The sequence below is a fragment of the Hypomesus nipponensis genome, chromosome 18, assembly GCF_054491055.1.
Source record: "Hypomesus nipponensis isolate SF chromosome 18, ASM5449105v1, whole genome shotgun sequence".
NCBI lineage: Eukaryota > Metazoa > Chordata > Actinopteri > Osmeriformes > Osmeridae > Hypomesus > Hypomesus nipponensis.
Window position 1 is genome coordinate 15,727,803 of NC_140378.1, and position 142,746 is coordinate 15,870,548.

A 142,746-nucleotide genomic window follows, 5' to 3' on the forward strand; every position below is an offset into this window, starting at 1 on the left:
CAGGCAGGCAGACCGGCAGGCACCCAGGCAGACAGGCAAGCAGGCAGGCAGGCAGGCAGGCAGGCAGGCAGGCAGGCAGGCAGGCAGGCAGGCAGGCAGGCAAGCAGGCAGGCAGGAAAGCAGGCAGGCAAGCAGGCAGGCAAGCAGGCAGGCAAGCAGACAGGCACTCATGTGGAAGCTATTTAGCGAGCCAAGCACCCAAGCAATTACATATTAAACCACTTTAAAAGGTATAGCAGCAAAAAGGCCACTTTTACTGTTGTCAAGATGCTCTAAGGCAGAAGGATGAAGGTAGAAGCCTGATTGGGTGACTCAAAAGTCTCCGTGACCAATAACAGAGTAAGTCAGCCAGTCAGATTATTGTAAATGTGCCGAAGTGTGTGTGTATATGTGTGTGTGAGAGGGTGTGTTTGTGTGTGAGAGAGAAAGAAAGAGAGAGAGGGTGAGAGAGAAAGAGAGAGAGAAAGACAGAAAATATGAGAGTGAGATAGCTAGCTGTGCGGCGGTGGCTAATGCAGGAATAAATAACTCATGCAGGAGGTTTTAATCAGTCAGTCTGGTGGTGGGGATGATGGGGATGAAGGGGATGAGGTCTGGCAGGTCCTGTATGGAACGTACAGGCCTGACCTGTTTCACCAGACAGCTGGCTGCCACAGGACCTTCACACCTTCACAAAACTGGATCACTTTCCTGTAAGGTCATGCTAATGCGTTTGAAAGAAAAAAAAGAAGAAAGATTGAGGAAGAAAGATGAGAGAGATAGTATGTGTGTGTGTGTGCATGCGTGTGTGTGTGTGTGTGTGTGCAGACCTTGTACATGCCTGGACCATACTCTCCATCCTTCATGTGTACCACACAGAGAACAGCTTACTGTGTGATCCTATGATATGCTGGAGGTGCCAAATGCAAATGACTTTAATGGAGTCACTGACACGATACAGTCATCCAACACACACACACACACACACACACATGCTTGACTACATGTTCGAAGCCTGCTCCAAGTTCCACACTGTTACAGAAGTGTGTTTACAGCTAGCTTGGCTCATCTCCATAACCCAATCTGCCTCCCATCTGGACCAACTCATTTTAATTAAGCCAGTAATTACAAGAAAAAATTCAGAGGCCTAATCATTTAAATTTAGTAATTTCAGTTTGTTCTTGACGTCAGATGACAATGCCCAGTGCTTCTTCACTCAGGTGAGCACCCACAAACAAATTCCACCCCCCACACGCACATAAACACGCACACACATACACACTCACAAAAACAAGTCCACATACACACAAACAGTTCACCCACATAAACACACTTAGCAAGAACTTGCACACACACACATCTCACTGACACACACACGCACACACACATCTCACAGACACAGACACACACACACACGTCACTGACACAGACACAGACACACATCTCACAGACACAGACACACACACATCTCTCTGACACACACACGTCACTGACAGTCCTCCACCTCAGTCTGCAGCTTGCAGCATCCTCCGACAGGCAGCCCCTCCCCTGCCGTCTCCTACGCCTCGCTGCCTCCCGCCCTGCCAGATGTGAGCTGAGACAACTGAGGAAGGACAGGAACACTCCTGGAGAGGCAGAGAGACAGAGAGGCAGGAGAGAGAGGCATGAGAGAGAGGCAGTCAGGAGACAGTACAAGTGGTGGGCCTAGCTGAACTGGTAGAGCATGGCTCCAACACCGCTAGGGTCACGGTTTGACACCCCTTGGGTCATCCACAACCGCAGGTGTATCCATACTCTGGCTCAGCGTTGCTTCATATTTAAACCTGTCAGACGAGAGCCTCAGATTAGAATCCAGACACAGGCCTTAATCTGTGAGAGAGGTTGGATACAGGGCAGAGGGTCTGCTGGTTCTATGTTCCACCTTTCTACTCTGTGTTTATCAGCTCTCCCTCTAAAGGATTAAAATGCATGAGAAGTCCTTGCTTGCTCCAGAGTTATCTGAACAAGCCCTTCAGAATCTCTCCATCCTGGAATATAGTAGATATGGATTCTTTTTGGAGTGGATAAGGAGGATCTGGAGTTGCCACATGGATTTTACCCAGACAATCCACATCTTTGCATGCGACAGAATCTTTCAACCATTCCAAACCCACCCCATGAAAACACAATTAACATTCACAGGCAGTAGCTATGTATTTTTGGTATGCTCCACACATGCTAGTAACATGCCATTCACATACAGTTTGTAGTGTTGGCGGCCTTGCTCTCCTTCATACCTATCAATAGGTTTCCTGTGTGCAACTCGGTACGTGTGCAGCGGTGAAGCACACACGGTCACTCTGAGAAGAGCCCAAGCTCACTAAAACGTCACGGAGAGAGACCGATCTCTCGGAGGAGAAATCGATTGCCAGTAGAGTGAGTGAAAACCAGGTTGTCTCACCTGGCATTCCCCCCCCCCCCCCCCATCACACGCAACAACACACACACAGTCACGCACCTTGGAACAGGCCCTGCCAGTCTACCCCCGCCCCCCTCTCCCCCCTCCCACCCCAACCTACCCCCTTATCAGTGGCATGCAGGCCCTCTGCTTGGCTAAGCGCTGGCAGTTCAAATTGGGGGTAATGTCTCTCCCTTTGTGAAAGGGGGGCGATCACATCGCACGGATAAAGAGATTATGGAAATCCAGTAGTGGGTTCGAAAACAGCTCCTAGGGAGCAGAGAGGAGAGATGACACACTGTCACACACACACGCGCGCACACACACACATCGATTCCATGAACTGAAGAGGACAGATGACAAACTGCCACACACACTCATAAGAAGACAAGAGATATTGAGTGTTGTATTACAGCTGACACCACAGACCACTCAAACAATGCAGAAACCTGAGCAACTAACTTTCCTCAAGCTAAGGTTTCAGAGCCAGAAAACAGGCTTGATGAAGAAAGATGTCTCTTGTCATTCTCCCAGGAGTGGTACAATAATATCTATGTATTATATATGATAATATCATACAGGGCTAAATCCATTATTGATGGTGAGTGTATTCAAATGAAGGTTGATTCAGCTTAGTCTGTATTCATGAGCAATCTGGGTCATTATCCAATAATTCACACCCAGATCTTGGACAGGCGAGGATGACGATGGCGATGATGAAGATGATGAATCCCATTTCTTCCCAATTAGCTGTGGTTCTGGCCCATGGGTCGGGAACAGGAGATTAGCGGGAATGTAATTTCAGAGGGCAAGCCAGTGTGTCTGCGCTTGACACCAGTGCCTGCATGTGTGTGTGTGTGTGTGTGTGTGAGAGAGACACAGAGAGAGAGAGAAATAGAGACTGTGCTTGTATGTGTGTTTCTGTTGATAAGTGTGTGTGTGGGACAGTGGAACCGCCATGTGTGTGTGGAGTAGACCTCCACTGGAAGGTACAGCCTTTAGACTAGTCTGATAATAAGGCCATTACTCAGAGGTGTGCAGAGAGGAGAGAGCTGTTCAGGTCTCTGGATCACCTTCATAAGGACAAGGAGAGTCAGGTGACTGCTTCCTCCCTGCAGCACAGCCTGGGTCTGTACTGAGGACCTGTCTGTCTGTGCCTGGGTCTGTACTGAGGACCTGTCTGTCTGTGCCTGGGTCTGTACTGAGGACCTGTCTGTCTGTGACTTGGTCTGTACTGAGGACCTGTCTGTCTGTGACTTGGTCTGTACTGAGGACCTGTCTGTCTGTGCCTGGGTCTGTACTGAGGACCTGTCTGTCTGTGCCTGGGTCTGTACTGAGGACCTGTCTGTCTGTGCCTGGGTCTGTACTGAGGACCTGTCTGTCTGTGACTTGGTCTGTACTGAGGACGACTGTGTCTATGTAGAAATAATACATAACATCTTTGTAGGTACATTACCAGCACACATATATTAGAGAACCAAATACAGATATGCTCATTCATCTAATTCAGCGTATTAATCCTTTAAGGGTGAAGAGCAGTTTTACATTAGCACAAAAATGACAAATGAAGCATAGGAAGTATGTGTGTGCATGTGTGCGCGCTTGTGTGTGTGAGTCCGTGTGAGAAGGAGAGAGAGAAAGAGAGAGAGAGAAGCCGTGGAAATGGGGGCTGGAGAGACAGAAAGAGAGAGAGAGAGACACAACGCAAGCATGCAAGAGAGAGAGAGACGCCTGCTTGGCAGACATGTAAAAGCCTGACCTATTCAGAGGGATCATTTGCACAGATCTGTCATGTCTTGATGGAACACTAAGAACATTCATTTAAGACCTTTCGTCTTTTCTGTGTGGTTAAAGAGAGAGAGAGAGAGAGAGAGAGAGAGAGAGAGAGAAAAGCGAGACGGGAGAAAAGAGAGCGAGAGAAAGAGAGAGAGAGGGAGACAGGGGATCCACCATAGCAGGGGATTAGGAGACGAGAGGCTTTGATGCTTTCAATTATTACTGAGAGTTTATGAAGAGAAGGGCGGGTGGTGGAAGGATGGAGGGATGCACAGGAGGGAGGAAGGAGGAGGGGGGGGCATCAAAGAAAGCAGGCGATTAGCGCCCTTCTCAATCTGCGGTAGGCGGCAGGATAATCAGGAAGGTGTCACCCTGACATCATGTTCACTGTCCAATCCCTGACCGGGTGTGTCAGGCTGGAGGCTGGGTTTTAATAAACCAGGATATGACATCAGCTTTGTCCCCTTACAGAAGGACAAGGGGTTAATACCAGAACTTGGTGGAACTACTATTTTAAGCCCTTACAAGACTTAAAAAATGTCCATGAACTTGCCTGCCTTTGCCTTGAACCTTTCAGATTTGTATTTTTGAAGAAGGAATAAGCCACTGTGCCATTCAGGAATAATCACGTAAATGAAATGACTGAAAAATGATGTCTTAGCTCTCTCCCTCTCCAACACCCCACCTATCATACATCTTCCTTTCTCCTTTTTCTTCAGGAGGCTCAATAACATCTCACGCTATCCATTTTCCATTACCATTTTCATTTCACATCATCTTTACCAGGAAAACAGATGACATCCAAACTCCATCCTCCAGGGGAACTCAAGCTTTATATCCTAACCATCCCACTCTCTCCAGCCCTCCATCCTCCAGGACATTCACAGACATTTTTCCAGGAGCTTGAGAGACATTTTAAGCTTCCCCCTTCTGAGAGAATAAAGGGTTCATAAAGGCTCCACTCAATTCAACTGAGGAACACACCATCAACCCTGCAGTCAGTCTCCCAGTTTTTATTTATGACTCAACATGAACTTTATTTGGCTCCTCCCCTTTGCGCTTGTACGCTGCTGTATTGTCCACTAGCCACCTACCCTTCCTCATTCCCTCCTCCCCTCCATGTCTTCCTTCTCTCCGCTCTGTTTACTTCCTGTGTTTTCCCTCTTGCTTCCTGTTCCTTCTCCTCCACATACTGGATCATGCCCTGATAATCATTGTCAGTGTTTTTGATGTAATCTAAGTCAATATGATCAAGAAGTCTGCATGCTATAATAAATCTTTAACTGAGGGAGAATTGTAATGATTTATTCATCCGTACTGTTAAAAGCCCTTCATTGATGAATGAGAGTGATCTGATGCACAGACTCAGAAGACCTGGTTATCAGAGCATACACACGCTCGATGATATTCATCACCTTGGTGTACAAGGCCATACAGAGCAGCAGTTAGTCTCCTTCTGGTTTGTGGTCCACAGCAAATAACTTTGGCAAGGACATCTAAATAATATTCCACCTTTTTATTTATTTTTACCTTAAAATATCCTCTGTGTATCTGAAGTCATTTCCTTTCCAGACTGCTCCAACAAAACAACCTCTACTTTAACTTCAACACAGGACTGAACCTTTTAGTCATGAATGAATCATGAAGTGACCATGTGACCTACTCTTACGGCTATGAATCATGCAGAGCCTCTCCTTGTTTCCACGTGGTCGCTAGGCCCTGAAAAGCCCAATGTGATTGGCTACTGTACTCACTGCCGTTGTTCTACTACTGTAGCCACCTCTGAATATTACATGAGGAGGTATGGATGGTGACTCACTGGCTGTCAGTCCAGATCATAGATGATTGACCTTTTTAAAAAGGTCCGTAGGTTCATCCTTGCTCATCAATTACTGATCAGCTGCTTATCATTGTTTCATCATTTCTGGGCCATCATTCAAAACAGACCACAGCAGCAATCTACTCTGTTGGCCATTTCAAGGGGAAGGCTATATGAATGAACATTAAGCCTCACTTATGAAGTCTTGGATATTACTTTAAAGTTGTAGTTTGTCAAAGGAACCCGCTCTACCCTCACTCTGTAGGGTGCTGGTGGTAATTAAATCTGAGGTGTGTGTGTATTTGTTTGTGTGTGTGTGTTTGTGTGTATGTGTGTGTGAGTGTGTGCGAGTGTACTGTATGTGCATGTGGTCCCAGTTACTGATTAGTCTGTTCCCTCTTAGCTCTGTGGTTGGTAGATATCTCATTAGCTTGGTGGCAGCAAGCCCGTCAGTCTGCAGGGGTTCCTATGGGTTCTCCAGGGTTCTCCAGTGTTCGGCTGTGCCACCTGTACTTCCATTGATACTCTGTTCAAATGGACTAGGATGAGGAGGCTGGAACGGTCTCCCTCCTCTGGGTCCTGGCTCAGCGGTTCCACCGTGACAGAACTGGGAGAACGATAAGGATTCCTGAAGGCTGCAGAATTCCTTTAACAGCACCAGAGCCTGGATACAGTGTTCCTTCATCTGTGTCCAACAGGGGGGAGGGAGAGGGAGAGAGGGAGAGAGGGAGAGAGGGAGAGAGGGAGAGAGGGAGAGAGGGAGAGAGGGAGAGAGGGAGAGAGGGAGAGAGGGAGAGAGAGAAGGAGAGGGAAAGAGGGATAAGGAGGGGGAAAGAAAGAAAGAAAAATCCAGGAAGGGAGGGGGCAATAGAGAGAGGTAGCTTGAAAGGCCTCCCTGAAGACAATCTCTCTGCCAATGTTTTGGAGGTTAAGGCTGTTCTGCCAATAATAGAACTACTCAGTTTATTTACTGGCATTCAAAGCCTGAGAGCTTCTCTCCAACATGAATATCAACACACAAATCTACACTAGGTTCAGTTAACAAGAAGAAGGTCACACACATGCATGAGCAGCCAACACAAGCGGCAATTATTTCATCTTCCATGATACTTGTATAATACTTACTGTATAATACTTACTGTATAATACTTACTGTATAATACTTACTGTATAATACTTACTGTATAATACTTACTTGTATAATACTTACTGTATAATACTTACTTGTATAATACTTACTTGTATAATACTTACTGTATAATACTTACTGTATAATACTTACTGTATAATACTTACTTGTATAATACTTACTGTATAATACTTACTGTATAATACTTACTTCCACATGCAGAACCGCTGATCAGGGAACACTCTTGAATGGGGGGGAGGAAGTGTCCCTGGCTGAGATCAGATGGGGGTCGCCCTAAAGCACAGTGTCATCTGGACACTAGTGGTTAAGGACACCTGGGCTAGGAGGGCTGGATCCAGGACCACATGCTGTACAGAACTCTTAATAAGAGGCATGCTCAAGCCAGGCCTGCAGCATCATCATTTACTGCCCATTTCTCCAGTAATAACCTCATCCGGTCAATAAGATGAAATGCTGATTAAATTTGCTTCCTTTATTCAAATTGATTGAGAATACTTCATGGGTGATCCCTTTTTAAAAGGCTATTACCTAATGGGCTGCTGTAGCCCTGTCCATAGGAGCAACATGACTGTGCAGAGCTGTGAACACATGTCTTTATTTGGAAGAGAGTGAAAGAGGCAGCCACCCAGTGTATCCAATGCTCTGCTGTTTTCCTGCTCAGCTGGGCCGGTCCTCATTAATCACTTAGTCAATAGAGGACAGACACACACACAGCGACTGAAACCTGAACCAGATCAATAAAATGCAAAGTATTCCAAGTGGTCTGCCCATATAGGTTGGGTGTGAGTGTGTGTGTGTGTTTGGTTAGAACTGTTTGTTGATAAGTGTGTTTTTGCGTTGTGTACATGCACGCGCGTGTCTGAGCGCCGAAGAGTCTGATTGGGGGAGGCATCTTTTTAATTCCTCTGAGTGCCCTGGGAGGGTTGCCTCGTGGCCGAGGATTGGGATTAAATTATCACGTTATTAGATTCTTTCAGCGGCGGCGACAGAAAGATGCATTCTAGAACGCCCCCGCCACCCCGCCCCCTGCCCCCCTCCATGACAGCTAGCTGGGGCCTTAGACTCTCACTTGGCTAAGTGGAACAGACAACAGAGCAGGGGGCCATTCTTCTACTGTGACCCCCAGGAACCTAGCCTCCCCCACCACTCTCCCCCCCCCCCAGCCCCGCCACAGAGCCCTGCTCACGAAGCCTGGCCCAGGTGCCCAGGACTGGAGGAAGGGAGGGAGGGACAGAGAGAGAGAGAGAGAGAGAGAGAGAGAGAGAGAGAGAGAGAGAGAGAGAGGAGGGAGGGAGAGAGACAGAGAGAGACAGAGAAGGAGGGAGGGAGAGAGAGACAGAGAGAGAGAGAGAGAGAGGGAGGGAGGGAGGGAGGGAGGGAGGGAGGGAGGGAGGGAGGGAGGGAGGGAGGGAGGGAGGGAGGGAGGGAGAGAGGTAGGGAGGGAGAGAGAGAGAGAGAGGGAGAGAAGGGGGGAGGTAGGGAGGGAGAGAAGGAGAGAGGGAGGGAGGAAGAGAGGGAGAGAGGGAGGTAGGAAGAGAGGGAGAGAGGGAGAGAAGGGGGGAGGTAGGGAGGGAGAGAGGGAGAGAAGGAGGGAGGAAGAAAGGGAGAGAGGGAGGTAGGAAGAGAGGGAGAGAGGGAGGGAGGGGTAGAGACAATTTCTCTTGTCCTGTCTAACAGATTATACAGCAGATAGATGATTTGGTCTCAGTAATTGTGCGGAGCCGCTCTGATGCATTATGAATGAGACAGACAGGTCCAGGTTAAACTCACCCAGGTGTCCTAGTAGAACACAAGTCAGGTGACTGGACTGCACACTCCTCTCTCTCTCGTGCCTGAGCCTACTATTCAAGGATCTTTAAAAACAGATTGAACCTGTACTTACTTCTTTAATAAGAGCTCATTCTTATTCACAACACTGGCCTGTCAAAATGATTGAACACTCTTTCCTCTGCATCTAATGTTTCCTTCACAGATTGGCATGCTACCTAATTGTCGTAAGTGGACGATTCTTCCAGTGCGTAGGCCTGTTTGTTCTCTCTCTCTCGTTAGCGGACCCTAGTTTCTCAGTCGTGCTCTTCCGGGTGTTTCTCCTAATCTACAGAGATCTGTTTCCAGCTTGTTGTTGTTTTTCTATCATTAAGCTTTCTGTCTCCTGGGCTCTGTGACACGGACAGGGGGCCTCTTACCCAGTGTGACATGGATTGAAATAACACCATTGATATCCTGGGATTAGACCAACCCCAACCACCCAGAAACCACCGAGGTGCTGTTTATGGAATGGAAGAAGATCCTCTTGGGATTGGTCTAAACCTTGCAGCGGCAGGCTGGACCAGAGAGACCAGGCGGGTTCACTGTGATTCACTGTGAGCAATGCTGTTGTATGGGGATGGATATGACCCTCCTGGTGTTTACTGCATCAGACAGCGCTATTCCCAAACTCTCGTCTGGAGCTTCTCTTTCAACTGGAGAAGTTACAGAGTGTGGCTCCTCTCTCGCACAAAACCCCAGCGTTGCTGTAGGTGAGTGTCTGCGTCACGGTGTGTGTGCGCGCATGTGTGAGATGAGACGGGCAAGTGTGTGCTTGTGTGTGCAGCTATTTGGTGTTTTTGCAGCCACACATTTCAGCTCCCACCAGGATTGAGAGTACTCTCTTAATGAGCCTACTACCCCCCCCCCCTGCCTCCTCACCCCCCCAGTGTAGGCATTACTTATTTATACCCCTCCCCCCCCAACACCCCCCCCCCCGAGGCATCTGCTTTCTGCTGCCTGTTTCCCCTCTTTCTCTCTAATCCCTCTCTCTTGTCTGGGGGAAGCTCCAGGAGCTGCTCTTCCGCTCTTGTTTCTTCTCTCTCTTTCTACCCCAGTCTCTTTTTTCTGTCTCCCCCCCCCTCCACACTCTCTCTCTGTTTATCCCTCCTCTGAAGTTGCACCTTCTCGCACATCAATATTCATGAATGTGTTCCTCTTCCTCTCATCCAAACATCCATCTGGGGAGCCAGAGAGCAGCTGAAAGGGTGTCTCTGACTCGGAGACATGCTGCTCATGGTCTATTTCGGCTGGAGCTGTCTGGCCACACCTAACCCAGGAGTCATACAAGGAGGGCCGATGGACACCAACATAGGTTAAGCCTGGTTTGAAGTCTAACATGCTGGTCTACGGAGATTCCCCTCTGAAAGACGCCTTGGTCTGGGCCTCGTTCTTGTACGTCTCTGTCTGTGTGTGCTGTGCGTGCGCTGGTGGATTTCTGGGACTGATAGTGGCCCAGCTTGGTTCCTGACAGTGAGATCATTCAGAACTAGGTCTGTCCCATCGACATCTCGGTTGTGGGTTAAGTTTGGATAGATGAGGCAGGCGTCACCTAGACGATAGTGAGAGCGCACAGGACTGGCGCAGACACATGTTCTGGAATGACAGGACAGAGGACAGAGAACTAATACTTTACATATAAATAGCTATTCAAACAATGCTCCTAATTAATTTTTGGAGGGAACATCTGTGTGCGCATGTGGGTCTAATGATCTGGTTGCCAGGTTTGTTTACATTCCAACGTGTTATGTTTAACAACTTTGATCCATGGCCCTAATTAGTAACTATGGCGGTTTCTGAAACACACCACTGCATACAGTATGTCTAACCCAGGTGCACACCCATACCCACACACACATACAGCTCTAATAAATCTAAATATGGAAATCACATCTCTCTGATCTGAAAACAATAGCTGGAGGTGTTGATGGATTTAAACCTGGATGGGAGGAAGAGAAGAAAGGCATAATCTGGGCATAAACGGGACTGCACCTGACTACATCAAGTCTCTCCTGCAACCTTACGCCCCCACCCGTCACCTACGGTCTTCTTCAGACAACCGCCTGGTGGTCCCACCGCTCAAGAGCGCCCAGTCCCAACACAAGCGCTTCTCCTGCCTGGCCCCCCAATGGTGGAACCAGCTCCCCACCTCCATCAGGGACACTGACTGTCTCCCCACCTTCAAGAAAAGGCTCAAGACACACTTGTTCCGGGAGTACAACGGCACTTAGGAATGCCAGGCTGGACCTGATGTTAGTTTCCTCCAGGATCACAATGACTCTTATTGAGTGACTTGTTGCTCTTGTAGGTTAGTTATAACAAAGTTAACTCTTGTACTCGCTGTGAAATATTTTACTGTTGATTGTTCTTCTACAGGTACAGTCTTGCACTTTTTGTGGTTCATGTAGTTTTAATTTGTAACTTGTATAACTGCATGCTCTTATGGGTCTTCCCTTTAGGCACTTTAGTTTTTTCACAATGTATGCTTCATGTTTTGGCTGCTTGCAAAATTTGGGACTACCTCGTTGTTATGACCAGTGACCTATGCTCTTTTGTAAAGCTCTCTCTTAGAAGTCGCTTTGGATTTATGCATTTAGCATCTGCTAAATGCATAAATGTAAATAATCTCTGCTCTTCATGATGATAATCTCAGAGATTGGGGAGATTAACTAATCCTCAAAATAGATGCATACATTTGGAGGCTATGCTGAAATGGATCCCGTTTGATTACTCCAAACATGCGCTCAAAGCACGACATAGCTGACACCAATATGGTCACGTGACTTGTGAAGGAGGAAAGGATATAATTGTGGAGCCTTTGAACAGAGCCAAGGGCATGGATACAGTAACAGTGATGCAACTTCCCGACTAATTGGATTCAGGTTACATTCTCCTTCCTGTCAGTGTCAGCCCTTACAAGAAAGGAAGAGACCATGTTTTTCATACCTACTCCATTTTAGGGCATCATAACTACTGTATTTAACACCTGTGTGTGTTTATTTGAATTCAAACACAGAATATGACGAAAATGACGAAACAAAAAGGCCTCACAAGAGGAGTTACAGCATCATCCACATAGTTTAATTAGCAAAACAAAACACCATGCTTGTCGTTTCCACATTAAGTTAGAATCCATTCTGTCCACCTCCCTCCGACTGAGTAAAAAAAAGTGCAAATATATACAAAACACTTCATTGCAGCCAGCTTTTATAGGACTCTTCACTACCACTCCTTTAAAACAGAAAAGAAAATGTCAAAACCAAAAAACAATAATTTAAAAAGAAAACATTTTAAACAAATAATTATACAAAATATATTTATATATTTATATTGAATTAAGGACTTGGCAGAGCATCCATCAGTCAGTCAGTCAGTCAGTCACAGAGCTACTATCTCTCCCGACAACAAAGTTAACAATAAAATCCATATATCTTTGAAGCTGTAAACAAGTTTGTTACGTTTAAAATTGATTAAAACATTTGGGATAAAACAGACAAAAAAGACCAACAAATAAATTAGAATCAATTTATCTGAGACAAATGTTTTATAACTAGAACACTGACTGAAATGTAGTATATGGATCTCTAAAACGGACGGTTTGTTCTTCTACAGTATCTACTTTAGAAACACCACGAGTAAAGCACTCTCTCTCCTTGCCTCTTTTTTAATGCTCTTTGCTGTTTGTACAACAATATAAAACCAGACACGGGGTCTGAAGTGGCTCTGAATCCTACCACTGTTTTTCCCTCCCTCCCTCCCTCCCTCCCCCCCCCCCCCTCCTTTTCTATCCTCCTTTTCTCCACCTCCAGTCCTCCTCTACTCCCACCACCTTCCTTTCCTCTCTTAAGTCCCCTGTCCTGTCCTGTCTCTTCACTAGTTTACAAGTCACACACGGCAGTATAAGCAACTGGACTTTGGGTATGAGTCTGACCCCCCCCCCCCCCCCTCCCCCCCACAGGATCCCTGACACCTGGCTCCCTGCTGGCTGATTCAGCCCCCAGAGCTGAAGGCAGAGCAGTGTCTCGCTCTGGATTCCAAGCCTCCACGGACACGCTGCTGCCGTATCTCAACCTTAGGAAGTGAGCGGCTCCCTTAGTTCAGATTTATGACAAGTGTTAATTTTGGAGAGTGGTGTTGTCAGGGCGGAGATGTTAGTAGAACACCTGTAGGACTGCTGACCGTGCAGTGCAGGCCAGCCTCGCAGGCAGTTACATCTGAGTCAGGCCTTTACACCCTACGGATACACGCACACACTCGCTCGCAACTAACACGCACACACCTCCGATTCCCCCCTGATGCTCAAACCAAACTCCTTCCTCCTCCTTGTGGCTGCCCCCCCCACACACACACACACACACAGCTTCATTAGAACACCTCCACTCCTCAGGGTTTTGAGGTTCCAAGGCCAAACATGAAATGGATTGGCCGCTTAATCTAAAGCGTGGCTCTTCCACACAAAAAGAAACTTTCCCCCTTTCCCGCCCACTGCCCCCTCCTTCTGCTGTTGATTGGTTATGTGCTGGGTAGAGTTGAGATGTGAAAAGTGTCTCCATAGCTCCTAACCAGCTGACCATGCCCCTGTTCCATCTACTTCCTGTACATCTGAACGGACACTGGTCACAGTCAGCCAAGCTAGCACCTCCAGGGTTAACGACCGCTGCATTCACTCACAAGCAGTCAACTGGGTTTGGGTCTGATCTTTCAGAAGTTAGAAGAAAGAAAAAATGACAAAAAAAAAGAACAAGTGATAGAAAGACAGTGAGAACATTTCCCCTTCAACCTGGCTCTGCCTGCTGCTCTCATGTTACTTTAAACTGACGATCACAAGGCAATGGAATGGTCTAAAAGCACACAATCACGATGGTGTGACGGTGACAGACATCTGTCACAGAGAAGCACTTGAGGAAGAGTTGCAACAACGAGTGACCTCCCTTTTTGTTTGGTCATGGATGAACCATATCCATGTCTCTATAAGGTTAATCAAATCAACGGTTCCTTGTCCATCTCGCCTACTGTGTCTAGAACCAACTCCTGTTTCCTCATTCGCTCATTACTAAGGTAACGACTGAGCCTCCGGAGCTGTCATTGTTGCAACTGCTCCTCCAGCACCTCTGTGGTCTCTGAAGGCGCTGTGTGTCCAGCTGGGCTCCAGAGGAGCTGGACGCGTCTGGACACGTCTGGCTGCCACTGCTCCAGACCTGGGTCACCACCCAGCCCCCCGGTCAGAGAAGCTGGACCACTTCTGCCAGCCCGCAGAGTGGATGTTCCGGAACACATCCACTCTAGTCATGGTTTCATGGCCCAGAGCACAATAACGTTAAAATAAGGCGAGTGAGCAATGACATTCAGTCCCATAACGCTGTATAAGACGTGAGTGTACATTCTTGTGAGCAATGAAAATAAATATGAAATCAATAAATATAATTAGCACCTGATATCCCCATCTTAATCACAGGAGAGGGCTACTAGCTAGTATATGGAAAACACTGACCCAGGTGATAAACCCATCCCTAAGAACCAGGGCAGAGTAAAAGGATGCAATTGACCTTGGATGCAATTGTTGTTAGACCTAGTCCACTTTAGTATAGTCTGTTTCTCCTCCCAGCAAAGTATTTGTGTGTGTTTGTGTGTGTGTGTGGGGATAGGAAAGCATGTGTTTGTAAATGTAACGTACATGTGTGTATATCATCATACAAGCCTGCACAACAACATAGGCTACTGTCGTGGAAAGACGGACAAATCTAAACACATACACTGGTATTTCCTGACAACTTTTCTCTTTTTCTCCCCAGTCTCCACCCCTCCCCTCTTCCCCGTTATCCAGCCCCCTTTCCTCCCCGCTCCATCCCTCCTCTTCCTCAGAAGGACCTTTAGGCGACCAGGATGATGGATGAAGGTTGTCCTGTCTGCTGAATCAGTATTCACCACCATAACCTCCCCTCCTCTGTCGTCCCCTCCCCTCCTCTACCCAGACGGTGTGTACTAACGACCATGAGGTGACAGTGGGCCGGCAGGGCTTACGTGGCCACGCCCACTCCGACAGGTCACATGTCCAGGTGTCACTTCCGATCAGAATGAGACACAACAAACGCAGGTGCCGTGCTTCCTGTCACGCAGACCTGATGTCCCTGCTCACAGCCCTCCCTGCTCACAGCCCTCCCTGCTCACAGCCCTCCCTGCCCACAGCCCTCCCTGCTCACAGCCCTCCCTGCTCACAGCCCTACCTCCCCACAGCCCTCCCTGCTCACAGCCCTCCCTGCCCACAGCCCTCCCTGCTCACAGCCCTCCCTGCCCACAGCCCTCCCTGCTCACAGCCCTCCCTGCTCACAGACGTCCCTGCTCACAGACGTCCCTGCTCATAGCGGTGGCTAGGACCAAACTGGGACCTGACTCGGTTCAGCTTAGCTGGTTTTGGTGGGATGTATAAAATGGCTTGTAGTGTTAGATTTGGACTTATTGCTCTCCGCTAGGTCACATTGAGGATGTTTGATAAGGGTTGAAAACGATGCTTGTTGTTTCCACGACAGCAGCCACAGTGAATTACGGTTGGGTTCTGATTCCTTCCTGTACAGGTTGACGGACAGACGGACTGACAAGTAGAGAGACAGACTGACGAGGAGAAACACAGAAGGACAGAGAGACAGAAGGACAGAGAGACAGAAGGACAGAGAGACAGAAGGACAGAGAGACAGAAGGACAGAGAGACAGAAGGACAGAGAGACAGAAGGACAGAGAGACAGAAGGACAGAGAGACAGAAGGACAGAGAGACAGAAGGACAGAGAGACAGAAGGACAGAGAGACAGAAGGACAGAGAGACAGAGGGGGTATAGACAGTTTGATGTATATAAGTACTCTCTCTTCTCTTTCTAGACCACCATTCTTTTGGCCCCAAATTCAATAGAAAAACAAAGAAAAAAAAAACGAAACAAAGAAAAAAGGCGCTTTTGTAGTTATGGCATTTGAGAGTGCAGGGAGAAGGGTGAAGCTGCACTCTTTCTAAGCTCAGTCCCAACACTCCCCTGTGTCTCGTGGCAAAGGTCAGCTGTTCTGGTTTGTCTGTCCTTCCAGGGTTGGTCACTTGTCAGTTGGCTGCCTCCTCCTAATCCTTATTGTCCTTGTCTCCTTGTCACTCCAGACTCAACAACCTCACACAACCTCCCCAGACACAAAGTTCCTAAACAGGAAGTCAGGCCTGTTTCCTGCTGTGTCTGGCTTCACAATGGAACCAGACACATTAGTTTACCAGATAAAATCCATAACGGTCCATGTCCACAAACTTGTTATATTATCTTTTTTTTTCCTTTTTTTTTTTTTTACGTATGATTTTTTCTTGTCTTATTTTACTTTTTACAATGACATTAATCCCAGCCCCCAAAGCTACTCAGTCCATGGCACTAGCTTGGCAATTCAGCACAGTTTCCAAGGCAACGTGTCATGTGCCTGTATTGGAATGTATCTCATATTTTGTTCCACAGTCGATCGTGTCCGGTACATCAGGCAGTTAGAGAGTCTGACCCCTCTGGCAGGTCAGGGGTCAGGGGTCAGGACACACAGGTCGTGGTCTGTAGGCATTGGGCTCAGTGTGCTGTGGTTCTGTGTTGTGATTGTCCAGTGTCTCCATGTCTCCAGGCCCTTCATGGGGTCTTCCTAGCACAAGCTGCGGATGCTCTAACACAGGTACCTTCACCAGGTCACCAACCGACCCCCCTCAGCCCTCCCTCGCCCCCTCCCCCGTTCTGCTGCCCCCCCCCCCAGCTCCCTCCCCCCACCCCCGCCCTGGTCTGCTGCCCCCCCCCCAGCCCAGCCCCACCCCCTGCCATCCAGCCTCAGCTGCTGCCAGACATCAGGTTGATGGCTTGTTCCAGTTTGTGTCTCAACTTGTGTTTACGGCAGTAACCATCCCTGTCCAGAGCTGTCAGGATCTGGAGAGAGAAAGATGGAAAGAGAGAGAGCGAGGGACAGAGGGAGAGAGATAGAGAGAGAGGGAGATAGAGAGAGAGGGATAGAGTTTTATCCTTCCACAGCGTAAACACAATTTCATCGTCACGCAGTTATTGTGTTCTTGACTTTCAACTGACTCTCCAATTAGAGGCAGTCAGGATGTCCCTGAGTGGCCCCTACGACCCCCGCCAATACCCCCAGGCTCTCACCTCCTCCTTGTACTTGTTGATGTAGAAGTAGAGTTCACTGAGCGCGCTCAGAGTGTTGAACTCGGTGCCATGGAGACGAGACTGCTCCACCAGGTAGGCATCCATGTCTTGGTCACTGATACTGGGCATCTTACTGATGTCACGGTAGTACCTGGGGATGGACGACAACATCATGTAAACAACAACAGCAATAAACAGACTGCGGACGAACAGCTGTGCAATTGGCGTTCGCCCTCACATCTCCACCCAGCTCTAATAGGAATGTCTTTGGACTTATCTGAAGGAGTGTTAGATTTGTCTGCCCTCACCTCTCCACCCAGCTCTTGTAGTTGGGGATGTCCTTGGCGTAGAGGAGCTTGTTGGAGGGCGAGTCCTTCCCCAGGCGGTGCTCCGAGGTGGAGCAGGAGTCCATGAAGGTCTGGGCCACCACCGACAGGCAGGCGTCCGTGATGCTGCTCTTGTGGATGTCGAACACAAACTGGGGGTTCTTGATCACGTTCACCCAGAACCTCAGAGGGAGGCTGGGGGGAGGGAGGGAGGGAGGAGGAGGAGAGAGACAGAGAGACGTTAGAAAGTGAGACCGAGCGTATCTTAAGCTGGTTTTGTGTTGAGACCTTCAGCACCTCCACGGTCTCTCCCCATGTCTCCTGCACTTCTCCGCTCGGCGCCCCCGGCAGTGCAGGCGGTCTTACCAGGGAGTCAGATGGCTGAGCGGTGAGGGAGTCGGGCTAGTAATCAGAAGGTTGCGGGATAGATTCCCCGCCGTGCCAAATGACGTTGTGTCCTTGGGGAAGGCACTTCACCCTACTTGCCTCGGGGGGGAATGTCCCTGCACTTACTGTAAGTAGCTCTGGATAAGAATGTCTGCTAAATGTCTAAATGTAAATGTACCAGTTGCTCTTCCAGGTGTGTCGCACGTCCGGGTCGGTGATCTGCCGGCGGTCAGCCTGCTCGTCCAGGAAGTCGAACATGTATTTGATGGCGAGGGGCAGGGCGCTGCCGCGGTGGGCTGTGCTGAACACCGTCTCAAACAGGTCGTCCACAAACTTCTGCAGCGTCCCCTGGTGGATGGGATGAACAAGGAAGTGTTTCAATCACATGATCTCCGTCTGAGAACGTCTCATGTTCTACCACAGAACTGTGGATAAACCACAGGGGTTTGAACAGCGGTCTCAATAAACATCTGCATGTGTTACAACAGCTACAACCTTCTGCATGGACGGGAATGCTACCTTTGTTGCTAGGAGACGGGTGAGGTAAATTTCGGAGACCATCTTGCTGCCGCGGTCCCCTTCGCGCTGGTCGGCGTGTTCATGGTTCTTGACCAGGTGCCACAGCTTGGTCCCTGTCTCCTGGTCAGGCGTGATCATCGGAGCGCGAGAACGCAAGCTGTCTGGACTGCTGGACGTCCTCAGCAGAGACTCTGGAAGGGCGACACACACAGTCAGTCACACACACACACACAGTCAGTCACACATACACACACGTGTCAGCATGCACACCTACAAGCTGAAAGCCAGACATGCCACACAAACACACACGCACCGTATCTGCTGAGCGAGCGTGTGAAGGTGAAGGAGTTGGCGATGTTGTAGGCTGACACCTGCTTCTGGACCAGGGCCACCAAGGAGCCGTCTGTCACCTGAGGAACAGCAGCATGAACCACATCAACCACACCGTCATCTCCAAACCACATCAATACCTGTATGAACCACATTGCTATCTAGATGAACCCTATCAGTATCAATATGAACCACATCAATACCCATATTAACCACATCATTACCCATTCGAATCACGTCATTATCTATAATATCAATGAGCCATTTCAAAATGTGTGCACTCGTTTGTGTGTGTGTGTGTACTGACCTGGTAGTGAGCCAGTGTGTTGAGGCGTTTCCAGTCGCTCTCTATCTTGGTGGTCACGTCCTCATCCTGCAGGATGATCCTGGTTAGTCGACCCTGACGCCACTCTGGGGGGGCGGGACACAAACAGAGAAGGTGATTGGTTACAACAATCAAAGGAGGTCGAAACAGCTGCAAGGTCAGTGTGTGCGTGTGTTTGAGCACGTCCGTGTGCCTGTGCCTGTGTACACGTGACAGAGAGCCTTTGGGTGTCAGCGTGCGCGTGTGTGTGTTTCAGTCTGGGTTGCTGGTGTGTGTCTTCATTCATGCGTGTCAGCGTGTGTGTGTTTCAGTCTGGGTTGCTGGTGTGTCTGACTTCATTCATGCGAGCGCGAGTTCTCACCCAGATCCATGTCGTCGGCCTGCTGTCTCTGGGAGAAGGGGATGCCCTTGTACACAGCATCCAGCAGCTTGTCCTTCACCTGGGTCACCGTGTCACAGTTCAGCACCTTGACAGGGACCTCTGTCCCAGCCTCGCCCTCTGGGGGGATGCACATCAGGGTCTGGAGGGAGCACACACACACACACACACACACTTTCAGTTAGATGTTGGTGTAATGTATTTGTGTCTTCTGCTGTTGAGACCATGACCGGTACTGCAGGGGGTCTGACAACAGTAGCTACAGGTCATGTATTCACCAGGGGAACTGTGAGTGCTTCTGTCTACAGTAAATCTGCTATGTCCTCAGGTGTTAGTTGTGAATCAATCACTTTTAAACTGTGTTTTATTGATAAACCTCCCCAGAGATATGAACGGGCTCGTCGATAATGAAGATTTCATCTGTTTGGAGACAATCAGAGAGAATGGGGGCGATCAGCGTGAGTTATAGTCCAGACGATGGTCAATAGAGAACTGACAGAGAGCATTGATTAAAGCACAAACTGGGATTTATATGACACAGCCAACGAAGAAGGGGGGGGAGGGGGGGGAGGATGTCTCTGCTTAACAGTTTTGGTGTGCTTCTCATCTCTGTCTCTCTTACAGCTCTGTCAGTCACCATGGAGACATCCCCAGCCTCTGATTGGCTCACAGTGGTGGGATTCCAGTCTCTGATTGGCTCACAGCCGTGACATTACAGTCTTTGAGAGGCTCACAATGGAGAGATGCCAGCTTTTGATTGGGTCAAAGTTATTTATTACCAGCCTTTGATTGGGTTACAGTGAAGTGGTACAAGAGTTCAGTTGCAACAGAAGATCTAAGTTAAATATTCTGGTGAAACATTCAGAAACATATTTCTGTAATGTTTAAAGTTTTGAAAGACTCATAGACGAATAACCTTTGATCTTGCTAACATGAATCAATGTGGATGTGGATGAAAGTACCTCCCTGCACTGCCTGTAATACTTAATGAAGTACTTATCATATTAATAACCAGTTTGATCAAATATAATGATTCTTCCCAGGGTAACCGCGGTGACCAGTCATCAGTGAAGGTCGGGGTTGATGGCTGTAGAGGTCGTCTCTAATGGGCAAAGGTACTGGGCATGCTCCATAGCGCCTGTGGTGCCGCGCTGTGTATCTCCGTGGGGAAAACGCTGGCATGTGCCAGGCGTGTAAATCAGGTGATTACCACGGTGAGCAGCTGGCAGCCTCTGCCCATCTGTGGGGCTGTGGGCATGGCAACACACCTCGCCTAACCCCACACGCACCCTCCTCCGCCTGCCATCCTCCTGATTCATCCGTGGTCATGGTAACACACCTGGCCCGTGCCAAGCATCTGTAGGCATGGATACACACCCTGCCAGGAAACAGACTCGTACACAACACTCACGCCCTGTGGCCATCACACCGAGTCGTGAGGAACATGCCTCAGCGCTCCACCAGGCTGGTTATCTCTACTGTACTCAGACCAACCAGAGAGAGGGACACACACACACTGACCAACCAGAGAGAGGGACACACACACACTGACCAACCAGAGAGAGGGACACACACACACTGACCAACCAGAGAGAGGGACACACACACACTGACCAACCAGAGAGAGGGACACACGCACACACACACATCATCCTGGTCACAAAGGGGTCCCGGTGACGAGGGTGACAAATGAGGCGTGTTAACATGCTTAGATGGGCACGATTGATACGAATTCTGATCAAGCGTATCGTCATGGCGACTCGACGACCACCTCAGTCATCCATACTATTTCTATTGATTATATAATAGATGTACTGGATACAGTGCTGTATAGATGTCTCTTATAGTCCTTTACTGAGGCGGCTCTCTCTGTGTGTGTATGCGTGAGTGTCAGCAGCCCCTAAGGGAGTATCTGTCCCCTAGACTACTTCCTGTGACATCTACCTTTCTGTCTATCGACCCCTCTGAGAGAGGGGCACATTCCAGCTGCCAGAGAAGCTGTCACTGCTGAGGAACAGCCTCGCTCTCCCCTCAGCCAATGGGAAGTCACAACTGTGCGCCGTAGCCAGAGGCTGTTTGGCGAATGGTGAACTGGCCCTGTACTCTGGGTCCTGTGGCAGGAGGTGGCTTGCCGTGTGGGAGATAGAGGAAGGCTCTTATCTGGCTGGTCAGACTGGATCGGTCCCCTCCCTTGCATGGAAGCCCATCGTGTCTGGACCATCGTGTCTGGACATGGCCACTGCAGTGTTCTACAGCTCTCCAACATTTACTAGTGAGGAATAGCTAGCGAGATGGCATACTGCTGACTCCTGGAATAAAGTTGTGTGTGTGTGGTTGTGTGTGTGTGTGTGGGGTTATGTGTGTGTGTGTGTGACTTAACGTGTGTGTGTGCCTACCAATGCATCTTACCCAGTCAGCTGTTTCGCCATATAAATAATGAACATGAGGTAATATTTGCAGTATTCCTGTGCTGTTGCTCTGGTGCCTCGTACGATACAGTGTGAGGCATCAGGGTTTTATGTGGAAGTCAATGGGCTTCGGTGACGCCGGGTAAATCATTAATAGTTTAAGTGTAGTCCTTCCTGGCAGGACTGTCGGCTTGGCAACTGCGGTTGGGTGGCTGGCTGGCTGGCGGGAGAGAGGCTGCGAGTGGGAGGGGCGTGGTTTATGGGGGGGACCATCAATCGTGTGATTGGTTTGACTGATTAGTCGCCCACGGCAGGTCAGACTGTGATTGACTGCTGAGTGGGTCTGTTCCAGCAGCTCCGCCCCCGCCATCTTTCCACTGGCTAAGCTGGAAACCCTCCCAGCCAATGGGATGAGGCGAGAGCCCCCTCAAACCCTGGTTTGTTTACGTAGGGGATGAGGTTCCCTGTTGATGTGCGAAGCAGACTGTGTGTGTGGGAATGTGTTGTGTGTCTGTGTATGTGTGTCTCACCAAGGTCTTGTAGTCGATCTGCTGTCTGATGAGCTTGTCCTCGCTGAGGGAGTAACGGGCCTCTCCGGTGATGGCGTCTATAGGACCCTTCTCCATCTGCTGCTTGATGGCACAGTACAGCATGAAGAGAGGCTCTCCTGCGCACTCCTGCAGACAAGAACGGAGAGAGAGAGAGAGAGAGAGAGAGAGAGAGAGAGAGAGTAAGAGAGATAGAGAGACAGAGAGAGAGACAGAGAGAGAGACAAAGAGAGAGAGTAAGAGAGAGAGAGACAGAGAGAGGGAGAGAGAGAGAGAGAGAGAGAGAGAGAGAGAGAGAGAGAGAGAGAGAGAGAGAGAGAGAGAGAGAGAGAGAGAGAGAGAGAGAGAGAAAGAGGGAAGGAGAAACAGGGAGACAGAGATAAAGACAGAATAAGTGAATAAGAGAATAATGAAGAGTGGAGTAATCACTTCTCAACATGGTGGTGAAGAGGGAAGGTGGAAGTCGCCAATTACCTCCTTGGACACACACACACACACACACACACTCTCTTAGAGTCCCTTGCAAGGACTAACTAGGCAGACAGAGAGCACTGTTATTTAGTCCTTAGGCCTGATTAGTGTGACGTCCATAATTACAGGGTGGTATCCTGGGTCTCTGGCTGGCTGCCTAGGCACACTGAGGGCCATTCACTGCCACCAGCATGCCAGCAATCACGGGGACCACACAGTCCTCCACTGGCAACCCCCTCTCAGCACCCTGCTCCACACACTGACGTAGGACGCCCTTAACGCACGTCGCATGGACATTAACGGCCACGAACGCGTCCTGTCAGATGTTGACCGGCCGATCGGCAGACTTGTGGGGCGACAGCACCCCGCAGCGTGGAAACAGGTGCTGGGCGTCACGAGCGGCCGCTCCTGCGGTAATGACACATGACGGGGACAGCGTTCCAGTGGGCGGCGGCTCTCTGAGGCTCTGTGACACCATGTGCTGTGGAGACGCCAACACCATCTCCTGCTCCACTTGGCTAATCACTATCATTAGTGTCATACAGTGCTGAGGCTGGAGGTGCGGTTCTGGGGGCAGGGAGTCCCGGCCAATAAGAGTGGGGGACTTGGAGAGGTGTGTGTGTGTGTGTGTGTGTGTGTGTGTGTGTGTGTGTGTGCGTGTGTGTGTGTGTGTGTGTGTGTGTGTGTGCGCGTGTGTGTGTGTGTGTGTGTGTGTGTGTGTGTGTGTGTGTGCGTGCGTGTGTGTGTGTGTGTGCGTGTGCGTGTGTGTGTGTGTGTGTGCGTGTGTGTGTGTGTGTGTGTGCGTGTGTGTGTGTGTGTGTGTGTGTGTGTGCGTGTGTGTGTGCGTGTGTGTGCATGTGCGTGTGAGAGAAGGTGTGTGGTCTGTACCCAACATGAAGGGACTAGGCAGGGTGGACTGTTTGTGTGGGTGTGTGGGATCCCATCTTTCAGGTGGTCTATAGGAGCCAATATGGCCGCTTCCTGTTCCATACTGTGCCTATTATGCTGCTGTGTTACTCTGCAGCGTGCGTGCGTGCTTGTGTGTGTGTGTGTGTAAGTGCAGGGCAGAGAGAGTGTAAGTCAGTAGCAGAACATCAGGTCCATTGTGCAAGGAGGGCTAACTGCCTGCTGGAATGTGCTGTTGGAGGGAGGCCAGAAGTGTTTAAGTTACATCAGTGCAGATGTTAGAGATCTTAGAGCAATCCACCAGCCATCCACCAGCCCTCTCCCGGCCTGCACCCCTGCCTCCCTCCTCCTCCTCCCCCTGACCTCTCTCATACCACCAGCCTCCTTCCTCAAGCCTGCCTCCCTCCTCACTAATTGTCTCTCTCCTCGCCACTGCCTCTCTCACACCCCTGGCCTGCCTCCTTACCCCTGCCTGCCTCCTTACCCCTGCCTTCCTCCACACTCCTGCCTCCCCACCCCTGCCTTCCTCCTCACCCCTGCCTGCCTCCCCACCCCTGCCTTCCTCTTCACCCCTGCCTGCCTCCCCACCCCCGCCTCCCTCCACACCCCTGCCTCCCCACCCCTGCCTTCCTCCTCACCCCTGCCTCCCCACCCCTGCCTCCCCACCCCTGCCTTCCTCCTCACCCCTGCCTCCCCATCCCTGCCTCCCCACCCCTGCCTCCCCACCCCTGCCTCCCTCCACACCCTGGCCTCCCACAGTCAGCACTCTGATCTGAATTCAGAATGACTAGAGTGACTGCAGTGAGATGTCATAGTCATCCATTCATGTGAGGATGAACCGCAAGTGTCTCTGGCAGGCCAGATGAGGGATAATGTTCTCATGGAGGGCTATAGTGTCTCATAAGGGACATTTAGAATCCCTTGTTCAAGGTGTTTGCCTCTGACAAATCCTCTTGGTAAGGCAAAATAAATTCCATTTAGAAGATTTAGTCTAAAAGTTCCCTGTCTGGAAGGACTTAAGGAATTAAATGTTTGTGGAGATTTAGTTTTTTACCTTGAGTCTCTCCTTGTACAATATTAATCTCCATGGAGCCGAATACATGGAGGTACTGGTGTGTGTGTACCGGTGTATTGGTGTGTGTGCGTATGTGCGTATGTGTGTGTGTGCGTGTGTGTGCACGTGTCCAGATGGCGTCCTTACCTTGAGGAACCTGTGAAGTAGGAAAGTGAACCAATTGGTCAGCATCTTCTCTGCAACGGACTCAGTCCTGCAGGAGAGATGAGAACACATACCGATCAGCCTCACACACACACACACACACACACAGCAGCGACACAGGTCAGGAGCAGGGGTCGAGGACGGTCCGCAGGAGCACAGATCCTTCCTACGGTTAGGGTCAGGACTTTGAAAAGTTCAGACTAAGGTCATTCCAGGCTTTCTGGAGCTCATATGAACAGTGGTTGGTGATCTGGAAGGTTCAGGTTAAAGGTACCAAAACTGCTCAGTGGGCATCTCTCCCTTATTCTGATAAGTACTTCAGAGGGGTCAGAGGTCAGGGGGGTCAACGCACCTTCTGAGGAGCAGTTTGGGATGGTTCCTGTTCTCCAGGTTCTTCTCTATGAGGTCGGCCAGCAGCTGTTTGAGGACCACGGTGGCATACTCCATGCGGCCCTGCAGCGCCGCCATGAGGAGGGAGGCCACGTTGCCACGGTCCCGCATGGAGAAGGAGCGCTGGGCCTCCAGGGTGTGGATGAAGGTGAGCAGGAACATCTTGTTGTGGAGCAGCTGGCTGAACAGACGCAGAGCCTTCTCCACGTTGGCTGGAGACTGGATGGGACGTGTGTGTGGGCATGTGTGTGAGTGGCAACGTGTGTGTGTGTGTGTGGGAGAGAGGTGAGGTGTGTGTGTGTGTGTGTGTGCAAGAGAGGTGAGATGTGCGTGTGTGTGTGTGGGAGAGAGGTGAGATGTGTGTATGTATGTGTGAGAGATGAATGGCGAGGTGTGTTTTGAGGACAGACAGCAGAGAGAGAAGAGAGAGAGAGAGAGAGAGAGAGAGAGAGAGAGAAGTGTTAGTCTCAGTAAGGCAGCATTAATAAAACCTTGGAGGAGGCCCTTCCTCCCGGGCAGCTGTCTGTCTTCCCAGTGTTTCAGCAGTCCAGGTCTCCAGACAACCAGACCACTGTCTCCTGAGAGGCCACTACAGCCACGGGCTTTCATTAAAAAGAGAAGGAGAAGGACTGACAGAGAGGGAGAAGGACTGAGAGAGAGGGAGAAGGACTGAGAGAGAGGGAGAAGGACTGAGAGAGAGGGAGAAGGACTGAGAGAGAGGGAGGACTGAGGGAGGAAGACAGAGAGCTAGGAAAACAGAATTCTGCGAAGCCTCATACTGAGGTAAAAGAGGGGAGGGATCTATCGTTGCTTCTTTTTGGCAGCGAAACAGTATTAAAGAGGTGAACTTAAGATACCTCTGTAGAGCTAGAGGTACCAAACCAGACCACTGACACATCAAGTATGCAGAGACAGAGAAGAACAGATCTAGTATTAAAAACAGTAGAAGAAGGAAGGAAGAAGCAGCTGATCTAGTATAGAAAACGGGGGGAGAGGGTGGAGCAGATCTAGCACATCTTACGTCTAGCTCTTTGAGGACGGGGTGCTCCTCGATCCCGGGGAACATGACCCTCATGGTGTAGGTACGGTACTCCAGGAAGGGGATCTTCACCCCGTCCATGTCATTGGTCAGCTCCTGGATGTCTGTCTGCAGCTCAGCGAACGCTGCAGGACACACGGGGGGTCAGGGGTCAACTGAGGCCTGGGTTTGAGTGGAGGCATGTGTGGTAGAGGTGTGTGTGGTGGAGGTGTGTGTGGTGGAGGTGTGTGTGGTGGAGGTGTGTGTGGTGGAGGTGTGTGGTGGAGGTGTGTGTGGTAGAGGTGTGTGTGGTGGAGGTGTGTGGTGGAGGTGTGTGGTGGAGGTGTGTGTGGTGGAGGTGTGTGTGGTGGAGGTGTGTGGTGGAGGTGTGTGGTGGAGGTGTGTATGGTGGAGGAGTGGTAGAGATCTGTGTGGTGGAGGTGTGTGGTGGAGGTGTGTGGTGGAGGAGTGTGGTGGAGGTGTGTGGTGGAGGAGTGTGGTGGAGGTGTGTGGTAGAGGTGTGTGTGGTGGAGGTGTGTGGTGGAGGTGTGTGGTGGAGGAGTGTGGTGGAGGTGTGTGGTGGAGGAGTGTGGTGGAGGTGTGTGGTAGAGGTGTGTGTGGTGGAGGAGTGTGTGGTGGAGGTGTGTGGTGGAGGTGTGCGGTAGAGGTGTGTGGTGGAGGTGTGTGTGGTGGAGGTGTGTGGTGGAGGTGTGTGGTAGAGGTGTGTGTGGTGGAGGTGTGTGGTGGAGGAGTGTGGTGGAGGTGTGTGGTGGAGGTGTGTGGTAGAGGTGTGTGTGGTGGAGGAGTGTGTGGTGGAGGAGTGTGGTGGAGGTGTGTGGTAGAGGTGTGTGTGGTGGAGGAGTGTGTGGTGGAGGAGTGTGGTGGAGGTGTGTGGTAGAGGTGTGTGTGGTGGAGGAGAGTGTGGTGGAGGTGTGTGGTGGAGGTGTGTGGTAGAGGTGTGTGTGGTGGAGGAGAGTGTGGTGGAGGTGTGTGGCAGAGGCGTGTGGTGGAGGTGTGTGGTGCTAGCAGGACCAGGGGGACACCTACCCTCCTTACACTCCAGAGCCACCCGGGACTCCAGGTTGTCCATCTGCAGCTGCAGCCTCTTGAGGGTGCGGTCGGCGTCGCGGGTCTTCCTCTTGTAGGCGATCAGCACGGCGATGATGGCGATGAGGAGCACGCCGCCGCCGGCGCCGATGCCGATGATGGCGGGCAGCGTCAGGACGCTGTCTGAGTAGATGTGGAGCGTCCCCGGGGAGAACTCCATCCCCCCCACCATGATCTGTAGGACACACACGCATCCCCCACACATATACCACACACACATATACCACACACACGTACCACACACACATATACCACACACACACACATATACCACACACACATATACCACACACACACATATACCACACACATACAACACACAGCAATCAGATTTATGTGTTCATCTGACTCTTAATAAACCATGGCTTTCCATGGTTTCCAGTAGGCACCGTTCAGTAAGTAATTCTGTAGCCCCCAGGTCCAGTAGCTACCTAGCAACACGTCCCAGGTCGAGTGCCTCTGAGCAGGGTTGCATGTGGGCAGCTCTCCTCCCCCTCCTCTCTCACTGCACGATAATGAGCTTAGACCTCCTACCACCCTGCAAACCAGCACCACCTTTAACCTGTCCGCCCTCCATCACTCCCTCTGTCCACTACCTCATCTCCACCCCTCTCCCTCTCCTTACCCTTTCAGTCCTACTACCCCTCCGCCTCTCCCTTCTTCACCCCTCCGTCCCCCGACCCCATGCCTCCATCTTTCCACTACCCCTGCCTCGCTCCCTCTATCCCCCATCCCCTGCCTGGGTGTGAATTATTGAGTGGTGGATGGAGAGAGAGATTGAAAGAGTCATTAACACTTTGCTCTCTCCATGTCTCCACCCCCCCCTCGTTCCGCCCATCTTTTCTCCTTCCCTAGCTAACTAGCTACCTCCCAAACCCTGGTCACCGTTCAACACAGATATGGGTGGGCAGGTGAGTATGATGTCATTGACATTACAGAATTGACTTTACCAGAACTCGTTGCTCTCCGGTCAGCTCGGGCGAATCACAGAGCAGCTGGGACTCGGACACGGTTAACAGGCAGGGCGTCTCTCCAATCATCACGCTGTAGTTGAGGCGGCTGTTGCCGGGGGCGGGAGGAATGAGATTCTTGCCCTGGTGACAAAAGAGGTTCTCTGCACTTAGACAACAACGATATTCAGCTGCCTGGAGCATAAACAACCCTGACTGCAACACTTTGCAGTTCTACTGAGGAAAATCAGATCACACACAGAGACAAAGACAAACACACACAGGCCCTCATACACACACACACACACACACACACACACACACACACACACAGACACAAACAAAAACACAAACAAGACACACAGTTTTAGCGCACTCCTTTCCTCAGGGCCAGGTGGTCTCCTGTGTGTCAGAAGCTTCCATCTGAACCCCAGGCACATCATTTACCATTCTTACCAGGCAGGGTTCCAAGTCCCCCACTTGTGTGCCAGATCCAGGCATTTACCGTTAGACCAAAAGGTCACCCCCTAGTTTGAGCTCCTTTACCATCTCCTCTACATAGATCAAAAGTGAGTTCACGCTTTCACCGTTAGACCAAGAAAACACCAGACATCCGCTCACAACTGCGCCCCCGCCCCAAAGGGAGGTTCAGAGGAGGGAGCTCTCCTCACCTTCAGGATGATGGGCGAGCCGGGCTTCACCTCCAGGATGCCCGCGTTCCCCAGTGGGTCGAAGGTGGGGTTGGGGTAGTAGGTGAAGGGTGTGCCGTTAAGGATGAGGAGGCTGGACACGTGATCCAGGATGAGGCCAAACTCATCCGGGTGGAGCCCGCCCTCCGGGGCTGAGTGGGGCCGGGTGTACATGATGCCGGGGGCCAGGCAGGTCATGACCTGGTCACTCACCACCGTGCACACCTGGGGAGGGGATGACGAGGGCTTAGCCTGGCACTCTGGGAAGCACTCTGGGAAGCACTCTGGAAAGCAGGGTTCCTGCGTTCCACTCTGAATCACTATCACAGCTGGCTTCGGTATGTTACTTTTGTGACCCGTGTTGTGTCTTTCAAGAGTGTGTTTGTGACTGTAGGTGTGTGAGTGCACGCGTGTGTGTGCAATGTGCGTGTGAGGGTATTGATCTGTGTGTGTGTGCTGCTCACATTAACGGTCTCCACTCCTCCGTACTTGGACCGGACTTTGGGCTCCTGGATGGTGAGCAGGTTGGTTCCCGTGACGGTGATCAACGTGCTGCCACTGTGGGGGAGAGAGGACGACACGAGAGAGTGGATGAGAGCAGAGGAGAGGAGGAGTGGAGTGGAGGAGAAGAGAGGAGGGCACAGCAGAGGAGAGGAGGAGTGGAGTGGAGGAGAAGAGAGGAGGGCACAGCAGAGGAGAGGAGGAGTGGAGTGGAGGAGAAGAGAGGAGGGCACAGCAGAGGAGAGGAGGAGTGGAGTGGAGGAGAAGAGAGGAGGGCACAGCAGAGGAGAGGAGGAGTGGAGTGGAGGAGAAGAGAGGAGGGCACAGCAGAGGAGAGGAGGAGTGGAGTGGAGGAGAAGAGAGGAGGGCACAGCAGAGGAGAGGAGGAGAGCAGAGCAGAGGGTGAAAGCTAAACTCACTTGACGATGCTCCAGTTGGGTTCAATGCTGAGGATGGTGGGGTCCTCGGTGTAGATGTAGCGTATTTCGGTGCTGGTCACCTCCGCCTTGTCAATCAGCAGACGGATGGAGGCGGGGCCAGAGCCCGACTGGGACGCAGGCGTCACACACACTATCTCCCTGTTGGTCCTCCTGAGCAGGGAACACACACAGGGATCGGGGTGTTGTGTGGCTGCCTGTGATGTGTTTATGTACTGCCTGTTAACTGACTGCCTGTAGACTGACTGCCTGTAGACTGACTGACTGCTGACTGACTGCCTGCTGACTGACTGCCTGCTGACTGACTGCCTGCCTGTAGACTGACTGCCTGTAGACTGACTGCCTGTAGACTGCCTGTCTGTAGACTGCCTGTCTGTAGACTGCCTGTCTGTAGACCGACTGCGTGTAGACTGACTGCCTGCTGACTGACTGCCTGCAGACTGACTGCCTATAGACTGACTGCCTGTAGACTGCCTGTCTGTAGACTGACTGCCTGTCTGTAGACTGACTGCCTGTCTGTAGACTGACTGCCTGTAGACTGACTGTAGACTGACTGCCTGTAGACTGACTGCCTGTAGACTGCCTGTAGACTGACTGCCTGTAGACTGCCTGTCTGTAGACTGACTGCCTGCTGACTGCCTGTCAGTAGACGGACTGTCTGTAGACTGCCTGTCTGTAGACTGACTGCCTGCTGACTGACTGTCTGTAGACTGCCTGTCTGTAGACTGACTGCCTGTAGACTTACTTGACAAACAGACACTCCTCCTGGGCGATAAAGACTCTGACATTGCTCCCAGCCTCCAGGTGGATGCCAGACACCGTCAGTCTGGTCCCCCCTGACACGGGTCCCCTCTCTGGGCGCACGTGGGTCAGAGTGGGGGTCTGGAGGAAGACAGACAAGACACACACACAGAGTTAACACAGACACACAGTATTACTGCAATACACACAGACACACACAGTGTTAACATGTACACAGACTATATTTGTGTGGGGTTTAGAGACACACGCCACACACACTCAAACTATTACGGTGCACTAATGTCCTATTGAAAAATCTACATTTTAATGAATATCTGAAACAAGAACGCCTGATTCTCATTATTCTGCTGGTAATTGCTGTGCTCTGACTCTGGTAGAACTGTGTGTGAGTGTAGGTGTGTGTGTATGTGTGTGTGTGTGTGTTAAGCTCAGTGACAGTGAGTGGAGTTAGCGTGCTTCATCCCAGCAGTGATTAGCAGGCAGGGTAATTGTCCTGTCTCTGTCCTCCACAAGAACCCAAATCCAGGCTATTGATTGGTCGTTTAAGGCGACCAGTCAGCGCTCCTCATCTGGGCGTCCCGTTGACGAGCGGACGAGATAACGGCCAGACAGAGCCAATGTGCTGCTGTCGCCCGGGTGCCGGGAAGGCTGCTTCATTACTGCACGTCAACATTGGCTAGAACATTGGCTAAACTTTCCACCTCTGTATCAAAGTGTGTCTCTGTCAGATCTGCCTTCCAGGAGACACATACATTGCCACTATTCAACTTAGACGGGTTCTACATACCAGGCTTTCTTAATAAGGGGCCAGTTTAATGTAGTCAATGTCATGTTCAAAGTCATCTGAAATGTCCGTTGTGTTAAAAGGCCCACGCACCACGAAGGAGTAGGTCTGTGAGGACTGGGTGCGATACTCTGCACTGCACACCCCGATACACAGCTCCACAAAGCCCCCAGGGGAGTGAGGCAGCAGGGCCTCAGCCATGTCACACACGATCCTGCAGGGAGCACACACAGACAGTCCATCATCAACATCACATCTGAAACCTTACATTTTATAGTTTGCTGTTTCTTTCTGGTTAAAGAATGACGACTGAATGATGAATGTAAATACATGTAAACACACTTAGGTCATAAAAAAGGTAGTATACATAAATATACCAGAACAGATTATACAAATGAACGTGTAGTATAAATACTTATGGAGAGAAATGTGTATATATATATATATATATAGAAGGTATAAATATCCAGCGATATCATTGGTGTATAAAGGACTGTCTGGTACCTCTCAGCGCTGATGTAGTCAGCAGGGACGGGGATGCAGCGGACCCCGGCCACCTGGACGTGAGTGATCTCCCTCACCTGCAGCCCCAGGTTCTCCCCCTCAATGGTGACCAGCGTGCCCCCCTCCCTGGGCCCTGTCAGGGGACGGATCTACACACACACACACACACACACACGGGAGCACACGCACACATAGGTGCGCACGTGCACACATACATACATATACACACACACACACACACAAAGGTCGGGGTTAGGGAGAGCCAATCAATCAACGTGATTCAATCAGTCAGGGCCTGTCAAGGTTGAGTCCCAGAGTGCATTACAGAGCATTGCACTGGGAGCAGGCAGGGGCAAGGGTTGGAGAGAGGGACTGGAGACTGGGAGGGGCCAGAAGCTTTTCTCATCACACGGACTGTCCCTCACAACACTTCCATTCACATTATTCGAGCAGGCTGCAGCGTGTGGTCGGGGTGAGGGTTACCTTGGTGATGCGGGGGTGGCTGCAGCGCAGGTTGTGCCTCCCGTGGTGCATCCAGTTCTGCTCGGCCGCAGGGCAGTGCTGCCTCAGGAGACACTTCCTGCTGTCTAGACACCAGCCACACTCAAACTCTGCACTGGCCTTCAGACACTGGCCACAGCTAGACCTCTGGGCCTCACACTTATACAGCAGGGCTGAGGAGACAGAGAGAGACAGAGAGAGACAGAGTAGAGAGACCGAGAGTAGAGAGAGAGTGAGACAGAGAGAGACAGAGAGAGACAGAGAGAGACAGAGAGAGACAGAGTAGAGAGAGAGTGAGACAGAGCGTAGAGAGAGACAGAGAGAGAGTAGAGAGAGACAAGAGAGTAGAGAGAGAGAAACCGAGAGTAGAGAGAGAGAGACAGACAGACAGACAGTAGAGAGGAAGAAAGACAGAGATAGAGTAGAGAGATGTAGAAAGAAAGAGGTAGAAAAGATAGTAAGTTACTGGACGGGCCCTGGGGTTACATAAGACAGAAAGGGAGTCTTAGAGATTAAGGCCGAATCCCAATACTCCTCCTTACCCCTTCCCCTTACCCCTTCCCCTTCGTTTTGCGCGTTCCCGTGAGAGCTAGTGGTGTCCCAATACTCTTTTTGAGCTAGGGGAAGGGCTAAGACTAAGGGGTATACACCCCTTAAAACCAAGTGAGGTCGGGAGCTTACTTGAAACCGAGGGCTATGTGAAAACTGCACGACCGGCAACAATGGCGGCCAGATCATCCAGAGAGTCCGCTAAATATAATATTTTCGGCTTAATTAATTGATAAAAAAATTGTGACAGTCTTGTTTAGTGTTATATACAGTCATGAACATATATATTTGCAACCATTTTCCTAATTGAAACGTTTCTAAAAATCGCTAGTTTGGTACGTTAATGTTACAGTGCGGAATTGCACAACAGTCCCGCATTTCTTTGACTAGCATGTCTACAGTTTAAAGTAAACTCCATTAGCAGCGAATTTCGTTTAAATCAGTGCATAACACTACTTGCTTTGGAGATATCGATACGTGCTAGATGACGTACCTGTAACCAAGTGGTGTCCCATTTCCTAGGGCTATGTAGCCCTTACCCCTTACTTTCGAGGGCCAAGGGGAAGGGGTAAGTTAAGGGGTAAGGGGGAGTATTGGGATTCGGCCTAAAGCTTGTTTGAGTGAGTGTCCTGGTTATGTGTGGTGTTGTAAGTAATACATGTAAACCTATGGGGTCGCCCACACAACCCCCCCTTCAAATAAGCAGCTTCATTTGACATGTCTAAGAGGGTGACGATGACTGACACATTTTTTGTATGTGGTGATGAGATGCTTCTCCAGGGTGGGGAGTGATACACACCTTTCATGTTGGGAGGCTTGTCTATGAAGAAGTCTCCATCCCACACTATAGAGAAGTCCACAGGCAGGTCCCCTGACTCGTCGCCCTCGTACCAGTACTGTGACACACACACACACACACACACACACAAAGATAAGCAAGGAAGCCAATTTCAGGCGAGAGAGGAGAGAAGACAAGACAGGAGAAAAAAGTACACAGAAGGAGAGAGAGGGGAAGGGGGGGGACAGGAGGAGAGAGATGAGCAAGGGGGGGGGAACAGGAGGAGAGAGATGAGGAAGGGGGGGGGGCAGGAGGAGAGAGATGAGGAAGGGGGGGGGAGGCAGGAGGAGAGACATGAGGAAGGGGGGGGCAGGAGGAGAGAGATGAGGAAGGGGGGGGAGACAGGAGGAGAGACATGAGGAAGGGGGGAAGACAGGAGGGGGGGTGATGGTGTTTTTACAGGCGGTGTTTAAATTAGCAGAGTAACACAGAGAGCACTTAGTGTTCAGCCCACAGAGAATACTGCTGATCACACACATCGATCCCTCGCCAGAAACTGCTCGCAGTTCACTCCACTGTCAGAAGGAGGATGAAGCCCAGGCAACCTGTGGGAGTGTGTGTGTGTGTGTGTGTGGACGTGTGTTTGTGTTTTCAAGCATGGCTTGCCTAGTCTGTGACTGTTTTCCCAGTCTGAGTCGTCAATCTCAGTCAGTCAACCATATCGCCAAAACAGATATGCTTTCATCATACTTCACGCATCCATATTCCAGACAAGTTTGTTCCATACAGAGGGAACGTCAGAGGAGGTTGTTGACGGCATGGTACAACAGAGCCACACCAGCAGTAACAGCACCTTCACAGGCTGCAGCGTGGGAGAGCCACCAGAGCCAGCAGCCATCCAGAGCCAAGCTGACTGGAACTGAAGACCTGTATTGACTAATGCCAGTGAAATGACAGAAGACTTATGTTGTGTTGCGGTTTGTGTGTGCGTGTTTGTGTGTGTGACTGATAGAGAACTAATGATGGGGGTTAAAGGTGAGTGTAGACAGTTTGTGTGTGTGTGTGTGTGTGTGTGTAGAGAGACTTGAGAACTAATGCAGAAGGTTAAAGGAGATTGGAGACAGTATGTGTGTGAGACTGATTGAGAACTAATGCTGGAGGTCAAGGGTGAGAGTAGACGGTGCGTGTGTCCTGAGTCCTGGAGTCTGTCCACCCATCCATAGCAGCGTGTGTAAACACTCCTGAGCTCCCCACCATCACCTCCGGACCCCCCCAGCCAGGGGGCACGCTAACTGCAAAATCATCTGGGGTGTGCGTGTGTGTGTCTGTGTGTGTATTCCTGCACGTGTGTGTGTACATGTATTCCTGCGTGTGTGTGTGTGTGTGTGAGTATTTCTGTGTGTGTACTTGTGTGCACATGCTTATATCAGCATGTGTGTGTGTGTGAGTGCACATGCTCATATCAGCATGTGTGTGTGTGTGAGTGCACATGCTCATATCTGCATGTGTGTGTGTGTGCGTGTGTGTTAAACCCTTGAGCAGCTGCTGTGGGACATAACTGGGAGGCAGCGAGGCAGAGCGAGAAGGAGTGTGTGGGTGCTGAAAGGCTCAACTGAAGACCGGTGAACCTGTTGACACAAGGCACCACATGCTTCTACATCTCTATAGGGACCTGCATGCTGTGTGTGTGTGCGTGCGTGTGTGCGTGTCTCAATAACAGAGGTAGATCATGGATCAGCAGGTCTGTGGTTAGGGTCACTGGACGGCTGCGTCCATATCCCATCTCCTCAGAGCTCAGCTCAACCAGAGAGAGTCCGTCTACAACCCAGAAGCTTCTTTGGTCTTCAGACAGCTGATGAGCTACACCATGACACAGAGATCCTATACCACCACCCCTAATCAAAGCAGTCAGCGTGTAAATAAGCAGTGTTCAAAGCCTTGATACACACCCTCCCCCACTCCTTTACTCATCCCTACTGCACACCCACACACACACACACACACACACACACACACACTCCTATCTAGATATGGTTGTGGCCCCCCTCCCCCTCCCCAAGGCCCAGTGATGGGCTCCACAGAAGAGCCATGCACAGCGGATGTATTTTAGGTACTAATGTCTTTTCTCTGCCTCTCCATCTTCTCAAGAGAAAGCTGGGCAGCTTTAAGGAGATTAGTTTGTGTATGTGTGTCATAGTGTGAGCACACACGTGTGTGTGTGCTCATATGAAGTGTGTAAAAGGGTAGAACAAGCTTTTTGTGTCAAACCGAACAATGAAGCTCATCTCAGATGCAACTGAATTGATTTTCCCCTTCTCCCCTCTTCCTCCTCTTCCCCCCTTCCCCCCTTCCTCCTCCTCATCACGTCTTCCTCTCCTCAGGAGCAGGTGACTGAGTTCTGATCAGAGACAGGCTGGCCTCGTTCTGTCAGCTAACCGCTAACCGCCAACATAATCCCACTGTCTAAAAAACCCCAAATCCATTACTACATCCTGAATGAAAAATAACATTGTACACACACACACACAAACACACACCGCGCGGAGGACGTCATGCGGTGATGCCTGCTAGCAGACGGCTAGACGCTGCGGCCGTGATTTAGCGTTGGGCCTCCTTCTGTGGCCGTATTAATGGTGCTAAACAGACAGCCGCTCTCTGGACACATGAGAGCTGTTGCTTTTAATCATTAGGACTGTGGAGGAGACGAGGATGAGAGATGGAGCCTGCAAACGCACCACGGGTCAGGGGCTTGTGCATCACTATATATTAATACTCTGACCGGAGGCTTCTCTATGTTTAGTTGACTAAAAGCAACATACTCATCGACTAAATGCGGAGAGCTTCCTGGACCAAAGCAGACCTCGGCCTGGCCAGGAGACATGCCCTAGCCAGTGTAAATGATCATGACACCGTTAATGTGTGTGTGCAGAGATGTGCATGTGTATAGGTGTGTGTGTGTGTGTGTATCTATATAGACTGGAGGCAGATGGGAGTGTGGAGCCACCAGTATTTAAGCAGGCTGAGCGTACGTGGTCAATGTCTCTCTGTGACAGAGTGGAAATCAATTCACCTTAATGACAGCCTTTTTACTGCTCATTTAATTAACATTCTGCATTCCAACCACTTCAGCAGAATTCCGGCAGGAAAAAGAGAGTTTCTCCCTCTCTAATACTCAGTCATTACCGCAGAGACGGTATTAAGCAACATAAATGATACTTTCGCAAAACGGCTGCGTCGGTTTAGCAGCCCTGTGATGATGTCACCACGGGGGAAAACGTGAGTGCAGTGGGCCGTCACCAGCGACGCCGCTAAGGGAACAGACACAGCGATGCTGTAATCTGGAATATTCCTGTGAGCAATAACGGTGGGGTCGAAGGTGACCACATAAACACAACCTCCTGGCTGAGGGTGAAATGATGTCACCCAGATCTGCATGGAACACTATTAAATGCTTGGGGTGCATTTGATTTGGTTCACTTTGACCAGTGCTATAAAAGAGGACTGCTCCCCAAAGTACAGCCTCTGGTAAATGAAACGCACCTGATGCCTTGACCTGTGTCGCCGACCCGGCTATGACGTCAGGTCTGGGACTCAGAGTCTCAGAGACAGAACAGGACAGCATGTGACTTAGTAGAACTCAAGACACAGAGAGAGGCTCAGGGGGAACTAATGCTTTGATTACTCCATTAAGATTGCACCAGCTGAGCCTCATCCTCTCTGATTATTGGAGCTGAGAGATGCACACACACACACACACACACAGATAAAGACACAAATGCACGTAAATATACACAGAAATGGATTGACACACACAAGTAACTCAAACATTGAAATGGATTGAGAGAGAGAGAGAGAGAGAGAGAGAGAGAGAGAGAGAGAGAGAGAGAGAGAGAGAGAGTGAGAGAGAGAGAAACACCAAGCAGGATACTCATCATTCAGCCTATTGACTGGTCACCTTATTTATTAGATCAGAGAACACCTGCTACTGACAGACACACACAGAAACACACACACACATCCATGTAAACCCACACACAAACACACACACTGATGTAAACCAACACACAAACCCACACACCCATGTAAACCCACACACACACCATTTTTATTTTATTTTTTTACTTGCCTGCTGCAACGTCTCAATTTCCCCTTGCGGATTACAAAAGTAAGTACAAGAAGTGAGTGAAGCAGATAACTAACCTCCCTCAGCTGGTTGGATGCCTCCTCTGAACTTAAACCTGATCTGTCGCGCAAACAAATAACCACCAAACAAACACCTACTACTCATTCGCTGACATTTAACACACACTCATTTCCTGGTGATTCCTCGTCACAATTCATTATCTCCACTCAGACATTATTTCCATTCACTACTATTGTGGGGTGTTGTGCATATACATGGTGCCCATGCCAAATGCTGCTGCTGTAGCTCTGTGTTTGACTGGCCTTCTAGGGCAGAGTGACACAGCCTTTCCTGTGCCAAAAGTCAGGCTGACAGGTGTGGAGGTTTGGATTAAAGAGTAGGCCTACCCTAACCCTAACCCTAACCCACTCATGTTGACCACACCTCACCTAACCCCCAACCGTAACCCACCACAGTAGGATGGACAGTCAATGCCTCTCTGTAAGGTAGGCTGTGCACAAGACGCCCCAGTGTAGTGCACGAGGCTTCCATTCTGCCTGAACGAGCAGTGCACAGCAAGCTATTAGACACACACGCACACACACGCTCTGGCGTGCGCACACACACCGGAATGTTCCTGCTGGGCTCTCTGATTGGCCACTTGTAGAGCATAATGGAGTAATGAGTCCATGCGGGCTCTAAGTGTTTTTATTCAGGGCCCAGCCACTGGGCCGCTCCGCCGTAATGCCAGGCTTTGTCACGCCACTCTCTATTGAGAGGCTGGGGCAGAACTTCGGCTTTGTCTGAAAAGCCGGTCCTGTACGTTACCCCGGCAACGCTGCCCAGGTCTGTCGCCGAGGGGTCAGTGGCGCTTAGCAACACTTGCGTTCGCGGACTATTTTGGAGAAAGTTCTCTCCCGTCTTGCAGGAAAACGATGGAAGTCTCAGTGTGTGTGTTCTGATTAGGAGGTGAGTGTGTGCGCCACAAGTTAGGAGTGAGTTGTGTGTGTGAGTGCGTCATGTATAACCTAAAGCCTGCTGTCAAGATAAAAATGCATAAAACGCACAAAAACCTTTAGACTAGCACAGCAAATGCTTATTGAGTTTCAACTCCAAATGCTTGATTTATCATTTCTTTGAAAGGTTACGTGTGTGTGTTTTTTGTGCACGTGAGTGATGAGTGTGTGTCTGTGTGTGTGTCTGTGTGAGAGACAGCCTAAGTATGAGTGTGTGTGCGTGTGTGTGTTGATTTATGAGGCCCATGGCAGCACATTGCTGATGTGTGCAGTACAAATCAAGACTGTGGACGGAGAGAGAGAGAGGCAGGAAGCACAGCACCTTCCTACTGCGCCCCGGCCAATCACAGCCAGCGAGGACGTCACCTGGTTACTGAAAAGACCAACAGGCTGACACGGATCAGTCTGAATGATGTGTCTAATCTCAATACAGAACGTCTCTGACAGAATATGTCGTCAAAGGTGAGCTGAATTTGCCCCTGGGCTTGATTATTAGGGATTGGTTTAGTCGGTAGTGTGTGAGAAAGGGGCGGGATTGGAGGAGGGGGGGGGGGCGAAGAAGGAAGGAGACAAAGAGAGGTGAGGGGTGAGGAGACAAAGAGAGGTGAGGGGTGAGGAGACAAAGAGAGGTGAGGGGTGAGGAGGGAAGGAGGGGTGAGAGGGAGGAGAGTGGGAGGGCACGGTTAGGAGTCACAGGTAATCACTCCACTAATTAAGCTCCACATCCCTCAATCCAGAGACAGGGCAGAGGAGATGGAGAGATAGAGAAGGGGCAGGGGGCGGACATGGAGATGGAGCGATAGAGAGAGAAGGGGGAAGGGAAGAGGAGGGATGCATAGATTGGGAGGGGGGAGGGGAGAAGATGGAGAGATACATAGATTGAGAGAGGGGGAAGGGGAATGAGATGAGACGGAGGGAATAAAGAGTGAGGGGGGGAGGTATGACTTTCCTGGATGGGGGAGGGGAGGAAGAGAAAGTAGATAGAGTGTAAGAGAGAGAGAGAGAGAGAGAGAGAGAGAGAGAGAGAGAGAGAGAGAGAGAGAGAGAGAGAGAGAGATTCCTTATAGAGGTCCTGACCCTTGAACCCCAAGCCCTACTGCCCCCCATGTCAATCGGGGTTCATATGGGGGGATGGGGGTGGGCATGTGTGTGTGTAGAAGGAGAGAAGGGGTGGGGGGTGACAGAGACAGGGAGAGTGATGTGGGAGAGTAAGTGAGTGAAAGCAGATGGAAGGACAACAGTTGCTCCTCCAGGTGGGGTGTGTGTTTGTGTGTTTGTCGGGGGGGGGGGGGGGCTGTCTAGGAGCCTTCAGACAGCTGATTGCCAGGAGGAGTGTGGCAGACAGGGAGAGGACGACAATAAATCGTGTGGTGGGCAGTGGGACTTGGGTGTGTGTCTCTGTGTGTGTGTGAGTGGGTGGGGGGGCGGTGGACGTGATGCTCATTATTAAATTGCCACGGGACATCAATAGTCCTGTCGAAGGACGTGCTCCCACAGCCTGACCCCCGGCCTGCAGGGGTCAGAGGTCAGGTGGAGACACACTCCCTGACAGAGACAGGTCGGCCCCCTACGTCTGAAACATCCGTCTGTCTCAGAAACACACACAGCAGTACACACACCAATCTCACACACACATACACACACATAAACGCTGCAAATTACTCACATACACTCACCCAAACATACAAACACACTTGTGCATAAACCCTACAAATCCCCCCCCCCCTCAGTGCCCTGTCCTTGGGTCACATGGCCAGCTCCAGCCATATGAACCACCACATCATGGAGACGATCTGCTAATTATTTGACAAGATTCCCCGGGGTTACCGTGGCAACCAGATGGGTGACAGAAGGCTGCCGTCTGTAATATCACTATGAGAGAGGGGGGGGGGGAGGGAGACAAAGGGGCAGCAAGGGGGAGAGAGAGAGAGACAGAGAGAGAGAGAGATATTGAGTTCGGGAGGAGGCGCCACAGAGAGAGAACGAGCGAGGGAGCGAGGGAGCGAGCGAGGAGACTCTCAATGTCAGCTCACTGACATGTCACATTTTTCATTGGGATTGAGAAAATAAGTTTTTAATGTTTAAAGGAATTGATGTGTGTGCTGATGCTGCAGATAACATTTCTCTCCTCCAGACTCCACAAAGTCACCTTGATAGCCGCCTCTGCATATCCTCTCCACACAAAGGAAGAGAAAGAGGGCGTGTGTGTGAAAGAGAGAAAGCCAGACAACAGACAGACAGACAGACGAGTGTGACGTCATGGTGTTACTCAGCTCACCGAGGTGTTCTGACACTGGATGCAGGAGCTGTTGAATCGCACGGCAGGAATACGCTGGCTCTTGCCCTGGATGTTGAACACACACTCATAGTTCTTCTGGCCAGACTGGGGCTGAGGAAGGTTCCGGGCACGCAGTGTGATTGGTCGAACAACCCCCGCCGGGACCAGGATGTCGCTGGTAGGCAGGATCTGGGGACAGCCCTGAGAACACACACACAGAAACACACACACACACACAGAAACACACACACACACAGAAACACACACACACAGATTAACGAGTTATTAAAACCCACCCAGCAAGGACAAAGCCCAAATGTCTGGGAGCTGACAAAGCAAACAATAAGTCTAAAAATGAATAAACATGAATAAAACTGTAAATTAGGAATAAAAATAAACATGAAAGGGTTTCATTATTTATTGAAACACTTGGACTCTAAAAGACAAAAAGATGCTAAAAGCTGAAGGACACGCTGAGAGGAGAGACAGTGGAGATTCATGCTGAGAGCAGCAGGGTGGTGCGGAGGTGGAGAAATAATATTATCCTCTACTCTGGTCCCCACTACTCTGGTCTCCACTACTCTGGTCTCCACTACTCTGGTCTCCACTACTCTGGTCCCCACTACTCTGGTCTCCACTACTCTGGTCCCCACTACTCTGGTCTCCACTACTCTGGTCTCCACTACTCTGGTCTCCACTACTCTGGTCCCCACTACTCTGGTCTCCACTACTCTGGTCTCCACTACTCTGGTCTCCACTACTCTGGTCTCCACTACTGTCTGGTCCCCACTACTCTGGTCTCCACTACTCTGGTCCCCACTACTCTGGTCCCCACTACTCTGGTCTCCACTACTCTGGTTTCCACTACTCTGGTCTCCACTACTCTGGTCTCCACTACTGTCTGGTCTCCACTACTCTGGTCTCCACTACTCTGGTCTCCACTACTGTCTGTTCTCCACTACTCTGGTCTCCACTACTCTGGTCTCCACTACTCTGGTCTCCACTACTGTCTGGTCTCCACTACTGTCTGGTCTCCACTACTCTGGTCTCCACTACTCTGGTCTCTACTACTCTAGTCTCTACTACTCTAGTCTCCACTACTCTGGTCTCCACTACTCTGGTCTCCACTACTCTGGTCTCCACTACTCTGGTCTCCACTACTGTCTGTTCTCCACTACTCTGGACTGACTACTGTCTGTTCCCCACTACTCTGGTGTGACTACTGTCTGGTCTCCACTATTCTGGTCTCTATTACTCTGGTCTCCACTACTCTGGTTTGATTACTGTCTGGTCTCCACTACTCTGGTCTCCACTACTCTGGTCTCCACTACTCTGGTCTCCACTACTCTGGTCTCCACTACTCTGGTCTCCACTACTCTGGTCTGATTACTGGCTGGTCTCCACAGCAGAACTCATTGGAACGAAGGCAGGAAAATTGAGCTTGTTAATAAACACAGTCACTTATTAGTGGTTCTGTCTTGGGCTGAAGAAGACGTATTGATCCCAGATTACTGTCCAGAACCATGGCAGAGCTAGGAGTCCATTAACTGGATGTGGAACTGATGCGATGACCGGCAGACAGGAGAAAGACCGTATCAAATGGTGCTAAACTTCTCTCTACCCAACAACTGTTTATAATGCAGTGTTGGTGTTGGTACAGCAGCTGCAAGGGTTCTATCAGCAGTTCTCACAGAGCTGAATGGCTGCAGGCCATCTAGTCTAATATGACGTCCATTAAGCACTGAACAATAATCAAGAAGCTGGTAGCAGTGATTTACCAGGCTGGAGGGCATACATCACTGCTGGTGCTACCTGCCTGTCCCAACACACACACACACACACACACACACAAAAGCATGCATGCACAAACACGCACGCACAGTAGTAGGCAGGCACACACACATTTACAGGCAGGGGCAGGCACAACACTCACACCCCCCCCCCCCACACACACACACACCCACTGCCACACACACACACCCACTGCCACACACACACCCACTGCCACACACACACACCCCCACACACACACCCACTGCCACACAGCACTGGGGTAGGGGGATGCTGCTCCTGGATCTTCACAGTCATACATCTTCACAGTGGCAGGCCCATTTGTGAAGGTTTGTACACAGACGCTTCAATAGCTCCCATTTTCATATGCTGTGTATGAAAAGAAAGATTTACTTCCAGCACAGAGGGGTGACACAGGTGGTGGAGAGTGTGTGTGCGTGCGTTTAGGTGTGTTTATTTGCAATTGTGCAACGGGTGTATGTTCCTGACAGAGAGCAAGTGAATTTGTGTGTGTGTGTTTTTGTGGTTGTGAAAGAGATATGTGTTTGAGTGTGTGTGTGTGTTCATACTGGAATATGAATACAATTTATCAGCACGATTGAATAATCTCCGGAACAGAAGGCCTGTTAGCCTCCCTGCAGTGATGAATGACTTTGCACAGTTCTCATCGCTGGCCTGGCAACAGGCACCAGGGTCTCCAACTACACTCACTGATATCCCATAATAATGCCCCACTGCAGCACACTGTAAGCACCGCACCTGCTTCACAAGTAAGACACCAGTGAAGTTTTGCTCATCAAACCCTAACTGACCATAACCTTAACCGGAAACTTAAGCTAACCTTTATCAGTGGCACTGACGGTTGGTTTAAGTGTTAAACATCTCCCTTTACTGTAACAAAAGAGAGGGAGAATCACCGAGCTGCACAGGCACAGGAGAAAGTTTGAGGTACAAAAAGTAAAGCGGGATCAAAATCATTCCCTGGCAACAGCCATCTATAAATACAATTGGACTAGCAATCTTGACTCGCTCGGTTGTAATAGCTCCACCACACTGTGCCATGAGGAGAGCTAAGTAATTGTGCGCGCGTGTGTGTTTGTGTACGTGTGTGTGTGTGTTTGTGTACGTGTGTGTGTGTTTGTGTACGTGTGTGTGTGTGTTTGTGTACGTGTGTGTGTATATCAATGAGAGCTATGGAACAGCTTCATGACCAGACAAAGAGCGAGAGAGATCCGTATCCTGAAATAAGCCACTCACATCAGACCCAGTGCATCTGTTGCTAGGGAGAATGGAAGGATTATTGTTGCATGTTGGACAATAAAGACCCCATTCTTATTTACAAAGATGGGCTGTGTGTGTGTGTGTGTGTGTGTGTGACTGTGTGTTGAATTCACTGTATCTTGATAGAGTGCTGATTGGAGTGAGCTGGGAGGATGCTAGAAGCAGGGGTATATGTCCTCCATATGCATCTCTCATCATTGGCTTGAGGTAACCTTTCCTCGAAGGTAATTGGATAGGTCAAAACATGTGCTCCTCTGCAGAGCTGAGAAGAACCACGGCATTCAATGACCAGAAATCAGGTTTCTCCAAGGAGGATTTAAAAATTAATATTTATAACATGATCATTTCAAAAGACCAAGCCACCTCATACACAGACATACAGACACACACACACACACACCACAGTATTTTTTAGGTAAGGACCATGATGAAGCCCTAATGGGTTTTTTACCTTGTTCAATTATTGAAGTGGGCACATTCTAAAAGCACCAAACTAGCAGCTCGTCTCTCTGAGTACTTCTACAGCTCTGGTGAAAACACACCTCCACACGCTCCAAATATGGGCCATTCTGAGCTAAGAGATGGACTAATGCCTAACCACACACACACACACTACACACAAATGCACGCACGCACACAAGCATACACACACACACACACACACACTACACACACATGCACGCACGCACACAGGCACACACACACACAGCCATATGAGTCACATAATATAGAGGGAGAAACTGAGCCCTGTGTGGCAGAGTAACTGAATAGCCTGAGTGGCAGCTGAACTCTCTTCTCCTCCCTCTCTCCATGTTTCTCCTTCTCACACACCAGCAGAAAGAGGCTGCAGCATGCTTCAATGCTCCCCCCGTTCCCCCCCCCCATGCTTAGTCACTGTTCCTTCTCCTCCTCCATCTCTCCTTTCTTCTCCCTCCTAATCCCATTGCCGGTCTCCCTTCTCTCTAATCCATGAGACAGGTTCGTCTCCTCCGCCTGCAGTGAGAAACACCTCCAGATCTTCGGAGAGCTGCTCCACTTAACGGCAGCTAGCTGTGGTCTGACGTATTCCCTGACATCCAGCTCCATGTTTGGTAAAGCTAGATAGCTGAGAGCGTTATTAGACCATTAGTAAACCAGGAAATTCTTGCAAACAGTCATAGGGGACCAGAGAGGGGCTTATAGGGGACCAGACAGGGGCCTTTAGGGGACCAGAGAGGGGCCTGTCTGGTAACAACCTGGGGGGGGGGGGTTTGAAGCCAGAGGGACTTCCACCACTGCGTTCCCAGGGGAACTGATGGCATCTTACTGTTTGTCGTTTAAAGTGTTGTTAACGTACAAACAAGATAGCTTATCAATCCTGCTGCCTGTGAAGACAGGGAGGAGGAAGGGGACTGGGGGGATATGAGTGTGTGCGTGTGTGTTGGTGGTGTGCGTGTGAATTGGGCCTTGGTCTGTGCAAGGCCTCTGGTTACACAGTGAGTAATGGCCCACTCGGTTTTCAGAGGCCGAAGGGATGGGAGAGGGGGGGGGGCAGGAGGGTGAGGCAGGGGAGAAGAGGGGGGGGGGCACTCCGCTGGGCCCAGCAGGGTAATGGGCTTCTGGTGACAGATGCACACTGTGCCACTTCCTGTCTCTCTAGGATCCTGATCCTGCGATTCGCCGACCACCGCTGGGCAGCGAGTCTGCGGCCCGACTTCCTACGGGGCTAATGCCTCCTCTGTCACTCACACCACCATTAATTACCGGCCGTCGCTCGCTAATGAAGAGCCGTCCCACCGCTGTGAGCTGCCGAGAGGAACGCAGAGGGGGGGGGGGGCGCTGTTTGATCTCACACGGGCCTCTGGGAAATGGCCAATGAGAGAATAAACTGTCTTTGAGCTCTTATATGTGCCTGTGTGTGTGTGTGTGTGTGTGTGTTGACAATGACCTGCCTACACAGCTCAATGTGCAAGACCCCATTTTTGGAGTGTTGTTTTGAATCCAGATCATATTTCAAACTATCATAACATCCTCTTCCTAAATCCCTCCAAACAAAAACATTCTTCTCCTTTCTCAGGAGCGGGCAGTCAGTGTGTGAGAGTGTGTGCATGTGTTGTCTGTGCGTGTGTATATGAGAGTCTGTGTGTGTGTGTGTGTGCAGGTCCCCGGGGGGAGTCTAGTTTCCGTGGTAATGGCAGTGACGAGGGAGTATCTAACTAGCTAACTAGTTGACACACACTCTGCGTCAGGACCCATAACCAGAACATCAGTCACTGCTCTCTGCTCCAGGACCACCGCTGCCATCCTGCACACCTCCAAGACACAACTCTCCACCGACATCTCCAATAAACTCGACTGTACAACGCTGTTTACCAGAAAGCCACCAAGCTTATCCACGGTGTCTTCCAATCCCATTTTTGCAAAAATCAAATCAAATGTATTTGTATAGCCCTTTTTACAAGCAATGTAAGAGGGCTTCACATACGCCCATAGAACTGCCCCTCAGCCAACCTAAACCCTCAAGGAAGACAAGCACACTACTCCTCCAGTACAGGAAATGTCAACTTTCTCTTAAAAATGGAATATTTCAGAGTGTTGGGTGTCTTTCTTTCTGTTTGTACTAGTTGCATTCTTCCAGGTTGTGTGTGTGTCTGGTTGTGTGTGTCTGTGCTTGGTGGAGTGTGTCTGCGGTTGGTTGTGTGTGTCTGTCTGGTTGTGTGTGTGTGTGCTTGGTGGAGTGTGTCTGGTGCTGCACAGTCTGGGCATGGCGGGGCCGGGTGTGGAGCTGCAGACCTGGTCTCTGTCAGTCTGGATGGAGCTCAGCTGGTGCTGTGATCCTCTCATATCTCTGCCTCGCACACACACTTCTGGGCTGGGGCTGGGGCGAGGGAGAGATGGATGGAAGTGTGCACGCGGGGGTCTGTGTGCGAGTGTGTTCTGGATTATAGACCAGGACCAGGAGCTGCCATGTCCTAGGAGAGGCCTGAGGGGAGGCGCTCAAAACCCTCTATCTCCCTCCCTCGCTTGGCACACACACACACACACACACACACACACAGCTATAGCTGCCTGCATGGTTGCGTCTGGGTGTTTTTGGAGAGCGAGTCCTTGTTGTTTTTCTGAAGCACCTCTCTCACCCAGAGCCAACTCACACTGGAGCACCCGACTGAAGATGAGACACACTCCACTGAACACTTTACAGGCTACACACCCTAGAACACACACACACACACACTGGCACGCCCATCCGTACGCACAGGTTAGAGCCCCCACACAACCACATCTAACAGATGTCTGCTCACTGGTATCAGCTCTGATGTCTGAGAAAGTCCGTTAGCCCGTCTAACTTGAATCGCTCCTTCTCTTCTGCCTCTCTCTTTCTCTGAGTCCCTCTGTCATCTCCCTCTCGTTTCTCATCTTGCTCGCCCTCTGCCGCTCCTCTCTCTTTCCCCCCACCACACTCCTTCACTCCTCCCTTCCCCTCCAGTATCAACATGAGTATGACTCACTCCTTTTCGCTGAGTAATTCCTTTTTGGGGGGGGGGAAGAGAGAGAGATAAGGAGATCGTCAGGCCTGGTGCCGGGAGCAGGGAGGGAGGGAGGGGGAGGAGATGGGAGGAGGAGGAGGGAGGGAGGGAGGGGGTAACGGGCTCCCCCCCTCTGGCAGGGTCTGATAGGCTCCGATAAGGCATCTCTTTGATGTTCAGTTAAGTGTAAAATTAAAATGTGCCAAAAGCCGAGGGGTGCGTGCGTCCTCCCCCTCAGTTACAAAAGGGGCTCCTCTCTCTTCCCCGCTCCTCCTCTCCTCCTCCTCCTACCCCTCCATCCCTTCCCTTTCCCTTCAGTCATCCCTGCGTCTTTCACCGAGTGGAGGTGTCGGGGCAGGCAGCTGGAGGCTCAGCCCTGATTAGGCTGCTATTACCTGTTAGCCTATCACGTTTGTCCTTCACTGTGATCTGTCCGATAACTATCATCCTCGTCCATGGACCCATCATCCTCTATTCCTCCATGACTTCCTGGGAGAACCACAGACTAGAGCATATTGAGAGATCCCTCAGTTCCTCCGACAGAGTTAGCAGACTGGACCAGTGAGTGCAAAGCTGTATGGATGTAAGATGACATCCATACATCCAACAAAGCAGCGTCCTAGGATAGGAGCATATCACGTCTTCTTCCATTGTGTGTGTAACAGTAGAAGCAGGTTAGGAGCTGTGAGTAACACCCTGCACTATCCTGCCTGCCTCCTGGCTCCTCACACACCCTGCTCTGGAGCTTACTCAACTGTGTAATCAATGTGTTAGAGAGAGAGAGACAGAGAGAGAAAGAGAGAGAGAGAGAGAGAGAGAGAGAGAGAGAGAGAGAGAGAGAGAGAGAGAGGGCGGAAGGATTGATGCAAACTCCATTATGAGATTCTGTCTTTTGTGGGAGAAAATGACTTTTCTGTCAGCTGCTGTCACTAAGCCATCATTTAGAGAGAGCAGAGGGATGGACTCACTGCTCGGTGTCCCTCACACAGACAAGGACGCACACTGATGAAGACTCTCATAAAAAAACAACTAAATACAGCATGGAAACACAACACATCACAATGCAACATCACACCGAGAACACCGGGAACCCCATAGCCTGCTGTTAGTGCTACAGCTTGTCAGCAGAGAGGGTGTGAGTGTGTGTGTGTGTGTGTGTGTGAGGGGGAATAAGAGAGGAGAGAGAGAGAGTGAGGAAGAAAGTGCCTGTGTGTGTATTTGCACGTGTGTGTGCAGGTGTGTCTGTATATATGGGCGTGTGCCTGTGTGTGTGTCTGTATATATGGGTGTGTGCCTGTGTGTGTGTCTGTATATATGGGTGTGTGCCTGTGTGTGTGTCTGTATATATGGGTGTGTGCCTGTGTGTGTGTCTGTATATATGGGTGTGTGCCTGTGTGTGTGTCTGTATATATGGGTGTGTGCCTGTGTGTGTGTCTGTATATGTGTGCCTGTGTGCGTGTCTGTATGTATGTGTGTGTGTGTATATGTATGTGTGTGTGTGTATATGTATGTGTGTGTGTGTATATGTATGTGTGTGTGTGTATATGTATGTGTGTGTGTGTGTGGCGCCTCACCTCCATGCCGCTGACCCTGCCCTCCTGGAAGGAGCACTCTGCCAGGTTGTTGGTGCAGATGTGTCTGTATTTACACCAGTTACAGGGGAACGGGCTGCTCACACACGACGTGCACCTGGGACCACAAGCACAAAGACAACAGCAACACCGTCAACAGTCAAGACCATCTCCAAACACAATCAGACCGTAAAGAGGTGGTGTCTATATCGGATTCCAACCAGAAACCAGATCAGAATCAAAAACACACTGCTGGCCATCTATGCACTAGCTGCTGTGAGGAAGCTAGTGATGTCATACATTGGTTCAAATGTAAAACGCCAGGAGAGATGGTCATTAGACAGACTTGTTATTATATTTGCCATGAATGTTTGCACAAACAAGGAATTTACTTTGGCAGGAAGGTGCATACATTAAACATATAGGAATCTTGAAACTTAAATATGTAAACAATCATGGCCAATAAAATCCCTTCTTCTTCTTCTTCTTCTTGTTATGGTGTTGTCCGTAGCGGCCAGCTGTGAGGAGAGCTCTCTGAGCACAGGGCACACTGGGCTGAAACACCTACTTCAGATGTCTGCTGTAATTAAGGTGTGCTTCATTTAGCTTGCATTGCATAAAGAGTGTTTAACTCCAGGACTATTTAAATGTCTCTGTTGTGGCTCGGAAGTCAAATCAAGAGCACTTTAGTATTTCAAATATTTGAACTACGCATTGAGACCAAGGTTGGTTTTGGGAGTTCTTATGCTAGACACTCTGCCAAGGGATTGTGTGTAGGCGTGTTTCTATTTGTGTGTATCTTGCCCTGTGTGTGTGTGTGTGTGTTCAATCTCATTCTAACCCCTGTCCTCTCTCTGCCCCCTTCTCTGCACCTCATCATCTCATTCTAACCCGCATTCTCCTCCTCCTGCTCTCCTCTCATTCTGACCCCCTCCACAGCAGTCTCATTCTGCCCCTCACTGCGTCCTTCTCTCTCTCTCTCTTCATTCTGACCCTCACTGCGTCCTTCTCTCTCTTACCTCATTCTGACCCTCACTGCGTCCTTCTCTCTCTCTCTTCATTCTGACCCTCACTGCTTCCTTCTCTCTCTCTCTCTTCATTCTGACCCTCACTGCGTCCTTCTCTCTCTTACCTCATTCTGACCCTCACTGCGTCCTTCTCTCTCTCTCTCTTCATTCTGACCCTCACTGCGTCCTTCTCTCTCTCTCTCTCTCCTCATTCTGAACCTCACTGCGTCCTTCTCTCTCTCTTTATTCTGACCCTCACTGCGTCCTTCTCTCTCTCTCTCCTCATTCTGACCCTCACTGCGTCCTTCTCTCTCTCTCTCCTCATTCTGACCCTCACTGCGTCCCTCTCTCTCTTACCTCATTCTGACCCTCACTGCGTCCTTCTCTCTCTCTCTCTTCATTCTGACCCTCACTGCGTCCTTCTCTCTCTCTCTCTCTCTCTCTCATTCTGAACCTCACTGCGTCCTTCTCTCTCTCTTCATTCTGACCCTCACTGCGTCCTTCTCTCTCTCTCTCCTCATTCTGACCCTCACTGCGTCCTTCTCTCTCTCTCTCCTCATTCTGACCCTCACTGCGTCCCTCTCTCTCTCCTCTCATTCTGACCCTCACTGCGTCCTTCTCTCTCTCCTCATTCTGACCCTCACTGCGTCCTTCTCTCTCTCCTCAATCTGACCCTCACTGCGTCCTTCTCTCTCTTCTCATTCTGACCCTCACTGCGTCCTTCTCTCTCTCCTCAATCTGACCCTCACTGCGTCCTTCTCTCTCTCCTCATTCTGACCCTCATTGCGTCCTTCTCTCTCTCCTCAATCTGACCCTCACTGCGTCCTTCTCTCTCTTCTCATTCTGACCCTCACTGCGTCCTTCTCTCTCTCTCCTCTCATTCTGACCCTCACTGCGTCCTTCTCTCTCTCTCCTCATTCTGACCCTCACTGCGTCCTTCTCTCTCTCTTCATTCTGACCCTCACTGCGTCCTTCTCTCTCTCTTCATTCTGACCCTCACTGCGTCCTTCTCTCTCTCTCTCTCTCCTCATTCTGACCCTCACTGCGTCCTTCTCTCTCTCTTCATTCTGACCCTCACTGCGTCCTTCTCTCTCTCTCTCTCTCCTCATTCTGACCCTCACTGCGTCCTTCTCTCTCTCCATTCTGACCCTCACTGCGTCCTTCTCTCTCTCTTCATTCTGACACAGCCCTCGTCCTCCAACCCTGTGGAGTATTCAAAGCAGAGAAAAGAGGAGATAGAGAGAAAAAACAGAGAAAGAAAAGAAAGAGAAAGAGGGGGAAGAGAGGGAGAGATAAGTGGGAAAAACGGGAGGGGAGGGGGGTTGCTGGCCTGCAGCATGGACACAGCCCTACCCATACTGATCACACTCTTCTCCCCAAGGTTTATAGTGTGAGAGAGAGAGAGACAGAGGAAGGGAGAGAAGGAGAGAGAGAGAGACAGAGAGACAGAGGAAGGGAGAGAGGGAGAGAGAGAGAGACAGAGAGACAGAGGAAGGGAGAGAGGGAGAGAGAGAGAGACAGAGAGAGAGACAGAGGAAGGGAGAGAGGGAGAGAGAGAGGGAGAGAGAGAGAGACAGAAACAGAGACAGAGAGACAGAGAGAGAGAGAGAGATGAGGACTGGGGGAGGAAAGAGACAGGAAGGTAACTAGATGTACCTCATCAGAATAATGAGTCAGTCTGCCTGATGACTTGTTCATGGGCAGCAGGAGCGTGTTCGGTCGTGTGTGTGTTTAGGGGGGGTCAAAGAATTAAGACCAGCTATCAGCTTTGAACCTATCAGCTGCTAACATCTACAGTAACAAGTTGCTTTCCTGAGAGAGAGAGAGAGAGAGAGAGAGAGAGAGAGAGAGAGACAGAGAGAGAGAGAGAGAGAGAGAGACAGAGACAGACAGAGAGAGACAGAGAGAGAGGGAGAGAGAGAGAGAAAGAAAGAAAGAGTAAAAGCAAGAGAGAAAGAGACATACAGACACAGTTTGCAAGTCTGCCTTCTACATACTGGCATCCAGGGATGCTAGAGTGAGTGTGTGTGTCTGTGTGTGTCTGTGTGTGTCTGTGTGTGTCTGCGTGTGTGTGTGTGTGTGAGGGGCTCCTAGATTCAATATGCTGTGTCAGGACTGGAAACCTCATCAATTCACTCTGGGCTCATTTCACTGAAACACCCAGCTAGAGCCAAACCAGAACCACACACACACACACACACACACAAACAGACAGACAGACACACACACACACACACACATAACAGAAAATTAATCTACCACAGTCCAACACTACTGGAAGGTAAGCCAGTATTGGTTGGGCTGTGCTGTAGATCGACAAACTTTGTGTGTGTGTGTGTGTGTGTTTATGTTTGTGCGTTTGTGCATGTGTGTGCGAGTGTATGAAGAATATTGACTGACAGGTAAATGACAGAGACAGGAGGGCATTAAGGAAGCCTGAGAGAGAGAGGGAGAGAGAGAGAGAGAGAGGGGGGGGGGGGGGAGCGCAGTGCTAAAAGCCGCCCCACAGACATCCTCATGTTTGTCCTTTCCCTCCTACACAGGCTCCTTACTGAAGAAAAGACAATTACCAGCTATAATCAGCACTCCTGCTTGCTTCAACATTCACATAAAACAGCTAGCATCTGCTAGCTTTAACTTCAATCCATTAGTGTATTCAGAGCTAGCCGCGGCTAGCCTCGACACTAGCATTAGGCTAGGGTATAATCAACTAGCTGCAGCACTGAGGGAGAGCCCTTTCACAGGTACTTGTTATCAGAGTGGAGAGGTGGAGGCAGAGAGAAGGTAGAACGAGAGAGACAGGGAAACATAAAAATGGCCTGAAGAAAAGAGAGGGGATGGAAAGACAATAATACTGAAAGGCAAGTGTGGGGGATACGGCTGTAGAACGGGGGAGAGAAGGGAGAGAGAAGGGGGTGCTCAGGGGGGAGCGAAAGGGGAGAGAGTGAGATCTGGCCCAGGCTTCAGGCAGGCTGCCGCCGTGATGGCAAGCGCTAGCTATGCTCTACCCCGGGGTTGCCATGGCAACTGGCGAGTCCCCCCCACCACCACCACCCCCCCCCCCCCCCACTCGGATTATGTTGCCCCGCTTCCTCCCACCAGAGGATTGATTGTTGTGTGTGTGTGTGTGTGTGTGTGTTTGTGTGTGTGTTTGTGTGTGTTTGTGTGTGAGAGTGAGCACAGGCTGCCAGTTGACTAGGCTGCCAGACTATTCTCCCACATAACAAGCGTACTCATTTAAGCCCCATGCAGAACAACTTCTCTTCAGCTTGTTATTCACTGATGGAGACTTTGAGACTGGGAGAGTCAGACCTTTGTAACCTGCTACATGTAAGCTACACAGTAATCTGTTCATTTGACCTGGAATAGAAATGTATTTTCCACTCCAATCCACTCTGGTATACAGGTACTCGTTAGGTAGGTTGGTAGATATGAAGGTAGGTAGGTAGGTTGGTATGAAGGAAGATCAGTATGTTGGTGGGTGGGTGGGTGGGTAGATAGGTAGGAAGGAAGGTAGGGTACTTACGATTGGAGAACACTGCAGTTGTAATAGATGAAGTCAGTGGTGATAAACTTGTGTCCCGTCTCCTTGGACTTCAGTGATAGCTTCACAATGCGCTTGTCACCTGGGAAAAAAAAACAGTCAGGCAAGGCAGTAATTTAATTAAGAGTCCCGTCCATTCATCCCTCTATTCTTCTCTTTATTCATCCCTCCCTTCTCCTCCTCCAGGTGGATAATTGTCTTCCCAGGTCTGATTCAGAAATGTGTTGGTAAGAGCTTTTGATTGCTCTGGCCTTTCATTCAGCTAGCCCATTACAGGAGAAGAGCACTCACACCCCCTCCTAAAACACACAACCTCTACAATAGATGGATCCCCCCACCCACCCACCCTGCTTCCTATCCCTTTTTCCCCAATATCTGCCTCTCCGGTTAACTCTCTTTCTCTCTCTTCCCTCTCTCATGAAGACACCACGTATCAGCAGGGTGTATTACCCCGGTGTGTTCTCCTCTGGGATAATCGCCCCGGTGTTAACGTTAGCCTGGCTAGTGGACGGAGCAGAGGACGGCTCTATAATTGACGTTAATGGAAAATAATGTGATGCTGCTTTCTCCAGGCTGCTGCACCAGCTACCGGCAGCCCGGTGTTTTGTTCTACTTGTCTAACTAAAACATGAGCGTGGACCACACTGGTACACGCTCCAGGAAGACCTCTGGGCCTCAGTGCCCGCTCACATGCAACAGCAACACCATATGTGGTAAGAGGAAGGTATGGGCTTACAAAACAATGTCAAAGGGAAGACACAGTCTCAATGTCAATGCTGTCCTCACCGTAGGTGTGTGTGTGTGGGGGCAGGTCTCGGAGGGAGGGGGACATACAGAGCACCTGTCCTGCTGACAGCACCTCCCCAGGAGTGTCACTTAGCTCCTCAAACACACAGGTCACCCCTCCAGACAGGTCTGGAACATTCACCACCTTCACACTCAACTAGAGAGCGGAAGAGAGAGAGAGAGCGAGCGAGAGAGCGGAAGACAGAGAGGGCAAGAGAGAAGTGAGAGAATGTCATGTTAATGTAATTCATCTTCAGTCAGGTTAAGTTTGACATGCACCACATGTCTCCAGTCTCTGAACTTCTCAAGGTGTATAGCTACTGGGTTGACCTGGTTTTGTTACCGTAGTGACCGGATCCTGTTACCATGGTGACCAGGTTTAGTTACCGTGTTGACTGGGTGCAGTGTGTGTTGTGCAGTTACCTGTGTGGGGTTGGAGGTCACCGACATGTTGTTAGGGGTTACGCTCATGTCAACACATTGCTCCAACTCCACGTTGAAATGCTGAGGCTCCGCCCACTTCTCACAAGCTTCCTGTCTGGAGCACCTGGAACAGGAAACAGGAAGTGGATTAGGATGGGAGAGAAGATGACTCAGAGGTAATCACATTACAATAACACCATACCACACATATGGTGAGGACATGATGACACAAAGATACCAGGTTTGATATCTGGCAGATTCCTGTTTGAGGTTGTTGTGTGCTGCCTAAAGGTATATGAAACAGTGTGTGTGTGTGTGTGTATAGGTCCGTGTTTCTGTGTGTGTTTATGTGTCTGTTCTGTCTGTGGACAGCTGGTGAACACACCTAACAGCAGCACCACTGCTAGACATGTCTCTGTGGGTCAACAGTTGGACAGGTTGGAGGCTAACAGCTGTAGAGGTATACTGCACAGTATTCTATTTTCAGAACATCTCCTTCTTTTGTAAGCATCTATTTTATAAACCTTCAAAATGTGAAATATTGGAATTTATTATGATCTTCTTTGGAACATCTATAGTTCCTGTGATTAATTCAACAAAAACTAGAATTAGAACTGAGAGATTCACAGGCCTGTTTTCAGACCAGACGCACAACACCATTAATGATTTGTTTACTTGTAATTACAGCCATATGTCTGGGGAGAGAGCGGGACAGAGCGGGAGAGAGAGAGAGCGAGATAGAGAGAGAGGAGAGAAGAGAAGAGAAGAGGAGAGAGAAGAGGAGAGAGAGGAGAGAAGAGGAGAGAGAAAGAAGAGGAGAGAGAGCAAGATAGAGAGAGAAGAGGAGAGAAAGAGCGAGAAAGGGTGGGATTAAAAATGTAGGGACTGCTGTCTGTGCTGTACTCTGATGGGCTCAGTAAAGAGAGAGGTGAGGAAAGGAAAGAAGGAAGGGAGAGAGAGAGAGAGAGAGAGAGAGAGAGAGAGAGAGAGAGAGAGAGAGAGAGAGAGAGAGAGAGAGAGAGAGAGAGAGAGAGAGGGAGGGAGAGGGAGGGAGAGGGAGAGAGAGGTGAGGGGTGAGGAGAGAAGAAGAAAGGAGCGGGTGACGAGCCTTGGAGGAGGCTGAGGGAGGCGGAGAGAATGAGAATGAGGCCAGTTGAATAACAGCTCCCAGTTCATGGTGAGTCCACGACTCCTCTCCTGTGAGCAGCTGGGCGCCCTGGTGTCTGTGAGCGTGACGGTCCCACCAAGACAGCCTAACACTCCCCTGCTACCTGCTGCTGCTGCTGTCACCGTCTGCCCTCTGGAACAGGCCATCACTCACACACACACACACACACACTCACACACACACACACACACCTGGAACGTTCTGTTTCTCCCGGTGACTCACCAGACCCATGTGATATCAGATGGAAGAGAGGAGGCTTCTCTAACACATGTAAATCTCCCAGTCATGATAATGATGTCATTAAATACGGTGGCGGGGGAGGGGGGGGGTTAACTGGTGTGTTCAAGGACACATAGGCGGAATCAATGAGATCAGTAATTGATATGGGGGTGGGGAGGGGCAAAAGGGGGGGAGGGGGGTAATCATCCATTTGACTCTGACTGTAGGGTGGCGACGCCCCAGCAGACAGGGGAGAGCACTGATTGGCCTGACACTGATCACATGTCTTTTCCTCAGGAAGAGGGGGGAGGAATAGCTTCTCGCACGCTGTTTTCTGATACACCAGTGTTAACCAATGTACCATTGTCTCTTGAATGACTGACAGGCTGCATATTCTTGACAGTGATATAATCATATAATCATAGTAAAAAACAAAGAGCAGATACTAAGCAGAATGTCATATCATGTGGTGGCACTCCTAATTATATTGGTGGTCAAAATTATGATCATATCTATCCTGATAATTATACACAATTTCGCCTGCTAGTCTTTCAGTGTCTCATTGAGATGAATACTGAGATGTTTTCTCCTCGCCGGGCGCTGTGTAATAATAACCAGGAGGCTAGCGGGTGCTGGAGGGCTGTCCCACCATGGCTTTCGCCTTTTATCGCCACAATAGTGATGCTTCTGGGGCGAGCAGTGCTTTCAAAGGGAGGCGGCTCACGCTACACACACACACACACACACACACACAGGCCCCTCAACCTCAAACATCCACACACACACGTGCTAGCAGGGCAAACGGAAATGACTGACATGGATTCTGAATGTGAATCTTGCAGCCAAACAACCAGCCAACATGTCCCCTATCCCTGCCGTTGCCATGGACACGAGCCATTTCCCAGGGTGCAGTTAGTGCTCTTGTGTGGCGGCCGGCCCAAGCCTCAGTAGCGGGCTAGCATGATGGCTAGAGGCTAAGGAGCCCAGAGGGATCTGCAGACAAAGACAGACAACAAGAGGAACAAGGGAGAGAGATGAAGAGAGGGAAGGGTGGAGGGAAAATAAAGAGAGACAGAGAGTGAGGGAGAGAGAAAGGGAGAGATTGAGTGAGAGAGAGATTGAGAGTGACATTGAGAGAGGGGGAGGAGAGAGATAGACAGCGAGTGAGGGAGGGAGAGAGAGGGAGGTGTAAGGGAAGGAAGCAGGTAAAACCTGTCCTCACAAAGCCACAGTATGTTTGGCAGTGGAGGGGGGTTATTTTCTGAAAAGCCAGCTCTCATGGCAACCCAACCTCCCCTGGGAATAGCAGATCTGGCAACCCAACTCAGGATATTAAGATTCAACAAGCCTGACAAAACGGTTTCCAGAGCTGCAGGTCACAGCCTCCAGCCTCACTGCCATCTCGTACAGCCACCAGTAACACCTAATCATCTCTCTCCCTCTCTTCAGACACAGGTAGGAGGTGGCTGGGATACTAGCTGAGCCCCAGAGCAACACGACACATCCCCATGAAGGATCTCCGTAGATAACAGCCCCAGAGAGGAGGTGTGACGGCCGTCAAACCAAAGAACGTAGAAGCCATAGATTTCCTTTATCCCTCCATCCATCCCTCCATCCATCCATCCATCCATCCATCCGAGTCAGGTGACCCGGTTCTCCGGCCGCGCCAAGGTCACCAGGAGGCTCGGGGGACCGCCTCATTAATATGCACAACAAACGACTCCAACCAGCAACTGCAGTGAACTTATGCTAATTGCTTCACCAATCAGGGTCCGGGATCTTAATTAAAGATGGTTATCGTGACGGAGGTGTTGAGGAATGAAGGAAGGGCAAGAAAAGAGAGGGGAAAGATTTAGTCGCTATGTGAACTTCCAAAAGGAAGGGCCGTCTTTGTGGTGGAGGTCCAGGGGAGGGAGAACAATGATGCCTTCATCTGACTGCAGATGGAATCACCAGGCGAGCCTGGTGGAGGACAGAGCTGGAGAAGAGGACAGGCCAAGAACCCTCTGCCGTCCACCATCACACCGGGGGATGAATTAGAAGGAAGTATTAAGGAAGGAAGAAGGGAAGAAAGAAATAAAGAAAGACAGGAAGGAAGGTAGGTAGGAAAGCAAGACGGAAGGACATCGTTTAAATAGAAACGACCCCCCAAAAAAACACCACAGTCTTCAAACATTCGAGACGCTGCACACATCCCACAAAAACGCAGTTTGTTAGCCCACCACCACCACGAAGAAGAAGAAGAAACCCCTCCAGCTGCTGTTTGAGCACCACCACATCACATGTGAGGTGTAGATGACGTTTCATTCATGTGAGTGATTAGAGAAAGCAGCCCAGCACGGCGTGTTATTTCTGGAGCCCGTGGCTTGATTCCCCCTGCTGGATCAGAGCTGTGGTCTCTGGAGAGCGGCTCTGCCTTCAGTCTGACTGGCTTTCTGCTTATCACACAGCCTTGCCTGTCACTGGCCTGTCACTGCAGCAGGCCCTGCCACTCTGGAGCTCACTGACACATCCACACGCGCGCACACGCATGCATGTTATATACAGTATGCATACATTTGCATGATATCATGTCATCTTGAATACGGAACACAATAATTCGACACGTGGAGCCGCATGGATGTGTGCTCACAGTTCTCTGTCGGCACTCTCTCCCTGACACAACAAGGAACAGCCATTTGCCTTTAGTCCTCTCTCTTCCTGCCCCCCCCCCCTCTCTCTCTCTGTCGCTCTGTCTGTCTCTGTCTCTCTCTCTCTCCATTTACAATGGATCTGACCGAAAAAGCACAGAGGCTGATGAAATGAGAAGGAGAAGGGGTGAGGGAGGGGTGAGAGAGGGGGGGGGGGTCTGGCTCGACGCCAGCTCAGTCCCACCACTTCCTGCCTCCCTACCATCTGCCGCCCAGAGGTCAGGGGTCAGCAGGAAACAGCACATCTGGGGGCAGCTGTCACCTGCTCCTTCACGGCCCCACTCTCCGAGCTGTCATGAGAGTCATACATGTATGGTCCTGTGCGTGCATGTGTGCGCATGTGCTATTCTGTGAAATGTGTGCATATACATGTGTGTGTGTGTGTGTGTGGCATTTTCCAGTCTCCAGCAGCATCTGGTCTCCCTGATTTGAAACAGAACCTCCATCTACCTCGCTAGATTGAGTATCAAATGTCACCGTGGCAACCAGTGGGACCAGCTTGTGGCCGTGTCCCGGCCCTGCAGATGGTGCTCCGAACCCTGTCCCTATTCATCACTCTGCTGGGACCGACCCGCTTCCTCCTGCCCGACCCTCCATCCACAGGGTCAGTCCAGCTGGCTCCACAGAGGTCAGCCTCGTGGAGGTCCAGCAGGACTGGATATATGAGACGAGGCTCTCCAGCAACGCAGCGAACAGGTGCAGCCTTTGTTTACTGGTTATGGGGGAAACGTCTTTCTACAGTGTACTGTATTGGCTGATAGACTTGTCTTTCTACAGAGTACAGTGTTTGTTGATTGACAGCTTTGTACAGTATTGGTTGATTGGCAGCTTTGTACAGTATTGGTTGATTGACAGCTTTGTACAGTATTGGTTGATTGACAGCTTTGTACAGTATTGGTTGTGGCTGTACATAACGTCACAGACACAGCTGCCTGATATGCTTCACCGTTAAGGACACTTACCACCATGGAACATGAACACTGCTTCTTCACAGACACAATGGATGAATGGATAGCCGGCTCGACAGATGGAGGGATGGGCAGAGGGATGTTCAGATGAATGGATAGATGGACTTACTTGTTGTGCAGGACACACCAGCCACAGTGTGGGTCTCCTGACCCTAGACAGGTCTTACAGGAGGTGTGCTGTCCACAGCTCTCCACTGGTACTCTGGTCACCTGGAACACACACACACACAGAGGCTGTTTATGTCTGAGCTCACACACTCTGACACACACACACACACACAGAGGCTGTTTATGTCTGAGCTCACACACTCTGACACACACACGCCTGTGCACGCACACACGTGCACTACGTTTGCTGGTCCGCACGTACTGCATAAACTTGTGCACGCTCACGCACGCACGCTCACACACACACACACACACACACTCTCCGGCAGTGTGTGTGTGCCGTCTGTGCTTTCTCACCGTCGCTGACACTGTCACGCATGAGCCTCCTCCTGCTGGAATGTGAAGGAAGTGTCAAAGCCAATTGTAAAGGCGCACCGGTTTGTCACAGTGTTTACATGACTGGGGTTTGCAGTCTGGGACGCAGAAACACGGGGAGAGGAAAGGCTGCCATTTCCATGGATGTTGGAGCTTGCTCCGAAGAAAACAATCCCTTGACACGAAGACTGAATTGATTTTCCTAAACACTGAGAGTGTTCTCTTACACACACACACTCTTCTCTCAGTGCCTCTACTCTGGGAGATAGACTATGTGGCTCTGATGCTTACGTGATGTGTTGTTTATGGAATTCATGTTCAGTTTAAGTGTCCATTCTGTTCTGTTCTGTACCGCATTCCAAATTATTATGCAAATTATATCTTTCTCTGATTTTCCTAAATAGTCGATGCAAATGACAGTCAGTATAATTTTCAAGTCATCAACTGTTAGGGTATAATTCAAATTTCAGCGAACAGACCTCCCAATGATAACAGTATTTTTTACTTTTTACTCAAAAGACACTGTTCCAAACTATGCACAGCAGAGTTTCAAAACATTTTAATAGGTTGTAAAGAACTGAAACTGGTAATTTGTTGAATTTGCAACATTAGGACGTCATATTTACGGAAATCAAAAGCTATTTCAATCAAAAACATCTTAACAGGGCAAGTTACATGTTAACATAGGACCCCTTCTTTGATATCACCTTCACAATTCTTGCATCCATTGAACTTGTGTTTTTGGAGAGTTTCTGCTTGAATGTATTTGCAGAATAGTCTCCTCGAGCATGTCGTCATGCATGAAGATGATTTCGCTACGGAAGGCACGGTTCTTCTTCTTGTACCATGAAAGACAGTGGTCAGTCAGAAACTCTATATACTTTGCCGAGGTCCTAACGGACCTACCAAATTCTTTTTCTTTCCCATATTGCTTGAACCCTGTGGCCTGCTTAATAATGTGGAACGTCCATCTTAAGTAGTTTTCCTTTAATTGGGCTCACCTGGCAAACTAATTAGCACAGGTGTCTGAGATTGATTTCAGTGATCCAAAGAGCCCTGAGACACAATACCATCCATAAGTTTAATTGAAAAACAAATACAAAATGTTTATAGGGGAAGAATGCCCAAACATTATTGTATTTTGATGGTTACAGTGTCACTGCAACTGATTGTCACCTGAAAATGACTGAACTTTTTACCCTGTGGCCCCTGGTTGTAAAAGTTAACATCAACAGAATGTTTACCCTTCTCCAGCTTTCTAAAACATGAGTTAGGTTTTTATTGTATTTCCAATGGCTGTTCAATTGTGCACAGTCTAATAACTCTTGGATAAACAGTCAAACATTGTATTGGTCAAAGCACAGGGAGGGCCTCTCATGCTGTTAAGCTGTCTTGGGGAGTGACAGCAGCCAGACAGTAGCCAGCCTACAGCTTTGGTGGTGATGGACAACAGTTGGACAACAGATGGATCAGATGTTAGTAAACATTTCAAGCCTTAAACAGTGGTCCACTTCTTCCCCCATGTGACCCGGGGCTCCGCTTAGCAACAGAGGGGCTAGCGTTCGCTGACAGAGAGCAGAGACAGGAGGGAGACAGAGGCCGTTCCTACGGCAACTACGGTCTCTCGTCTCTCCCATGACCTCACATAAACACAGGAGAACTCTGAATACACAACACTTCAATCCGAGAGCAGCCTATGGACTTACTGCTCAGGGTGACTGAGGAGAATAATGGCCCATATTAATAACATCCCCGTGGACAACATATCACACGGCTAATCTCTCGGTCCCTGTTCCGCCTCTTTCTCTGTCTCTGGCTTCTTCCTGTTCTTGTTTTGTACTTTATAGTACTTCTATTAAGGAATGGACCAGAGACCAAGGTATAAGGTTGACCGTTTACTTGGCATAACTTCAAGTCTGTACACTCGCTCATGTGCACTCATTACATAGCAAAACCTGCTCACTACAGTTCTCTTCATGTCTCTCTCTCTTTCTCTCCTTCCCTCCCAGCATCTCTTTTAGTCTCTCTGTCTTTAACAACTCTAACTCTCCTCCAATATTCTCTTCATACTTCTCTCTGTATAATTGTTTCTCTCTTGTCTCTTTTCCTTCCTTCTCTCCTTCCTTCTCTCTCTCTCTCTCTCTCTCTCTCTCTCTCCCCTCCCTCTCTCTCTCTCTCTCTCTCTCTCTCTCTCTCTCTCTCTCTCTCTCTCTCTCTCTCTCTCTCTCCCTCCCTCTCTCTCTCTCTCTCTCTCTCTCTCCCTCTCCCCCCCCCCCCCTCTCTCTCTCTCTCTCTCTGTCTCTGTCTCTCTGTCGGCTGTTTGCCAGTCAGAGTCAGGGGTGTTGGGGAGTCAGGTGGTGGGTGGGCGAGGTGATGTGCTTCCTGTCCCTGAACTAGCTCATTTATTCTGCCAAGCTAAGGAGTGTAAACACACACACTCATGCACACGCACACACACTTTGTTGCGTAATCTCTGGTCCTGACGAGGTTGTGTAGTGAGGTCCCAGCAGGCACAGAGGGAGAGAGATGGAGAAGTACACTCATATTTGACGACAAGGACTTTACTGCAGACAGCCTGTCCTCCCTCCCTCCCTCCCTCCCTCCCTCCCTCCCTCCCTCCCTCCCTCCCTCCCTCCCTCCCTCCCTCCCTCCCTCCCTCCCTCCCTCCCTCCCTCCCTCCCTCCCTCCCTCCCTCCCTCATCCTATCCCTCCATCCATCCCCGAGTCCCAAAACCTCCACCTCTTTCCATCCCTCCTCTTCTCCCCTCATCCCTCCATCCCCAGAAAACCTCCAGGAGAATCTGGTCTCTCTCTTTGATCTTGTCCCACTTCTCTCTCATACAAGTGACTTTCGCTCTCTCTCTCTCGTTCCCTCTATCACTCTTTCTTTTTCCCTCTTCCCTCTTCTCTCCTCCCCCCCCCTCTCCTTTCTGTCGCACAAATGTCTCCACAACAGCTCTGGATTATAGCTCAGAGTTTTAGGGAATAAAGTTTTTTTTTTCTTCATTCTGCCTGTTAAAGTTGCTACTAGAACAAGATCTGCATGGCTCATATCTATTTATGTAACACTGCACCAAAACTTCACGCACACACACGCGCAAACGTATGCACACACACTCTCTCACTTCGTCATTTAGACGAGGAAGAGCTTTTCTAAAGTAGCTGGCGCCCGTGGAAGCAATGTTCTGCAGAGTAATCAGAGCTCTCTCTCTCTCTTCCTCATTCTTTCACACTTTCCTTTCTTCACTGCCTTCTTTATTTCTTTCTTTTGTTCCGTCATTCTTTTTCCCTCTCTCGGGCGGTCGCTCTTGTGTGCGCGAGTGAAAGGCTAAAGATCAGCTCTCAGTGAGAACTGTACATCCGCAGCCATTCATGCCCTCTCTTCTATTAGTCCCTCTGTTCTATTCCTCCTCTCTATCCCTCCGCTTCTGTGGAGAGACAACGTCAGCTCAGAGCGGTGCATCGTTATACAGGGAGCAGCTGTGGAACCGAGCTACCCTCCTCTTCAGCGACACAGGAACTGGCTGCTTCGAACCTTCCTCCCAGCTGCATCAACTCCTCTCTTCTCCTCTCTTTCTCGCTCTCTTTCTCTTCTCAGCTGTAGCTACAATGCAACCTTCCTTTCACAGAGGAGAGGGGAGGGAAGGAAGGAGGGATGGAGGGAGGGAAGGAGGAGAGACTAAACAGGTGTTCTATACTGTATTCCCTCTTCCTGTCTTTTTCGCCAGATGTTGAAACACAGTAGAGATTTCTGCTGGCTTCTAGGACCGAGCGTAGCTCACACACACACACACACACACACACACACTCACACACACACACACACACTTATACACACACACACACACTTATACACAAACACACACAGGACAAAGCATAGCTGTCTGCAGACAGAAAGCCTTTACACATTTAGCTTGACTTGTGTCGTTCTGGAGCTAAGACAGTCCTTTATGATAATGCAGAATCAACAACCATCAAACACATGTACATATTCACACACACGCACCAACCCATGCACATGTATGCACACACATTACACACACTCAGAAAAGTCCAGAATCGGACTGGATCGGTGTATTATCAGCCAGCTCTCCAGTGCTAAATCAATAGGATGTGTACTTAGCCGACACATCTAAGTTGCAGAGCCGATGGTTACATAAAGGTTTGAGAGTGAGCAGGAGAGGGAGGGAGGGAGGGAGGGAGGGAGGGAGGGAGGGAGGGAGGGAGGGAGGGAGGGAGGGAGGGAGGGAGGGAGGGAGGGAGGGAGGGAGGGAAAGTAGGCCATGCTGTATTAGACACTGTGATTATCACTGGAGAAGCATTCATACTGAGCCTGGGACTGGAACTTTCCACATCCTCACCCTGTCAATCGCATTGGCGGTCTGTCAGATTGGGATATGGTTGGTGTGTGTGTGTTTGAGTGCGTACCTGTTTGTCGCTGAGCAGGTAGATGTGCTGGTGGTCAGGACTGAACACCATGTCTCGCAGTATGGGCGTGCCCTCCACCACCTCCACCGTCTCGTACAGCAGTGCACTCTGGGCCGCTGGAGGGATGCCGTCTACGCGGATCTGAGGACCAATCACACATCGGGAGCTCGATTAGAACTCTGGTAAATAAAAAATAAAAAAACTTCATCAAGCCTTTCTTTCCGACGTTATGCGATGTTTCCACTTGTGCGTGCCAGTGGCAGAGGTAACAGGCAGGATGTAGGACAGAGGTTCGGTCCTGAGGTTTCTGAGCTTCCAGAACATTCTCAAGGCCCGAGAGGAGGAATGGTATCGTTTTGACTCAGACACTAATAACATTCCCCAAATCTCCCTCAAATCCTCAGCTCCTGGGCTGACCTAGAAACCAAATACACTGGATGGAAGAACGAGAGGGAGGGAGGGAGAGGGGGAGGAATTGTCTCAATATGTAAGATCAGTGAAAAAAAAAAAGATGAATCAAATTTTAATGATGCTGACTGCACACAAACACACACACACACACACACACTGACACCCACGCACACACTGACACACACACACACACACACTGACACACACACACACACCCCTACTGTTTCATGATTACCACCTTCTCCCCACACTGATAATTGGGACAATGAGCGTGCTCAGTGAAGGAGTTCTAAAAACGTCAGGTTGAGTAGATCTTTTGATGTGATTGGTTATAAATACTGCTGCTGCTGCTCAGTTCTCACCTAGCTGCATCGCTCTTCCTCTCTGCTGCTTTTTCTCTCTCTCTTTTTTCATTCTCTCTTTTTCTCCCTTTCTATCTCTTCTCATTCGCTTGCTCTCTCTTTCCCTCTGCTTCTTATCGCTCTCTTTTTCCCTCCTCAGACAGACAGTGAGACAGACAGTCAGACAGAGAAACAGTCAGACAGTTTCAGAGAATGGGGGAAGGGAACAGAAAATAACAAACTTACATTTAAAGAACAGAAATAGGAAGGATGAAAGATAAGACGAGTGGGAAGAGAGGAGCGAGTAAAGATCCTGAGGAAAGTGAGGGGGGGCGAGGTGAGTGAGGGAGGGGTGAGGAGAGGGAGGGTGAAGAGAGTGAGAGAGGGGTGAGGAGAGTGAGGGGTGAGGAGAGGGAAGGTGAAGAGAGAGAGAGAGAGAGAGAGAGAGAGAGAGAGAGAGAGAGAGAGAGAGAGAGAGAGAGAGAGAGAGAGGGGTGAGGAGAGTGAGGGGTGAGGAGAGGGAAGGTGAAGAGAGAGAGAGAGAGAGAGAGAGAGAGAGAGAGAGAGAGAGAGAGAGAGAGAGAGAGAGAGAGAGAGAGAGAGAGAGAGAGAGAGGGGTGAGTAGAGTGAGGGGTGAGGAGAGGGAGGCAGGGAGGGTGAGTAGAGTGAGGGGTGAGGAGAGGGAGGGGGGGTGAGGAGAGTGAGGGTTGAGGAGAGGGAGGGTGAAGAGAGTGAGAGAGGGGTGAGGACAGTGAGGGGTGAGGAGAGGGAAGGTGAAGAGAGAGAGAGAGAGAAAGAGAGAGAGAGAGGGGTGAGTAGAGTGAGGGGTGAGGAAAGGGAGGCAGGGAGGGTCAGTAGAGTGAGGGGTGAGGAGAGGGAGGCAGGGGTGATAAGGCAGGCTGTCTCCCTCCTAAATATGTGGGTCAGGCTGCAGTGACAAACATGGTTAGTGTGATAATGAGTTGCCTGCTCGCTGCTGCAGTCCCACTAATTAGTGGTGACAAGGTGGCTTCCATTAGACCAGCCCTGCCATATTGGGTGTCACAAGCTGCCGGCCAAGACAGGATAGAGGCCTGGGGAGTGTGTGGGTCTGTGTGTGTGTGTGAGAGAGAGAGAGAGAGAGAGAGAGAGAGAGAGAGAGAGAGAGAGGGGGAGAGAGGGGGAGAGAGGGGGAGAGAGAGGGAGAGAGGGGGAGAGAGGGGGAGAGAGGGAGAGAGGGGGAGAGAGAGAGAGAGAGAGAGAGAATATTGTATGTGGTTGGAGGGAAGAAGAGGGAGAAAGAGGAAAAGAGGGAGAGAGAAAGAGGGGACGAAAGAGGGCAAGAGAGACAGAGAGCTCGAGCTAAAACACCCTCTAATCCACCAGGACTGCAGATCTTAGTCATAACTCCACGTCGTGATCAGCACTTTGACATCATGCTTCATGGATCCATCTCTTATTGGAGTGGGTTGGACACACACGCACACACACACACGCACACCCACACAAACTAAGACCAACTTCGCTCTCTTGCCAAAACCAAAACAGCGTTAAACAGCCCTAACTGAAAGTAGGCCAATACACTGTCAACAAATGCACACACACAAACACACACACACACTGAAACAGCAGTATCCACCAGAGCCTACATACTGCTGACATCTAAACAGTACAGCAAACAAACAATCGTTTTCCAATGTGTGAACAATGTGCACTGTGTGTGTGTTGCAGGAAAACAAACGTGTATGTGTGTAAAAGGAGCTTGAATTTAGTGTGTATGTGTTTTTTTTTTTGGTGAGTGTGTGTGCGTGCATGTGCGCGATGTTGTGTGTGATGTTTGAAGTGTGCAGCATGGCCGGCCTATGGAGAGTAGACCTCTCAACATCAAACACCTCCCATGAAGGTAATTGGAATGTAGATAAATAATACCCTCCTCCCTATCTCTCTACCCCTCTTCCCCTGCTCTCTCTATCTCTCTCTCAACCCCCCCCCCCCCCCCTCTCCATCCATCCTCCCACCAGATGTAGTGATTAAGCGGGTTCTCTCTGGTGTAGAACACCTCAGCTGTTTCAGATCTGTGCTTGGCCTGCTTCTCCTGGCCCACAGGGAGAGGCCACAGGGAGACCACATGTGAGGTGGGTTTGTCCTCTGCTGACAGACATGAATACTGCATGAGGCTGGTCAGTAGCTGCTGCAAGCATGAGCACACTGGCTCCAACGCCAACACACACCATGAGGGGAATATCATGCTGAAGCCTCTCTGTCCAATTCACCTTCTTTTCTTTCTTTTTCCCCCCCATTTATTTTATTGATTTATTTTTTGCCGTTTTTGTTCGGGCTGTACTAGGCATGCATCTATCTAACCGTGGAATAATAAATACATTTAACTCTGGAGTGGTCTTGCTGTGGTGTTCCATGGAGCTGAGTGCAAACATGTCATACCAGGGACAGGGTGGAGAGAGGCTGAGAGAGAGAGAGAGAGAGAGAGAGAGAGAGAGAGGGGGGGGAGAAGGGGGGAGGGGGAGAGTGAGAGGGGGGAGGGGGAGAGAGAGAGAGATAGAGAGAGAGAGAGAGAGAGAGAGAGAGAGAGGGAGGGGGAGAGAGAGAGAGATAGAGAGAGAGAGAGAGAGAGAGAGAGAGAGAGAGAGAGAGGGAAAGAGAGATAGAGAGAGAGAGAGAGAGAGAGAGAGAGAGAGAGAGAGAGAGAGAGAGAGAGAGAGAGAGGAAGGGGGAGGGTGGGAAAGTGGAGGAGGGAGAGATAGAGAGAGAGACAGAGTCCACAGACGGGGAACACAGTATAATAAAGTGTAATCTTAGATCTTCTCATTGTAATTCTTTATTTAGGCGCCCTTTATACAGCGTTCCTGCCACACAAAGACAGCCAAACTGAGACGGGAACAGAGAAGTCACTCAGCCAGAACCTAACCACTTCCCAGCTAAATATAATTATTTAATACATATTTATTTCACATTACCCAGTTAGTGTGACACTAATAATGTCTGAAACAATGGAGTCCATGAACAAAACATGAAAGCTGCAGTTTTCAACACCTTGGAAACAAACACACCGAACACACTGACAGGCAAGCAGACTGACAGACATGGTACCTCATGTGAACTAAAGAACTACAGCCGCTGTTCTGAGAGCGAAGACACAAACACACACACACACACAGGGGCCGAGCAGGGCTGAGAGAGAGGATCTCGGGGTGTGTCTAGTCCTGTCAAAAACAACTCCTACTAGGAGCAGCTGAACAGAGAGAGGGAGCAAGAGAAGAAGAGAGAGGGAGCAGGAGAGGAAGAGAGGAGAGAGCAGGAGAGTAAGAGAGGAGAGAGCAGGAGAGGAAACGAAGATGGAGAGACAGAGGAAAGCATGAGGGAGAAGCAGAAGAAGAGAGGAGAAAACAACGGATGATGTTACTCTGCCTCTCCTCCCAGCCTCTCTCCTGCCTCTCCTCCCAGCCTCTCCCCTGCCTCTCCTCCCAGCCTCTCTCCTGCCTCTCCTCCCAGCCTCTCTCCTGCCTCTCCTCCCAGCCTCTCTCCTGCCTCTCCTCCCAGCCTCTCTCCTGCCTCTCCTCCCAGCCTCTCCCCTGCCTCTCCTCCCAGCCTCTCCCCTGCCTCTCCTCCCAGCCTCTCTCCTGCCTCTCCTCCCAGCCTCTCTCCTGCCTTTCCTCCCAGCCTCTCCCCTGCCTCTCCTCCCAGCCTCTCCCCTGCCTCTCCTCCCAGCCTCTCCCCTGCCTCTCCTCCCAGCCTCTCCCCTGCCTCTCCTCCCAGCCTCTCTCCTGCCTCTCTTCCCAGCCTCTCTCCTGCCTCTCTCCTGCCTCTCTTCCCAGCCTCTCTCCTGCCTCTCCTCCCAGCCTCTCTCCTGACTCTCCTCCCAGCCTCTCCCCTGCCTCTCCTCCCAGCCTCTCCCCTGCCTCTCCTCCCAGCCTCTCCCCTGCCTCTCCTCCCAGCCTCTCCCCTGCCTCTCCTCCCAGCCTCTCTCCTGCCTCTCTTCCCAGCCTCTCTCCTGCCTCTCTCCTGCCTCTCTTCCCAGCCTCTCTCCTGCCTCTCCTCCCAGCCTCTCCCCCGCCTCTCCTCCCAGCCTCTCCCCTGCCTCTCCTCCCAGCCTCTCCCCTGCCTCTCCTCCCAGCCTCTCTCCTGCCTCTCCTCTCTCCTGCCTCTCTCCTGCCTCTCCTCCCAGCCTCTCCCCTGCCTCTCCTCCCAGTCTGAGCTGTGTGCCCAGGCCTGGGCCAGGCTAAACTCTGGGCTCCATCTCTGAGTATCCAGAGTGAATCCACGCTGATGTGTTTAGTCCAGGACTAGGCTCAGTTCAAATCTGTCTCTGGGACACCAGCCAGGCTAGTCTAGGTCTCACCTTGCCAAGCACTCCATCTATCTTACGGACAACAAGCAGAGGGATTAGGCTAATCACTGCTTCACCACGCCAGAGGCTCGTCAACAAACAATGCTGACTGTCCTGGGTGTCTGAGACAGCTTGTCGAAAACCACGGAAGCCAAAGTAGATTTGTTTCTTTTTCTTTCACTAACGTTGGGAAACAAAGATTTTAGAATCTTTGGAATTTTGGATTTAAGGAGGAAATGCAAGGAGAGGAAGGAGACAAACAGTGGAGCCCAACTCCTAAAGCATAAGGAATGACCCCCTCCTTCCTTGTCAAGTTAGCAGCTCTCATAAACAACCAACACTGGACTTCCGAGGTGGAGAGGAAATCTTGAACACATTAAACCTGTAAAGCTGTGTGTGTGTGTGTGTGTGTGTGTGAGAAAGAGAAAGAGAGAGAGAGAGAGTGTGTGTGTGTGTGTGTGTGTGTGTGTGTAATTGATCCTGTTAGAGGGGGAAGTGGGGTCAGTATGCCCTGGACCTTGGTCCTGAACAAAAGAGGCTGAGGATTCAATTAAACCTCCTCTCCCATCTCTCCCACAGAGCCTGCTGCCCCTGCACACACACTCTCACATACACTCACACACACACCCACACAAATACCACACACACTGTCAACACATGCTTTGTTTCAGTACAACAGCCATATAGCCCCAGGGCCAGTCTACACACACATATGTGCACACACACACACACACACTAATACTCTTCTGCTTGGCTGCCTAGCCTGTGGCTGTCTCCAGGTGACCCTTGCCCTTAGTTGACCTCTGATCCCAATGTGAGCACAGGTCAGTGGTGTGTGTAGAATGTCTGAATTATGTTCGGTCTGTGTGTGTTTTAGTGTGTGTGTGTGTGGGTGTGTGTAGCAGAAAACAGCTATGGCATTCACAAGTAGACACAATTAGCCCACTGTTAGCAGTGTGATTTGTGCTCCAGTGCTGATCCTTGATCCTTAGCTAGGCCTGGTGACTCGAGAGGGCCCAGAGCTCCTGCTGGGATGAAATGACCAACACACAGACACACACATATACACACCCTAACCCTAACACATCGATGCAAGTCAATACTTAACCCCTTTTCAGTAGAGTGAGATAATAGAGCTTGCTTCACTGATTGATCAAAGCCAGGGTGTGTTATAGGCATCCTGTGTTTCCAAACACATTCCCACCTACACACACACCTACACCCACACACACACACACAGAGGAAGGTGTCAGGAGGTGTTGATCGGTCAAGCTCTGGTAAACCCAATAGAGCTGAGGGTGCCGGAGCTGTCAAACAACCGACCAATCAGGCCCAGAAAACACACACACACAGGGTTGGTTCTGACAGACCAGAGACTAGCGACTGGCTGCGTGTGAAGGTAACCCTGTCTGCCAGCGGTGAACGTCAAGCTGTGACTGGTCCAGAATGCCCCCCCCCCCCACGCAGGGACGGAGCGCGGCCACGTGACCCGGAGCGCGTGACACGGCCCGGCACCGAGGAGAGGTCACAAACGCAGGAAGCGCAGGAAATTCACAAAGGAAGTTGGGAACAAAACGCCGCAGCGGGTCCTAACTTGACACCTGAGGGGTGAGGAGGCCAGTGGGTCGCTGGGGCTACTCTGTGTGCCTCCAACATGCTGTGGTTTGGTCAGATATGGAACTAGCAGGCACTAAACTATCCCATGTCTCTACACTAGCAGCAGCACCACTGTTCTGGGCCACACTGAGCTTGAGCATTACCCAGAACCCTCTTCTGTGGAAATATTATAATATGTAGTATATAGCGGGTCTCCTAAAAGAGCACATAAAAGGTGGTTAACAACTATGTGGAACCAGACGTACTATTTAAGACGTGTTGTTTGGGACTTTCCCTTCTCCTGGTTAACACAGGGATTAGACCAGGGTATGCCTGCTGTCCTGCACCAGCCAATCAGGGCTCACCATCTCATATCAAACCACCAGGTTCCAGGCAGCACCAGTCTGAACCAGCCTGCATCCTCCAAGTCATGCAGTATAGAAACACAGCAGACTCTGTCTGGAGGGGGAAAAAACAACAGTAGTGACTCCGTGTTTGTGTACAAACACAGTTAACGGAGCTCACAGACACACACACAAAAACATACACACACACACATACATACACACATACATACACACATACATACACACACACATACACACACACACACAGTTTGCTGTCTGCTGACTCATAACTGAACACCCCATACACTCTACGGCTCCCAGAGGGGGAATCTACAGTGCAGTTGCTGCTCAAAACAGACAAGTCAGTCACAACATTATTCGTACTTCTCCCTGTGAGAGCAGCTGGGATGCTGGGGGTGGGGGCCCAGGAGGGCGGGGGCCCAGGAGGGCGGGGGTACAGGAGGGTGGGGGCACAGGAGGGTGGCGGCACAGGAGGGTGGGGGCACAGGAGGGTGGGGGTACAGGAGGGTGGGGGTACAGGAGGGTGGGGGCACAGGAGAGTGGGGGCACAGGAGGGTGGCGGTACAGGAGGGTTGGGGCCCAGGAGGGTGGGGGCCCAGGAGGGTGGGGGTACAGGAGGGTGGGGGTACAGGAGGGTGGGGGCACAGGAGGGTGGGGGCACAGGAGGGTGGCGGTACAGGAGGGTTGGGGCCCAGGAGGGTGGGGGCCCAGGAGGGTGGGGGTACAGGAGGGTGGGGGCACAGGAGAGTGGGGGCACAGGAGGGTGGGGGCACAGGAGGGTGGCGGTACAGGAGGGTTGGGGCCCAGGAGGGTGGGGGCCCAGGAGGGTGGGGGTACAGGAGGGTGGGGGCACAGGAGAGTGGGGGCACAGGAGAGTGGGGGCACAGGAGAGTGGGGGCACAGGAGGGTGGGGGCACAGGAGAGTGGGGGCACAGGAGGGTGGCGGTACAGGAGGGTTGGGGCCCAGGAGGGTGGGGGCCCAGGAGTCAGGACAGGCAGGGTTACTGTTCCCACTAGCTGGCTGTGTACACCATTTTTATTTGACTTTATTCAGTTCATAAATCTGATGCAAGTATTGAAAAGTGTCTGTAAAACTTTTAAACCAAATTACTGTAAGAGGCTATCTGTCATTGTCCAACTTGAAATAGAGTGTCTTGCTGAAGACTAAGACACACACAAACTGACTGATAACAGTACAGAGCAATTCTGGATCATACATTAGACCAATTAAAAAGCACTTAGGATATTTATGGTGTTTAGCTTGACTATGAGTGCTCAGGAACCTGAGGAAGTCTGACGGACCAATTAAACCCCCATCTGAAGCAGTCCAGGTGTCCTTCTGCACACACACACACACACACACACACACACACACACACACACTGTGCTGAAGGTGTAGGGTTACTGGAGAGGAATGTGATGCAGGCCGGCTCTCAGGTTGCCCACAGCAGCCCAGTCTGGGGCTACAACACTGGGGACTTCCATTTTCACCCCCTCCCACCCTCTCTCCATCCTTCCAGTCAGCTTGTGTTCTAGAATATAAGATGGGTGTGTTCTAGAACATACCATGGGTTCTAGAATGTAACCTGGGTTCTAGAATGTTGAATCGGTACGGGGACATGGCCTGAGTTCTAGAATGTAGCATGGGTTCTAGAATTTGGAATAGGTACATTAACCTAGCCTTAGTTCTAGAATAGGTACTAGAACATGGCCTGAGTTCTAGAATGTGAGGACATGGAAGGAGCAGCAGCTGCCAGGCCTGGTTACTGACCCCACATACTCGGACTCAGTCCTCATTCATTCTCCATGCCGGCCGAATTCCCTTCATTCAGGGGGGACAGCCCGTTAACCACTCTGGAATGAGCTTTCTATCCACTGATATGATGAGAGGCCCATTGTATTCAATCTGGCCATATAGGTTTGATCACTCTGATGTAAAGGTGAAACTGTTCACCTCACTCTCTGATGTCCATATTGGTATGGGGTGGGTCCTCCAGCTTCGCACTGTGTGTGTGCATGTGTGTGTGCATGTGTGTGTGCCTGTCGCCATGCCAGATTTTGTGCTCAGGGTCACACACGCTCGCTCACGTCAATGCGGTGCTCATTGTGCAGAGGCCCTCGTCATCTCCATGTGTGTTTGTGCTGTGTGCGTGACGGGCCGGGCTGGGTGATCTACAGGTTCCAACACCATTGTTTTCCTGTCCAGGGTCGCCGAGTAGGCATGTCTGATCATAAATCTGAAACAGGCATGTTACTGTAGTCACAATTACTACACGTCACACAACATAACTCTCGGTTATGCTGTGTATCTCTCTCCAACAAGGCCACATCGCACTCACACTGTTCTACACAAACACACACATATACACTGTTCATACATGAATCAAGCACAATGATTAACTCTGACAATGCAACTATTAATGTATCCACACAGGGGTATTGTTATGGGGTACGTGTATGTGCATACGTGCATAAGTGCTTCTGCCATTACGGCCTGGCATGTGTGTGAGAGAGACAGAGAGAGAGTGAGAGAGACAGAGAGAGAGAGAGAGAGAGAGAGACAGAGAGAGAGAGAGAGAGAGAGAGAGAGAGAGAGAGAGAGAGAGAGAGAGAGAGAGAGAGAGAGAGAGAGAGAGAGAGAGAGAGAGAGAGAGAGAGAGAGAGAGAGAGAGAGAGAGAGAGAGAGAGAAAGAGCAGTTTTATGGCCTGCTGCTGGGTACCGTTATTGACCTCTGACTTGCAGTAAACACGTCGCCTCTATATACCCTTTCACCCCCTCCTATAGACCCGGACATAGCCATCCCATAATATCCCTCACCTCACGTTGTTTCCAGCTGGTTCAGCAGCATGTTGTTAAGGATACCCTTGTTTTATGATAACCTTTGTGGAGGAGCGAGATCCAGATGAAAAGCTATAAATACAAGTCTGACTTAGCAGCTTTTAACCAGATGAACCAGACAATCAACATGGTAGAAAAGTGTACTGCCTATCTGTGTTTATGAACCTAACACATCCTATAGTGTATATCTGTGCATGTGGACATCCTTTAGTGTATCCGTGTTCATGAACCCATTCCATGGTGTGTGTTTGTGGGCGACCCAAGTGGCTTTATGTGGCTCAATAATTCTGTGGGAGCCATCTGGAGGCCTGCTGATCTAAGAGAGAGAGAGAGAGAGAGAGAGATAGAGAGAGAGAGAGAGAGGGAGAGAGACAGAGAGAGAGAGACATAGAGAAAGAGAGAGAGAGAGAGAGAGAGAGAGAGAGAGAGAGATGAGGACTGGGGGAGGAAAGAGACAGGAAGGTAACTAGATGTACCTCATCAGAATAATGAGTCAGTCTGCCTGATGACTTGTTCATGGGCAGCAGGAGCGTGTTCGGCCGTGTGTGTGTGTGTTTAGGGGGGTCAGAGAATTAAGACCAACTATCAGCTTTGAACCTATCAGCTGCTAACATCTACAGTAACAAGTTGCTTTCCTGCCTCTTGTACACACATACACACACATACCCACCCACACCCACACACATTTGCTGTGAATAACCTTCTTTTCTCCTTAACGCTTGGAGTGGAACCTTGACATAACCAGCACCTGGCACCAACTGGAAACAAACACTATGATCTGCCTCCTACCCTCACCTCCTCATTGCAGCCCCTCACCAACCCTCATGTTCCTCACTCACACACACAAACACACACACTCGTCCTCCCACGGCCTCAGAATTATTGTTGATCTCTCTCTCCCAAAAGGTGATGGTTTCTGAGCTCCTCAGGAGCTTTGCCGGCCCTTCTACCTCTGCTGCTAGCTTATCACACTCACACACACACATCTCCAGAATACTAAAGCAGACTCTCCTAAACAACTAGAGAATACTAAAATACTAAAGTCTAGCTCTCACATATACAGAATCTGGAGGCTCGTTCTCTCTCACACACACACACACACACCCACACACACACACACACACACCCGCACCCCCACACACACACATAAACACAGACACAAACTAAGGCTATAACTCAATCAAGCCCACACCAGCAGCATACTGACTGAGGACAACCCTCTTTTTCTGAGAGAGAGGGGCGATATATTAGTGGCCAGATGTGTGGAGTGACAAGGACATTTCCTGACCTTCCCTCGCTTCTCTGGGAAAACTAGTCCAGTCCTGCTGTCCAAAAGACGGCCCCTCCCTCCATCCCCTCTCTCCATCCCCTCTCTCCATCCCCTCCCTCCATCCCCTCCCTCCATCCCCTCTCTCCATCCCCTCTCTCCATCCCCTCTCTCCATCCCCTCCCTCCATCCCCTCCCTCCATCCCCTCTCCCCATCCCCTCTCCCCATCCCCTCTCTCCATCCCCTCTCTCCATCCCCTCCCTCCATCCCCTCCCTCCATCCCCTCTCTCCATCCCCTCCCTCCATCCCCTCTCTCCATCCCCTCCCTCCATCCCCTCTCTCCATCCCCTCCCTCCATCCCCTTCCTCCGCCCTTCCCTCTATCTGTCCTCGTCAGACCAGCGATAAGACACTGGAGCAGTTGGATGTTAAATCCATCCTAGCGGGCAGTCACAGCTCTGCGATGGCTGAAGCTGAATCCTTTCCCGTGTTTACCAAGCTCATTAAAGAGCAGCTTAGGAAGAGCCGGGGCGGTCTGTGCGTCCCTCAGCGTCCATGTGAGCCGGCCCGTCGCCGCTTCCTTCAGAGGAGCGCGAGACCCGCGAGGACAGGGCCGTTTGTTCGGGCTCCTCGCAGACGGCTTCACACCAGCTCTTCTGGTTTTATGACGGATGAGCGTTTGGACTTGGGGTCGGATTTCGCCTGTCTGCGGCGCTCAAACACAGGTTGAGGTACCCGGGGGAGGGGGGGGGGCAGACCCAAACAGACGGTTGGGTCTGCTATCTCTGAGGCGGAGTGGCAGAGAAAGAGGAGGAGGAAAAGAACAGTCGGATTCACGCGCACCACCTCACAGAAGCAGAACGGGTGTTAAATCAACAGGATCAGAGTCAGGAGCCAGAACATAAGTTCTACTGTGATAATGGCAGATTGAGCGGAGACTTTGAGCCAACAGCGTGTTGTTGAGGAACAGCCTAGCTATTGTTCACAGCTCCCAGCCACAGACAGCGTGGACGGGAGCCACGGCGGTGTTCCCATCAGACTCAGAGAGTGTGGAGGAACAGTGTCGCTCGTCTGTCACCTGCCTCTAGACTGGTTCTAGGATACCACACAGCCAGACAGGCCAAGGAAGAACACAATGGAGTAGAAGACACACACACACACACACATAAGGAAAGTCACACATACACACGTACATTCACTCACTCACAGACACACACACACGCACACACACACAAACAGCCCCAGGATGCATCAGGCTGGCCTAGACACTGCTCAGTGAACCATTAACCCTTGGGGGTGGAGAGGAGAGATGGGGGGTTGAAGACGGGGCTAGAGGAGGTTTAAGCTCATTAATCGCTTCCCCAGTTCCCTTTAGCAATGAACACACACACGCACACATGCGTGCGCACACACACACACACACAGAGGCAGAAGACCACAGAGGGAGGGAAACAAACAACAACGAGACCACCAAGCAGGAGAGTGGGGGTGCGGGGGTGCAAGGGGAAGCCCCCTCAGGCACGCAACTGTCACCTCTGCTCTTCTCCCCTCCCTTCCCCCCTCCCTCTTCAGGCCTTTTAGAGCTGATCTCTCTGTCTGGACACCGCCCCCCACCCCCCTCCCCTCTCACTCTTCCTCTCTCCCCCTGCTCCTCTGACACTGGATAGAGAGCTGATGCATGGGCAGGATACACACACACGATCACACACAGAAGTGGATGACGCTTTCTAGCAGCCCACAACCAACCAACCAGCCAGCCAGCCCACAACCAACCAACCAGCCAGCCAGCCCACAACCAACCAGCCAGCCAGCCAGCCCACAACCAACCAACCAGCCAGCCAGCCCACAACCAACCAGCCAGCCAGCCAGCCCACAACCAACCAGCCAGCCAGCCCACAACCAACCAGACAGTCAATGCTGGAGGCCCCTTGCCTGCCTCTCTATGTCTGGTCATATCAGCCTTCGCTTCTCCAGCAAGCCTTCCAACCAGCCATGACCTGCCGTGCCTCCAGCCCTGGTCCCTGTTTGATTGTTTGTATCAGGGAGATGACTCAGCCTGGGTTACCAGCAGCTCCAGCTGCGGGTCACTGCCACAGCCCTCCAGGCTTAGCTAGGTGAGCTGTCCAAGGTGTTGCATGACAACAGCGGTGTAACTGCGTCACACAGCCACCTGAGAGAAGGAGGTGGGGACACACAGCACAGACCTAGGCAAACACACACACTCACACAAACACACACAGAGCTCTGTAGACATCCAGGGGGTCACTATGGATCATAACCTGTGGACTAGCTAGCTCCACTCCTTAAGCTAATACCATGCAATATACAATAACATACACAAAATATTGTTCATATTTACTGAAGAGGGACTGCTTAAATAATTCAGCAATATGCTCACTTCACACTTCACTTCTAACACCACTTTATTTCACAGCCCCAGGGGACATCTCCCAAGGTCAAGCCTAAGCAGGCTCACTCTGAGCAGGCAGAAAACCCCAGGACACTCCCAGGCTTCCCGGCCTAATCCTCCGCTGTGGGCCACTGAGCATTCTCAACCGCACTCTCTCTCTCTCTTTCACTTCCTCCCCCCCTCTTTCTCTCAGACAACAAGACTTAAGTTATAATCACATCCTAAAGGCAGAGGGAGGGCGGGGAGAGGGGAGAGTGGGCCGAGAGGGAAATATGGCACAGTAAAAGAGGAAACAGGAGAGGGGGAGAGAGACAGAGAGAGAGACAGAGAGAGACAGAGAGAGAGAGAGGTATTGGAAAGAAAGACAGAAGAAAGGAATAATAAAAACAAGTGAGCCATTTGGGACCTGCCAGATTTGCGTATCTCCCCATCTCCTTGGTAACAGAATAATAAGTGATGCATTCTCGTCAGACATCCTGCCTGCAGCGCTTCTTTGGTCTCTGCTTCAGGTCGTCTACAACTCTCCTCCCCTCCCCCACCCTCCACACTTCCAATTCCTCCCTCGCAAGCGTGATCAATAGTGGATACAGTGTAATATCTACCAAGTTATCTTACAATTAGGCCAACTCATTCCATTAACTACCTCAGGTAGACACACACAGGACACACACACACACTCGCAATGGACACACACACACACACACACACACTACCCATCTGTGCTTCAACCGTACTTGGTGGTGTCATAAACCCTAATCAATAGAATTGATAAAGACATTCGCAAAGCCTCTGGTTAATAACTGGAGGAGGATAAACAGCCTCTTTGGTACAAACAAAGTGGGACGGGCGCTTATCAATATGTAAAAACACAAGGTCATAAATTTCTGCTATTACTGTATAAGAGTTGAGGCAGCAGTGAGCGGTTCTGCTGAGCAAACTCTTTGTCTGTATAGCGCTAATCTGTCTGCAGACGACAGCCACAATAACACACATTATAGATTCATAGGCAGCAGTGGAATATGACCACAATCGCACCCTCATTCACGCCGCACTGGACATCACTATTATCTAGTCAACAATGGGCAAAACAGAGGGACGGGCAGGCGAGCGGGCAGACAGACAGACAGGTCGGCAGACAGACAGGTGGGCAGACAGACAGGTGGGCAGACAGACAGACAGACAGACAGACAGACAGACAGGTCGGCAGACAGACAGACAGGCGGGCAGACAGACAGGTGGGCAGACAGACAGACAGGTTGGCAGACAGACAGACAGGCGGGCAGACAGACAGGTGGGCAGACACATAGACAGGCAGACAAGTGGGCAGACAGACAGACAAGTGGACAGACAGGTGAGCAGACAGACAAGTAGACAGACAGACAGACAGACAGACAGGTGGGCAGACAGACAGGTGGGCAGACAGACAAGTAGACAGACAGACAGGTAGGCAGACAGACAGGTGGGCAGACAGATGGGCAGACAGACAAGTAGACAAACAGACAGGTGGGCAGACAGACAGGTGGGCAGACAGACAAGTAGACAGGCAGACAGGTGGGCAGACAGACAAGTAGACAGACAGACAGGTGGGCAGACAGACAAGTAGACAGACAGACAGGTAGGCAGACAGGCAGACAGACAGGTGGGCAGACAGATGGGCTAACAGACAAGTAGACAAACAGATATGTGACTCAATCAACCCCTGACAACTGACTTGTGGAATTTTATTCCGACTTTTTATTTTTCATGAGCTCCTCTCATGTTTATATGGCCGACCTGTCTTTCAGCCAATGGTGTTTCCAGACCAAGGCTCACTCTCCTTTATGGCGGGTGTGTGTTTCTCTTTGATTTAGACAGAGAGCAAAAACGTTTGTGAAAAAGAGAGATGGGGAGCAAGAGAGCGTGAGAGAAGACAGAGAAAAGGAGAGAGAAAGAAAGGGGGAGAGAGAGAGATAGAGAGAGAGAGCGAGAGAGAGAGAGAGAGAGAGAAGGGAGAAGGACAGACAGAGAGAAGGACGGACAGAGAGAAGGAAAGAGACAGAGAGAGGAGAGGGAGAGAGAAGGAAAGAGACAGAGAGAGAAGGAGAGAGAGAGAGAGCAGGGTAGGGCAGGGGGGCTCAGGGGGCCTGTAAATGTCTCCAGCATGAGGTAGCCAGCCTGCCGTAAGTCTGCTCTGAAGCAGGACCCACAACCATCAACACTACCGGCTCATTGTGTGTGTTTGTGTGTGTGCGTTGGTGTGTGTGTGTGTTTCGGTCCATCTGTGTATGTGTGAGCGTGCACAAGGGACTGTCTTGTGTCAAAAAAGTGAATTTATCAGTGTGGGTTTTTTCTATCTCCCCTGCTCCGTCCTGCTGCAGTGGAGAGGAGATAGAGAGCTGAGGCAGAGCCAGGATAAATACGAGGATGATGGAATTCCAACGTCTGAGTCTCCAAATTCAGCATGACACTGGACAGGACAGCCCCCGGACCACGGCTAGGGCTCAGGTCCAAACCCTGGATCCAAACCTTCACCAGCACAAGCACATCCAAATCTCTCTGCTTCAACTTGTCACCGTTTCCCTGAAGGCCACATTGCAAGCCGTGGACTGGGAACCCCTCTGAGCAGAATTCCAAACCCTGGACACAGACCACCGCAGAGGCACCTTCTCACATACGCTCTGCTGCTCTTTAACAACACACTCCCCTGACAGGGATATAAACCAAACTGACTTGAGACTAACACAAGGAATCGTCCTTAAACTGCATTTCAAGTATTGGAAGCGACTCCCTGTTTGGTGAGGACGCCGTGCACTATCTTTAGGGCGACTGAGAGACCGATGCAATCAGACTGCAGATTCGGTGATCTAATCAGGACTCTGATCAGGAGTATTCAGATGTGTCTACACTCAGACCTAGTAGCGGTAGTTGTTGAGTTGGGGTTGAGATAGATGTCTGATGCTGCCTGAAACCTGCCTCTGGCTCCAGTCTCAACAACACACAGGGCCTTATGAGGCCCAGACACACTGAGGAAACCACAACCAAGAGGCCCCACGCCAGCCAACACGGTCAGCAGTCTGCCAACCGTGCATGTCACGAGCAGACACCTGCACACACCGAGGGATAGGGATGATGTCTGGACGGGGGGGCACGTCTGGAAGTTGTCTGGACCCCTGCCTTCTGTCTTCAGGCCCGGTCTCTGACAGACAAAGGCAAGCCAGTCAGTGAAAGCCACAGTGGTGGCGTTGACACAGCTTTGTTATTCACAAGCTCTCACCGCTGGGTACAAGGATGGGGGAGGAAGCGTCTGTGTGTGAGGTGTGTGTGTGTGTGTGTGTGTGTGTGTGAGGTGTGTGTGTGTGGTGTGTGTGTGTGTAGGGGGGGGGGTGACAGGGGGGTTGGGGGTGTAATAGTAGAAGTGGGGTGGAGATGCTGTGCAGCAGAGGGTGGATGGGGGATGGGAGTGTGGATGGTGGATGTGCTTATGGATTGGAGGAATGGCAGGATGAAGGGTGTGTGAGTGTGTGTGTGCGTGCGTGTGCGTGTGTGTGTGTGAGTATGTGTAGGGTTCCGTGTGACAACCAACCTGACACCCCAGCAGGGATGAAGACACCTTACTAGAGGGAGGGAATGATCAGCTGAGCCCAGCTCCACATCTCACCCTGCCAGCTGGCTGGCCATCAATACCACAATCAGGATGATCAATACATGTGCTGCCTCCACAGAGAAACCCATCTGTGGTCCGGGGAGGAGAGGAGAAGGAGGTGAGGACAGGGGGCAATGTACCGGAGGCCATGTGAGCAAACAGGCGATTAGAGCCGAGCAAACACTGAGCTGAGCTGGTGCTGTCAGGGGCACCCACTCATCCGTGTACGCCGAAGCAGAACACACACACACACATCAGGGCCTGCAAAGAGCATTTACACAGATAGCATAATGCTACACAGCCGAAACACCAGCCCCAAGTATTCATAGAAGTCAGCTTTGAACCACAGCTAGCTTTATCCACACAGCCTCTAGTCTTTTCCAGGCAAGGCTGGTTAGCATAGTGCCTCTGACCTAGCCTTTGACTAGGCTAACACAATTCTAGGTTAGGCAAACATGGTTCGAGGCTAAGCCATCGTGGTTCGAGGCTAGACTGTCAGGAACTTGGGCTAGGTGTGGAGGAATGAAATCGATGCTGCTAATCTATGCTGCTCTTTCAAATGTTCTATGCCTCTGTTACAATAAAAAGACAATCAATACTTCAGATATACCAAAATGCATAATGACAATGCTGAACATATATTCCGGATATAATCAATGCTTCAGATAAAACAAGTAACGATTATGATTCTGCACCAGGACGTGACAGTGCCTGTGAGTGAGATGAGGGTCATTCTCAAGAGAATGTATCTTTTAGTGAGAAGAGGAATGCAGTGTGTCATCTTACTGGCAGGGAGGGGTGCACTGGGTGATATGATTTGCCGCAGAGTATGTGGAAGTCAAGGCCAGTGTATGGTACCAGAGAGGGGAGGCAAGATGACCACATCATGAGACAAGGAGAGGGTACAATGGACCTCACAACTCTGTGGGTCTAGAGGAGGAGACATGACCGGTTTTAGGCTGTGGAGGATGTATCCCTCTGTTCGGAGGAGAATGGATCCTTTTGCATCTGGTCAACATCATCAGACCTTTAGGTCTGCTCTGGTTCCTCCCCCTGGATATCATCAGACCTTTAGACTGCCCACCTTGACTGCCCAAAACCTCCTTCTAAAACCTAATAAGGTTATAATAATCGTCTGGTGGCCAATCATCTGACAAACACCTTCCTTCGGCCCGGGAAGGGGTACAAGACCTGTGTGCCCTGCACAGGTCGGGCAGAATTGAACTGGGCAGAACTCTCTCTCTCTCTCTGACTTCTGTCAAGACTATTCTCACAAAGGCCTTTGTCTTCTCTACGAAGCGAGACTGGTAACATTGACTGGTTTCGCCGATCTAGATTGAGACACCATGGTGTATTGTATTCATTGTTTGATTTGCATCATAAGATTTTTATCTTATAAAACTACAAAGAACTTGGTCTGGCATTTAACCTTGTATTTTTCTCCACCCAAATTTGAACCTCAACATGATTATTGAAAATCCTTAACATGACACTAGGCTAGTCTTAGTCTATGATAATAAAGTCCTCTGTTAGGCGAAAAAGGCCCTATCCTAAAGCTAATGCTAACATAGTCGAACGCTGGTCTAAAACGATTCTAATCCAGGCATTACTAGGGAGTAGGGCCTTGAATCGACTGTGTAAACGGCCATTAAGGCAGGCTATTCAGAATCCCACAATTCATTTACAACCTCATCTCATCACTCCGGGAACAATGGCCTGGCTGCCCACCCTCACTTCCTGCTGCTAGCATGCTAAACTCACCAGCGGCGTAGCGCCGACAGCTCCGCGCTGAGGTAATTAATTATTGTAAGGAAATTATTGTCACTCAGCCCGTCTCGCTCACAACAAGCGGTAGGAGCGTTTAGTGCTTAGTGGACGGGAACGTTCAGAATTCAGATGAGGGGATTTTCCCTGGCAGTATTGTTGTCTCTGTTATCTACCATCTCCCGGCGTGAAAGAAAGCGAGCGAGAGAGAACTACAATTTGAACAAAACACTAAGTAGTTTGTTCTCATGACCTTCCGTTCTCTTCTGGAAACCCAAACACGAACATTTCGGATCTTCCTACTTAGCTTAACCTGCTGTGTATGTGTAACAGAGGTGGTTTGGAAAGCTTGCTTGCACGATTATAAAGAAGAATACTATATTTATCCAACATATTGTGGCACAGGCGTGCAGGGAGCTGCGGAACCCACGCATGTCAAAGCGTCCATCGGAGAAATATGCTTATGCATTTCGTCTTGGGCAGCCAGGAACAGTGGGCAACCACATCAACAGCGCCCAGGAACCAAGTCCAAGTGCTCGCCAGGGGCATGGGCAAGGAGCAATCTGTTCTTCAAATTGGGGTTCTTTGCGAAGGAAATCCACGTGAGCACGTGGAGAATATGCAAACTCCACACAGAAAAGGCTCAGGAGATAACATCAGCCAGCCCCATGCAAGAATCAAACCCAGGACCTTCTTGTTGCAAGGATCTGTGCCACTACACCACACAATGTAAGCCTGTGTAATACTTAGAAAAATACCATCTCGGATTCTAGCCGGGGACACCAATTTTTGAATTGCGCACAATCAATAAGCCAATCAGAACACGGCAAGAGTACATGGAAATTCAACAAAGATCATGTGTAAATAACTACCTAAGTCTAGTCTTGACTCGTGCAGCCAAACAGAGTGCTTTGTGTCTGGGGCTAAGGCTAGACTTAAGCTCGACAAGGCTGCACACTCTGAAAAGCCAGTCACACACAATAGTAGTTTACCACAGGCTACAGGCCAGTGTGATGCGGCCTTACGAAAGTGCCTATTATCAGCCAGAGTGTGATAGCAGCCTGCATGTAGCCCCACAGTAGACCTTATCAAGAGAATCAGCAGAGCAGCAGACTTAATTAAGACGTGTGTGTGTGTGCCTGTGTGCGTGCGTGCGTGCATGCATGCGTTAAATCCAACCCGTCACACAGACAGACAGTCCATTGTCTCTCCAGTCATTGTGTTTAATTCAGGCCCGCTTCCTGCCATCTCCTCTCCTCGGAGACAAAGAGAGACAACCAATCAGAAGACACCGACGGCAGATCCCTGTGACACATATCACCACCAGCTCTTTTCTACTGTATCAAAAGATACAAGTCCTGCAACACACTCACGGCCCCGGCCTACTTCTCACTGAACATCCTCCTTTTTTTATTCTCCTATTGTCTTTTTACTAGTTCTACACGGCAAACAAGGGAGTAAAGCCATTATGTAGGGTTAATAGTAAATTTCTGGGATTGTGGCATACTTATTAAGATATTGTACATGGGCTAAGGTGTCAGAGGGCTATGTTCCATAGGCTTTGCAGCATGCTGTGTTTGTCATTGTGTTGTGGTATCCAGGACTCATGCTCTATCCGTGTCACTGCATCACATCTAAAAGCAATTTCAGGACATGTCACCCAGAGCCTGCCCCCCCCCCCCCCCCCCTCCTCCCCCCTTCCCTCTTCTATATCCCTCGCATCACTGCCCCATTCAGTCGGAAGAGAAATATCCTTCTCTCCTCCCCTCCTCATCTTCTCTCCCGGTCCACTCCTCTTCTCATCTCTCCTTTCCCCTTGCCCTCCCACTCTCATGGCTCCGTTCATGTGCGTTTGTTCTTCCGCTGACGTCATGGTGTGTCGATCGAAGGAGGCTCACAGACTCAGGCCCCCTGGCCTCCACAGTCCTCCCAGTCCAGCCCCACAACCCCCTGGGTCTGACGCCTCTCACGGGAGCAGGGGAGGGGAGTAGGGCCAGGGGAGCTCCCACAGTCTCCAGATCCTGGAGGGGGTCCAGCTGTTGGGACTGTGGCAATGGGGACTGCTTTGGACCAACCACAGGGCTGAGCCACTCCCTACAGTGGAGCCTGGAATAGACTACCGCCAAGGAAAGCCTGCTATTATATCAGGACTTGAAAAAGCTGCTGTTAACAGCAGCTTGTCTAAGAGATAGGCCTCCAGTTTTCTCTCCCACTGACTCCCTCTTTCATTCTCTATCTTCTCATTCTCTTTCTACCCTCTCTCTATTTCTTCCTAGACCTAAATGGTAATCAGAGAAGCTCCAGCTCCCCCCAACCGCAGCCCCCCCCCCCCACACACACACACACACACACATACAGCCAGTGTACGGTTGAAGTGTCTAACTATTGAGGAATGTTGATGTCTTTACAGAATCAGCAGGTATGAACGTCAGCCTGTCTCTTCTCATCCCCCTGTCTCTTAATCACTCTGGTGTCCCTCTATCCCTCTTTCCATTTCTCTCCCTCTCTCTCTTCTCTCTCTCTCCCTCCCTCACTCTCCCCTGCTATCTCTCTCTCTCTCCCCCTCTCTGATCATCAGCTCTTCTCAAACAGAGAGACACAGAAAGGCAGACTGACGAGCAGACAGGCAGAGACAGACAGGCAGAGAGAGGTGAAAGAGTCCAGTGTGTGTGTGTGTGTGTGTGTGTGTGTGTGTGTGTGTGTGTGTGTGCGTGCGTGCGTGTGTGTGTGTGTGCGTGCGTGAAGCAGAATGTTTGTTGTGAGTGCTGGAGTATCATGCAGGTCACACACACAAACACAGAGCTACTCTTTGTACGTCTCCTTATTCAATAAGTCCTTCGTAATAAACCCATGTGATGAGGGCCAAATCAACCAGGAAATTTCAGGAGGAGATACCCCTCCATTTCCCAATTTACCCAACAGACGCTTCATTGAAGGTGCAGGGGAGGTCCAGTCTTAATCAGTCCTCTGGAAGGTTTCACACACACACACACAAACACACACATTTTAGAGAACAATATACCAACACAAAAGCAGGATGCTAGCTGATCATTCCAGTTGTTAAAGACCTAAGAAATGTCTGATAGTTATTAGGCTGACGGCAGTAGGCCATCTGCAAAAATGTGTGTGTGTGTGAGAGAGAGAGGCTCTTCTACAGAGAATATCCATTAGACTTAAATCACGCTTCACTCATTTGTCAAAATATGACGTCTTAGCTCGTGACCTTCATTTATGTTTCTGAAAGTGAAACCCTGGCAGACTTGAATGACAGGACAGAAAAGAGAGAGTTCGAGTGGAAGAGGTAGAAATATACAGTTTAAGACGGTCAGCATTACTGGTAATGGCATAACTACCGCTCTCCCTCTTTCCTTCAAGAGACGCCGGAGGGTTGTAGGTCCATCAGATTGACAGGCCAGTGAGATGGTACTTGTGCCAAGTGGTGTGTGCTCACATGTCGGACTGAGTGTGTGTGTGTGTGTGTGTGGTACACTGAAACCTGCTCTGACCGAAAATGACATAATTTTCTAGAGGAAGCCTTGGTAAATGGTTGCGCTCATGAGGGAGTACATATCAACCAACACACACATAACCCCCACGCACACACACACACACATAACCCCCACGCACACACACACACATAACCCCCACACACACACACACACACATAACCCCCACACACACACACATAACCCCCACACACACACACACACATAACCCCCACGCACACACAAACACACACATAACCCCCCCAACACACACACACATAACCCCCACGCACACACAAACACACACATAACCCCCCCCCAACACACACACAGGTGCTTAAGAGCTGCCCCTAAACACCTAACCTTTACGACTGTGGCAGCAGCGACCTTACATGAAGTTACGAGGCCTGCCATCCCATAATGACAGGAAGCACTCAGGGGTGGTAGTGGTGTGGGTGGGGAGGGGGGGGGGGGGGTGGCAGACTGGGAAGGCTGCCCAACCAGGTCTAATACCAACGCCCACACACACGCACACAGGTAGACAGTTCAGAAAGGTAAACTGATTATCATTGACGTTGAGAGAGAGGTCGAGGTAAGTAGCAGCCAAAGACAACAACAGCAGCCAGCGGTATCATGTTGGAAGGCACTCCTCTTGGCAGGGGAGAAAGCAACTCTCAAGGCAGGCCTTTTTCATCACTGTGCTCAACACTTCATGTTGCAATTGCATGCACTGTTGTGGTGGCGCACACACAAACACAACACGTTTCCATAACTAAACGGCTGTGTCCAATAAGGGCTTTTGTTGCAGGCGGAAGACGGAGAGTGGTATTTGTTCCTTCTGTAGGGGAAACATCTATATCAGTAGAGCTGTGTGTGTGTGTGTGTGTGGCTACATCTGGAGAGATGGCTCAGTAGTGGATGGAGAAATATACATCTGGAAGCTATTTCTAACCACACACACACACACACACACAAAGTTTAACTGCCTACTGTTTTAACTGTATTTTCTCCCTTCCTCACCTTCAGGTGCCCTTGCCTGCCTTTACACCCCCCCCCACCCTTCTTCTACTGTCACACTGGAGAACAGCTCACTCAGAGTATAAAAGAGTCAATGACAATACAGTAGAATAGAATAGAGTACATTAAGATCAAATATAGAAGAGCATAGAAAAGAACAGCAGAGCAGAGGTGAGTTGAAGGCCAGTTGCCCACTGAGCTACCGAAAGTGGCTTCATGTATAATATAGGCTCACATACACACTCACTGCACACACACAAACACACACACACACACACACACACTATACACAATCAGTAAGCAGTTCATGGAGAACAAAAGCCCATCTCCCCAGACACAACATCACTCAGCCGTGTTCTGTAACGGCAGGATTTATGGCAAACAGATTTGCCCATGATCAGACCTGCAGAGGGCCGGCCTGCTCATAAATCTAGCCCCTGGCTCGCCGCGAGGCCTGTCCAGCCTCTGCTGATTTATACAGCTGAATTAGCCCTGATGGCTATTAGAGGGCTGATGCCAGTCTGGATGCAGAGGAGAGGAGAACAGAATGGAAGGGATAGGAGAGGAACAACAGGATGATAAAAGTACATAAAAATACACCTACACACATAACCAACCCGTTTCTACATCGACAGCAGTGGTCTGAAATGAGAACAAGTTCCACACTACATCACACAAATATCGAGCAGTTCCTCTCTCTCTCCCTCCCTCTCTCATCTTTCTCTTTCTATCTCTCTCATTCGCACACACACACAGGCCTGAGTCATAGACTGTGACCCCATGGGCCTAGTTCTTTCCCAGTGATATATTAATACAGAGGGTGGACACCCTATACACACAAACTCACACATACAGGCTGTGCAGGAAGTGATGCAATCAGCAGATCATTCAGATGACTCTCCATTTCTGACATGTCAATACTCCCGTTACAGAGTGCTGATTGGGTAACAGCTGTCTGACTGTGGACGTGACGGAATTATTTCCAATAATAATTAATTGAATTACCCTGAATTCCCTAAACAAAGACGCAGCTGGCTGTTACCTCAACAACAGCACAGGTGCAGAATCCAATCAATCATACGCAATCACCGTTAGTTCATAATCATCATAACATTAAGGCTCGCCTTGTCTTCATTTCAGTCATCTTATAGTCTTAATGTCTGAATCCGTGTGAACACACTGAGTTGCACTTTATGATGGCCCTTATCCATTCCTCGGTGATCACAGATCGTCATCGTGATTGGCTGGTGGTTGCTCTCCCCTCACAATGTCATTGTGCCCTGGTGAGGGCGATTGGTGGGCAGGGGGAGGACAGGGACAGGAAGCAGTGGGGGCTCCTGGGTGATTTCCGGCCTGGTCTGGCAGGCGGCACGAGCCCCTCTGTTCTCATGCCAAAACAAACAGGCCTCAGGGAGAGAGGAGATACGCTGTAGTTAGCCTGCCTCCTCCAGCGCTGTGCAGGCCTGCCACTGGAGCAGGTAGCGCTACAACACACACATGCACACTAAAACAGCCGCTATCGGCCTTAGCATCACACCACAGTTAAGTACCACAACCGGCTAGCAGCTAGCTAGCCAAGCCCTGCGAGCTGGATAACAAAACAGTATCAAATGAAGATAGGGTTGTTGTGGAGACATTTACATTTTGGCAGACGCTCTTATCCAGAGCGCCTTACAGTACGTACAGGGACATTCCCCCCCAGGCAAGTAGGGTGACGTGCCTTGCCCGGGGACACAACGTCATTTGGCACGGCCAGGAATCAAACTGGCAACCTTCTGATTAATAGCCTGATTCCCTAACCGCTCAGCCATCTGACCCCCATGGACATGACGCATCCCGACAACTAAAACACAAGCTTGTGCTTGTCAGAGCTGCTTTGATGCAACCTCATTTTAACTGTAGGCTGAGGTGTTTCATTTTGTGTGGGAGAAAATGACTGGCGTGGACACAACGTTATGGAAATGCAGTAACTAAGGAGTTTGGATTGCAAAGCCCCGGCTGGCAGTCTGCTTAAGCGGCAGCGTCCGTGTATTGATATGAATTCAGTTCCATCTGCTTATAGGCAACGAGAAGATGATGCAGTCGATAACCCACATCCCCCGAGGATCGCGTGTTGGTTGAATAATGCAAATGAAGTTTTAAACGTGCGCTTTCAATCCACCATGATCTGCATGTTAGGACAGGAATATGGAGGAGTGGATGGTCACAGCAGTTTAATGGTCACTCAGACTCAGGGAGAACGAGAGGAGAAACAGACACTTGGGGAAACGGACAGGCAGACCAACGGGGGGAAACCAGAGATTAGCATAAACATCTTTATGCTACATGATCTTGGCTGATGATGGCTGTATTAAGATAGCGATTGTGTCCCAGTTGGCAGTGGGAGCTGGGACTGTGATGTGGGCCCGGCCCCCTGCCACCCTGCTATTACTCCAGCCAGCAGGACGGAGACAGGGGCGGGGACATGGATCAACATGGGCTCGTAAATAAAGGGTATCAAAAACACAACAACAGAGAGGGAGATATGAAGAAGGAGAGGGAGCGAGACAGAGGGACAGAGAAGGAGAAATAGAGGGACAGAGGAGAAGGAGGGAGGGAGGGAGGGAGGGAGGGAGGGAGGGAGGGAGGGAGGGAGGGAGGGAGGGAGGGAGGGAGGGAGGGAGGGAGGGAGGGAGGGAGGGAGGGAGGGAGGGAGGGAGGGAGGGAGGGAGGGAGGGAGGGGAGAGAGGAGAAGGAGAGACGACACTCCCAGGACCAGCGAGCAGCTAGGAGACATTCTTCAGAGGCACTGCCTCCACTAGGCATGCCAGCCATGTTTTTTAGACAGACCATTTGTTTAACAGGCTTGTCAACATGACCCTCTATAGGCTTAAAAGTGCAATAGTTATTAGTCACTATTGGGATATTTACACTAATTCAGTTTACCTGGTACAAATGGATAATACCTCTATTTGTCTCTCTGTCTTTTTTTTTTCTTTCCCTCCCTACTACCCTCTTTTTTCTTTCTCTTTTACTCTCCATACAGTAGATTGCTGGCTGGGAGCTGCAGTATTAACTCCTTTCTGATCCAGTGAATTATAATGGCCCTGTCTCCAGAAGCCCGCTACGTCTGCCTTGCTTGCCGGCTGGCCGGCCCACTATCTAATTGAATATCTGGAATATGAGATATGCCTTGATGACCGCAGCCCCAGTCTGCAGAGAGGAAGCCAGCCCACCCTGCCTGGAGACCAGGCCTGCCGGCCCAGTCCACACATCACTGTTCCACCCTGCCCGGAGACCAGGCCTGCTCCAACACAGGCATTCACACAGAAAAAAAAACTATTACGGCAACATTTAGGCGTCTATAGTTTTCTTGTTCCCTTGCTTTCCCCTCCACCCTCTCCCTTTTCTCTTTCTCTTTCTCTCTCTCTCTCTCTCTCTCTCTCTCTCTCTCTCTCTCTCTCTCTCTCTCTCTCTCTCGCAATGTGTGTGTGTGAGTATGTGCATCCATGTTTGGAGCTGCACTGAGCAGCACACTAGGTAGAGGGGTTGGTAGGTTTATCAGGACACCAACCATGGGCTACTCTGTTATTGTTACCATGGTAAACAGTGGGTCGAGACAGAGTTATGGTGTGTTGTAAGTTTAAGAAAACATAGTGTGTGTGTTTTCAGACCTATGAATTCTAGCTTGTTGATGGTAGACTCAGGAAGAATGTCCCTAAGGGGCCTTTGTAAAGTTGACATTAAAACCACTAAGCTGTGTGGTGATGTATTCACAGTGGTGACAGCAAACAGTACACATGCCACCTGATCACAGTAAGGCTGTAACAGTTCAATTGGTTGGGTGGACTGAAAGTACTGTCAGTATTCACATGTCTGGGGAGCTCCGTAATGCTACATTCTCATTGCTCGGTAGCTAACAGAACTTAGGGGAATATCCTTAAGCAGTCATGTTCTCACTCATTCACTTCCTCCCAGCTTGCCTCCCTCCCTCACTCACACACTCGTTCACTCAGTCATTTCGTCATGTCACTACAGGGTTTCCCGCAGCACTTTTCAGTTAAGGCGGCCGCCTAAACAACACACGCCTGCCGCCTTAACTATGTAGTCAAAAAAATCAAATAAAAATACCAGTCAGACGGCAAACCCCACCCTACCACCTTAACTAACACATTTTCTGCAGGAAACCTTGCACTATTTTTGAAGATGTCTAGGTTCTGGTCTGATGTTCCCTGCGCTACATAGCTTCGTACGGCTCAATGTTGCCTGTTAGTTACGAAAGCACAAAATTCAATTCATTATCAGCTTTAAATGCGTTACTGAGGAGGGCAGTAAGTTGCTGTTTCTGTGTTTTTTCAAAAGGCTCTGTTTCTCTGCCAGATAGGGGCTTGTGCCAGAGATTCATATGGCTATTTATTTATCAGAATGTCTTTAACCTTTGCTTTAGAACTCCATTAATCTCGCGAGCAGAACCGTCTGGAAATAGCCGCCAGGCCTTCCTGAGAAAACAACACATGCCATATTCTTTTCTTTGAGAATATGAGAACTAGAGGAGAAAAGTCCTAAAATAACCAGAAATGCCTTCTGCAGTTTAATGATGGCGTGCTGACACGGTCTTTACACACCTCCTCATTGACGTGGAGTGGGAGCCGTGTTTCCAGAGAGCCAGTGAGTGCTGATCAGCCAGCCCTCCCACTGCACCAGCTCTGTGTGAGTCATCACTGCTTCTCCCCTGTTCTACATGACTGGGTCACAGCCTGGGGAGAAACCCAGCTGGGCTGAACCCAGATAAGAGGAACCTGGGAGGAACCCATAAAACCCCCAGGAGAACCACCCAGGAGGAACTGAGCTAAAGATAGACCCTCTGGCCTCTACCGCCGACCCGGGTCATGGCCTAAACAACAAGGTACAAAAAACAACAAATCCTAAACCAAACAAATAATCGTCATCGATTTTTCAGCAGCGTTCCTAATAGAGGAACCCTATGTCGTTCCATCACATCGCTAGCAAACTCAGGCAGAACAGAAACACAACTCTCCGATCCCTTATTGCCAAGCAACACCGGGAAAAGAAATGTTTAATCACGGTGAATTATAAAGGCCATGTAAATGGCTGGGTGAGAGGGAGTCTCTTTGTAGTATGACACCAGAGTCTCTGTGAATCACACCCTGTCAGCCTCCATCCTCTACACGTCTTCTGACTAGATAACAACATTTAGCAGTCATAAGGGGGAGCAGTTAAACAGAGCAGTGTTGGACTGGAATAGACTGCTGCTACATTTACACAGATAGGCTAGTACCTTTGTCTGTATGCTACTGTGGTTTCATGAGGTCAGGTGAAGACCAACAGTTGGTGTGGAGTCATCGACGTCAAGTCCGGTTCAAACCGGCTCAGGACAAAGAGATGGGAACCAATCTGGGCCCACCCAGACCAGCCCGGCCCAGCCCAGCCCAGCCCAGCACAGTCCAGTTTCATGGGAGGTCAAATCTTTCTCTTACCTTCTTCAGATGTCCGCTCCTGGTACCCACAAACACCACAGTGTGGTCTCCGTATGTGTAGGCGGCCACGGCCCCCATGCCGTCGATACGGTCGTCGTACAGGGGGGTCCCCTCGATGACCCGGAGGCCCCCCAGGGGCTGGTTCAACACCAGGCCACAGAAGTCGTCTCCAATCTGCTTGGGCTGGAGACACAGGGAGGACAGAGATCAGATGAGATTGAGGCTTGACAGCCCTCCCAAGAGACATGGCGAGACGAGGACAGGGAGAGATCAGGGACCAGACAACAGGACACCGGTGTCCAGCTGGTGTCCAGCCGGTGGAACCTGAAACAAACGTCTCTGCCAGCCAGTCTGTCAGAAGGAGCCAGTGAGGTATGGGAGGAGGGGCAGACCTTGTTGTTGAGAGTTTATGAAGGATGAATATATCACTGGAGCCTGGTTTGCAGCCAGGTAGCCTGGCAGCCAGCACCCCAGCAGGCAGCCTGTCATTACCTGATCCAGGAGCGCTAGCAGCCTGCTGTCTTAGCCTATCAGGGAGCGGGGCAGGAGCAGGGCTAATGACAGCCGTGAGGCAGCCTATAATCACAGAGAGCTCTGTTCCCCCTACACCAGCCCTGCTGATGATGCTGATAATAATAACAGCTAACTCCTCCTTCAACACAGAGTCCTATGCACACACACACACACACACCAACAGACACACACACAAACACACACTTCCCTCCCTTGACTGGATGCTAATGGCTCTCAATCATAACAATAACAACACCCCCAGCCCAATAACAACATCCACCAAGCTAGGCTATATCCAGGTCATCTGCTAACGCTGGCTAGACCTTCCCCCGCCCCATCTGCCCCCTGCCCTCTCTGTGATGGGGGTGTGGGAAGCGGGGGGGGGTGTTGCTATGGTTATTCGCAGTCGTCAAGGCACAGGGAACACCTATTTTATGCCTTGAAAACTGGTGTTATGTCGATGCTATTTCGGTAGAGGAAAGAACTAAAAGGAGGATGGCCATGGTTGAGGCAACCACCACAAGAGGAAAACCAACAACAGTCTATCTTGTTATTGGGAAGATTTAGTATCTGGTCCCTGTGAATGTATTCAGCTGGGGCCTGGAAACACAGCCAGCACAGAGTAAGGCTAGAAGAAGCAGTCTCATTAAACAGCTGAGATTTAGTTCCCAGAGAGAGCATTGTAGCAAACACTATACTATAGCGTCTTATGAATACCCAGTAGTTTAAACACTGTACTACTTCTAATGTTTGTAGCCTGGGGTGGGGGGGGGGGGGAGACTAATAAAAGATACATGATCATCCATCTCATGCTACAGTAATCACTACAATCACTTCCTGACACTCTGGCAGATGAGGAAACCATGCATAGTGTTTTAGCAACCATTTATGTTTTAGGTCGCAGTAAATCGCTTGACTAATGTATGTCAAAATCAGTTTTGTGTCCCTGTCTGGTGGGCTGTTAAGACCAGCCAGACAACCAGGCAGCCAGCCAGACAACCAGCCAACCAGGCAGGCAGCCAGGGGTGACGCTACTAACCGTGTGGATGCAGGGCAGCTCCTTGTTGAGCAGCCAGGGCAGGGACAGTTTGCCGTCTCCTTTGTAGCAGGACTTGATTCTCTCCCTCATGGCCAGGTTGATCTGGTGCAGCGTGAACAGGCAGAGAACCGTCTCCCTGGGAGGGTTGGCCCGGTTTTTCTGACCCTGGGAGAACACCACGAACAGGACGTCCTCTTCCTCGGACAGGCCCAGGGCTTGGGCCAGGCGCCGGCCCGGTTTCTGCTTGTAGGCCGACTGGACCAGCCGGTACTCCACGCCGTCCTTGGTGCAGCCCAGAGGGAACTCCACGTAGGAGTAGAACTCGGTGTCGTTGGAGCACATGCGGACGATCTTGGAGGTGAAGAACTTCTCGCCGCTGGTGTCGGTCTGGGTGAGCTGGGTGTCCAGTTGCAGGGTGAGGAAGTACACGTAGGTCCTGCTGGAGAAGCCGTACACGTAGTAGATGTCGAAGGCCGGGTAGAGGGACAGCGTGTCCGACGGGATCTTGATCTGCGAGGAGACAAACTCGTCCTGGTAGACCAGGCTGAACATGGACACACTCTCCTCGTCCAGGACCAGCTTGCGGCTCGACAGCGTGGGGAAGTACTCAGACTTGCCGTCGATGGCCGCCCCGATGAAGAGGCGGCTCCCTTCCTTCTTCTTCTTCTTCTTGTCTCCCCCGCCGCGCTCGTCCTCTTCCCCCACCACCACGCCGGCCATGCCGTCGGCCTCGCGCGCCCCCGACAGGTAGTGCTCCTTGCGGTGGTGGGGCTCGCCCAGCTTGAACAGGTCCTCCAGACGCAGGAACTGGCACACGCCCTGCCAGATAGAGCCGCATGCCACCAGCCGGTTCCCTGCGTAGTCCACCAGCAGCAGCTTGTTGACGTTGTCGGAGGGCTCCAGGCGGTGGGTGCAGGCGCGGACGCTGGGCGGGGGGTAGCAGTGGGCGTTGTCTTCCACCGGCCCGGTCGTGTGGGAACGTAGCTCCGTCAGATTGGCCGAAAGCTTGAAAACGTGGTTGACCGCGCCCACAAAGACCTCGCCGGTCTTCCGGTGCACGGTCAGGTGGGTCAGGCTGGTGTCCGACACCCGATAGGTGTTCATCTCGGGTAGGGGCGGGGCCGGCGCAGGGACGGTTGGGAAGGCGTGATTGGTTGAGGAGGAGAGGAACAGGAAAGACGTCAGCAGGAGCCATGTGGGGGTCATGGTGGAGAGTGTTTGGTGTGGGGGGGTGGAGGGGGAGGGGTCAGAGCTCGTCACGAGAGCTTATTGCAGTCCTGTTTCAGTCTCAGTTTCCGTGGTTCATGTCTAAAAATGTTTTTAAAAAAAGGGGAAGGGGGAGAAAAGAGAACAATTTATTTTTGTTGGATTATGCAGTCATAAAGCACTGTCAACACTTCAAGGTTTAATAGCGTTGTGCAGTATGCATAAACATTTTACAAAAAGCACATCATGTGCCATGCCCCCAACCTCCCACCCTCCCTTTCCAGATAATCTAGAGTCTCTTTACTACACCCCCCCCACCCCACACACACATACACACACACACACAACCAGCAGGGTTACAGGGCTGAGACCAATACCACAGACAGGCAAGGCCTCAGATCAAGCTGCTGTCAGAGAGCAATAACTTATCTCCTGTCATCTCCACAATACAAACATACACATTGATGTTCAGACATGATGAGAGGAGGCTGTATCTGAATGAGACCAGTTGACTGCTGATTTATCTGCTTATCACCATCACACCCTCGTTTATCTACAGGATATGGGTTCAATAGGTCAACCCCATACTCCCCCCCCCTTCATCCCCCTCTCACCCCCAGTCCTCTGATCAGAGCGGGGTGTATGAAAGACACTGTTGTGGCAGGGTTATGGCCCTGCGGGGGCAGGGTTAGGGTAGGGCAGTGTGTCAGCCTGTGTGTGTGTGTGTGTGTGTGTGTGTGTGCGTTGAGAGGAGGAAGAACAGGCCTTTGTTGTGGTTATCTGATAGTGCTGAGTATCTGCTACTCAGAGTGACACCAGGAGTTCTACCTATCTATCTAGACTGGTGACTATGTCAAAGCCTTCTAACAGACAACTCACCCCTCACTGTGAGTCAAGATGGCCTAGTCAGAGAGAGAACACACAACACACACACACACACACACACACAGGCACACACACAACACAGCGCCTCCCATCGTTTTAGAATCACTTAGTTTTCACTTAGTGTTCATTCCTTCCTTATCCAGGTGAGTCTGGCTGAGATTGACTTCTCTCTCTCGCTCTCTCTCTCTCTTTGAAGGGAGCCCAGAGTATCAGGCAGGCTCCAATCGAAGTGTTTCATAACTCGCTCTGCTGTGTTTCAGTACGTGAGAGATGTCTCTCTCCTGTGACAGCACAATAGGGAGAATAAAATGGCAGTGCAGCGCTTCTCCAGTAAATGGATGACCTCTGATCCCACTCCTCTGTGGCACACAGACAGAGAGGCAGACTGGGCCAGACTCAGACAGGCTGACTGACAGAATCTGAGACAGACAGACAGACAGACAGACAGACAGAAAGACAGACAGACAGAAAGACAGACAGACAGACAGACAGACAGACAGACAGACAGAAAGACAGACAGACAGACAGACAGACAGACAGACAGACAGACAGACAGACAGACAGACAGACAGACAGACAGACAGACAGACAGACAGAAAGACAGACAGACAGACAGACAGAACCAGAGGTTCTGACAGGCAGACGCAGAGTCTCGTAGAATGAAAAAGAGAGAATGGGAGAGAAAGAGAGAGAGACAGAGTACCCTTCCTCGCACGGCCCTGGTTGTACAATGTGTCATTGTAATGCGTTTCCTTCTTTGTCCGGGGGTGGGGTGAAGGTGGGAGGCGTAGTAGAATGGGGAGTCCACACTCCTTTCCTAGGCCGACCACTTGAGGCTATTTAGACCAGCAAAGAGCCGAAAGGGTCACAGAGGGGCTCAGAACAACACAGGAATAGCCAGGAGCACAACTCAGATGGCGGTGAAACCTTCCACCCGGGCACACCCTCTGGAGCAGACCTAGGAGAAGCTACAGCTCACAGTGCGAACGAGCACACGCACTCAAGAACCCACGCACACAACCAGCGTACACACACGACCAAGACACACACACACACACCCGACCAATACACGCTCACAGCCGACGCATGCTTGATGCACACACACACACACACACCGTTCAACTAACAACTGTAAACGGCATGTGAAACCTCAGCAGGGAAATCAGAGCACCCTGCCAGGAGGACGGCCCCAATAATTACAGCTTTTACAGGCTCAAGTTCTTTTAATAATCTTTACTGTAAAGAGGGTGTGTGTATGTGTGTGTGTGTGTGTGTGTGTGTGTGTGTGTGAGGATGTGTGTGGGAGCGTGTTTGTGTGTCTGTGGATATGCATGTGGGAGCATGTTGGAGTTTTGCATGTGTGTCTGTGTGTGCTGGAGCAGTAGCTATGAGACAGAAGGCAGCTCATTTGACAGTGATTATGTTCAGTTGAAGACAGTCTTGTTTGGAAGGTAGCCTGTGGGGTTGGGATGCCATATGAACCGTGTAATAGACAAGCTATTATCTCCCAGACATTAACTACAAATCAGCCTGGGTCATGACATCTAAATGCCACCATGTAAACAACAATATTACTGCGTTCACATTCTAATATTGGCCTTGTACATCAAACCAATGAACAAGCCCATTCCGATTCTGCCTCGTGTAGCTAGCGCGTTGCTACTCATCCAACATGGTGAGTCTGGTTCATCAAGGTTTTAAAGTTTTGAACTGAGTGGTGAGGGGTGGGGAGAGGTTAGGTGAGGAGGGTCTGCTCAAATTCTGAAGTAAGAGGAGAGAAGTAATCAGGCCAATCACTCTTCCACCTGCTCAAGGACCATGGAAACACCCCCTCTTCTCTTCGACTCTTTTCCCTCTCCACCTCTCCAGTAAAACGCATCAACAGTCCTCGGTTACTAGTGAGAATATATGGGTGTAGAAGGCAAGGCAGTACAGAAGGAAAAAACATGGCAGTTTAAAGAGCAGCGTCAAAGAAAAACTGCAGAATGCTCCTTTATTCCCACATAAAAAATAAAAACCTACTCAACTTAATTACCATGCAATTACTTATCTACTCTCAAACTGCAGCAATCACAGCACGTTTGCACAGATAAGACTGGGCAGATGTGAGGTGTGAATGTTTCCTTAACATGTCACGTAGCATGAAGAGAAGGTTTTCAGTCTGTCACGCCTGCTTCTTGGCCCAATATCACAGGTATGGTTTCGAAATATCCGGCCTATCATTTTGGGTTAGTTTAAAAGACTCGACCCCGGAAATAGCCTGGTATTTGCTGCTCTTTGCCAAGGTGTATATTCCTGTCCACCCTGAATCAGGCCTGCAGATTTGGGGCAGCTCTGAATTGAGAGGGAGTTTAAGTCAGGAAACAGCCTTCCTCCTCTCCTGCTTGAGAGAAGCTTATATCCAAGCCAGTATGACAGGACAGGTGGAAACCTGTGCTCCTCTTCATAGCTGGCACACATTCGTTCGGGCCAGGTGAGATAAGGGATCTTTCTGAAGGAAGGGTGTGTTTCTATGGGGAGTATTCAATCTTGGCTGACCACATTGGTGTAACTATCCACACATTTCCCTGCACTGACAGGGGAACTGAGAGTCACCTTATTGTTTCCTCAGTTTGTTATTGTGATGGTGTTCAACTTCCTGTGGGAGTCCGGGGTCAGCTGATGCCCTGGAACATACAGGAACTACCACAGTAAGATACCCTGACCCCGTGTTACCCCATCAATGCCCTCTGTCAATACACACTAGTTACCCTGTTACCGAATGTCAATATTCACACTATTAGCCCTAGTCAATAATATCAACCCCACTCACTCACATAGGGGAAACCAGACCAGGATATGGTTTTTGGTGTCAGTTGTTCACTGGTGTTTGGAGTGTGGAACACCATTTAAGGTAGGATTAGCCTGTTTTATGGTGTAAAGAAGAAGTCCAGTTTGTGTTCATAATATGTAATGATGACTGGCGGAATGACATTGATTCATCAGTATCAAAACCAAACTATAAAAATCATAAAAAAGGAACAATCAGAGGCATTGTGTGAATGTGATAAATTAAAGGAGGGACAGTGAAAAGAGAGTGAGGGAGGTAGGGAAAAGCAATAGAGAGAAAGAGAAGACATCAACAGGCTTCTGGAAGAAAAGACATAACCAGCAGATCTAATTAGAGATAGCAGCTAGGTCTGTTACCTCAGACCAGACTAAACGACAGCGGAGAGGATGACATAAACCTGAGGAACTGCTTTAAGACAGGAGCCATTGCTCACTGATGATTACCCGTGTCTGTGACTCTCGTCCAGAGATCTGTGTTGAGTGACTCTGTTGGACCAAAGAGGGTACTTAGTCTAGACCTCGTCACAGGCTGATGATGTCATGATGAGACCACAGCGCCTGGCCATGAATGTTTGATTAGTGCTCCATCACAAACCCCAGGATAGCAGTCTCTCAGACATGCCTGGATCCAGAACTGCATGGTATTTATGCCCATGGTGTCCCTGCCTGCCTGTGCCCGATAGAGAAAAGCCTGTTCTGAAGGTCCCAGGATGTAAGACTGTCTTAGTCAATACAGTAGGCTAGTTACAGTGGTCACCTCAAATTTAAATGAACCAAAAACAAAGACGGCCAGGCTGAGCAGCATGGGGTCACTCTGTGTAGCTCGATTGGCATTTTGAAAGGCTTGTTGATTGTGGGAAAAGTGTTATATTCTCGACAACTACTTTGACTACACAACATGACAAACCGTGGATGCAGCCTTAGAACTGACGCCGCTCTCAGACCCATTCATCACTAACGGACAGTGGAAAAGGGCAAGTCTGTCTCTGCATTCTTAATCTACGATCACAGCTATCTGGATTAGTCGGCTGTAATGCTGCTGGCTGCGGCCGATAAAAAGACACCCATCCAGCCATACAAAACAGACAGCAGCTAGACACGACAAGCGACGACTGTTTGTGCGAATGTTATTGTGGGGCGGCCCGTGTGTTGACCCGCTGATAATTACAACTTTCTACTACCCTGTGATTTAAACATCCTTGTCGTCAACAAACACCAACATCTTTACTGTTGAGGGGACACACAAATACAGCATGATACGCTCTCTAACACAAACCCATCAACGTTCCATAGGGACTACATTACAGATTTCCAATGCCCGGGTCGGGCTACGTGATCAGAAAATTACATTAAGAAGAAATCTATGGTTTTGTTAATTGAAAGGGATATGCCGGTCAATAAATGTGGCCATTCAAGAAAGATAGGCAAAATGTTTGTCAAATGAAACCTTTTCTAATTTTCCGAAAAACATCTGCGCTGTAAACAGATGTGAGATTTCCAAGCAAGGTTGTGGATTGTGGAAACGGAGGCGCGGATTCGAATACACCCTGATCGCGTACCAAAGCCTCGTCAAATTCTCGCGTCCTGCTTGACGGGCATTTGTTGTAGCATATCCACGTAATAACCATCCACGTTACATTAGTAAGCAAATATCTACCATGCTAAACGTTGTTTATCAACCTGTCGGAAAGAAATGAGCTCTCTAGGAAAAAACGTTCTCCGCCTTGAATGTAGCCTACACATGGAGGGCAATTAACGTGTCGTTTGTGAAATAACAAAACACATTCAATGGACGAAAGAAGCCACAATCATTCCACGATGGTACATCCACAAAACAAGAATTTTGTTACCGAATGTGTTTTTTCTTTCGAAAAATATGTTTTTAACGCCCCCTTTGTTCTGAATGGAGCGGCAGCTACCCTTCCATCACATACACACGGGGTAGGCTGCCTAAGCGCACCCGTCCACCGAAACATTTTACGCACCCGTCCATCCCAATATGAAATGGACTATGCGACAAGACCCACAATTGAAACAATACATTCCCAACTGTATGCACATTGGGTATTCAGACAGCTACCACTACCTATGTGTTGTTGCTGGCTAGAGTCGCAGAAGAACGGCAGCATGTCCCACCATATCAGACGCTGCAGCCCCCCACAGCATCGTGAGGGTCGTAGCTAGCTACCGAGCCCGGGATCGTGAACGGACTGAACCTACCTGTGTTTAAAGTGCAACAGTTATCCTCTTCTACGTTATCGCCAGGTCTTGTGATACACATGTAAATCTTTGACAATAGACTATGTGTGAAATTCTCAAAAATAAACTAACAGGCAAGGCATTCACGGCTTCAGTTGCATGGCAGTCTTTCTCTCCAGCTAGCTACCCATTGGGAACGGTGCTCTTGCTTTCTTCTGGAGCTGGGGGGGCTTGAGTAACTATCGCTTTATGGAACGTACCACTCTGAAACGGGGGTTACCATTCACAACCGTCCGCTGAAACACAGAATATGTCAATTCAAATTACAGATATTACCTTTTAATTCGATATGGCGAGTGTCCAGCTATACAATTATGTTTACACTAACTTTGTGAGTCTATTTAAGGGGCTAAAGTGCAGGGCAGCATTTAGGCATGTGCTCCAAACTACCCTGAAAGGATCATTGGAACCGCCTCGCCCTTAATCGAGAATTTTTCTACCAAACCCAGATGTTGGAGAAAACGCCGTACGTATTTCAAGGCGGACGGACATGTCCTCAGAAAACAGAAATTAGTTAATTGTTTTTATAACATAAAACAGGAATCGGATAAATATGACTTTCAATAAACGCATGAGTCAGAACAGTTGTAAAGTTTAATAAAAAATGTCTTGCATTTCGGAGAAGAAAGAAAATCAGAGGAAATCCTATAATAGGTTTTCTTAACGTCTAAGAGAGATGTTTATTTGAAAATGTAAAAGAAAAGACAGGACACCTGTTACTGTACTGTTGTGACCCGGATTTACATCTGCCCTCATCTTAATAGCTGTGGTCACAATGTAGTCCATCCCTCTTCTCTGTGACTGCCCCCTCCCTTCTCCTCAAACCCTCTGCCTCTGTAATTGTGCACGTGTCTAATTAAAGCCAGTTGGGGGGTGTCAACCCTCTCCTCCTGTGTTCCTGGCCACAAGCTGCCCACTGTAGCGACACAGAGGCAGATAGTTGGACGTGAGAGGAGGGTGGCGAGAGGGAAATGGATGGAAGAGCGGGAAAAAGCAATGGAGGACTGGAAGACTAAGACTGAGGGAAAAGAGGACAGAGATGAGCAACACGAAGGGTGGAGAAGATGGGGAGGATGGATGGAGAAACGGCAGAGGACGGGAGTATAAAGCACTTTGAGTGCAAGAAAGGTGCATTACAAATAACATGTATTATTATTGTTATTACAAAAGGGAGTAAGAGAGGGTGGCAAGAGGGAGAAAAGAACAAATGTGATGGAGGGAATCACAAGCCCAGTATTTTCATGCTCCACTCTTCATCCCTCCTAAGACAGCTCTCAGTCAGCAGCCCTCTTCACGCTCCACTCCTTCCACCATCACAGTGCTGGAGTCAGGCGCATGTCACAAGTGAGCTTCGAACTGCTGACCTTCCTCATGGCCATTTATAACAACACCAGAGACAAAAAGAGGAATTGACCCAATCACCAGCGTGTTTCGAAAACACAAGTTTAAAAAAACAAAGGGAAAGTCTTATCACATATGTGTTTTACAAATCCAGTACGTGATGTGTTTAACATGCCCTTTCCCTCCTGTCCTGTAATAATCATTCATCATCTGGCTTGTGGGCGGAGCCTGTCCATTCCGATGATGTCAAGTCCTCTCAGGAAGAATCCTTATTAACTAGATTGCATTCATTATTAGACTGAAGCCATTCTGCAAGGCCAGCAGCTTCAAATGCAGGGGCTAGTCCCCTGTGGCCCTGCCCTGCCTGATGGCTGCATGTTTGCCTCTGGAGCTGGTGCTGGTGCTGGTGCTGGGGCTGGGGCTGGGGCTAGGGCTGGGGCTGGGGCTGGGGCTGGGGCTGGGGCTGGGGCTGGGGCTGGGGCTGGGGCTGGGGCTGGGGCTGGGGCTGGGGCTGGGGCTGGGGCTGGGGCTGGAGCTAGGGCTGGGGCAAGGGCAAGGGCTAGGGCTAGGGCTAGGGCTAGGGCTAGGGCTAGGGCTAGGGCTAGGGCTAGGGCTAGGGCTAGGGCTAGGGCTAGGGCTAGGGCTAGGGCTAGGGCTAGGGCTGGGGCTGGGGCTGGGGCCGGCAATGAGGCTGTGGCTGGGGTTGAGGCTAAGGCTGGGGCTGGGGTTGGTTTTAAGGCTAGGGCTGGGGTTCTGTGTGAATTAGTGAAACCCAAAGACCTATTCTAAGTGCTACTTACAGGTAGACTGTTATATTGGGGCACCTCTGACTGCCTCAGTTAAACCTGCCTCATTAACCTCAATATGAATAAATGATTCGAAGAGTCATTAATTCTTCAGCTCCAGCTCTGAGCAGACGATTGATATGTGCTGTTTCTAAGAGGGCTGCCTGCAACTTCTTTCTGTTCCCCACATGCTGAGATCAGTATTCTCTGTAATACAGTTCCAAGCCTATACTATACATGCTTCCAAATTGTTTGTTCTGAAACATTTTTAACAGAGATTTTTAATCTCAATAGGTTTTTTCCTGGTTAAATAAAGGTTAAGAAGATTTTTTTTTTAGTTATAAAGCAGAGTTAGGTGTTTAACAAAATTACTTTCGTAACTCATAGACAACTGACAGGTAAGCTGCAATACAACTATGGAAGGTCTTCAGAGGCAAGAGATTTAGAGGCTGCTTTCAGGGCGTTGAGAAGCACACCATGCAGTGGAAGTCTTGGTCTAGGTACAAGGGTTCACACTCAACTCCGCCAAACACTGAGTCACAGAGGGAGAACACCACTGCCCCCTAGTGGCAATGACAGTCAGATATGAAGTTAATACTCTTGGTCACAGTGTGCTGTTCAATCAAAGTCCTTTTTCCAGGAGTCTACTAGAGTCTACAAGATCAATTAATTCATAATTCATCAGTAGATTTTAGAGCACTGACTGGTGAGTACAATACTTACAATTCCATGTAAGAAAGAGAAGTTGTTGTGAGACCTTGTCTACTCTAGACTGTCTTGCTTTAAACATCTGAAGTGCCTGCAGAATAACACACATACACACGCACAGATGCATATGTGCGCACACACAATCACACACACACACACACAACTTGAGAAAATGACTCAATGGAGGGAAGCTAAGTGTAAATTTATGCCCATTCCCATTTAATTAGCTTAAGTCACCATAAAACCGTCTTGAGCACGCATGACAATGGTCCAGTGTGCTGGCCTGCTGGCTGCTGGGTGCTAGGTCTAGTCCTTAAGCTGGCTCACCCACGAGGGCTGCTGTTGCTGCATGGGGCAGCCCTTGCCCCCAGACCCCCCAGACCCCCCGCCCCCCGTCCCTCCCAGCCCCCCAGGCACCGGGAGTCTCCACAGCCTCTAGAGCCCCACATCTGGGGCCTATAAGCTCACTGCAGCTGTTTGTGAAATCATGTGTGTAGTTTAGAGGGTAGCAACCACAAAGCAGCGCACCCTCCTTCCTCCTCTCGTCCCCCCTAACCACAGAGAGGCAGACACAAGGAGGCTGTGGGAGTGGAGAAAGAAAGAGGGAGTGAGGGGAGAGAGAGAGAAAGAGAGAGAGAGAGGGAAGGTGGGGAGGGAGAGAGATGGGAGAGAGAGTGTGATAGAGAGCAGTGGAAGGAGGAAGCTGTCACAGCTTCCCTGCCTTTTCTAACAGGCCTGGTTACTTAGAAGCAGACTGCTGGCCTTCTTGTATCATTTGAGAGGCTGTATATTTTTAGGCTCTTTCATGCTGTGGTTTACTTGCTCTCTGACTCCACACGGTTCTGTTTGTTTGCTCGAGTTCATGACGGAAAACAACCAAATCCTAAACTCTTAAAAACTCAGACATGAGAAAACACTTGCCGCAATAAATACAGAAAGTGTTACGAGATTCTGCTGCAGCGCCTCGATGCTCTGTGTTTCTGACGTTTTTATTGAACTACAGTTTACAGTTTCCATTGTATTTTCTTTTTTTTGACCTCATTGCAGAAAAAATGAGAACTTCAAAAGGGGAGCTGAAACAGTTGCTTAGCAACAACTCTTTGTGTGTTGGGTGCTGGGGATGGTGGAGACGGTGGTGTGTTCCATAGGGAAAAAGCTCCTCCACTCTTCACGCTAAACACTGCACCGATACCCCGCCAACTGGCCCTGCCCCCGCCTGCCAGACTGGCATGACACTGCCCCTGGCAATGGGCTGAGGGAAAATCAGAACCCCGGGTGCCAAAGATCATCTCGAACCAGCACGATCTCACCACAGCAAGACAGGAGGGATGCTACTAAATATTAGGCTGTTAGTCACTGGCTCACATTTTCCTTGATTTAGGATGATACATTGAGACACTGCTTAGCAACGGTAGCGGATATCTCAGACAACGGATAACTCTTTGTTTCAAAATATTGTGAGAAAGAAAAATATTGATGTATTGTAGCCTGTTTGAATAGAACATTGTCTTAGTACAACTGTATGTTCTCCAGACTAGGATTTGAACCTGCATAGAACTGCCCTACCATACCCAGCTCCAGGGTAGGGTGCAGTAAATGGTTGGTAGAAATGGCATGTTTTAAAGATTATAAAATGAGTCATGATTCAGGCAGAGGAGGTCCATGGTTTTCAGGAGCCATGCAGCAAACCCAACCGGGCTCTAGCTCAACAGTAGTTGAGCTCGAGAGCTCTCGTCCTGGGGGGAAGTGAACTAACCGTTTGTCCTAGTGTTACATTTTTTGGGTGAAGCACAAGTTTAGACAGCTGTTGTTCTCCTCAGGCTACTCCTCCAACTCCTCCTGCCCCTCCTCCCTCTCCCTTCCTCCTTCTCCTCTCCTCCCTCTCCTCCTCCTCTGCTTCAGAGTGTTGCGTTCCTGTGGTCTTCTCTCCTCTGAGTCATTCTACCAACAGTAGACCTGGGGCTGCTGCTGTGATCCACCCAGCACACACACACACACACACATACACACATACCTAATCAGACAGACACAAACACACGCATCCACACCCACACCATACCCCATCACACCCCACACCCACACCATACCCCACCAGTGCCACGCAGCAGACCCTGTCTCTACCCTGTGCTATCTCTCCCCCAACCCGTAGCCCGTGGCCAGGACAGAGCTGCACTTAGTGGTTGAAGAGAGAGTGTGAGTGACAGACAAAAGAGAATGTGTATCGGTGCGTGTCTGTGTGCACGTCTGCGTGTGTCTGTGTGGAAGAGCGGTGTGTGTAGGCTTGTGTGACGCGCAGTGTGAGTTTCAAAGGGAGTTTTTAATCCGCTGGAACCACAGGTCCAGCCTGAACTCCCAGCGTCCTTAGCAGTAATCACGATACACTTCCAGACTAAAGACTTATAAACAGACACACACACACACAAGACTATACAAACACAGATATATACTCTCAATTTGTATTGCTAGTTCAGAGAAGACAGTAGACTGCTACTGGTTGAAATCTCTCAGCAAAACCTAGAGCACAGGAAGTCCTACAGCAAGTCATACAATACAAAAAGGTCCTTCAGCAGTCTTACAGTCGGTCCTACATTAAGTCCTACTGCAGGTCCCATAGTACATTGAGTCCTACTGCAAGTCCCATAGTACATTGAGTCCTACTGCAGGTCATTACAGGGTTCCTGTGTCAGACAGAGGCCTTCATTACAGTTTGTAAACTTCTGCCTCATTTCACCAGAATTCAACTACTATTTGCCTGCCAGGGCTTTCATTCAACCCCCTCGTCATCTCCTCCAACTCTTCTCCCCTCTCTTTTTGTCTCTTTTTATCTCCTACTCCCCATTACCCCCTCTCTCCAATTCCCTCTTGTCTGCCTTTTTTACCCCTCTCTCTCTCTCTCTCTCTCTCTCTCTCTCTCTCTCTCTCTCTCTCTTTCTCTCTCTCTCCTTGTCATAAGTCCAATCCACTCCTTCTCATCCATCGGCCTCCTTTTTCCTTGTGTTTCGCCCTCCCTCCCTCCCCTTCATGCCTACTTCCTCCACTCCACCTCTTTCTTTTCCTTCCCTGCCTTCCTCTCACACCTCTATTCCTCCTCTCCCCTGCTCCTCTCCATCTCTCCTCTCTTCTCTTCTCCGCCACTCAGAACCTTGCATCCAGCCCCAGCTCTATTCAGTCTCTGCCAGCAACACCTCTGCACAAAGGCCAAAGCCTGTGTCACACACATGCACGTACGCACACAGACACACATACAAAAACACACTGGGTGCAAAAGGATGAATATGATTTGTCTTTTTTCAAACCTTGAATATTCATACACTGAGTCCTTTCATATTCATTACATGGATTTGTTTAATTGATGTCTGACAAACATACTTACATGTCTCTCATTCAAAGGCTTCCTGCGTGGAACAGAATGAACAGAACTGCAGCAACAGTAGACAGATGGGTTTCGAGATTTGATGATTTTACATGGTTCAATCCACAGTCTTATGGATTAGATTGATCAAGATCAATATTGACATGTCTATCCTGACACGTTTCCTCATTCTGCTGCTGAAACAGGATAGCCACACACACACACACACACATTTCTGTGGTGTGGTCAGGTTGTAAAAGCCAGGATGGAATCAGCCCTTTTACAGGAAGATAAGGATTGATGGGAGAGATGGATTTTTCAAGGGAAGGTTTTATTAGAGCAGTGGCTAATACACCACACTGCCAAATCAAATTGTATGTGTGTGTGCAGTGCAGCGCTAGCAGCAAGCTGAGGGGTTGCCATGGTAGAGCTGTAGGCCTGGGTTGAGAAGCCATGGCAGAAGGTCATTAGATTCTGGTTTCACATTAGCATGTGCTGAATAGGATCAGCCCTCCAGCCGGGCATGGACCCCACACCCCACTGGCCCTGCCAGCTAGAGAATGGACGGGCCATTAGCGAACACACACGCACACACACACACGCACACACACGCACACACACACACACACACACACACGCACACACACACACACACACACACGCACACACACTCATTCTCTCTCTGACACTCCCAGTCATGAGTTTCCTAGGCTACAGGGACAGAAGTATGTCTTTTTTTTTGGGGGGGGGGCAAAAGATTTGTGGTTTCATGACCTCATTAGTCATTAAAATCTCCAAATATTTCCTGAAATTTCAAATAATGTTTGAAATACTGTCATAGTCTGTCATTTGGAGTGTGTGTTTCTTCATGCTGACAACAGGTTGTGTGTGTAAAGCTGTAGAATGTTCATGATAACCACAAATTCATAGATGTTAGTGTACATGTTAGAATGTTAGACAGATGTTAGAATAGTGTACATTGTATTGCCACTCACAAAATGTTATCATTATTACAAAAATCATGAGCATTAGATAACTTTTTATTAATAACTTCATCATTAATACATTAGATCCAACCTGCTGCAGAAATCTACCCATGTTACTCTACTGTCCCCTTGTGGTAACTGTTCAACCAAGACAACAGAACTTTGGACAAAAACTAGGAGTATTAAAAATGAGTGACTGTAACCAGTGCTGGACAGCTCTTGTACTGATACACACACACACACACAAACACACACACACACACACGTGAACACACACACACAACAGACTAACACACGATCCAACAGATGTGTAGCAGGGGTGTCATCTCTCCACGTGAGCCCACTCTGCTGGAGGGTCTCGAGGTCCTTTAGGTTTCTGGACACGAAAATTGAAACCTAAAAGAACCCCGTGGGTGTGTGTGTGTGTTTGTAAGGAGAGGGCGTGCGGAAAAGAGAAGGAGAGAGTGAGAAAACCACATCCTTCTTATTTCACTGTTTAGGCTCTTCACAGTATGTATGGAGGTTGTCTCAATGAGACAATTGAGCGTGTTGCGTGTGTGTGTGTGTATGTTTACTGGGAGCACAGTCTGTCTCACCCAGGCTGGTAGCAGCACTGCAGCTGCTGGGGGTCTCCTTGATGGGTTCGGAGATGTATTCATAGTCGTCATCTGTGGGAGAACAACCTGACCGAACTGTGAAGAACAATAAAATAAATATCATTCTTATGGTCGCCATGGAACTCTGGCATACAGGACAGAGCATGGCACAGTGCGTGACATCGGCAGTGGTGCATTCCAGTCACTCTTCCTGTCTACATGAAAGTGTTACCTAATTGGGGCATGAGAATGCTGTCAACCCCACCCCACACATTTCAACATGCAAGGAAGAAAACACACTCGTTCTCCAGAGTACCGAAGTTTCAACAAAGACGATATCCTGACCATGATGTGGTTGATGGCACATAGCGATGCTGAACACACTACTGTTGTTCTTGATAAGGGTAACTGAGGTTTGGAACTGAGCCCGTTTGACACTCCTATCTCCTAAGTAGGGAGAATGAATCCTGAGGTTAAGTTTGGAACCTCAGCCTAATTTACACTTTCTCTTTTAGGAGGAGAGTGGAGAACCGACAATTGGGTTACGTTCGGAGCACTTACCTTTGACCAGCTCATACTCGCTTAGATGGTCATGTGACATAGGGGATAGCCTGGCATTGGCTGGGACTGCGGTGTCATAGATGGGTGTAGCAGAGTGAGTGGGGTGGAGGGCTCTGGACCGGGGTCTGACAGTGCTATAGAGGGGAGCTCCACTGGCTCCTCCCGTTTCCTCGTTGTCATAGTGATGCGTGGAGGAGGGGGCCACGATGGAGGGCTTGGACTTGGGGATGGTCTGCCGTGTCTTGTTGACCACGGCGTAAGTGTCGTTCATCTTCTGGCCAGGAGTGTCGTCTCCAGAACGCATAGTTGGCCAAGAGGTGGACCTGCAAGGCAGGAGGCAGGTTTACCCACTGGGGAGTCTTTTAATGAACACATTTCTTTTCCTATGTCCGTAGCATCAAAATGACTGTCTGTGCGTTCCGATCTGAAATGCTTCAGTGGAGAGAGTTCCAGAATGTGAGAGAGAAGCGACTGGTAACCATGGTTACAGATGTAGCCTTGCTGTGTTTACAGTTTCCCAGCACTGTTGTCAGAAGGTCTCACCGCAGCTGCCGGTGTGTGTGTGGTGCGTGTCACATATGGCGATGAAGATAGATAAATATTTTAGCATTAGCTCATTTCTCTCTGATTCACTTTAAACCTCAGTTAGTTTGCAGACTATGATATAGTTCTGTTACCAGGTGGCATGTTTGCAGTTGGTAGGGGTGGGGGTGAGAATGTCACACCAAGCTCTCTCACATCCTCTGCAGGCTAGGGACTGTAAGAGTGTGGTGACACTGTTCTGGTACAGCGCTGATCAAAATGAAGGATGCACACAATACATGTTTGTTTTACTATTCTGTGCAAGTACTATTCTGTACTGTACTGTGCTGTGCTGTGCTGTGCTGTGCTGTACTATATTGTACTATACTGTACTGTACTATACTATACTGTGCTGTGCTGTGCTGTGCTGTACTATATTGTACTATACTGTACTGTACTATACTATACTGTGCTGTGCTGTGCTGTGCTGTGCTGTGCTGTGCTGTGCTGTACTGTACTGTACTGTACTGTAGTACTGTGCTGTACTATACTGTACTATACTGTACTGTGCCAACTCACAATCCGTTCCATTCAAAATACTATTTTCCCAACCCCTGAACCTAACCTTAATCCTACCCGAACCTGAACCATAATCCAAAAACCTAACCTGAACTATATACCTAACCCTAGCTCATTTCTTGTTTTACTATTTTTGAGGGACCTTCTGGTACCTACAACAATAGCTTAACAAGTCCACAGACACACACACACACACACACACACACACAGTATAACGTAATACCAAACAGTGCAGTCTATTAAAAAGATGCAATGTTTTAATCCACACATACATTTGCATCCATTCCTGCCAATGCAGTTTAACTAGCAGCGTGCTCAACACATTTCTGCAAAAGAGGAAGTGTTTCTTTTTGTTATTATCAACTATGGTCCTTGCTCTTTCACTCTTATCTGCTTCTCTTTCGTGTTTAAAAAAAACTAAACATTTCCTCCTCTCGTTCTCTTTATTTTCACTTTTATTTTATCATCAGGTAAAAAAAAACGGTTTCTTAGTAAAGGACCTAAAGCCACCATTGGATAAATCATTTAACAACTTTTAAAGACACTTGCCAGTAAACGTACAATTGTATCTGCCAGTCAGGCTGTGCTGTGATAAAAAAAAACTTAAGTACAATCTAATGTCTAAGTTTGTTTCATGTAGTCTTCCTTATCACTAGTGTGTCTCTAAATATACTCGCAAAAAAATTGAAGAACTTCTACATTCAACTCAGTGGTTTTCAGTGAGCTATGTACTTGGTCACAGTCTAGACAATTAGGGAGTGTCACCTGTTAGTGAGCTTGTGGCTGCTGGCTGGGCTGGCTGTGGTCCTGCCGGGTTGACAACACTTCACCTTCTCCACATTTCTGCTGACAGATCCACGGCTCTAAAGGAGTGAAAGAGCGGAGCGGAAACCACAGAAACTCTTTACAGAGGCACTCCCACCAAGAGAGACTAGAAAGAATGGGCGTATCTAGCCCTATTGGGGGGGGGCTGGAGCCTATAAAACTATTTAAAAGGATATTTAAAAAATATATATTCTGGGGGAACATGCCCCCAGACTCCCCTAGTTTTGCTGGGTCACAGGAAAAATAATAGATTTTATCTAGGGGCTTAGCCCCCCTCAAAAGTGGGAACCTAGATTTGCCCCTGCTAGAAAGATAGACACTCATTGGTATTTTTCTGACCCTGATTGAGCCAGAGGGCGGAAGACAGATCTTGCAGGGCTGTTGCTGGCTATGCAAATATGAAAACACAACCCTCTCCTTTGTCCCTCTGTCTGCCATCTACATTGAGGAAGTATGAATAATTCTTCCTGTTTGACTGCTCTGTTTTCTCACTTCGTCTCAGAGAGACTAAATGAAGCGAGCAGACGCAGGTCCATTGACCCCTTACCCTTTCAATATTTTAATTCATCAGTGAAACCAGAACAGGTCAGCGGGGAGACCTGCTGGAACACGACCACAACACTCTGTCGTCTCAATTTTATGGGCTCTATTGTTTTTTTCACTGTACTTGCAGTTGTATGTGGGCGCCAGAAACATACATGGACCGGGATTTGAATGGACTTCTCAAGAGCTGTGCTTGAGCAAGCTGAAGTATTAGCTCGGAGAGCTAGTGTTAGCTACTGAGTGTTAGTTACTGAGTCCCAGCTGTTCAGTAACATCAGGCCAGCCTGGTTGTTTTCTCACCCCTGCTACATGCATGGGTTTAGGATTAGCTTTAGCTAGCCTGCCCCCTAAGGGTAAGAACAGGGAATGCCTGTAGGTGGAAATGTGGCTGTAAATGCCATGAAGATTATTTAGTTGTGACTTTCTGGTTTTTCAGTCCAACCTACCTGTGATAGGCTGTAGGGAGGATTGACGGGACTCTGTAACAACCTCTCAAATATCTGTGCCACAGCAGAAAAGACAAACCGGTACTGTTCCTGTAGGGAGGAACAGAGGTACACACACTCACACACACACACACACACACAGTACACACACACACACACACAGTACACAAACCGTATCAAACTACTATCACTGATCTAGTTGAGTGTCCTGACGTGAACAGAAATTGAAATGGAAAAGAACAATGACAGTTTAATGTAAGACCTTTAGACTGAGAGATGCACTTTGGATAGTGGAAGTGCTGACATTAGGAAAAAGAAGAGATAGCCAGAGCAGGATGGTTTTCTGCATGCCCGTGTTTAGCTAAAGGGAGGCCTTGTTTAAACAGTATAAAAATGATTGATGCTTGAGCTATGGCATGCCTTCAACTGCAGAAGGCCCACTGTGTGTACCTATAATAAGATATGAATAATGAACTGGCACATTGAACCAGAAATCTAACTAGACTGCCGTCTCCTCTTTTACCAGCAACCAAGCTGAGAAAAGCCCTCCAGCTCTACCTGGTTCTGGCACCCCCCCCCCTCCAGCTCTACCTGGTTCTGGCACCCCCCCCCCCCCCCCCAGCTCTACCTGGGTCTGGACTGCAGCTTGTCTCTGTCTCCTTAAGTCCAGCACGATCTTCATGATACTGAATTCCTCTCTGATTTGCTGATGACAAAATAACACAGTTTCTATATGCCGTTCTGAGACTCTGTACACAATATTTTGCTTATGAATGCCAGTGACAAAGCAATGACTTTTAAATCTAAAGCAGTGTACTGATGTGCTTCTGAAGCTGACTTTCAGCTGTGACGCAGGCCTGACGAGCCTCACCTTGGTAACCAAGAGGTCATGGATGTAATCTAGAGCACAGATCACCCCCGTTCGTCCACAGCCGGCACTGGAAACACACACAGCCACATCTTCATCATCATCAACATCATCTTCAATCTACACAGGCAGTCTCTGACAAAATGCAATACATCTTTGGAGAAACTGAAGTTAATTTGGTCAGGAAGTACATTCAGTGTTCTACAGGGCCGTTATATGCGTGGGGTCCTTCCAGTCCAGTGGAAACTATAGAAGAAATCTATGTGTGTGAGTGAGTTTGTCAGTGCGCGTGTGTGTGGTGCTGGCCTGGCCTGGTCTCCAGCAGGAGGTGAATATGGATCGAGTCTCGCTCCATCTCAATGGCTTCATTAACATGCAGAAGCTACCAGTCTGCTCCACATGGAGATGCACAGGGCAGGCCATATGGATCATCTGTCTGTCTGAGCAGAACAGCCCCATCTTGTGTGTGTGTGTGTGTGTGCACCTGTATACCTTTCTATCTGTATACCAGGGTGTGTGTGTGTATACTAACTTAACTGAGCTCAGTTGATATGCCAATACCGTGTCTGTGCAGTGTGTGCGTCAAGCAGACCTGCAGTGTATTAGAACAGGGCTAGGGCTGACCTGCAGTGTATTAGAACAGGGCTAGGGCTGACCTGCAGTGTATTAGAACAGGGCTAGGGCTGACCTGCAGTGTATTAGAACAGGGCTAGGGCTGACCTGCAGTGTATTAGAACAGGGCTAGGGCTGACCTGCAGTGTATTAGAACAGGGCTAGGGCTGTCCTCCTGGGCGTTGCGAGCCATGTCCATCATTTCTAGGATCCCTTCTGCAGTGGACGGGATGTCATGGTCGGGCCAGGCAGTGTACTGAAACTGACTGACTGTTTTCTCCTCCTAGGCAACGACATCCCAGAATACAAAAGAGAAAACTTTAAAAAAAGAAATTCACTGGCTTTCTTGCTGAAAGAGATTCACTTAAGTTCATGCAAACACCGAGTGATGGTTTATGTTGAGAGCAAAGGTTAGGGAAGAAAATGTATGTAAATCAAATGGCCTAAGCGACCTCCAGGCTACTACACTTACGTCCAGGTACTGGACGACGAGGGAGCGAACCACTACCTCATTGTTTGGGAAAGACTCTGACATCTGCAGAAACAGGAGAACAACCCACACTCCCTTTTTATTTTTATTTTTATGGCTTAATGTTCTCATGCTTTGATTTCCTATAATTTACTGTTGTTATGATGATGACCTTTTGCTTTTATGTATTTTATTTATTTTAATTTATTTTGTACACATTGTATTGCCATTGTATATTTATGTATGTGAAGCACATTGTTGTGTATTTATGTGAAGCACATTGAACTCTCACGGTGTATGAATTGTGCTATATAAATGAACTTGCCTTGCCTTGACGCAGCATCCTGTCTCAGAATTACTGCTAAAAAAAGCAGTGCTAAAAATTTAAGCGATACGTGTTTGTGAGTAGACATACGTCTTACATTTGAGACAAGAAAAGGTCCAAACTGAGAGGTTTCTTGGTGGGCGGCCCAGTAACGCTCACACTTCCTCTGTAGAGAGAGGGACAGACAAACCAAGAGAGAGGAGGAGAGACAAAGAGGAGGAGAGACAGAGAGGAGGAGAGACAGAGAGGAGGAGAGACAGAGAGGAGGAGAGACAGAGAGGATGAGAGATAGAAGGGAGGAGAGATAGAAGGGAGGAGAGAGGGGAGAGATGAGGAGAGAGAGGAGGAGAGATAGAGGGGAGGAGAGATAGAGAGGAGGAGAGATAGAGGGGAGGAGAGACAGAGGAGGAGAGACAGAGGAGGAGAGACAGAGAGGAGGAGAGACAGAGAGGAGGAGAGATAGAGGGGAGGAGAGATAGAGAGGAGGAAAGATAGAGGGGAGGAGAGATAGAGGGGAGGAGAGATAGAGGGGAGGAGAGAGAGACAGAGGGGAGGGGGAGATAGAGAGGTGGAGAGACAGAGAGGAGAGGTAGAGAGGAGGAGAGACAGAGAGGACAGATAGAGAGCAGGAGGGACACAGGAGGAGAGATGGAGAGGAGGAGAGACAGAGGAAAAGAGACAGAGTTCAGTTCAACAATTAAGTTCTACTTCACAGACATATGTTGAGGGCATTTCTGAAAAATAATTATCAAATCATTATTGATTCATTTTACAATATTAAATACCTTTCCCATTTCTATCTCTCGGCATGCCATCATTATGACCTAAAACAGGGATCAGAAAAGCATCAAAAATGTATCTCATATAATAAAAAAATGCTACACATATACTCAACGGTTGCTTCCTACCTTGACCTCGTACTGCCAGATCATCCTCCAGAAGTCCACCAGTGTGGCGCTCAGAGGTCCCTGGGTGGCAATGTACATTTTAGGCTCTGTCGCCCCCTGATGGACAAAAGGAGATAAAGCAGAGAATAACTGCTTTATAACAGTCTACAATGCCCTCAACTCTAGAATCTCAAGTATTGACCAGAGACACCGCCTAAGACGCACTTGTTCCGGGAGTACGATGGTACTTAGGAATGATTAGCTGGACCTGATGTTAGTTTCCTCCAGGATCACAATGACTCTTATTGAGAGACTTGATGCTGTTGTTGGTTAGTTGTAACTGATCTAAAATTATTGTACTCGCTGAGAAATATTTTACTGTTGCTTGCTTTTCTACAGGTACTCTCTTGCACTTTTTGAGGTTCATGTTGTTTGTAACTTGTAACTTGTTTAACTACATGCTCTTGTGGTTCTTCCCTTTGGCACTCATTTGGTTTTTCACAATGTATGCTTCATGTTTTGGCTACCTGCAATGTTTGGGGCTATCTCGTTGTTATGATCAGTGACCTATGCTCTTTTGTAAAGCTCTCTCTTGGAATTCGCTTTGGATAAAAGCCTCTGCTAAATTAATACCTGTAATAGACACTAGTACCTAGCTGAGTGACAGAGTCCTGTTTCAACACAGGAGTCATGGATCATTCCACTTGAGGAAGTTGTTAACATTTCCCTAGCATAGTACTCAACTAACAGGTTAGGGTAGATCAGTGGTTTGTTCAGGTAAGTGTGGAGAGCAGGAAGCAAGGAGTTTTTAAAATGATTGAGATAGGGCCAGGAGCTGTTGGGGCCAGAGGGAAGTCATACCTGAATGAAGTTTGCATTGATGTAGTCAGAGTCAAAGGGACTGGTCAGTGGATGTAGCACCACGCGAGTCTGGTCATCTGGAGATGGTGAGACAGAGAGAGAGGAAAGAGAGAAACAGAGATACAAAAAGTAAAGTGTGTGAGTGAGAGAATAAGCAAGCAAAACAAATGACAGGAGAGATGTAAAAAGGTCGTGCAGCAGTACAGATTATTGGGTACACCAGACGTTAGAACATTAGATGTTGATTTTAGAACACTATTTCAGATTTCACTTAATCTTGTTCTGCCATTGTTGAGCAAGCCATTGTGCAAGAAAAAAATTATGTTAAAAACATCATCAACTAATCATTCAAGTCCTCTCTCTCCATAATAACATGACCCCCAATGACCATTTTTAAAGGGAAGTGATGCGTACAGGGCAAGATGTCTTTGTAGCGGTTCTTCTTCACGTTCTCCTTCCGTCCTCCGGACTCAGTCGTCAGGCCTAGGTTTCGCTTGACAACTAAGGTCTGGGATCGAATGGTCTACCGACACAAAACAGAAATAACACTTTGAGGCAGAGAAAGAGATGGGGAGGTAGACCCAAGGACATTGCCACAGAAACAGACACAAAGAAAAATAGGTTTTGGTGATTTGGTTTCTGACAGTGACAGGTAAGAGTGAGTTATCTAGAACTTCTGGTACCTACAAGAATAGCTTAACAAGTCCACACACACACACACACACACACACACACACACACACACACACACACACACACACACATACATACACACACACAAATACCCAGTACAACGTACTACCAAATAGTGCAGTTTATTAAAAATATGAAATGTTTTAAAATGTATTAATTCATGAAAAAGGGGCAGGATCCGATGACTGAAACAATGATCCATAGGAGAAAGCAGCGACTTCTACTAATTTCTACATTCGGTTCAATGTTGAGTCAAGACACGATTTTCCATTTATAACCTATTAGGTCTACTGGGAACATGTCACTGTAGACGTGGACATTAATTTGTTATGGCTTATCAAAAGTCTATGAATGCAGAATTCAGCTGCAGCCTACACCGGTGCTCTTGGCTAATTAAAGCAATTCCACGTTCCTTTTAACATTAGCATTTACAATTACAACCGCACACTGATGATGAGAGGACTGTATTAACATGATTTTGTCAGAGTCAGAGAAAACATTCGTAGGCCTATAGAATCATAATTATGAGGACACTTTATTTGATAAAAGTAGACAAAAAATGGCTAGCCTAAAACATGGATCTGTCACTCACGCTGTACTCTGAAGCAATATTGCCAGTTGAAAGGAATTTCATCTGGTCCACGAACTTTGCATGTCGCTCCATCGGTGGATAGATAGGCTCGCCGAGTCTGAATGATCGTGTCACTAGAATTAAAAGTTCTTCTGATTTCAATCAAGGCAGTGTAAAGTGAGTAGCCTATTTCCTTGTTAACAGAAGAACGGTTTCCGTGTTGATTTTCTAGCGCTGTGCTTTCGTCCAGCTTCATTAGACCTATATCCTAAAACCTAATTTGACTCTTTCGTTTTATGCTTACCTGGCGCCAATGCACAACTTTGTTGTGCATCCTCGTCTTTCATGCGCTCTATCAGAAAACCTACATTTAATTGACATTTATAAATAACTGCATAGGCCTATTGTTATGCCGACCTGATAAATGAAATTATAAAAACCTCAATAGATTAAGGCGTAGATAGTCCACCCACTTTAAAAGAGTCTTGTGTGCTCTATAGAGGGGTCAGATTGGAAGCCTCGGAAGTAATGTGATAGATTTGTCTCTAGGTTTGACTTGGATAATTGAATAAACGACTGGTGAAGTTGACATTGTGGTCTGTAACCTTGTGGATAGCCTAGTCCAGATATGAAGTGCGCGATGCCATAAGACCCCTTGTTGGATATCCGCATAAGAGTTTCTGCTCACAATGGAAGGCAAACTGAAGACAACTGTTGCATTTGAATGCCAGTCGAAATGAACATCATCTTAGGAAAGTATTTGAAGCTTTTATATAGGCTACTATATAGCCAATATTATATAAACATAAACGATATACAAATATAAACGAACATTATATGAACATTTGATTGGTAGCCCTAACCTCAGGCCTTGAGAACCGCGTTAACCTCCAGAAGAGGATGCCACCTACCGTACAGGTGTAGTAGTAGTAGAAATGGCAACTGTCACTATGCGGCGTAAAGCCTACAAGCAACGTCCTTGACCCAAAAGACAGACGTATATTTGATGGATTTCGGCCTTTGTTATTCAACGCTACATATACATACTCAGAATGCATAGTGCAGAGATCCTAGTGGTGGATTTATGTAGACATAGCTAAAGGGATTGCTGTACAGCAGCTACCAACATCCAGCTTCTTCCCCCACCCGCCCGTCTCAGCCCAGGAGACCATCCGCCCAGTGTCCTCGCCCGCTGTAGCTAGCTAGTTGTAGCTCCTACTAATAGGCGTGAAGATGGCGCAGGCATTATCCGAAGAGGAGTTTCACCGAATGCAGGTATGGCAAAATGATTGCTGTCATTTCGCAGTGCGTGGTGTCACTGTCATGCGGCTGTCGCTCTTAATCTCCCAAATATTGACCAGGAAACGTGCTAGCTAATAAGAGAGCCTGCCAGCCACCTAGCTAGACTAGGTAGCCTAGCTATATTGCTAGGCTTCTTTTACTTTGCAGTTTTTTTCCCTCTTCCAAACCCAGGGCAAAATGTTATGGTTGTAGCTCGTAACTCAAACACAGATAGCTAGAGGAGTAGGTTACATTTGTATTTTCTTCCCAATTCCATATGAATGGCTGACTAGCAAGCTCTGTCCGGGGACAACACCAGCAGCAGTTCTAGTAGCTGCTTGTTCTTGAGAGGCCAGCTAGCAAGGGTAGCATTAGCGCTTGTCTAGTCTAGATTACGTACCTTGTAGGCTAGCCAGCTGCCTAACGGAACAGCACCGTTTTAAATCATATTTGTATGATGAATATGCTACCTGTGCTCGCTAGCTATAATCAAGATTGTGTCAGCACCCTCGGATAGTGTCTTGATGTCCACCACGGGAATAACATGCAGTGTTTGGATGTTGTAAACAAATGTGAATTGTGCTAGCGAGCCTGCTAATCAGTTCGGAGAAAGAGAAACAGACATCTACCTAGCCAACTACTATTCTTGTGAGGAAGCTATTTATCTAATGTTTGGTGCTGACATGAATCCCTTCTTAGTAATAATGAAAGTCCAAGGCACGATTTCTCATTGTACTCATGCACCCAACAGCAACAGAAAATCTGAATGATTATTATCGTATTCAATTATTTCAGGCTCAGCTGCTGGAACTCAGGACACAGAACTACCAGCTGTCTGACGACCTGCGCAAGAACACTGCAGGTAAGGTGTTTATGTGTATTGGGTCTGTTATTGTACAGGGTCATAATCATGTAAAAATGAAGAGGTTAACAAACAGCAAAGTCGGCATGAATTTAGATCCATCTCTGTTTGCCAGGAAGGTTAAGTTTATCACTATTCCCTCGAAATTACCCACGGGGGCCATGGAATGGGTTATTCCTAATGTCCTTGAGTAAATGCTTTGTGTTTCAGAGCTAACTGCCATTCGTCAGAAGACTGTGACCCTGGAGAAGGACTTCATCAAAGCCCAGAAGGTAGAGATCAAGCGTCTACAGGCTCTGACCAGAACTGGGAATAGTGTGTTTGTGACCAAATCAACTTTTGGTTCATGGCCCCATATATCTGACACAGAAAAACTCTGTGTCATAGAGTCTATCTAAACTATGCCTAAAACAAGCATGCCTGGTTTTAAGACTTTCCCCTGGAGCTTACTGCATGAGTCATATAATAAGTGTTTACAGTTTGCTGATATTCGAATTTAGACTCTACACCAAGTCATAGTCATAAATAGAAAGAGTTGTGTTTGGGCTGTAACTATTATGTTTTTGTTTTACATTTTTATCCTCAGGCATTAAATAAGAGCAAAAAAGCTCAGGTGAGTTGTATGATACGACATTGATTGATTCACATCCTTTTTCTTCGTCTTAAGTTTTCAACTATGCTATCTGCTGGGGAGGCTATATACTTTGTGTCACCCAGTAGAACGTTTATCTCTGTTAAAACTCCTGTCTGTGATGTCATCAGGAGGTAGATGCTTTGCTCAGTGAGAATGAGATGCTGCAGGGGAAACTGCACAGCCAGGAGGACGACTTCAGACTGCAGAACAGCACTCTGATGCAGGAGCTGTCCAAGGTGTGTCTGTGTATTCATTTGGATGAAATATACGGCTATCGGGTGTATAAGGTTACATTTCTAAATGAATTCCAATGAGTTGAAGTCTGATCACAAAGTAATGGTCTGTGTGTTCCTCTGGATTCTAGCTGTGTTCCCAGATTGAACAGCTGGAACAGGAGAACCAGTGTCTGAAGGAGGGGAAGACTCCTCCCCCTGCAGCCTCCTGCCCCGCCTCCACACCTGTGGATGCAGAGTTGCTCCGCCTGCAAGCCGAAAATGCCGCTCTCCAGAAGAAGATGGCAGGTGTGTGTGGGGTGTTTAGAGTTGGTGTGTGTGTGCTTGTCTGAGATCCTTGTCTGTGAGAAAGTTAGTGTGTGTGTGTGTGTGTGTATGCGAGAAAGAGGTAGAATGTTCCAAAGTGAGTCAGTGTGTTCGGTTTAAAAAGAGTGTCCGAGATGCATATACAGAAATGTGTGTGAGGTGATGGAAAGCCCAGGCAAGGATGATTGTTACATAACACAAACCAATGTTCTCTATGCTCTCAACCCTTCATCCCAACCCACCCTCTCCTTACCTCCACACTCCCTCCACCTCCCCACCCCTCCCCACCCCCTCCAACCATCCAGCCCTTCAACAGCACATGGAGAGGAGGGCTCAGATCAATGACACCACAGAGACAGACAGTGGCGACAGCAACGGTGTCCAGTGTCAATCTGACGTCAGCGGAAAAGGGGAGGAGTCTTTATCAGGAACCATTGACAGAGTGGAACAGGTGAGTTAAACAGCTGGGTGTTCTCCAGCGAGTTCCCATCCCCTCATTCTTTGTTAAATGACTGTCTGTTAGTGTTTTGAGTCCTTCCAGTTTAAAAACATGACTGTTTTCGGTGTTGGCAGGCAGAATCAAAGTGTGTCAAGCTGGAGCAGAGAGTAAACGAGCTAAGCGGTGAGTAGAGTTCCATCGTCTTAAATAATTCAACATGACATTCTTTAATGCCTCTAATCTGATTGGCTGGGTAGACGGACCTCTGTGTGACTGGTCCTTACTGCAGGCTGCCTGGGGCAGGGCCAGCTGGCCCTAGCAACACATTGACTACGCCCACGCCCATTCTGTTTACATATATGCATGACATACAGGTGCTGGGTAGCTGCTTTTACTAACACCATGGCGTAGGATAGGCACCTGTAATCCTAAATCTAAACCACACACATTGTGTTTCCGGGATTCCTTTGTCATTGTACTCTGGTGAATCTTAGTAGGCCCATATCAGTGCTTTGCGTAGTGGAGTTACTTGCTCTCCATGTAGCATGTTAGCCTAGCTGCTTGCAGTGGGCTAGTTGGGCTGGTGTTAGCCCTGCTGTTTACAAGTACCGTGTTTGCTCCCGCTGCGTGTTAGCCTAGCTTGCTAGGCTTGTTGCATGTAGCGTGCTAGCCCTGCTGCGTGTTGCGTGCCCTCAGGAGCGGCGGTGTCAGTGAGGAGCTGTGGTGTAGTAAAGCAGGGTGCTATTGGCTGGTCTGCTGCGCTGTGTCCAATAACACAATGCTTTGGACCAGAGGTGGAGCTGCAGCTGAACACTGAGGTGGAGGAGAAGAGACTGCTGAGGGAGCAGCTAACAGCACTTGAGGTAATTGGACACACACACACACACACACACGTATACAGCTCTCTCTGTTAAAGAAAGGAAGTCGATATTTGGCACCTGACCTTTTAGGTTGAAACTGTCATGTTGAACTGAAATATCGACTCGTTTTCTCGCTTCTCATCCCTCTTCCAGTCATCCAAACAAACAGAGATAACAAAGCTACTGGAAGAGATAACCAAGGTAACGCCCAGCACATATGCGTGTTTACACAAATACCAGATGTGGGTAAGGTGCCATCTAACGTGTCCATGTGTGTCTTCCAGCTATCTGACAAACTAAAGAAGAAGCAGGAGAGGTATGAGATGGATGGAAGCAGCCCTCTGGTTCATGGTGGTTTTTGATGTGATCAATCCTGTAGGGGCGGGCTCCCTTCATGATGGTCTCAATGTGTGTGGTTGTGTTGCAGCTTCATGCGTCTGCAGGGGGAAAAGGAGGCCCTGTACAATGACAGCAGGTAAAGGACCTGGATATACATCCTGACTGGACTCTCCTCTCTTCCTCCGACTTTCTTTCTCTCTTTTGACCAGTTTTATTTTTGTTATCTCACTCTCACTCTCGCTCACTCACTCACTCACTCACTCACTCACTCACTCACTCACTCACTCACTCACTCACTCACTCACTCACTCGCTCACACATGTTCCCTCTCTGTGCAGGACTAAGATTGACGAGCTCCAGCAGAAAAGGGAGGAGGAGAGCAAATCCATGAACCTCCGCATCCACAGGCTCCAGGCAGACCTGGTGACAGCCAGTCAGGTCAGACGTCACTTCACTTCCTGTGTGTGTGTGTGTGTGTGTGTGCACGTTTGTGTTTCTCGGCATGACAGTTGTTGTTGTTTTGTCCTTTCAGACCACTGCTGAACTAAGGGAACAGTTACAAAGTCGTCAGAAGGAGCATGAGCTGGCTCTGCACTCCCTCAAAGACCAGGTAAGCCTCTCTCTCACTCACTCACTCACTCACTCACTCACTCACTCACTCACTCTCACACACACACACACACACACACACACACGGCTGTATTCAAACCCAAATAGACAATCATGGAACTACGTAAGCTCTACTTTTATTCTGGATTTTGTCAGGAAGTTTGAACATGATGAAGTCATCTCTAGAGTGAGACTGTTCATTTGCATTTGATGGAAAGGTTAACTAAGGATGACCCCTGCAATAATGGATTAGTGTGAGATGCTGGAGAGGACAACAGAGAGGTTGAGTGTGTGAGTAAGTGTGTGTGAGTGAGTACCTTATCCCTGTGTATGTATGTGTGTGTGTGAGTACCTTTCCTTGTCCCTGTGTGTGTGTGTGTGTGAGTGTACCTGCACCTGTCTCTGTGTGCGTGCATCAGACCACCAGACTGAGCTGGTGTGTAGCTGAACCACAGGAGGCCAGCCTGGGCTAGGAGCCGCTATTACCCGCTCCCCTCCGTGGAGGAGCGCTCGGCTCCAGCTCCCACACATGGACCTCTTCTAATCTGGCTTCCTCTCTCTCTTCTCTCCTCCTCCATGTGTTCTTTCTCTTCTGCCCATCTTCACTCTGCTCTGCTGTTTCGACGTCCTGTCATTTTTCTCTTTTTTCCTCCTCTCTCTCTGTCTCTCTCCCTTTCCTCTCTGTGTTTCTGTGCTGTCTCTCTCCCCTCAAACGCCCCTCCTCCTCCTCTTGGGGTCACGACGCCGACGCCCTTAGGTAGCGTGTCAGAGCGCCGTCAGTCAGGAGCAGGTGGAGAGCATCCTGACGGAGAACGATGCTCTCCGGACTAACCTGGCTGCTCTAGAACAGGTACTATAGAACACGGAGAACTTAGAGCATGTAGAAACCTGCATTACGTTCCCCTTCAACCGTCACTGTTACCCCTCATCTTTATGGAGAACCATATCGAACACTGCTTCTCAGGCTAACCTAGACGCTATCTAGAAGATCAGAACTTATACCTGAAATATCTGATACTGGAGCATTTGCCTGGACATTAGGAGATCCGGGGATACCACGTCCTGGGGCTGGCTGTCAGATAGTCAGTACTAACCCTGGTCTGAGGTCACCACCACTAAGACATGCATGTCATACTAACGAAGAACTAGTGAGCGATGCGAGCAGCATGGCTCTGTAGTCTGATCTGAAGGTACTCTCCATCTAACCCCCACCAGCCCTGCATGTCTCTCTCTGTCCATGTGTGTCCTCTCAACCAGCTGGATTCCCACTAGTTTCCCATCTCTGTGATTGTGAGTGTGTGAGAGAAGAGAGAGAGGATAGCTGTGTGTCATAACTGTGAGTACAAACAGATGGAGTACAAAACTGTGTGTGTATGTGTGTGTGTGTGTGTAGATCCAGACAGTGAAGACCCAGGAGCTGAACCTGCTCAGGGACCAGAATGCTGCTCTGGCAGCAGAGGTGCTGCAGGGACGGGCTGAGAGAGACGACCTGAACTCACAGCTACAGGTACCCCCCTACACACACACACACACACACACACACACACACGTATATATAAACACAGACAGACTGTTTGACTAATAAAGGATGTTCAGAAAATACTTCTGTTTTGTTGTTGTCTGTTGCCTAATTCCTTCTCCTGTCCCTCTGTCCCTACTCTGTCTCCTCCCATGTGTCTCTCTGCCCCTACCCTGTCTCTCTGTCTCCTCCCATGTGTCTCTCTGCCCCTACCCTGTCTCTCTGTCTCCTCCCATATGTCTCTCTGCCCCTACCCTGTCTCTCTGTGTCCTCCCATGTGTCTCTCTGCCCCTACCCTGTCTCTCTGTCTCCTCCCATGTGTCTCTCTGCCCCTACCCTGTCTCTCTGTCTCCTCCTATGTGTCTCTCTGCCCCTACCCTGTCTCTCTGTCTCCTCCCATATGTCTCTCTGCCCCTACCCTGTCTCTGTGTCCTCCCATGTGTCTCTCTGCCCCTACCCTGTCTCTCTGTCTCCTCCCATGTGTCTCTCTGCCCCTACCCTGTCTCTCTGTCTCCTCCCATGTGTCTCTCTGCCCCTACCCTGTCTCTCTGTCTCCTCCCATATGTCTCTCTGCCCCTACCCTGTCTCTCTGTCTCCTCCCATGTGTCTCTCTGCCCCTACCCTGTCTCTCTGTCTCCTCCTATGTGTCTCTCTGCCCCTACCCTGTCTCTCTGTCTCCTCCCATGTCTCTCTGTCCTGTCATGTTCTCTTTCCCCATCTGCCCCCCATCTCTCTCTCTCCACCCGGCTGTACTGCCACATGTCTGCAGGAGTCCAGCTTTGCCAACAGCAAACTTCTAGAGCAGCTAACTGAGGAGGGGCAGGACAAAGACAGGCTACAGCGCGAGCTAGAGGACGCCAAAAAGGTACACACACACACACAGCTTGTCTGGTTATCAGAGCAAAGTGACCACCGCTGTGTGATGAACACTGCGTTCAGAGGTCATATTAGGCGTTGTCTCAGGGATGGGTAGTGGCAGAGATTGGGGTGGGGGGGGGGTCACCTTTTCACAGTGAACGACAGGTTTTAGAGACACGCAATACTAATGTAGTTTTAGCAGAGGACTATAAAACAAGTATCCTTTTTTCTGGGAGCTATGCCAAAGAAGAGTACAGTACAGCATAGAGCCATCAGTGGAGAATGGTTTTATTCTGTTCATTATTCTCCCCTCCCCCCCTTCCTCACATACACCCACACCTCCCCTCCAAAACACACCCTCCCCCCCTCCCTCCCTCACACACATCCCCCTCCCTCACCCCCCCACACCCCCCCCAGACGGCGGAGAAGCGCAAGGCGATGCTGGACGAGCTAGCCATGGAGCTGAACCAGGAGAAGCACCGGCACAAGGAGGAGCTGAGCGACGTGCGGCTGCAGCAGGAGAAGGAGGTGCTGGGGGTGCGGGCGCGCTACGAGAAGGAGCTGCGGGGGCTCCACGAGGAGAAGAACCGCACCGAGGAAGAGATCCGGGGGCAGCTCCGGGAGGAGAAGGTGAGGAGAAAGGGCAGGGTGGGAGAAGAATGAGGAGGGAAGAGGGGAGAAGGTGAGGAGGGAAGAGGGGAGGGGGATGAGGAGGGAAGAGGGAAGGGGGGAGAAGTAAGACTTGATTTATATAGCACAGAAGGATGAGGAGGGAAGAGGGGAGAAGGTGAGGAGGGAAGAGGGGAGGGGGGGGAGGATGAGGAGGAAAGAGGGGAGAAGGTGAGGAGGGAAGAGGTTGGGGAGGGGGATGAGGAGGGAAGAGAGAAGGAGAAGGTGTGAAGGAGGATAGAAGGGAAGATGCTCCGGGGGGGAGTTGAGGAGGTCAGGAGGGCAGCACCAGGAGAGGCTGGTAAAAGATGTCTGAGGAGGAGTCTGAGCACCTGCTCTGGTGTGTGACTCCCCCCTCCTCCCCCAGGCTCGCTGCAGGGAACTGGAGGGCCTCCAGCAGAGTGTGGAGGAGCTGCAGGCCCAGGTCCAGGCCATGGAGGGAACCAAGGGCTGGTTCGAGCGCAGGCTGAAGGAGGCCGAGGTACGCCCACCACACACAGGGACACGCCCACCATACGCAGGGACACGCCCACCACACACAGGGACACGTTTATTTCATGCTCGCACACACTCGTCTAAGAATTTGTACTGCCCCTCTCTAGCATGCTCTCCACAAGGTGTCACTGCATCCCTTTTCAACCCCTTTTCCCTCTCTCTGCCTCCCTCTCTCTGAACTTTCTCTTTTTTCTCTCTCTCTCTCTCTCTCTCTTCTGTCTCCAATGTGTTGTTGAATCGCTACTACTTCTTGAATGAGGTGTGTGTGTGTGTGTGTGTGTGTGAAGGAATGAGCCAGTGACAGACAAATCTGTAATCAGTTCTCCCAAGTAAGCGTCTTGGCTTTTCCTCGGCTACCGATCCTTCCTCATTAGATCTCATCTTAGCAGTGACTCCTAACATGGTTCTGGTTCTCACGTTCCTGTCTGTTTTTTGCAGGAGAACATGGAAAAGAACACACTAGAACACCAGGAGAACATTGAGAAGCTGCAGAAGGAACACGCTGTCCAGCTGGAGGTAGAGCCACACATCCATGCCCGTAAACACACACACACACACATGCAGGAACTCTCGAACATGTTTGCTGTGGTTACTCCAGCAGTGGAAGCCTGTGGGCTGTAATTGGTTTGAAGGGGTTCATCATAGGTGTGAGTGTGTCTCATTAACTCGGTGTGTGTGTGTGGTGGTGTGGAGACGTACAGTGCAAGACGGCCCTACTCCAAATAAGATCCTCTGTTCCAATTAGAGATGTTTTTGTCTCTGTAGCGGTACTGCGAGGTTAATTCTAAATTAAACTATTACCAAGGATCAACCTAATATGTAAATCCCACTTCCACTGTATTTCATTCTATTTTCAGGGTGTGGGAACACTAAGCTAATTATGCTGAAGCTGTGGAGGAGAATGCTTTCTCTGTCTGGAGGAATGTAGGCAGGAAGTACAGTTGAACAGCTGTTAGTGACAGAACAAAAACACTGCTAATGACATAAGTGAATCATTTTGTTTCCTGTAATCGGTCACTTAGTCTCTGTATCACCACTGCACTGCATATACGACTTGAGACGAGCAACGGCTCTTCCTCTGACTCGATTTGGGTCGATTTTGGGGCCTTGCTCAAGAGCACCGCGGTAGGATTTCAGATGCGGGAGGAGTCTGTTGGCTGGCTAACCCTAGCTGCTTTCCTCAGGAGAAGGAGGCCCACACAGAGCAAGTGAGGCAGCTGCTGACGGCCGTGGAGAAGGAGCGCGACGAGCACAACCACACCATCGGGAAGCTGAAACAGGTGCCATCAACACACCACACGCTTTAAGTGGGGGGGTTCAATGATTCGATCGCGACTTTGCGCTGTGTGCCTTCCTGTACCTTAACTGTGTGTGTGTTACCAGGAGGTCAAAGACACTGTGGATGGCCAGAGGATCCTGGAGAAGAAGGGTAGTGCAGCAGTAAGTGCAACACATATCTGCCGGAGTGTGTGTATTCTGCAGGTGTGTGGGTGTGTCTGTTCCAAGCTGATGTGTGTGTGTGTGTGTTTAGCTGAAGGACCTAAAGAGACAGCTCCAGCTGGAGAGGAAGAGAGCTGATAAACTGCAGGAGCGTCTTCAGGAGATCCTCACCAACACCAAGACCAGGACAGGTGATCTCACACACACACACACACACACACACTGTCAGTTTATACCCCCCTACACACACTGTTGGGGGGGTATACTAGATTGTACAGTATACAGGTGAACAGATGGTACCTAGGTAACCCCCTGGACCTTGTCGTGAAGTCCATGTGTGTGTTCCTGGGCAGTACCATAGGCAGCAGGAGCAGCTGATGTGTTCTGATGTGGGCTCTGTGGAGGTGCCTGGATGTTTTATGTATGACCACAGGAGCAGGCCCTGCTGGTCACCCTCAGGGCGTCCTCTCATGTCTCTGCAGCGTGTTCACACACACGCACACGCATGAAACATTCATCCCAGGGCGGGCCGAGGAGCGTGCACACGGTGCACACATGAATAAGGCAGCGCGGTGAAAAGCGTCACGTTTGCATGGCGTCGCACGCCGGACGCAACACCGCACGTGGAAACCGTAGATGTAGAGGTATTCACGTCACGGACATCTAAGAGATGATGGGGGGGGGGGGGGGGGGTGTACAGCAGGCCCCCCCCGGTACGCACCAGAGGGGAGGTGGAGAGGGAGGGGGATGGGGATGGGGGAGAGGAGGGGGGAGGGGAGGGGGTCCGAGCGCCCCCCCGGTACACACCAGGCCCGGTCCGGCCCAGGCCCCCACTGATACTCTGCTCCATGGATAATTTAACTGACTCTGTAAATGTTTAATGGATATTCTGGAGAAAGTAGAGGATCAGACATTTTAAAGTATGCTGCTTTATATATGTCCTGTGGGAGGTAGGGGGGGTAGTAGAGGGGGGGGGGCTCCCCCGCTGCTGCTACAGGCCTAGTCCAGGGGCACCTCGTCCAGGTCCTACTCGTGTGTGTGTGTGTGTGTGCGTATTTACAATGGGTTGGTTACAGTACCTGGATACTTTCTATATTCAGAATAAACTAATTGTGTGTGTGTGTGTGTACAGGCCTGGAGGAGCTGGTGCTGTCAGAGATCAGCTCTCCCAGTCGGACCCAGCAGACAGGAGACAGCAGCAGTGTGTCGTCCTTCAGCTACAGGGAGATGATGAAGGAGGGGGCTGCACCTCAGACCTCCACCAAGGTACTGGACCACTGGCAACGACGAGCACAAACAACACATTGATAAATAAACACATCTAGACTTCATCCAGCCTGAAGGAGAGAGGAGAGCCACAGACCTCCAGCATGCTTCTGTGAGCCTCAGGGCAGATAGCTTCACCATGACAGGACTGAAATCAACATTTCAGAGATTTCCTCGTCCGTGTCTGTTGCGCTGGCTGGCAGCTGGAGCAGATGCTCTCACCGTCTCAAATCAGGGGTCAGGGCAGGGTCAGGGGTCAGGGTCAGGGTCAGGCCAGGCAGCTCTCTGAAGCTGGACGCTAGAGTTGTGGTTGGTGAGGAAGTGGGGAGCAGCCAGGGTTGGTGAGGAGCAGCCAGGGTTGGAGCTGTTGGAGGCTGATGTGATGAGAGGCTGATGTGATGAGAGGCTCATGTGATGAGAGGCTGATGTGATGAGAGGCTGACCCTCCAGTGGTCACAGCTCTGGGAGTTGACTTGCCTCTGCCTGCTTGTCTCTCCTCTCCCGTCTCTTCTGCTCTCTCTCTCTGTCTTTCTCCCTGTCGTTCTCTCTCTTCGCCCCTGTACCTTTTCCATTGTCTATATATAACATGGTTACTATTGATAGAACGGCTTTAACAAGCAGATGTTTCTGCGGTGAGTGGAAAGAGGAGGGAGAGAAACCAGATGACAAGACAGATGGATGGATAAAGGTAGAGGGAAACAAACACTGAATGATGTTGTGGATCAGCTGCTCGCTACTTCAGGCACATCAGCACTAGACAAATGGAGATGTTGGGACTGTTTTCTCAACTGCTAGTGTGTGTGTGTGTGTGTCCAGTCGAACACAGGCAGCCCCCAGTCCCAGCGGCCGGCAGACCTCTCTGATGACGAGGTCAGTGAGCTGTTCCAGAGACTGGCCGAGGTTCAGCAGGAGAAGTGGATGCTGGAGGAGAAGGTACGTGTGTGTGTGTGTGTGTGTGTGTGTGTGAGAGAGAGTGAACATGTATTGCTGTGTGTGCGGGAGCCTGATGTGTGTGTGTGTGTGTGACCTGTTGCTCCAGGTGAAGCACCTGGAGGTGAGCTGTTCCTCCATGGCCGATGACATCTGTAAGAAGAGTTCCATCATCGAGACGTACGTCATGGACAGCAGGATAGGTATGGAGCTCTTTCTCTCTTCCTCTCTCTCTTTTTTGTGTGTCTCTTTTTCCTCTCTCTTCCTGTTTCTTTCACTCCCTATTTCCTCTCTCTTCCTCTGAATGCCTATCAGCATGGCTGCCTGTTTGTAGGGCACCGTCCTCCAGGTGTGTGGCCTGTGTTGACCTGAGTCCACAGAGTTTGAGCCTGCTTTCATTTGGGACTGGTTCTGTCTGCATGCCAGTCAGGGAGATTAGAGTGTGTTCAAGACAGAACGCAGAGAAACATTAAGGCCTAATCTACTTTTCATCCCATTAAAGCAGGGCAGAAAAATAGCAGAGACATGAAACGATATCGTACCGACAGATGTGATACACAAATAAACCCAAACTCACGTCTGTTGCGTCCAAGCAGACAATGTATCTTATTCTATTCTTACATAAGAACATGTCTCTCTGTCGCGCTTTTACGACTCTACTGAAACACTCGAGCGGTGCTTTTTATAGAAGGTCTATTTCAGTGTGTGGGGCTGGGGAGTTCAGGTGGACCTGCAACACAGAAGCTCTGCTTCTGGAACACAGAAGCTCTGCTTCTCTGAAAGCAGACCAGTCAGAACACTTCTGATGATGGTGAGGTGTGGTACTGTTGGGGTCTCCAGGACTAGGTAGATGCAGGGTGAGGGGGGGGGGGGGCGTGGAGGATGAGAGTTCTGTGTTGCAGGCTCATTTGAATTGGTTTGAGGCTGGGGTTGAGGCTGGGGCTGGGGTTGAGGCTGGGGTTAAGGCTGGGGCTGGGGTTGAGGCTGGGGTTGAGGCTGGGCTCCTCAGGGGGATGATCTGTTAGTGCTACATTTCTATTAGGCTCCCAGTCTTCTCTCTTATCTCCACGGAGGGTAGATTAGCTCTAACAGTAGCTGGAGTGATACATGGAGCTCCATTATCACGCAGAACTCTGGGAGTCGGATCACACGCAGACTGCTGGGAATGAGATCAGGCAGCTTTCGAGAGGAGAGGAGGGGCTGGAGGGGGCAGACCCTTGCCTTGGTCCCCTAGCCGCTCGTGGTACCCTCCTCAGAGGCTGAGGGGCCTGGTGAGGGCTCCACCGGGCTCTGACATAGGAGTGGTCTGATCCGGGACCGTCTGGGGAAACACCCCGTCTGGCCCCGTTCCTCCGCATGAGCGGGTGCGAACCCATCTACTACAGAGATTGTTTTCTGACACACGCACACGTAGACTCTCACACACACACACCTCCCCTTGTCCCGTGTCGGTCAGGTTGTCGTGACAACACCACTCTGCACTCTCTCTGTCAGAGCACGCTCTGGTGAGTCCCAGAAAAAGGGAGAGCGAGTTTGGGTTCTCGTAAAACGCACCCTTTCCCCACCCCACGTTCTCAGCCTTCCACTCACGTTAGATCAGATGTGGACCTAACCCTGGGAGGCTCTCCCATTCTCAGTGGAGGCCTGCAAGCCCTCCAAGGTTAGACCCACAGGTCCGCGGGCCTTTTAATAACTTGGTCAAGCCCCACAAGGAAAAGGGAGGAATGGTCACGTCCGAGACGGCGCTGACTGGTCGATACACAACGTACACTTGGCTGCTTTGCGTCAGAGGACTTCTGGAGGTCATGGTGGATGAGTGGCATGATGTCGCCATTCATTCGCGGTGTCCGGCCGTACAGGGACGAGGCCCAGGGGCACCATGGGGGGATCCGGTCGATGGCGTGCAGCCGACACACGCAGCCAGGCGCCGCCACCTCTCCGCGCAGAGGAGCATGCGAAGACACGAGCGCCGCAGCGCCGGGCCAGCTTCGTGTGGGAAGCTCGGGCTCTGGTCGGGCTCCCAGCGCAACTTGAAATGACAGTTCCTTCAGCGTGAGCTCCTTGAGTGGCAGCGACTGCAGAGCCCTATTGGGGCACGGAGCTGTCCTAGAGGAGCACTGAGCTGTCCTAGAGGAGCACTGAGCTGTCCTAGAGGAGCACTGAGCTGTCCTAGAGGAGCACTGAGCTGTCCTAGAGGAGCACTGAGCTGTCCTAGAGGAGCACTGAGCTGTCCTAGAGGAGCACTGAGCTGTCCTAGAGGAGCACTGAGCTGTCCTAGAGGAGCACTGAGCTGTCCTAGAGGAGCACTGAGCTGTCCTAGAGGAACACTGAGCTGTCCTAGAGGAGCACTGAGCTGTCCTAGAGGAGCACTGAGCTGTCCTAGAGGAACACTGAGCTGTCCTAGAGGAGCACTGAGCTGTCCTAGAGGAACACTGAGCTGTCCTAGAGGAACACTGAGCTGTCCTAGAGCACTGAGCTGTCCTAGAGGGGCACTGAGCTGTCCTAGAGCACTGAGCTGTCCTAGAGGAGCACTGAGCTGTCCTAGAGGGGCACTGAGCTGTCCTAGAGGCGCACTGAGCTGTCCTAGAGGGGTACTGAGCTGTCCTAGAGGAGCACTGAGCTGTCCTAGAGGGGCACTGAGCTGTCCTCGAGGAGCACTGAGCTGTCCTAGAGGGGCACTGAGCTGTCCTAGAGGAGCACTCTGAGCTGTCCTAGAGGAACATTGAGCTGTCCTAGAGGAGCACTCGGAGCTGTCCTAGAGGAACACTGAGCTGTCCTAGAGGAGCACTCTGAGCTGTCCTACAGGAACATTGAGCTGTCCTAGAGGAGCACTCGGAGCTGTCCTAGAGGAGCACTGAGCTGTCCTAGAGGAACACTGAGCTGTCCTCGAGGAGCACTGAGCTGTCCTCGAGGGGCACTGAGCTGTCCTAGAGGAGCACTCTGAGCTGTCCTAGAGGAACATTGAGCTGTCCTAGAGGAGCACTCTGAGCTGTCCTAGAGGAACATTGAGCTGTCCTAGAGGAGCACTCGGAGCTGTCCTAGAGGAACACTGAGCTGTCCTAGAGGAGCACTCTGAGCTGTCCTACAGGAACATTGAGCTGTCCATGAGGAGCACTCGGAGCTGTCCTAGAGGAGCACTGAGCTGTCCTAGAGGAACACTGAGCTGTCCTCGAGGAGCACTGAGCTGTCCTCGAGGAGCACTGAGCTGTCCTAGAGGAGCACTCGGAGCTGTCCTAGAGGAACACTGAGCTGTCCTAGAGGAGCACTGAGCTGTCCTAGAGGAACACTGAGCTGTCCTAGAGGAGCACTCGGAGCTGTCCTAGAGGAGCACTCAGCTGTCCTAGAGGGGCACTGAGTTGTTTGGAGAGGGCGTGTGGTTGTTGGGTGCGTTCGTTCCAGGTTTGTGTGGAGCTCATATCGGCCCTATGACATTTAGTCTGTGCGCTGAACATTTAGCTCTAATCTAGGGAAGGATTCACATTAATATTTAACTGTGGATAATGCATAGCCTCCTGTCCCACGTGCCTCCTCTCTCCCCTAACCTAGTTAGGAGGGAAGGAGCGAGAGGTAGAGGGTAGGATAGAGAGTGTGAGAGTGAAAGAGTGAGAGAGTGAGAGAGTGAGAGAGTGAGAGAGTGAGAGAGTGGGAGAGTGGGAGAGTGGGAGAGTGAGAGAGTGAGAGAGTGAGAGAGTGAGAGAGTGAGAGAGTGAGAGAGTGAGAGAGCGAGAGAGAGAGCGAGAGAGAGCGAGAGAGAGCGAGAGAGAGCGAGAGAGAGCGAGAGAGAGAGAGAGAGAGTGAGAGAGAGAACCAAGCAAACCTGTGTAACTTTCATGGTCGTTAGGAATTGGTACTTAGTTTGTTGGCAGAACAAGGCAGGAGGGGGTGTGTGCGTGCCTGCGCATGTGCCTGAGTTGATGAGGAGGGGAGGTCATGTGAAACCTAATGTGGAGCCAGTTTGTCTTTCCAGGGACCTTATCTTCTTCCACTGTACTTGGTGCATGCAGGTACTTACGCTCTCTCACACACACACACAGGGTATTGGTTGCGTACCCTGAGTGCTGTACCCTGTGACAGGCACACTGACTTTCTGGTGATTATTTCTCACAACCCCCTATTAGAGGGATAGGAGGGCTGAGAGAGATGGGAGGGAGGGAGGGATGGAGGAGGGAAAGGAGAAAGCAGGGAATTCTTGACTACCGCCCTATGAAAGAGACAAAGAAGAGAGTGTGGGAGAAGGAGAGCGATAAAGGGATAGAGAGACAAAGCATGTCAGAGAAAGATGCCGGTGTGTGTGTGTGTGTATGCTTCCCCCTGTTTTAATTTCATGACTGACTGATTCAACATTTAATGCCAGACCAGAGCCCATTAAGACTCCTCTCCTCTAATTGTAAATATTGGACTATAAAAGTTAGAAGGGCTCCTCTTCGCTTGTCAGACAGCAAAAAGTATGCATAGAAAAACGAAGACAGTCTTTTAATGCCTTCTCAGCAGATGTATGTGGAGATGCAGGTTGTGTGTGTGTGTGTGTGAAGGGGGGGTTGCTGGGTGCATTCATTCTTCTGCATTGCCATTCAGCTGTCCTACGTCATGTTTTTCTGTGTTCGTGGGCGGAAGGCATGAGTGATGACAGGGCAGGATCTTGGGACCACACACACACATACACGTACATATTTGACAAGGCAGCGGGGTCGATGGTGGGTTAACATGTAGCATGAACAGGTGCAGGGCTGCTTCTCTATCTCTCCCCTGACCATTCTGCACCCCCTGACCAGGCTGTTGTACTCTACAGAGCTCTCCAGACTGAGGTGGGGTCTGTAGATGTGTTTGTGGGGAAGGGACAGGGGCAAGTTTGGGGGGGCTGCACTTATTGTAGCCGTGGGGGTGGGGGTGGGGGTGGGGGTTAGGTGAGAGGTGCAGTTATTGTTGGTGTGTTTGTGTGGGGTTCAGTCGTTATAGATGTGTGTTTGGGGTTGGGGGGGGGGTTATTGTAGATGTGTGAATGTATGTGGAGGGGGGAGTCTAGCTCGATGAGAGCTGACATTAGCAGACTGTAAATGATTCAGGATGCAGACATGGCTGAATGAACCCAACACTCATCTTCAATAATGTAGTGGCTCCACTCATCTCTCTCTCTCTCTCTCTCTCTCTCTCTCTCTCTCTCCCTGATTTCTCTTTCTCTTTTTGCTCCTTATCTCACACTTTCTCTCTCTTTTGCTCGCTCTCCTCCTCTCTCTGTCTCACACACACACACACACACTGGAGTGTGTGTGTCTTTAGCTTGTAGCAGATACAGTGTAGTGGCCTGTCCGTCATCACAGCTGTCTAATGGAAATGTAAACAGCGCTCAGGCAGGTAGTCGACACACACACACACACACACACACACACTCACACACGCTGTTGACATATCCATCCAGATATAGCAAGCTCCCATTCAGTTTCACTCCACCACTCACCAAGTCAGGCTTCTCTTTTATACATGAGCCTCCACCACTGATGTCAGCCCAAACCCAGCCAATCAGCATGCTCAAAGATGACACCGTGTTGGTCTAGCTCCCTGACTGGGAAATAAGACAGGTGGTTTTACAGCAAGTGATTTGTTGTCTTGATTGATTGCCATATTAACCTATCAGCTGTGATCACCAGTCCTATTGAGCACGCCCCTGAACCAAGACTGACAAGTGAGCTAGACATAAAAGAAAGCTGAGTGATCAGTCTGGTTTACTGGAAACCAAGGATGGATGACGAGAGCGATGGAGTGAGAAAATGAAAGGAGAGGTAGAGTGAGAGATGGAAGGAGAGGTAGAGTGAGAGATGGAAGCTGTACAGTAGAAGGCACTCAGACACACATTCATAGAAGCGCATGCCAGGCACCATGCCAGACACGCACTCTCTCACATACATGCACGGCAGCTCTGCAGACACTTAAACACACGCGACCAGTCAGCACACACACAAACGGGTTTGTAAACACACACACACAGGGTAAGTCTGCAGACTGAGACCTTACCTCATATGACTCCTCCCTGTGGAATCTGCTCTTAGAGGGAGGGGGGAACTCTTCCAGAACTAACCTGCCTTCCTCTCTTCATCAATTCCCTTCTCCATCCCCCTCTCTCCATCCATCCATCCCTCGACTTGCCTCCCCTCCTTTCACCATCTCCTCCCTCTATCCCTCCCTCCCCCTGAATCAGCACAGTTTAAATGATGGTGTCCCTACCCCATGACAGAGTCTTTAAAGCATCTAGAGGATTCTAATGATGGCAGTTCATTACTCTGTGGGTGTTGAGCGATAGCGTAGCCACGCTAGCTGTCACAAGCTACCGAAGCACAGCCCTCCTTTTCCTCTTTCTCCTTTTCCTCCTACCATAGTAGAATGCTTCTCCTCTTTCTCCTTTTCCTCCTACCATAGTAGAATGCTTCTCCTCTTTCTCCTCTTTCTCCTTTTCCTCCTACCATAGTAGAATGATTCTTGTCTTCTCCCTCTTCCGCTCCAGGATGAGCCGGCTGTTTGGCAGGCCGGGTGCACATACCTGTGGTGTTGCATCTCTCCTGTCTGGCCCAGACGTACTCTTGAGTCAGCGGCAGTAGAGTTAGGGTTGTTTTGCAAGAGTGTGTGTGTATTTAGCTGGTCACTGCCATTGTGTGTGTGTGTGTGTGCGCGCGCACGCACCCTGTGGGTGTACATGTGTCTGTGTGTGAGTTCTTGGCTCCAGGTTTGAGGGATGTGTTTGTGTAAGCAGATCTCTGTGTATGGTGGCTGGCCCCACAGACAGGGTAAAGTGAGAGGTGTGTGTCTGTCCATCAGGCTGTCAACTGAGCCATTACTACCTTGGCAGCACACACACACACACACACATGCACTCAGATGCCCTTTCCAAAGCTGGCAGCAGAGACGAGTCACAGCATCCCTGCTTATGTGCTGAGGAAAGCCCTCTCCAGTGAACTGACTTGTGACCTGACTCTCCTGCAGCATGGCTCCCTGGATTCACAAACAAAACCTGGACATTCTTATTGTTGTGTCTTTCCTAGGTTGTATTCAGGTCTGATAAGTAGAGAGATTATTGCTTGTTGTTTAAAGGTTTTGTCACGACAATGTGATAATATGTATCTTTCTTTTGTCTCCTATACCCCATTCTCTCCTTCTTCTCTATCCCCTTCCTCTCCATCTCCTCTCAGAGGGGGCTGGGGGGCCCGCGGGCCATGGAGGCCACGGGGGTCACGGTCACGGGGGGCCCCTGGTGGAGCGGGGGGGCCTGGGCTCTGTGCTCAGGGACCTGGTCAAACCTGGGGACGAGAACCTGAGGGAGATGAACAAGAAGCTGCAGAACATGTTGGAGGAACAGCTGACCAAGAACATGCACCTACAGAAGGTATAGTACACTATCATACACACACACACACACACGGTATGTGTTTCTTGGGTGGAGGTAACATGCTGGAAGAACAGCTGACTAAAGAAGATACATTAAGGATCAAATGGGTGGGCTGTGTGTGCTTGTGTATTAGTGTGTGCGTGTGACATCAGAACACCCACACACACACACACCATACTTACTATTCATGTGAGGCCAAGACGTGGGAGGTCCCCTTGTCCCATGATGCAGCGGGCTCTGAATCATGTGTCTCTGAGCATACTGCGGCAGGATATGATTACGTGTGTGTGTGTGTGTCGGCCTCGTGTTGTCTTTGATTCGTGGATGCTATATGCAGTCACGCTTCAGAGTGAAAAACAAGACAGACAGCCAAAGAGTATTGGATTGTGTGTGTAGTAATGCACACCTACAGAGGGTTGTAGGTTACACACACACACACACACAGCTTTAACCTTGGTAGAATGGATGAGACTCATGGCGAAGCTACCAGGCTTTGGGCCTGGTGTGCCCCAGGCAGAGGAAGGCTGCCAGCCTCGTACTCCGCCTTCTCCTCCCTCGTGTCATCTCTCCCTTCCCCTCCTCCTCTATCGCCTCTCATTCTCTCCCTTCACATTGTCTTTCTTGCTCATTGTCACTCAGCCTCCAGCCTCTTGCCCCCAGCCTCCAGCCCCAGGGAATATTTATGATCCGGTGTTGGATTAGGTCTGTTCCATGTCACATGAAGTAGCAGTATTTCTACCCAACAACTCATCCCATCCTACCCCATCCCATTCCTCTCTCTCCAATAAGACGCCAGGCAGTGGGGAGCTCATAAATATTTAGTGTGCAATTGGGGGGTGGCCAGGCCAAGAACAAACATGCCTGTTCAAATGTCCTCTCGACTGCAGAGCCACACACAACTCAGTGCTTGCTCAGCCAGGTGGCTGGCCCCTCCCAGTCCACCTGCTCCTATTCCCCCCCCCTCCCCTCCCGTCATTCCACAACCATCCACAGCCTGGCTTTCTGATGATCTATCCATGAGGAACCCGGATCATCGTTGTCAAGCTCTGAGGCCTTGACATTGTGTGTCCCCCTCCCTCTTGTGTTGCAGGACCTGGAGGTCCTGTCTCAGGAGATCGTACGCCTCAGCAAAGAGACCAGCCCTGGGCCCGCTGCTCAGGCCTCAGGCTAGGTCAAACTCCTGCACACCTGGCCCTCTCTCCCCTGCGCCCTGGGCTGGGTGTAAACACTGGACCATGTCACCACCTCCCTCCTGCGTCTGATTGTCATCTCACCTGGCTCAACCTGTCTGTCTTCAACTGGGCAGCTCCCCCCCTACCCCCTCCCTCTCTTTTGGCTCCCTCTCTCCGGCTGGCAGCATGAGGGGGCTGCGTGGATGGAGGGATGGATGAGAACTCAGTAGAGGACGGGGAGAGGGACGGAGGAGGAGGATGGGGGAGAAGACAGGGTTAATGTTTGCTACTGCTTTACTACTGAATGTACTGTAAACACTGTCTTCTGGTTCTCTGCGACTTATATCTAATTGGCCCCATCTGTGGTCTAGACCCGTCCAACTCTGCCTCCAATTGGCTGCTATGCCTATGGCTCTGTTCACCTCTGGACAGAAGGAAGCTTGGTTAGAAACCAGCCTTCCCGGGAGGAGAGGAAGGGAGAAGAGGAAGACACAACCTCCTGCAGTAAACCAGAGAGCCTCCTCAGACAGAGGCTTGTGTGCAGTCTGTGGTTGGGTTTGCCTGTACGCGTGTTATTATATTTCACTTCTTGACGGCAACTTGTTTGTTTGGTTTGTATTAATCTTGTGTGTGTGTGTGTGTGTATATATATATATATATATTATATATAAAAATGAATCAGCTGTAGCTATTTATACGTTCCCGAATGATTGAAATACAGTGAAATGATCGGAGGTCTACTGTAAAGAACTAAAGTGTCTGTCTCATGCAGGGTTAGCTGGGTCTGTTTGGGAGGAGAGAACACATAACCTTTCCCCTCCTCTCCTTCTCTCGCTTACTTGGGACGTCTCTGCTGGTCTCTGTCTCTCTCACATTAGTGTAAAGCTTGTAGCCAGCCCCTGCTGAATGCCCTGGTAGACCCCTTGTGTCTTTAATGGGTAACGTCATCTCCATCTCTACAGACCAGCAGTCGTCTACGGTTCTGTTCTACTTTTTTCTCTCTCGTCTCTGTACGCTCTCCCATTCTATTCTCCTTTTACCATATCCGTCTCCTTCTAGCTCTCTTTCCTCCTCCTTTTACCCAATGACTAGGATCCATAGCAGTAGCGTTATGAGACCTCGGCACATTCAGATGGCACCTGAACCCCTCACAGGAACATGCTGGAACATGCTAGCATCTTACTTTGCCTGATTTTAAGGACCAATCACGTCTATGGTTACGAATCGATTTACCTGTATCTGGGAAGAGGAGGATGATGTTTGCGTCAACGAGTTTGCCAGATGTTGATTATATAATTTTAATGTAAAAAACTAAACAAAAACAATAACTGTCATTTATTCTGATTAAGAATGTTTGCATTCCATACCTCAGATACTCTGGACCTGGTTAAGAACACATCGTGAACACCATCAAATACTGTTCATCCATTTCATCTAGTATTTGATCTAGGAACTTGAACCGGAGTATCTAATATTCAAACTGTCCGTGTCTTTATTGTCGCTTGCTTCTAATCTAAACCTAATCTGGGTCTAAGAATCCCTCTCAGTCGATAATCCTCATTGACATGTCTCTTAATCTGAGGCTAGGTTTAATCTGGTCTGTGAAAGCAGCTGCATGGCACAAATCTACCAAGGTGAACAGGTCTTCTGTATGTCCCATTCCTGTCTTATGATTATTTCTCAACATAAATTAACATTATTACACCTTTTATCTCAAATTTAATATTACATGATGATTAAAATACTTCTAAACCAATGATTTGTAGCCTTTGCATAGTGTACTGGTGTGTGTTTAAGCTCACATTATGCAGATGGTAACGTTTACCCAAAATATTTAAGTACCTCATCAGCCTTATTTAGATTAACATTGCTCAGATGTGTCTAGCTTTTGTGTACGTGTGTGAGTGAATGTTCGAGTGTGTGCATATTTCTGTTGGTTTTAAAAGTAACACAGTCTGGCAGACTATGTAACCACTTGGATCACTGATTTGTAATTTAGTCATGTTCATGGTAAATAACTATGTGTACATTCTTACACTTGCACTTTTGCTATGGAGTCCAGGTATTGAGCTTTACTTAACAGTAGAGC

The 142,746-nt window shown here is 49.7% G+C and overlaps 3 protein-coding genes across 7 annotated transcripts in view; 1 reads left to right on the forward strand and 2 right to left on the reverse strand.

Annotated features, from left to right (window-relative positions):
* Window positions 1-16,771: 16,771 nt before the first annotated feature.
* Window positions 16,772-102,973, reverse strand: plxna3 (plexin A3). The gene is made up of 32 exons (XM_084679859.1): window positions 102,802-102,973; window positions 95,662-96,969; window positions 94,110-94,292; window positions 65,189-65,329; window positions 60,387-60,487; window positions 55,233-55,356; window positions 54,810-54,966; window positions 54,006-54,105; window positions 49,476-49,590; window positions 41,324-41,524; window positions 33,928-34,024; window positions 32,562-32,752; window positions 32,079-32,227; window positions 31,668-31,788; window positions 30,774-30,910; window positions 30,011-30,181; window positions 29,555-29,648; window positions 29,073-29,315; window positions 28,402-28,545; window positions 27,392-27,626; window positions 26,348-26,490; window positions 25,289-25,545; window positions 24,919-24,985; window positions 22,323-22,469; window positions 19,367-19,526; window positions 18,988-19,091; window positions 18,664-18,760; window positions 18,351-18,541; window positions 18,010-18,179; window positions 17,427-17,639; window positions 17,119-17,269; window positions 16,772-16,890 (listed from the first exon to the last, which is right to left on the reverse strand). The coding sequence occupies exons 2-32, from the start codon at window positions 96,865-96,867 to the stop codon at window positions 16,795-16,797; spliced, it is 5,706 nt and encodes a 1,901-aa protein (XP_084535985.1). The 5' UTR covers window positions 96,868-96,969; window positions 102,802-102,973; the 3' UTR covers window positions 16,772-16,794.
* A 7,085-nt stretch (window positions 102,974-110,058) lies between these two features.
* Window positions 110,059-121,232, reverse strand: ptpn18 (protein tyrosine phosphatase non-receptor type 18). Of its 2 annotated transcripts, none has more exons than XM_084680315.1 (15): window positions 121,052-121,232; window positions 118,521-118,629; window positions 118,107-118,183; window positions 117,267-117,362; window positions 117,144-117,182; window positions 116,456-116,524; window positions 116,037-116,099; window positions 115,705-115,847; window positions 114,956-115,022; window positions 114,713-114,790; window positions 114,085-114,174; window positions 113,036-113,133; window positions 111,170-111,492; window positions 110,609-110,704; window positions 110,059-110,408 (listed from the first exon to the last, which is right to left on the reverse strand). In XM_084680315.1, exons 4-15 carry the CDS (start codon window positions 117,342-117,344, stop codon window positions 110,335-110,337), a joined length of 1,218 nt encoding a protein of 405 aa, XP_084536441.1. In that variant the 5' UTR covers window positions 117,345-117,362; window positions 118,107-118,183; window positions 118,521-118,629; window positions 121,052-121,232; the 3' UTR covers window positions 110,059-110,334. The 2 variants fall into 2 exon arrangements, with proteins under 2 accessions (XP_084536441.1, XP_084536440.1); XM_084680314.1 differs by lacking the exon at window positions 121,052-121,232 and adding an exon at window positions 119,392-119,537.
* Window positions 119,935-142,746, forward strand: part of gripap1 (GRIP1 associated protein 1) — a 23,041-nt gene continuing 229 nt past the window's right edge. The window contains exons 1-29 of one of the 4 annotated variants that reach the window (XM_084680310.1): window positions 119,935-120,288; window positions 120,530-120,645; window positions 121,447-121,513; window positions 121,724-121,785; window positions 122,100-122,126; window positions 122,276-122,383; window positions 122,512-122,668; window positions 122,992-123,137; window positions 123,260-123,308; window positions 123,822-123,988; window positions 124,139-124,186; window positions 124,270-124,301; window positions 124,413-124,460; window positions 124,663-124,762; window positions 124,857-124,934; window positions 125,691-125,783; window positions 126,327-126,440; window positions 127,222-127,317; window positions 127,728-127,940; window positions 128,347-128,460; window positions 128,913-128,990; window positions 129,659-129,754; window positions 129,858-129,914; window positions 130,006-130,105; window positions 131,047-131,180; window positions 131,997-132,113; window positions 132,220-132,313; window positions 139,289-139,482; window positions 140,576-142,746. The exon at window positions 140,576-142,746 is cut by the window's right edge and continues 229 nt beyond it. In XM_084680310.1, coding sequence (XP_084536436.1) covers window positions 120,604-120,645; window positions 121,447-121,513; window positions 121,724-121,785; window positions 122,100-122,126; window positions 122,276-122,383; window positions 122,512-122,668; window positions 122,992-123,137; window positions 123,260-123,308; window positions 123,822-123,988; window positions 124,139-124,186; window positions 124,270-124,301; window positions 124,413-124,460; window positions 124,663-124,762; window positions 124,857-124,934; window positions 125,691-125,783; window positions 126,327-126,440; window positions 127,222-127,317; window positions 127,728-127,940; window positions 128,347-128,460; window positions 128,913-128,990; window positions 129,659-129,754; window positions 129,858-129,914; window positions 130,006-130,105; window positions 131,047-131,180; window positions 131,997-132,113; window positions 132,220-132,313; window positions 139,289-139,482; window positions 140,576-140,656 — 2,712 coding nt within the window. In that variant the 5' untranslated portion in view covers window positions 119,935-120,288; window positions 120,530-120,603 and the 3' untranslated portion in view covers window positions 140,657-142,746. Of the gene's footprint in view, window positions 120,646-121,446; window positions 121,514-121,723; window positions 121,786-122,099; window positions 122,127-122,275; window positions 122,384-122,511; window positions 122,669-122,991; window positions 123,138-123,259; window positions 123,309-123,821; window positions 123,989-124,138; window positions 124,187-124,269; window positions 124,302-124,412; window positions 124,461-124,662; window positions 124,763-124,856; window positions 124,935-125,690; window positions 125,784-126,326; window positions 126,441-127,221; window positions 127,318-127,727; window positions 127,941-128,346; window positions 128,461-128,912; window positions 128,991-129,658; window positions 129,755-129,857; window positions 129,915-130,005; window positions 130,106-131,046; window positions 131,181-131,996; window positions 132,114-132,219; window positions 132,314-139,288; window positions 139,483-140,575 lie in introns of all 4 variants that reach the window. The other 3 variants (XM_084680309.1, XM_084680313.1, XM_084680312.1) reach the window with 3 other exon arrangements.

Coding starts and splice junctions, on each gene's coding strand:
- plxna3 (XM_084679859.1), bottom strand. CDS start 96,867: ATGACCCCCACATGGCTCCTGCTGACGTCTTTCCTGTTCCTCTCCTCC. Junction 65,330..94,109: donor GGAGCGGACATCTGAAGAAG/GTAAGAGAAAGA, acceptor ATTGGTCCTCAG/ATCCGCGTAGACGGCATCCC. Junction 19,527..22,322: donor AGATCGACTACAAGACCTTG/GTGAGACACACA, acceptor TGCTCCCTCCAG/ACCCTGATGTGCATCCCCCC.
- ptpn18 (XM_084680314.1), bottom strand. CDS start 119,463: ATGGAGCGACATGCAAAGTTCGTGGACCAGATGAAATTCCTTTCAACT. Junction 116,100..116,455: donor GACCTTTTCTTGTCTCAAAT/GTAAGACGTATG, acceptor CTGTTTCTGCAG/ATGTCAGAGTCTTTCCCAAA. Junction 110,409..110,608: donor CAGTGCTGCTACCAGCCTGG/GTGAGACAGACT, acceptor GGGTTCTTTTAG/GTTTCAATTTTCGTGTCCAG.